General features: G+C 40.4%; 7 protein-coding genes across 8 annotated transcripts; 4 read left to right on the forward strand and 3 right to left on the reverse strand.

Annotated features, from left to right (window-relative positions):
* Positions 1–8,642: 8,642 nt before the first annotated feature.
* On the forward strand, positions 8,643–45,901 carry doc2g (double C2-like domains, gamma). The gene is made up of 10 exons (XM_073475764.1): positions 8,643–9,030; positions 9,475–9,554; positions 10,119–10,193; positions 16,615–16,724; positions 24,956–25,082; positions 25,316–25,372; positions 26,569–26,693; positions 38,869–38,950; positions 39,221–39,317; positions 45,762–45,901. The coding sequence occupies exons 1-10, from the start codon at positions 8,643–8,645 to the stop codon at positions 45,899–45,901; spliced, it is 1,281 nt and encodes a 426-aa protein (XP_073331865.1).
* Positions 45,902–49,338: 3,437 nt separating this feature from the next.
* serping1 (serpin peptidase inhibitor, clade G (C1 inhibitor), member 1) lies at positions 49,339–56,035 on the reverse strand. The gene is made up of 11 exons (XM_073466894.1): positions 55,892–56,035; positions 55,502–55,549; positions 55,263–55,371; positions 54,998–55,159; positions 54,606–54,908; positions 53,726–53,941; positions 51,819–51,962; positions 51,504–51,707; positions 51,285–51,424; positions 50,184–50,406; positions 49,339–49,800 (listed from the first exon to the last, which is right to left on the reverse strand). Exons 2-11 carry the CDS (start codon positions 55,547–55,549, stop codon positions 49,553–49,555), a joined length of 1,797 nt encoding a protein of 598 aa, XP_073322995.1. The 5' UTR covers positions 55,892–56,035; the 3' UTR covers positions 49,339–49,552.
* A 2,995-nt stretch (positions 56,036–59,030) lies between these two features.
* Positions 59,031–63,531, forward strand: tmem134 (transmembrane protein 134). Its single transcript, XM_073475714.1, has 8 exons — positions 59,031–59,241; positions 59,716–59,975; positions 60,055–60,122; positions 60,217–60,303; positions 60,390–60,466; positions 61,016–61,060; positions 62,988–63,041; positions 63,156–63,531. The coding sequence occupies exons 2-8, from the start codon at positions 59,760–59,762 to the stop codon at positions 63,236–63,238; spliced, it is 630 nt and encodes a 209-aa protein (XP_073331815.1). The 5' UTR covers positions 59,031–59,241; positions 59,716–59,759; the 3' UTR covers positions 63,239–63,531.
* A 1,641-nt stretch (positions 63,532–65,172) lies between these two features.
* Positions 65,173–69,917, forward strand: aip (aryl hydrocarbon receptor interacting protein). The gene is made up of 7 exons (XM_073466903.1): positions 65,173–65,300; positions 65,872–66,054; positions 66,140–66,328; positions 66,836–67,012; positions 67,137–67,278; positions 68,456–68,679; positions 68,786–69,917. The coding sequence occupies exons 1-7, from the start codon at positions 65,202–65,204 to the stop codon at positions 68,789–68,791; spliced, it is 1,020 nt and encodes a 339-aa protein (XP_073323004.1). The 5' UTR covers positions 65,173–65,201; the 3' UTR covers positions 68,792–69,917.
* A 290-nt stretch (positions 69,918–70,207) lies between these two features.
* Positions 70,208–75,400, reverse strand: cdk2ap2 (cyclin dependent kinase 2 associated protein 2). The gene is made up of 5 exons (XM_073466916.1): positions 75,330–75,400; positions 73,451–73,606; positions 73,019–73,110; positions 71,958–72,078; positions 70,208–70,870 (listed from the first exon to the last, which is right to left on the reverse strand). The coding sequence occupies exons 2-5, from the start codon at positions 73,503–73,505 to the stop codon at positions 70,803–70,805; spliced, it is 336 nt and encodes a 111-aa protein (XP_073323017.1). The 5' UTR covers positions 73,506–73,606; positions 75,330–75,400; the 3' UTR covers positions 70,208–70,802.
* A 27,525-nt stretch (positions 75,401–102,925) lies between these two features.
* Positions 102,926–119,565, reverse strand: LOC141006790 (G-protein coupled receptor 83-like). The gene is made up of 5 exons (XM_073479030.1): positions 119,320–119,565; positions 118,061–118,186; positions 105,887–106,020; positions 103,056–103,643; positions 102,926–102,986 (listed from the first exon to the last, which is right to left on the reverse strand). Exons 1-5 carry the CDS (start codon positions 119,563–119,565, stop codon positions 102,926–102,928), a joined length of 1,155 nt encoding a protein of 384 aa, XP_073335131.1.
* Positions 119,566–126,019: 6,454 nt separating this feature from the next.
* Positions 126,020–137,052, forward strand: ankrd49 (ankyrin repeat domain 49). Of its 2 annotated transcripts, none has more exons than XM_073467341.1 (3): positions 126,020–126,034; positions 129,054–129,281; positions 136,326–137,052. In XM_073467341.1, exons 2-3 carry the CDS (start codon positions 129,060–129,062, stop codon positions 136,800–136,802), a joined length of 699 nt encoding a protein of 232 aa, XP_073323442.1. In that variant the 5' UTR covers positions 126,020–126,034; positions 129,054–129,059; the 3' UTR covers positions 136,803–137,052. The 2 variants fall into 2 exon arrangements, with proteins under 2 accessions (XP_073323442.1, XP_073323441.1); XM_073467340.1 differs by lacking the exon at positions 126,020–126,034 and adding an exon at positions 126,051–126,151.
* Positions 137,053–144,179: the final 7,127 nt, after the last annotated feature.

The following is a 144,179-nucleotide window of genomic DNA, read 5'->3' on the forward strand; positions in this document are numbered from 1 at the left end:
CAATGGCAAAAGATCGGACTGTCATAACCTACAACAAATAGTAGTCCTGTAAGCTCAACACTTTATACATCACCCTGTGATTTGATTCATGACACTGAGTGAAACACTGAGTCATGGAGGAGGCTAACGCAGGGAGTGCTCATATCACACATGGGCACCAGCTAACGTTGACCGTGGCGCTTGTTAAAAAATGTATGTTTGGTTAGGGAGCGGTGTCAGGACACACTCAGCATCGCAATGTAAAAGAAGCAGAGAAGTAACTCAGGAATTCAAGATATGTCTGCATGTTCTTTCAAGGACGAGTGTAGGATAGGGCGAGTGTTTCGTTTGATCTTTATCAGCAAATTTATGCATTTTCCCATCTTGTGTGGTGCCAAATGTTAAAAAATTCAGCATGCGGCACTGCTACAGTATGTAAATAGAGGTTTACTTAATCTCAAAGCTAATGGCTGGCTGAGAGGCTGGGGAGGCTGTGGTCGTACACTTAATGGAAAACCTGCACGGCTTTGTGCTGTAGTAATGGGAGGAGATTATCTTGCCATGCAGAAGGACTGGATGAATGCTCCTCCACAAATTGGTCGTCCCCTCTCCCTCGTTCCCACCAATCTCTCTCTCCCTCTCTCATTCTAGATGTTAATTATTTATATTGTACACAAGAGTGACGTGAATGCTTTAATCATGCTGAAATGGAGGCTGAGGGATGTACGTTTGCATTTTGTTTTTCTTTACACACTCTATTATTTGTCACTGAGATGGGTTTTATGATTTCTTTTGTTTGCAAACGATGCAGCATTACTAAATAATAATTCTCATCTGGTTTGCATCTCGCATCTTTTTCCGTCTTTGACTATCATTTACTTTTGTCAGCTCATGGGCAGTGCCACTGTGTTACATATCCATCTGACAGACTACCTAATGTTTACCCCAGAAAGATCAATACCACAGCGCCATTGTCCAGACTTCATTCTTCAAGCACAATTGATTGCGTTTCTTCCTCAGAACTGTCCCGGACACGGTAAACCAGACAAATCCATGTGGTTTGATGTCACTGCGGATGAAAACGGTGTCAATTAAGCCTGTGCCTGTCGAATGTACTTATCACCTCGCTCACCGCATTGTCAATCTGTGGTTATGATGTTGTCACCTTTCCATTCATATAATATTGAGTGTAGGAGTCATCTGAAGTCACTCATTGAGTTACCGGTGAGTCAGTATTCAACTTAAATGTAAAATATGTCACTTTTGCCGCTATAGGGGGCTCTCTATCAAAGAAACAAAACAAAAGACATTTGCCGAGTGTTGTTTAAGGAGGGTTCAGAGCTGCTGCTCAGAGCTGAGAGGGAGTTTATCAAATACCTGGAGTTACATCAAATTCTGCCGTGATCTGGAGCTCAGAAATTAGTTTTTAACCTGGAGCTGGAGGGAAAATGTACATGAGTTATGGAGAGGAGAGGGGGGAAACGTAGAGACGAACCGGAGTGTTTGGTGAGTGCTAAATTCACTCAGAGCTAACCTGAATTTAAACACAAACAATCGTTAACATTAACTTGCATAAATTGCACAGTCAAGTAATCAAGTGTCGCCTAAGTGTTTGGGGAGGATAAACAATCCTGCGTATCAAATGATCCTGCCATCAAACTGCTTGAGTAAACTTGGGGATACTCTAAGTTCACAACTCAACAAAATATATAACAAAGGTCTAGTCATTTTTTTGTTTTTTTGTTACGGAATTCCTACATATTATATCTGTACTCAAAAAATGTTTTGTTCTGCTTCTGTTATTGTTTCTCCATGCTTTGTTGTATTTAAGAAAGGCCTTTTTCACACATTGCCCAGGGCACTACAGAGGAAATACAGCCTTTTAGCCATGTCAAGTTGAGTCATGCGGTCATGTCACCGCAGACACGACACCTGTCTCATGGGTGAAAGTCCTGTTGTAGTTGTTCCTTTTAATACATTACCTGACTTTCTCCTTTCTCCCATAATTAATATAATAGAAAGTACTGTGGAAACTAGACACTAGACTACATCTTAATAAGCTTCTTGCACAGACGAGCAGTTCTTTGGGGGGAGGATGGTCTGAACTAAACTGTAACTGAAAGTGTCTTAAAAACCTTTTGTACAAAGTTTGTGCCAAATTAAAAAGTTCTAAAGCCAATTTATTTCCCAACTGAAAGGTCCAAATGCTGCTTAAAAGCCCTCACACACTGCCAGGAATAAAAATATGATGTTTTTTTTTGGTGGAGTCTAAAAGTACTGGCAACAAATACACAACATAACATAACATATGATATAAAATCCCCAAGAAAGCCAAAACCCCTGAATTCCCTCCGCCAAGGATGTTATGTAGTCACCCTTGTCTGTTTGATTGTTGGTTGGTTGCTTGGTTTGTCAGTTAGATTTCACAACAATTACTAAATGTATTTCCACAAAACTTGGACAGAAGATGGGTCTTGGCCCCATTAACTTTTGGTGCGGATCCGGATAAAGAGACAGAGCCAGGAATTTTTTTGTCACTTTTCTTTAACATTGCCAGAGAGGGTGATTTTCAACGTTATCGTTAATTTCTCATTGAATAACGCATGAATCTTGATCTCTGTGTAAATCACCCGTGACCTAAAGGTGTTGAAGCTACAGTAAGAGCCCTTTTGGTATAGTAAACTGTGTCTCTTGGGTGCTCAGCCACATGGAGATTGTCTGAGAGTCCTGGTGGTCAGCAGGTCAGCTGTGAGAGCTCTGCAGATGCTTGATAGCTGACGCTGTGGGTGGAGCAAGCGCTCACCTATGCATAGTTGCACACGTGCACTTTTTCATTTTTGCTCCAAAGGGACGTAGATAATGACTCTATGAGGACCATGAGAGGACTCTGTCATCTCCCCAGAAAACCAGAGGTATCAGTACTTCAGCAGCACACTTCTGCATTAATTCCGAGCTACTTCAGGCATGTATCCCGTGTCTACAGCACATATTTATAGACAGATAGTTTGGCATCGGTAGACTGAGCATTCATTTATCTCATTTCAGCTCATTTAGCCCTCATGTTCTTTTTGCAAATTAATGAATATACAGTGTAATGGTCTGTTAGCACAATATTGATGAGATGACGCTGATAGTAATGAGATGCCCAAAGTAAATCAAAGTGTTTACAGATTGGTGAGCACACGCAGTCACCTCACATCTTCCTCCAGCTGACCATTAATTTAATTGACCAAGGTTGTTGTTGTTCATCTGTTACTTTTCAACCGTGGAAAATTAGATGGTTATCAATTAGTGATTTGATGGTTTTCCAACCATAAATGCGTCATTGAAATGTTTATTTTCTGTGTTCTCTACCATGTGCCCTAATCAAAGGAGCCCTCCTGCTATTTGTGACATAGAAGAAGTGTTTTTGGCTCTCTTTCTCAGTGAGTTTTTCATTTTTTATGGCCATTTTAATCCTTTGAAGTCTTCTTTTCAGCTCCCCACCTCACAACTTTTAATGTTTTCCTTTTGAAATGTATTCCTCTTAACCCTTTCGGCTTTATTCTCATAGAACCCAATTTTGCTAGTATCATAATAACCAATGTTTTCCCTTCATATATTTTCTTCTTCCCTTCTGACTTTATAATCCCTGTAATCATTTTTACTACCCCAAATAAGGAAGTATTTCATGTTTTATGCAGTATCTGGGCTATTCTTGAACTATGGCTATTTATATATTCATTTCTTTACCAAAAGGTCATTTCAGAACAAGAAATCTACAGTGTGTTAGTGTTGTGGTTGTTACTTTAAAAAAAGTAATGTATTACTTCACAGATTTATGTAAATGTGTGCCCTAACGTGTGCCCTAAGTAACAATTTTAACGTGGCAAAAAAAATGAGACCTTCCCCGTCTCTCTCAGTTGCCTCGTCTCAGTGACTCTCTACAGTCCGCTAACAGAGAACAACAGTAGCTAGCGTCAGTTTAAAAATGGAGTCTGCTAACAGAAACTAACGACGGGCTTCCAGCACAACACAGAAGTTCCACAGAGCCCTTAAACGTTACACATGTCCACATCAGCTTTATCATTATAAGAAGGAAATAAACAAGAGCTTTCTTTTATGCTCTTTAAATGACAAATGAACTGCATTTAATGGGACAAACACACTCAAACAAACTCCCTTGAGTCCCTCGCCTACCAAACCATGGCTTTATAAGTCTAGTCCAACTTAATTGACATACAGTATTTATCACTAAAGCAGTGGTTACACCACATAAGGGGGAGAAATCCAACACAGCGACTGTCGAGAGGCTCTTCAGCCTCGGCAGCTTTAGTGCAGACTATGATTCGAGAGATGTCAGGTAAGCGTTGTGAAAGCGAGCATGATAAGGCACGTTTGATGAGTTTTTCAGTCCATTATGCAGATATTTGAATTAAAAACTGTACTGTGATTACTGAGAAACAGCAAAGCGTTACAGTAATGCGTTACTGCCAAACACTGATGTTGTCTTTAGGATTAATTAGACCTCAGACAGGTATAACTCAATGTTAAACTCATTTATTTCACCTTTATTTTAGCAGGAATTCCCACTGAAATCAAGAACTGGACCTGGCCGAGGTATCAGCCGTACAAAATCACAGCATATCATATCATATCATAATCAAAACACGACAAACAAATAACACATAAAAGAGAAGAATAGGTATTCAAACAACACGGCTCCCCAAAGTACCACCAACAGAAGCTCCTCTCACCCACAGAAAACACTGCTCCTGAACACCTCATCAGTAGTCCCGCCTTAAATTCCATGACTTTGTGACATCACACTACGTCACTATGTCATACGGTTGCATAATTTATGCCTCATGGCAAGTTTGGCACGTGAAAATTGCTTTAGCAGAGCTGCTCTGTTGTTGTTAGCAGTGGTGGCTCAGGCGTGTGTGAGCTGACCAATCAGAGCAGTCTGGGTATTCAGGAGTGGGAAGCTTAAAGAGACTGGAGCTAAAACCGACAGAGGGGGAATACAGAGCTGCAGCACTGGACAGTATGAGGAAACCGATGTGGGTGATGTCCAACCCACCAAATCCTAAAGGATGCAAGAGTGAGTGAGATACATTGCTTTTGTAATAAAATGTAAAGAAGCATGCTACACTGAGTCAAGGCTTGATAAAATGGCGGAGGCTGCATGCATATACAATATGTCATCGTTGTCAATCACAGGTGTAATCGAAATGACAGAAATACAAATTGACGTGTTTGATATTTGTGAGGGGCGTGCTTTGTAAAATGTCAAAACCCATCACAGATACAGATGATATGATTCATTGTTTCCATACAGAGCATGAAGTCTCCAAGAGCAGAACATTAGTGGTTTAACTCCACTCCATTCCTTCTCCTTCTCGCTCATCCTTTCATTCTTGTGGTCCAGAAGTAATTTACTGCAGCATCACCCCGAACAGATCCACACTGTTATTGATGTATTGTTGTGTTTGGTTCGTTTTATTACTGTGGCAGGTGTCAGACGATACTGCGAGGGCTGCGTGCTGACAAACACACACACAATCACTGACACACACATATGCTTGGCTGATATTGGCCATAGTCATAACCAACACAAAGTAATCTGCCAGTGCGATTGTATGGCTGGCAGAGTATTTTGTTCAGCTAAGTCAACACGTAGAATTTAATTTCCTCTCTCCGTCCTTCAGCTTGTGGGGTTTTTTTTCTTTCTGATCCCGGGGCAATGTTTCCTTTTGTGTGATGTTTTCACACTAATGTTCCTCTCTTTCTACTGTTTATATATCTGCCTATGTGTGCTTGTTTTTACTGGTGTCTCCCTGTGTTTGTCTGTGTGATGTCAGTCTGTCTCCTCATCTGTCTCTCTGTCTTGCTCTGCCCGTCTGTCCGTGACTTTCTCTCTCATCTCACACACACTCACGGCTGCTTTTTTCCCGGGTTTCCTTAAATCCATCCCCAATGCTGAGAAAGTGAGTGACAGCACTATATGCACAGTCTGCAAACGACTGACTGGGATTTTAACCAGATACGTCACAAGTAAAGGGGAAGGGGAAGAGGGAGGGACAGGGGAGAGGAGAGGAGGAGAAACCAACAGAGACAGGCAGAGAAAGAGGGAGAGAGAGAGTACAGAGGGATATATTGACTCAAAGCTGGTCTGCGTGCTCCTCAGTGTGTGAGAAACAGGACGTGAGAGCAGGCAAGATGGAGTGCTGGCACAGATGAAGACTGTCCCTGGGTATGTATTTCTGGCTATATTTGTGCATGTCTGAGTGTGTGCGTGTGTGTGCACATGTGCCTGCATGTGTGCGTCTGGATGTAAGAGGGGCTGAGTTTGTGAGCAACATGCTGCAAGTGATCATCCGTATGTGGGTACCAGAGCAGTGAATTTGGGTGTTGTTACATAAGACGAGTGTGAGTGACTGAATGAGTGTAGGTATCGAAGATGGGACCTGGCAGTTTGGGGTCTTTATCTGGTCTAAATGCACATGTGTGTGTGAGAGAAAACGAGAGAGAGACGGCGAGAGTCTGGTTAAGTGCTGTAACTTAGTGTAGTGAGGAAGGAGGGATGTGCTGCCAGAAAGGCAGTTCACAACTGAGTCAAGTCTTGCTCTGTTTGGATGTGTATGTCGGCTGCAGTGTGTGTTCAGGTTCTGAACACGTATGTCAGTGTGTGTGTGTGTGTAAGATGGAGAGAGTCGCTATGTTTTATGACGCGTGAGAGGTGAGTTAAAGTCAAACAAAATCTTCAGTATTTTCTCCCACACTGTGGAGTCCCCTCAGTACCTGTCTGGTTCTGCTCCTGGGTTTTTTTCGTTCCATTGAGACGATGTCGACGTGAAGGCAGAGTCTAATCTACTGACAGGCATGCTGTATATGAAAACGCACAGGAGGTCGTGCACGTTGATTTAAAGCAACAAAATGAACTTCCTTGAGAAAGATAGTTGATTGTTGAGTCACATCCCCAGACAGTCAAATACTGGCGCTTTGGGTTAGCAGCCGCCCCAAGGCATCAACTCACAGATCAACTAGCTTTCTTCAGGAAGTTTCATTTTGTTGTTTAAACCAAAGTCTGAAAGTCTGAACTTAACCAAAGGCAAATCAAAACAGTTAAACAACAAATGGACGTTAACTTGAGCTGAAACAATTAATTCATCCCCTGATCGACAGAGAATTAATTTGCAACAGTTCTGATGAGCGATTGATTGTTTGAGCCATTTCTCAATCAAAAATGCCAATGAATTTGCTGCTTTTCCCTGTTTTATATAATTGTTAATGGATTATCTTTAAGTCGGACAAAACAAGCATTTCCACGAAGTCAGATTGGGCTCTGGGAATCTTCACATTTTCCGGACATTTTGTAATCCAAATGGCGAAATCGATTAACTGAAAAGAAAAGATGGATCAACCGGTACGGGTGAAATTGATAATCATTAGTCGCAGCCTCAGTCACCACAAGACAAATAACAGGTCTCTGAAGAGGTTATTTATTTGTGTTCAAATAACAAACGCATCTGTCACAAACTAGAAAAATAAACGTATTTAATTTGAGGTACAGATTAGATTTACAAAATGCACAGACATAAAGGGAGAGAGAGAGTTGGGAGTTGATACTAACCAGCAGCGACATGATAGACGTAACATGTCGGGGTGATGACAGGTGACATACATCCTGTAATGACCTGCCTATGTAGCCGTGTTAATAGTGGTGATTTAGTTGTGTCATCTAGTGAAGGTACTTGTTAATGAAGTGGATCTGCGATTGTGCTACTGCCTGTTTCATTATCTACATCTTTCTGTCTTCATCAGTTAAAAGTTTTTAATCTAGGACAACGGTGCCAGTAAACAAAGAAAACATCCTCACATCCCAGTTTGAAGTCCGTCCCTGTGATCACCAAAATCAAACCAGTTCGTGAAATAATAAACGGAACAGCGGCACAGTGGGAGTGCGGAAGAAAGAGCATGTCTTGGGTCTCTCTTAATCACTGCGAGGAAAATAGGAAATGATAGCATTTGGCTTAACGAGGTTTGGAGTTCGGCAACAGTTATTACGCTTCATTTAGCGACAAATATGCTAAGGACTAAGAAAAAGCTTCGAATAGTATTATGTAAATATTGCTCAGGGGACTTGCAGATGAGAGAGAGGAGTGAAAGAGAGTGATAAGGGGAGGATTAAAGTGAAGTGCAGATACACAAGTGACATCACTTGTTCGTACTTTACAGCACTACATTTGAATATTAATTCATAGCACAGCCTTGGTGTGCTGACACAATGTGTGAGTCACACTTGAAGTGCCAAAAGGTTCTGGCAAAAATCTATTCTGGCTTTTGAGGAGCCAGATTTGCGTCAACTGATGAACACAGACGCATATTACAGCTTCCTCGACGATGCATGAGATGTGCTGCGAATGTTAACATATTGTTAATGTTGACTTGAATAGAGCTGAACCCCTGCTGCTACTGCTGCTGTACAAAAAAAGTTGAGATATCAGCTGAGAAGGAGGATGTGACTGTGTTGTTTTGTCTTTTTCCTCTAGTTCTGAGCCTCATGTCCCTCCCCTCTGCTATGATCCCTGCTGTTAATCTCTTTGTCCTTCCTCATCCATTTCTTTCTCTGTCCGTCTCATCCCCTCACTGTCATCCCACAGTCCCGTTCGACAGTCCACATGAGCGTCTCCAAGCCCCCGCCGCCCCCCTCCACCTCCCACCTGGCCATTCCCCCTTCCTCCACCTCCACCCCTTCCTCGTCCGCCTCCTCCCCCTCGGCGACACCGCACTCCACCACTATCCCTCCTCCCTCGCCGGTCAAGATCTCTATGCAGGAGCACTTTGCCATCAACGTGTGCCCAGGCCCCATCCTCCCCATCCCACAGATCTCTGACTTCTTCCCACGTTTCCACGACTACCCCTGCACTCCTCCGCCTCCGAGGGAGAAGAAGATCCTAAAAGAGGAGACTTTCAACGGGGAGACGGGTGGCGGATACAAGGACGGGGAGAGGAGGGAGAGCAACGATGGAGACAGGGAGGAGGTGCTCGACTCTGATGATGATGACAGTGAGTTCTGAGAGGAGCGAACAAAGTTTTGTGCGTGTTTGTTTATTCATGTGCAGATTAATAGGCAAGAAAAACAACACTTCCAGCAGTCGTTTTATTCTCACTCAAAATGAGTTTCTTCATTTTCAGCAGAAGGACAACATATTTTGTTCAGAGTAAATGTGGAGTCAAGCATTTTTCCCAGAGTGTTTGTCACTCCTACTTTATGTGACACAGCGCCTCCGATGATTTATTAGACAATGTTGCAGCCTGCAAGTTTCTGCTCATATCCAAACAGTAATCAAAAAAGACAGATCAATTCACATTAAGCAGCGTCATGTTTTAAGAGGCCATCTGCTACAAATATGACTCAGAGCTTTTGAGTGTGAGTGTGTGTGTGTGTGTGTGACTGAGTGCGTCTGTCCCTTCACTGCCAGTAATTGCCGTGGTTTGCCTTGTTTTCAGCCTACCTGGGAACGTTGGAGTTCACCCTGCTCTTTGATCAGGAGAACAACTGTCTTCATTGTACGATTAACAAGGCAAAGGTACACACGATTTCAATATCTTCTCCATATAAACAGACCTCTGTATGTTCGCCTCTGTATGCGCGGTTGCATAATCTTCCTTGAAGGCCCCAATGAGAACAATTCCCCTGTAATGCTTTTATGTTCGCACAAGACGTCAGACTGCTCTCTCTCAACATTTTTAAAGTAACGAGCTCGCCACGCACTCTCAGCAGCTTGACAATTCCAGACAAAAATCATCTCATGGCTCTATGAAATGCTGGATAACGATGTTCTGTTGCTTTTGGTGTGGCTATCGTACAAGGACACAAGCCTTGTATTACATATTGTGTACTGTCACATGATGTTAATTATGTAAATCTCGTTGAACGGTTCCCTTAAGGACAACACAAAAGGAGTCTAGGAGGGTAGAAAATAGTGCCGTGGAGAGAAACACCCAGAGGCGGTGTTGAGATGTAACCACCGTAGAAGAGGTCTGACATATTCAGTCTTTTTCTGACCCTGTCAGTTGTGTGACGTGTTTGAGGGCATGATCACGTCACCTTTGACATTACAGTGCATGTGTGTGTCTGCTTGTGTCCACAGGGACTGAAAGCCATGGACTCCAATGGGCTGGCTGATCCATACGTCAAGCTTCATCTTCTCCCCGGGGCTAGCAAGGTCACTACTCCAACCTCACCTCAGTGGCAATTAACGTAATATGTGACCACATGGGGCTGTCCCAGACACTGACACTCCCTCAGGAAAGTCCCACATCACACAGAAACTGCTGGCATGAGATGATCATTTATTGAAAAGCCCAAAAATAGAAAACATTTCATACATTATTCAACTGAAGAAAACAAACAACATTTTTTTTTATATTTGTAAATAACAGTCTTCCTTGTTGATTCTTGTTTAGTAGACAGCATGAAAATGTCAAAAAGCGCTTGCAACATAACATGAGAACGCAGCAGCGGGTTAATTTAGTGTGTCGTTTTAAGCCGTTGAGCAGGGCACATTTTGGCTGGTTACTGCTTAATGTGGCTCGTCCAGTGCTCTGCTTTATCGAGCACAAACACGTTCTGGTCTGCTGCACAGCTCCTGTCTTGTTTTCAGCTCAAGCAGCAGGGAAGATAAGGCTCGCCACAACAGCAACCCCCCAGCTCCGTCAGAATGCAACCTGTTGTCGGCCATTTTGGCTCAAGGTTGACACGAAATGAGGTTATGAAAAGCATGCGGGGTGGGGGGACACGGAGCCAAGATAGGTTGGGTGAGGCAACTGTCTGAGGTCTAAGGTGCTAACAATAACAACGTCTGGGGGATTTTTTGTCCTCCAGCCTTCCTCTGTCTGTCTTCTCTCCCATTGTTATCGCTCTCCTTTCCCCATTTTCCACCCATATCTCTGTCTCTATCTCACTATCTGCCTGTGACCCTCTTTGACCTTGAAATACCAACAGTGTGCGGAGAAAAGGGAGACAACTGAGAGGGAGGAAAGGGGGGGAAAGAGAGAGAGGGGGAGTGGAGAAAGGGAGGGAGGGGGAGACAGATGAGGGGAGGACAGCAGCAGGTGGTTGTCATGGAAACAGGGAGGATTGTTACACGGCTCACGTCAACAGGCGAGTGTTGATGGGGGGAGAGGGGTGGTAGAGGTGGTGATGGGGGGCGCAGAGAAAGCGTCAATGAGTAGGAAGGCAACCATGAACTGCCGCTTGTTAAATACCCACCAGACGGGGGCCACGTCACTCGGAAAGTGGGGACGTGCACATGCAGAAGTGAGCATGATGGACACACACTCACACACCTACTCTTGGCCACAGTCAGACTCTGCACGCAAGCACTGCGATGAATAATCCAGAACACAAAAGGTTTCAGTTTCTGTGAAGAATCGAGTTTCAAAATATTGAGAGTATAGGCACGCAATGAAGTCCCACTCATCATCTTCCCTCTTCCTCAGTCTCACGTCCTCCAGCACATGCTCTTTAACTAGAACACAGTCGACCATGCTGTCTTGAGATGTCGAACACATGCTGTAACACATGCAGCGCATGACCTTGTGTGTATGCAGACACATGCTAAGGCTTTAGTCACAGTCACACAGAGATGCTCTCTTCATCCGTCGGTCCTTCTCTATCACTGCCTCTCTTGTTCTCACACACAAACATGCACACACACAATCATTCCCAGTGCCTCTGTCATGGTCATTGGTATGTTCCTCTGTCGATTCCTAATCGTGGTGCATGGAAAACTCGCACACAGCCAGACTGCTCAGCCACAGCCGTGGGAAGAAGGGATTGAGAGAGAGGCAGTGTGAAATACGTAAAAATATCCATGCAGACAGATGGAGAAGAAGAAGGCAGAGTGTGTGATGGACAGATGGAGGGCTAGAGATAAAACATTTAGAAACAGATGCAAAAGCACCGGTGTCGAGGGAAAATGGAGGCTGGGAGTGACAGAGGGCAGGGAAAGGGAACTTGTGTTTTAAGTGTTTGTAGATGTAACATGTGGCAGGATATGTGCTCAGAAAGTCAAGCCAATCCAATCAATAAGGGGTGATGACTGTTTGTGAAGCAGTTGTTGGCACACATACAGCTGTGAAACACCACCGCGAGTCGTGACTCTGCCTCCTGCACATTAATGAATCAAACAAATGACATGAATCGAAACAACTTGTTCCCTTCATGGACCAACCCCTGGAGGACTGACTCCTGTAGATAAACCAAAAGTTTCCTGCAGAAAATGAGGAATAAAAAGGTGACAGTAATGGGAAGAGAGGGAGGAAGAGAGGAGGCAGCACAGGCAGAACAATGGGATGTGGGGACAAAAACAAACCAAGAGAAAAAAGATGGAAGGGAAGGTTCAGCATCTGGCCCTGAGGCGTTAGCAAGAGGCTGACTGTGGCAGAGAGGAAAAGACAGACATGAGTAGGAGTGTTTGGAGAAAAAAGCCTCCATACTTTCTCTACCAACTGGACATTCAGAGTGAATGAACTGGCAGAGGTGCAGATATTTCTAACCACTTTATGCACTGTTAAAAGATGAGCTGTCGATTCTTCATATTTTTCTTATTGTCAACAAATCCCATGAAAAGACGAAAATCAAAAAATGTGTTTTAGTCCTCCGTCAAATGCTTTCATACTTCTCCGTGGCAATCGGTGGCATTCAGCCCTGAGTCGAATTGTTCCTCCTGAAGATGTAAATCTTTAAAAGTGGGTCACATATATTTTCGTTTTAAAGATAAAAAAAACTCCCTAAAAGCTGGGCAGTGTGGTTATTTCTCAAATGTTACTAAAACAGGAGTGAACAGTGCATTCGTTGGTGACTGATTAGAATAAATCACAGCGCTTGTGTTAGTAATAATGATTTTGTGTCTTATCCAACAAGGGGCACTTCACACATTTGAGGTCAGTTTGGTCATTATAAGCCTGTGAAAATGGTTGTATAATGTCTTCTGTGGCTGTGAGAGGAGCTCCTTAAAGGAAAAAAAAACCCTGATGATATAAGCCTAAAAATCAGAAAGCCTGAGTTACAAACTACTCAAGAGGAGTATGAACGATCTGGGCAATTACCAGGCAGTGGTAGAGCTTCTCCCATAGTAGGGTCTCAATGGTGAGATAACTCAGTTTCTGCAGCTTTGATTTTGATAATTCTTTTAAAAATGTGTCTCTTGTGAATGCCCTAACTTTCCATCTGAGCGATCCCATGTAGCTTAAATCATTTGCCATCTCACAGGCAAAGCCAGGGATTGGGTTACCATAGAGTGGGAGATGTTCGCCAAGGAAGTCAAGAAGTTTTCAACCACCAGTGTCTGGGAACGAAGGCAATCTGGGGTCTGTTTAATCAAAGCCAACAAAGAAGGCTGATGACCAACCTATTCTCAGTGATTCCTCTGCTTCTGAGTATCCAGATCTCTCAGGACCTCCTTCGGAATATTTTGGATTTTAACAAGGTCTTTTATAAAGCTTGAGCCGCGTCATCATCCTACCATCCCTGTCACTGCGCCACCAACCTCCTCTTGGGGATGTTTCCATCCAACAGTCGGCTTTATTCACTCACTGCCCCTGAAACTCAAGCACTGGATAATACATCAGTGACTCCTTGGCAGCAGATATCTTCTGGTATCCTTGACACCAGCAGGAGCATGATTCTTCTTTGAGGACAAATCCCTCTGTTCCCACAGTGAGAAAGAGATACCCTTTTCAGCTCATACCCTCAGCTTTCAAACTGTCTTTTTTTTAAGTAGACCCCAGGAATGCACATTACCTAGTACGTATTAAGGAGGGGTAAAGTGGCAGATGGCTTTTAATGCACTAAGGCACTATGAATGACTGGTGATGCCTTTTGGTCTGACCAGTGCTTCAGCAGTAGATTACTTTTCTCTGGGACACACTGAGCAAGTTTCTTTTTGTATATTGGATTGGCGAAATGAAGCAGGAACACATGCAAGGTGTGTCCGCCACAGGTTGCTAGACAGCCAGCTTTGTAAAGGTGGAGAAGTGTGAGTTCCATGTCTCCTAGGTGTTGTTCTTGGGGTTCATTGTCAATGCAGGCAGCATCCAGATGGACCCCACCAAGGTCACGGCAGTCACAGATTGTCACATCTCATTCTCTCAAGCAGTTGCGGCGCATCCTGGGATTTGCCAATTACCGCTGGTGCCTCATCCATAATTACAGTTCTGTGGCAGCCCCTTTCAAAGCCTTCATCTCCCAGGATACTACGTATGTGTGGTCCTGGTCTTCTGAGGAGGCCTTCGGGAGCTAAAGCGTCGAACTATCCTCAATGGAGAGGAACTACTACATTGGCAATCATGAGCTGTCAAGCTAACTCTGGTTGAAAGGGGCTGAGGTACCTGCGATAGATGCACATAGGCTCTTGTACATCAGTGTTTCTGTTGTTCCTTGATGTAACAGGGCAAATGAGAGTTTATTGCGGACTCTCTGTTCTGCTCTCAGCACAAGAACTGCTGCCTGGTCCAACATCTACGTGTACTTTGTCACCTGTCTGCCTCGGTCTGATGGTAACACAATCATTCTCATGGTTGTAGACCATTTTTCCAAAAACTGCTCCTTCCCTTTCTCTACTCAAATTACCCACAGCTAACACATGCTTTTCACCTACATGGTCTCCTCAGAGACATTGTCTCTTGCCGAGTCCCTCAATTCACCTCTCATTTCTGGAAGGGGTTTTGCAGTCTCATAAGGGCCACCATCAGCCTTTCCACTGGGTTCCACTTCCAGTCCAATGTGCAGATGGAGTGTATGATCCAGGAGATGGAGATGGCCCTGGGATGCATCTCCTCCTGCAACCCTGCCCTGGTGCAAACAACCTCTGTGGGTAGGGAATGCACACAACGTCCTTCCGAGGTCTGCCAGTGGCCCATTTCCATCGAATGCTCCCACAGGACTTACCTCTGACGGGGGAGTCCAGGAAATTGTCCCTCTGGGAGTGGGATCTCTCAAGTGATCAAAGATCCATCTTTGATTGTGCCTACTTCAGCCCTCCCTCAGACCCCTCCAACCACCTGGCTCATCGATGGCCAACTTGTCTTCAGTCTTCCTGATACAATCCTGACCAACACTTTTCAGACAATTTTCAACATAGAAGTGATTGAAGAGTTTTTCTGCAGTCCCTTGGACCAGCCTGGAGGGATGTCATGAGCCGTCCTCAGAGGTGGGGTTCTGTCACGATAATAATTAATTCTAGTCCCATTTTTCCCTTTCCTTTTTCCCCTGCCGTGAACTAACCATCTGTTGTTTCAGATGTTAGTCCAACTACCCTGCAGTAGTCCCTGTATTTCTGACTTTCTCCACTACCTGACCTTCCCCGCCCACCTATACACATGTCCTCACTTCCCCACCAGCCCAGAAGCATAGTGGCCCACTTCTATTCATTCTAATCCAGATTGTCTATTGTGCTTCTGTCTCAGACCCCCTGCCTGACACCTGGCTGCTAGCCTGGTGCTACCTGCCTGGCTTTGACCTTGGCCTTTTTTCTACCTCGAGTCAACTTGATTTTTTTTTTTTTTTATGTTACAGGCCTGGTCTTATATTAATGTTTTCAATTTAAATCTGTTTTTACTGAGCCTTTACAAGGGCGCAATAAAAAATCAATGGACGGCCCCTTTAATAGTTTCTGGGTAAAAATGGTGATTCAGTGTCTTGATACATTCTTGTATCAAACTAAAAAAGATTATACTTGTTAGTTTGATCAATTTATTATTGGTTTTCATCTTTTATTGGGTTTTGTTTACAATAAGAAAAATCTGCAAGGTAACTAGCAACTATACCCGTAAAGGTAAATATTTTCCAGCTCAGAACGGCCAATTAGTTCTGATTTGGCTCTACAAGGTCTAACCCACATTTTAAGAATGAAGATTGTGTCTAGAGTTTTGTCATTTCAGCCAGAGGTATGGCTTTGTAGGGGTTGTTTGCCAGAATATAGGTATCTAGGGAGTCATTAAAAATGCATTAACTAATATAATATAATATAATATAATATAATATAATATAATATAATATAAATCAAAACTTAAACAAGATGAACACATCCTGAAGGAAACTGTGGGGAATGAGGCACCAAGTGGCTGTAAACTTTATTTATGGATGATGATGCCATTAAGGGCTCATGGGCATTTCCTCTTCTGGAAAGCTTTAATGTTTCATGCTGAATGTGTTGTGCAATTTAATTGGCTGCTGTGTTGTGTTGTGCTTGAGACAGAGTGCTTATTTTGGAGGTCTGGTCGGTGTTAATGCACTGCCTTATCATGTTTGGAGGAGACAGACGGACAGGTGAAGCGAGGGAAGGGTAGGGAAGCCTCGCGTCCTCTCACTCTCCTCTACAAAGTAGGCAACAGATGTCCGCGATTTCCCGAGGGACAGAGATAAATGATGTTTCCCCACTCTTTTTCTCTCCGTCCTTCTTTCTTGATCTTTTTGTGTCACTCGTTTTGCTTCCTTTTCATGATCTTTTATTCTCTTTCTCTAATTTTGATCTGACGAGTTTGCTCCCTCACCCTTGAAACATTCCTCATTCCTCTTTTCTTTGTTTGATCCTTCCCTTTCCATGAATTTCTTTTCATACATCTTCTTCTTTATCTCCTTAGGCAAACAAGCTACGCACAAAAACCTTGAAGAATACGCTGAACCCAGTGTGGAACGAAACGCTGATATATCATGGCATCACAGCGGCCGACATGACCACCAAAACTCTCAGGTAGGTGCTCGGCTCTGTATTCCACTCTGGCCAGCAATTAGCACCATTCCCCAGACAGCTAAATGACCAGTTTATTATGCGGAGGATGAAGATCCATGCTCCTAATCCTCCAGTGAACTGGCAACAGCCGCCTGTGCTTCCCACTGGGCTTTTCCAGGTAATTCATTATTGCAGCCAGGCGACGCCAGCCAACTGTTCTACTTGCTGTTACTGCGGTAACTGCTCAGGTGCTGGCTGCGCGGTGATGCTCCGCCCACCTCCCCACAGCGTTCTCCATATGGATTGATTGAGGTCAAGCGTAGCCATCTTGGCCCAAAAAGTCTGACGCACTCTTGTCATCCTGCATGCGTACGTTGATTCAGAGACGGAGTTCCGTGTGTGTTTTTGTTTGTGAACATGTGCGTTGCGCACAATCAGTGTCAGTTTGCTCAGCGGATTCATAATAGGGTTGGATGGCATTGTTTATCCTGAGGAAACACAAGCACAGTCGGATGTATGCATGCACACACACATACAGTCAGAAGTGCGTGTACACACATACACATGAATCTCATCTGCTTCGCACACACAAATGCAGACAGTCAGGTGTGTGCTTATCCTCTTGTGTGTATGTCAAGGGCAATCACTGGCAGGAAAGAACATGCATTGCCCCTCCTCTGTACGTAGAGAAAACACACACACACACACACGCACATTTGCAAACAACACACGTCCTTGAGCTTTTACGAAAACACACATTCGGAAATAACATTTACTCCCCCTCCCTAAACATAATCACACACACATATACACATAAACAGCAGCTTGAGGAGAGACCCTTCAAACTATAGGAAACCCATCTGACCTCTGTTCAAGGACACAGCCTGCAGACACAAACCAGCATGGGGGCTCTGGGAAGCCAAAACGAGGAGGCAGAGTGTGACCAGTGTCAAACACGAGCTGACGAGAGAGAGAAAGAGTGAGGTGACTCCCAAGATCAACAAAGAGAGCAGGAGGAAAAGCGTGAATGATGTCAAGTGACAGATAAGGCATTGTGGAGGAGGAAACAAGGGAAGCCAAGATTGAAGAAGATGGTAGAATAGAGGGATGGAGAGACTCCAAGGGTCAGCTGAAAGAGAGAGAGAGATTGGCTCACAGAGAGTGTAGAGAAATGGATAAAGTGATGAATGAAGAAATTCACTTAGCTGAGGAAAAAGGTGGAGTGATGGGGAGGAGTTTACTCATAGGCGAGGAGAAAAACGAAAGAATGAGGACAGTGAGAAATGTGAGACAGCAGAGGAGCCCGAGTGAGTGAAAACGCTGTCTGACAACGAGGAAAGGGGGAAAAACCAAGCGACAGACAGAGAGAGGGGAAGAAAATCTGCTTTAAGTCTCTCTGGATGTGTTCAGCGCCAGCACGATACCTCAGCCAACAGACAGACTTTGTACTCATTACTCCACAGAAAGCAGCGGACAGTCAGAGAATGGAGAAACAGAGAGGGATCCCTGGAGAGATGTTTACTCACTTGGTTGTGCCCTGCTGCATCCCACTCTGCCGGTCACAGCAGGGCGCACAGGAAGGGGAGGCTGCACTCTTTGATCCCCCCGTGCTCTATACACTGCTGAGCGTGAGGACTCTGTCCAGAATCAGCCTCTCTGTAGACGTGCCTGAAGGTCTGGACACTGCAGGCCAAGTTTATAATCAAACTGGGCCAATGTGAGCAAACCAATATTACACGTTAGATGAATGTGTTTTCAAGTGAGAACAAGGATTATCCCTAAGCAGTGATTTCATTTAGGTATTCTAAGTAGATATTAAAGTTGTAATCCTTTAGATCTCACTCCTGGTTGATTTTTTATTTTATTTTTACAGTGATATCGAGGCTTAATACGACAGCAAACAATGATTGAGCAGCTACTTTGTCAGAATAACATCAGAAGAGCAACTGGCTTATCTATTTATCCTGCAGCCAAACAAGCGCTCGCTGTATTAAAGGTCCCATGTCGTAGAAAGTAAGATTTCCTGTCTTTTTTATTAGAAAGCAGGATTAGGTGCTATATATTCAATTCAGTTCAGTTCAAAACTTTATTGCAGACTCATGGTCCAGATAGAAGATAAGACATTCCATAAAATTAATTATAAGTAAATAATGTTTCTTGAACATTAAAGCATGTGAACATTTTCTAGTAGAGACCCAGAATAAAAGTATGAACCTGAAACTGTGTCAGTCAGTCAAAAATCATTGCAATCGTAATGTGAAAATTATCTTTTGACTGACTGTTTAAAAGCCAATTCTCTTGTAGCCTGATAGCCCTGTATGCATATGTAGACCATATAGAGGCATCAGTATTAAACTGAGATGGTTTCCTAAGCAGTTAAAAACTCCTCTTAATATGTTGAAGTTTGAATTTAATTTAAAACTAATGACATTCCCATCAGCCTCAACTTTTTGAGGTTAGTTTTAATTTGATATTACGTACATCAAGTGCCAAATTTTGGTTTGCGGCTACAGTCTGATTTTATGCTGCACATGGTACCATTACTTTCCCACAGCAAATTCTCTGATGGGTTGGAGGTTTTAATAGCCTGTTGCCTGTAGCTCTTCATCTCACAGCTCATTGTGGCCACTCCTTTTTTTCTTCCAATACTACTGAAAATGATTCACTTACAAAAAACAGGAAAATGATACATTTTTGTTGAATGTTTGTGATCAGAACTAACCTCTTCTTTCGACAATGGAAGGCAATGTTCAGTCAGAGTAGCAGTAATTTAACACGGCTCTGACGGTGAACAGCTGTTATCACTTAGATTAAAATAAATTGTGCTGGATTATATGTATGCATCCTTTCCAGGGAATCCTTCATGCTTAGTTTGGTAATCTAGTGAGGGAATGGACCCTGCGACTACCTATTAAAACTAGGCTACTATACAGAGCAGTAATTGCTGAATGTGACACATGGTTAGAGCTGGAGAGGGCGGCCCAGGACCAGGGGCGGTGGAGAGGAGTTGTGGATGACCTGTGTTTCACGAGGGGAGAAAGGGTTTAAGTCAAGTGAGTCAAGTCGGTTATTGCTGATCATGAATATTATCAAAAATGGCGTGAACATCTGGAAGCAGTTTCTTACTGTTTGTTTCTCCAGCTCATATCAGAGAGATAAAAGCTGGAGCGCAGCCAAAAGCTTTTGAAACATTAAAAATTTCTTTGGTGTCAAGTCCATTCTACTGCACCGCTCTTTGTGCCGGAGGATAAATGCTGTCGAAAGAGATGCAGTGTGGAAAGTGAAGGGAGAGGACGGGTTTCGTGCATTTATTTATTTATTTCGCCCTTTCATTCACTCATTTGCAGTTACGGTGATTATATAAAGCCATTATGTCCAGGCAAAATGCACTCAAATAGAGAGGCAGGACTAAATAGAAGCTAGTTATGAAATGGCCTGGAGACAAAAAAAAAAATCTCTCAAAGTTGTAACTGCATATTTTTTTTAATATTCTGTATTCAACAAACCTATTCCTCAGTGTGCAAACTTTATCTCTAAGGGGTCACTGTAGGTCCTGTCTGTTATTAAGCATCAACCAGCTGAGTTAGCTAATAACTAATGTCCTCAATCCACAGTTCACAGTTGGCCTCATACCGGCTAATCCTTCATTTGGTGCAGCAAGGCTGTCCAAGGTGCTCAGATCTTGAAAGGCAACCAAACTGGAATACACTGCAAATATCTCCACCTCAAGTTATTAGTCTGTTACTGAGTCTTAAAATCGTTTTACTTATCTCCAGTAAAAGACTGCTTGTTTCAAGGCTGATTTTGTGAGCTGTCACTAATTTCTAGAGGATATGTGAAACATGAAGAACTGCACTGAATGAGTATATTAATCAGTCTCTTTTGATGTATGAAAATGAGACTGATTGAGTTGCTCTGAAGATGTTTTATTGCAGTGAGGCCAACACGATTTTGAGATTAGGTCCAAATTTCTCAGTTCCTGCAGTCTGTCTCTGCCTTTGGGTACACTTCAAATGATGTAGAAAGCAGGGACAGTGATAATGTGGTCCCTCAGTCCTTCCCCTCATTTAAGCGCACAACACTTTTTGGTGCATTTTAATACACAAAAAAAATTCAGGGGAATTGTACATTTGTGACTTTGGGGAGAATATCATCGTTAAGACTCCTTGTGGCTTTTATCACTAAAGCCGTTATCAGGCTGCCAGTTAACAGAGGAGAGATGGATCATGTGGGTGTTGTGATGAGAGGTGGGTATCAAAAGATCCAGTGTGTGTGTGTGTATGTGTGTGTGCGTGTTAAAGAACTACCAACATGATGTCAGTGCCAGGTCTAGTCTCTCCCTCCATTTCTTCCCTCTATCTCTCCGTTCCTCTGTCAGACTTGGTAATAGACTCGCACTGTCCTCGGCTGTGGGGAGATAGGGACAAATGTAGGACTTGATTTGGTATTGGATGGAGGTAGAGGCTGAGATTGGCTACTGGATGCCTCAGGTGAGACGTGCAGTTGGGTACTGATGTGGTCGGGGGCAAGAAATCTTTGATTAAGTGTTAGATGTCTGAGTGAGAATGATGCTTTTGGGTGGGGTTGATTGATTTTTTTGTGTGTGTGCCATGCTCGCAACAGTGTCATTCTGTAAGTTCACAATATTTCCACACTGAAATATCTCAATAACTATCGGATGAACTGCTGTGACATTTTGTTCAGAAGTTCATGGTCCCTAGATGACGAATCCTAATAACTTTAGTGATCTCACATTGTCTTTAGTGCCTCCGTGAGGTTGACGGTGTTGTTTTTGGTGAAACATTTCAACATGTATTAAATTAATTACTGTGAAAGTTCATACAGATATTCAGGTTCCACACGAGAAGTGTTGAAATAATTATCGAGTGCAGTGTTCTTCAATCTCCTTCTTATGATTGGCTCATCATGAAGCTTTAAAATTTAAATTTAATTTGTAAAGATACTTGTACTAAGATAGTAAAAATGCTAAACACAAGGACGTCACTTTGTGTGGAAAAGTGTCGGGGATGTAATGGCTCCGATAAAGATTTGACCATTTTAAAATGGTATTCAACATTTGTATGAAAAAGGGAGATATTCTTTAGCAAGCAACACTGTACTGTAAGTCACTGTCTTATTGTGGGCCATAAAGTCCAGCAAATAAGATGTAATGATCTGCTGTATGTGCTGATTACATCTATTATGTAATGAACCATGGCCTTAGTTTATAGCATACTCTACATGTCAGGTCTTTGGATTGGGTTGTGTCAGAATTCCTCACCGGATCAGCAGCAGCCAGTTTCAACTGCAGGTTCTGAAGGAGAGCAGAAGGTTCTCATTTGTTGGCTGAAAGTAACTGTCTGGACTTCTCAGCTCTTGCAGACTCGCGGATTTGCAGCCACGTATGTGGGGCGTCTGCGAGTGCTGAGGGCTGTCTAAATCCACAGTTCATCCAGTCCTGAAGGGCCCCTAAGCAGACTGTTTGTACACTTCCAGAGAGTTTGCTTGGGGTGCAGACTTAATTGATTTAAATACCCACAATTCATTGCAATACGGATGTGATGTTGAACTTACTTTGTATGTGTAAAAAAACGACTGCATTTAAACATTGCTTGTGTTGGCTACAAATAACATTCAACCACATCATGATAAAGAAATATGTAGAAGTACATGCTGTAGAGGTAAGCTAAATGCAGACTTCACATGATGACAGTGAACACGTCACAGTACGTACGACTGAAGTCAGCGAGGTCTCAGTCCACAAGTCCAGAGGGCGGAAACTTGGACTCAGCCAACCTTTCTTGGCACGAGATATTGATCGGAACATTTTTAACAAATTACCCTTTTGTAAAGTGATGGGGACAAAACTGTCCATTTCAAGAAGTGTTCCCAGTGTAAATGACACCTATGGATAAACATTACACCTGCCTCGCTTAAACATGTTTTTGTTGTCATTGTGAGAACGTTGGCACACTGAGAATTTAGCTTGCTGGTGTGCCTTCACAAAGCTGCAAGCACGATGGTGGACTCATCGTCTTGTAATAAGAAATCAGTTGATTAGTATTCAACAGAGAGTCTTCTGTTGAATACTAATCAACTGACTAATTTACTGACTGATTAACTTTGAGACTTTAAAATACTGTCTGATATTAAAGTTATATTTGCATCTCTCAGAACCTGGAAGTCATTGCTGGGATTTCCCCGCAAACATCAATGTAGAGTATCATTTTAAGCCTTCATAATATTAACATCTTGAATTTTCTATCTGGCATGTAACACACTGAATCATTCAAGTGGACTTGGAACAGTTGAATTAATATTTGGGAACATGAAGTAATGGCCAAATGTAGAAAAGCCTTTCATCCAACAAATCCTTGTAACATGGATTAAAAGCAATATGGCATATTTTCTAAGTACATATATATCAAGTTTCAGATACCAGTGAGCTGTATATTACACGGCAATGATCCTTTGAAGAAAACATATAATATACGAGAGCGAAGATCATCCTTGTTGTCAGTTTTTAGTTGGCACCCTTCTTACTTGTTTGAGACCATTAAAAGAGACACATTCACAGGTACAGACACCATGCAGGAGTGCTGAAACACCCTCGTCATCTGATGTAACTCGCGAGGCAGATTTCATCAATGACTAACCACTAAAATTGGCACCTCAGGTTGAACAGATTCAACGAGCATCTGTTTGGTTTTGGGAGGAATTCTAAAGCCTGATGATTGTGGGAGAGGGTGCGAGGAAACGGATGGAGCGCTTGCACAGTTAAAGCCAAAAGTTTGGGGTGAAACTGGTGTCTCATTTCACAGCAAACCCTCGTCTCATCAGAGACGCCCTACATGTATGACAGAGCAAAGGCACATAAATCATCTGACAGCGGCGGCCGTGAGTCAGAGTTATTCCGGAGCTTCTGCTAGAGATACTCATCAGTTATGACTAAAAGGCTGGAACCGGCATGTCAAACGTCCAAATGTCAGAGAGACAGGAAGAGAACAGGAAGAGGGGAAGGTGTGTGTGTGTGTGTGTGTGTGTGTGTGTAGAGTGCAGAGCAAGGGAGAAATCAAGAGCAGCGACAGTCCATCTGGGAATATTCGAGCACAGAGGGAATATAGAAGCAGGTGATGGGCTGTGAGGACTGTTTTGTAGCTGATGGAATATTCACCCTCCATCAAACATTGGCATCAGTTTAAATAAGTGCACCCTGTGGAAGAATTCATTTCACAACACTGTGGCAATATAGAAGAAGATACAGTTGTCTTTTTTCAAATTTAGAGTGCAGCCAAAGGGAGACATGAAGGAGGAAACAAACAACAGAGAGATTAATCAAGTCATCTTTACTGTGCTGACATCCCGCTCAATAACACTGTTTGTGTGTAAAGTCGGGATGTATGATATTGATTTTTTGCCTATGTCCAATACGCTGATATTTTCAAACTCGTTTTGTGACGCCATTACCAATAAACTTTAACACTTTTTTCCCCACCTAATTGCAGAGAACATCAAGTCTCTCTTGTAATGGAATTAACATGTTAATAAACAAATTGTTATGTATGTAGACATTCACTGAGCAATGTGCGGGCATAATTAAGCATCATCTCATTGGCAGAAATTTTCAGCACGTTAGCATTTAGCCCAAAGCACCATTATGCCTAAGTACAGCCTCAAAGAGCCACGAGCATGCACGGCTGTAGACTCATTTTTTTTTTTAAGTATCACAGGAGGCTTCATCTAGACAGTTACTCCATGAAAGCACTGCGGTAATGAATGCAAATTCATTGACAGCAGTCCTTTTAATTTGTTTCACCTGCATACAACATATAATCAATTCAGGGAACCGCAGAAGGAAAAACTGATTACCTGCCTTCAGCTTTAAATCTCTTTCCTCTAACATGTTTCAATTACAACAAATTAGTGTCTGACTGAGTAACAGCCAACAGCCAAGAAGGACATTGATTGAAATCCTCTGAAAACCCTGTTTCTCTTCAGCATTCACACAACTTATCATCATTCATGAGGCTGCTCATGTGAAACCACAGAGAACTCGTCTTGTGTTGCAGATGGAGGCACTGATTGATTGTTCTGATGCACTTTGGATATATTTGGCACACCGTCTATGGCGGCTTCACAATAATGAGCGGAGCAAGGCAGCAGCAGCCGGGTTCACGTGTAACTTTTCTCTGACTCACTTGCCTCTCTCCTCTCCCATCTCTGCATCTGTATGCATCGTCTGCCTGGTGAAGGCTGTGCGTGTGTGACATGGACAGACTCGGACGAAATGAATTCATCGGTGAGGTGAGAGTGGCTCTGAAGAAACTGAAAGAGGGCGAGAACAAGCGCTACAATATGGGCCTGGAGAGAATTGCACAGGTACGTACAATATGTGTGTGTGTACGTGTGGGTGTGCACAGACTGTTCATATAAATATCAAATGGGTTTCTCTGGACATATACATCAAGATGTGTCCTATTTCCATTGTGCATGTTTGCCCGGGGGCTATCAGGCATCAATCTCAAATGCTGCATTATAAAGTGTAATGGATATTCACCTGCAGGCTCTGTGGGCTATAACCATGATGTCTATCTCTCTCTCTCTCATTTCAGAATAAAGAAACTAACAATCAAACAGTGGAGCAGGGGGCGGTCGTGGCAGAGGAGGAGGTAAAACTGTCATCAGCTTTATCATCACCGATCTTATTATTAACATTTTCAACCAAAACGCAGCTTATCTTTTCAGCAATTCTAATCTAGCCTGTATCTTCGCCATAACAGAAACAGACATTTTAATTGATTTGTTGGTATTGATAACATTTTTACGCAGACAAAAACACATTGCATCAACAGAGCTTGTAGAAAGGTGCAGAATTATAAACATTATTATGCTCATGAATTAATAATTTAAAAAAAATGAATTCTGACAGTTGGTTACAGAGTCTAACAAGGTTTCTCAGCGCTGTTGATATCATGTGGGATCTGTTTCGTCAGTTTGTGGGGAAGAAAACTTAAACCCTACACTTCTACACTGTCCGCCCAAGCCTTCTATACTGGCCTAACTGTAGCTAGCTAGCGTTAGCATTAGTGACATTTGTGTTAGCTAGCATTAGCGTTAGTACAAGCTCCCAGGAAGAGCTCCAGGCTTTAAAGCAAACTTTCATAGTGGCCAAACCGTGTAATTATAAGATCACATGATGCACTGGGGCCCAGTTGGGACTTTTTCCCATAAGCTTACATTGTGAGGAGTGGCTGTAAAGTGGCTGTGGAGTGCCACATTTAGTGGCTGAATGTTATCAATAACACCTTTAATTGTAACTTTAATACATTTTTATTCCATGTATGTGTCTAAAGCATGAACTCTAACAGAGCAGGGTGATAGGAAACTGCTCCTTACAGCAACATGTTGTAGATCACACCACAGCTGCCGGTCAGTCCAGTGTTTTTCCTCCTCCGGTGGTCTTTATCTCAGTTCTCCTCATGATTTTAGAGACATAGGCTAATAGCTTTTTGGTCCCTGATTAGACTCAGTTTATGGTTCAATATGGAGATTAAAAGGAGAAGCAGGCGGTGTCATTTCGCCAGGCCTCAGATAAGACCTTTAATTACAAGCTTTAATTTGAATACTCCTGTGGCCGGCCCATCCAGACACACCTACACATCCTAGGTAGGGAAAATGTTGCAACAAATCACAGCTAATCTATTCTCTAGCATTATTTTAATTACATTTACATTGAGCGAAAAAGTGTTTTGGAGAAACTTTGTTGACCCTGGTCCAGGATTCCCCACTGTGTATTCACTGAAGAGGCAAAAGTCAGCCTGAAAACAGGTGCTGTGTCTGACACTGTTGTTTTCTGTGTCCCCAGCGTGGCCGCATCCTGGTGTCACTATGCTATAACACAGAGAAGAGCTGCCTGCTGGTTGGGATCATACGCTGCGCCCATCTGGCTGCCATGGACTCCAACGGCTACTCTGACCCTTTCGTCAAAATGTAAGTCATGTCTGATATTCATGAACAGACCAGGTTTGCTACAAACTACGCTCATATGCAGCTATTCTGCATCAGCAGTTCACATTCAATGGCAGTGTCTGCTGATAATGTAGGATGTGGTGTGTTGGTTTTCATGGAAGGTTCAGCAATGGTATGTGTTAAAGGTTCAGTGTTTAGGATTTAGAGAACTTTTTGTTAAAGTGTTTTTGTTACCTAAGAATGAGTCTTTTATATCTACATTGGGAGCGGGGCCTCTTCCACACAGTCTGCCATGCTGCCCCGCCATGTTTCTACAGGAGCCCAGGACAGACAAATTAAACAATGGCCTTTTTACATTTGTCGCGATTTTAGTTGCAGCCATAGGAGGGTGAAGCGAGGGGGTCTCAGTTGGTTGCGATCTGTAACCTCACCACTAGATGCCACTTAAACCCTCACACTGGATGTTTAAAGGAAAATTGGCCTTCAGTGTGTTTTACGGACGGAAGGATAAACGTAAGATTTTATCGCAGGATGAGATAAAAACACACAGGATAAGTTGATTGTGGTGAATATCCTCACATCAGTGTCTTGAAAAAGCTGTCTAGCTCGATATCTTCAGTCCTAGATTGATTTTCTGATTTATCTTGAATTGCCACAAGGGGGAGCATCTTGTCAGTCATTGTAAGGGTGTTTACACATATAGTCCCCTTTAAACAAAGCAAACTCAGTCCTCTTGAAGTGGATCAAAAAGTGGACCAACAGAAAAGGGACCAAGTTCTTTTTGTCTTCACGTCAGTTTGATTGAGAGAGGACTCAGTTCTCTTCCTGGTCCATTTCAGATCAGATGGGGCCTCAGTCCTCTTTCTGTTCACACTATAGTGCAGCTCCTGGGGACCTTCACTGCTTTGGGTTATTGGTAGTTTTCACTTGGAACAAGATGGCTGCTGCTCCTTGTCTTATTTGTTTGCATGTTTTGATTATGATCACTTACTTGCTTATTTTGACACCAGGAGACAACAAACAAATACGCCGACGGGATTGATTCGTTTCAAATATTAAAACATTAAACAACAGATCATCTTATTTTACAAGCAATATAACTTTATTAAAATCAAGCATTTTCCTAACAAGACTTTGAACACTGAATAATTATTATTATTGCTAGCTGTTATTACTTACTTATTGGTTGTTAATTTATTGCTTTTACCATCATCCTTGATTATCACAAAATCTTCACATCACACAATCAGCTTCATGCCAGTGAAAGTAGTTTAATTACATTTAGAGAGAGAGAGAAAGGCTCAGCTTGCTCAGTGTGTCTTGCATAAAAAGTTAAACGAATTCCAAACTAAGGAACAACGGGGAGAAGATGAAAATGTGTGTTTCTTAACAAACTGTAGGGTCAAGTGATTCCAGTATATTTTAGTACCGTTTTAGTTTTAAGCATATTCTGGCCAGGATCACTGTGACATGAAATCTTCATATCATACATGTGGCTATAGTGACTCTATAGATCCTGCTATCTTTGCACTCGCCACCTCTGTGGTACAGATTCAGGGAAAGGAGCTTTTTGGAGGTCTCTGGAGCTGTTTCACCACCACTCACATTTTCTTTTAAACATTTTTCATCTGTTAGCAGCTCCTCCATTTCCTTTGAGAATTGCATTGTGGGGGAAATAATAGTTAAAGCTCCTGTTAGCAAGACAGACATGCATTGCAATACATATATACTTACATCCAGCTTAAGTATTTGATTAGTTGTGAATGACACATTTTATTTACTACACTTTTATACTTAACCACTTACTTACTGTAAACGTATCTAAATATTCCATTCACTATCCTAATATAAATGCTGTCGTCTACAATTACATCCGACCCGTTCCCATGGGTGCTGACGTTGTTGTGTGACGTCAGATAACTGCTCCCTCATGAAGTCGGTGTAGATGGATTTGCCTCAAGTTGTGTTGAGTTTACAAGCAGTAATTCCTACTTGAGTAGCACTCCTTGCTTTTCTTTATTTGGTGTGAGGTTGGAAATGTTTTGGTTCTGTGTTGTCTGGAACGCAGCATTAGTGTGTAGCATGGACGCAGTTTAGATTAAAGGGTACGGAGACTGCTCATAGATCCAAGAGTTACAGTGTGTAACCTTCGTTCTTCACACTTCCATCTTGACCGGATTGAGTGGGCAAAGCCAGACGCCCTGCTTTGACACCAGCATGATACAACAGCCATCAACAGGAAACGCTAAAGTGTGGGCGAACGGATGTAAAACCGTTACACGTCTGATTGGCATTGCACACTAAAAACATATCACCATGACAACCGCAAGGTCACATGATAAAGGGGTCGGATCAGACAGCTGCCTGTAGTGCCAGTGGAAACGTTAAAATGCCAACGCCAGAGGACAGGAAAAGGGAAGAAAATCAATAAATGACAAATTTTATAATAGATAGTCTTTTAGTTTAGTCTTTTATTAAGAAAAAAAAGTCAGAGATTAACTTGTTCCACCTTTTCCAATGTGAGGAGCTGCTGTTTTCTGTGTTTTATATCATTTTAAATTGAATATAGTTGAATTTGGACTGCTGGTGAGACAACACAAGCCATTTGAAGGGGAAATATTATATTATATATATTTTATAGAATAAGCCACAAACCAATAATAAAATAGATTACTTAATTACTAAAACAGTTGTTTGTTGTGGCCCTAGACTTATCTTCCCAATCATATTGTCGTAGCATTTTGATAGACTGAGCGCTTCTCTTAGCCGGTGCAAATCTTTTCAAAGTGTGAAACATGGAGGCGATGAAAGGCAAACTGACCATCACTGCACACCTGAGCCCACCTGCCTGACAGATAAAACCCACACAGCTCAATCTCTGATCGGCCTGATGCACTTAAATACCAACAGTTCAGGGAGTGAGAGAGCTCCCACACATAACAGGACAACCGGTCGTGTAACCAGCACCACCTCCAGTAGTAGGAGGCTTTGAGGTAGAAGGAGCAGCCGGTTGGTGAGATTGCTTCTAAAGGAAGTTTTAAAGCAGCTTTTGGTTTCCTCAGTTGATTAGACTGTGATCGGAGTGCAGTTATTTAAGGTTCAATGAAAGACAAGCTACTTTTGTCTTAGATTTAGACCCGTTTGACCAGGACGTTTCTTTGTGGCCCAAGGATGATGGTAAAAGATGCAGAAAAAGAGATGGATTAGCCCTCGTACCCTCCTGATCCGCTATGTGCTTGATGTAGAATCTGCTGGATCTGGTACATGCTGCTGCCGGCGGCATGTGAGCGAATGTGCACTGATGTCATTCAGAGACTTTTGTTTGGCTTTTTTTATTTTTTATACTTATCAATTTCAATAATTTAATTATATACTGAAAGGAAATTTAATCAACTGGCTAGCGTGCTTGCCACATGATGCATTGTTGATCTCAAAGGGGAGCTCTCTGGCTCCTCTGCGATATGCAGTTACCCATAACACCCTGTCTTTGTAAATCCATAGAGAAGTTTACATCCATCATAACCGACTATAAGTCCAGCATACATGACAAAGTGGCTGACCTTAATGCAGAGTGAAGGAGAGCCTGTCTGTGCAAAAAAAAGAGGGCATCAGTCATTTCAGTAAATGCCAAAAAAATGACATTTGTTTACATTGAAGTGACAAAGCCCTGTAGCGTCGGACATATGACTAGTGAGAACAAAGTTCAGTATTTAAGGTAATGGTGCATTTCTTTTGGTCGCCATAGACGTCACCACAGCCTGCCTGGAAGTAGGGCAGGCATGCTTTAGCTCCTCTCCGGGGAGGGTCCATCCCGGGCGCGGCGCAGCTCAACAGCTGGTAATAGAAATGCAGGCATGGTTTGACTCAGCGCGGCCAAAAGTGCGAGTGAAGAAGCCCAACATGACTGGCTTAGGAGGTAGTAAGCTGGCTAATCAGGGTTGGCGGTCTGTTCCCATGTTCCTCTTTTTCACATATTAAAGTGTCTTTGGGCAAAACACTGAACCCCAAATTGCTCCTGATGGTCAAGCCAACACTGTGTGTGACATGTTACAGGATAAATGAGAGGCAGTTGTATACTTCAACCCAAATCTCTAAACTGAAACAAAACATTCTGAAGTTTAATTTCGGGGACTTGTAGATGGAGGATAGGAAGCAGATGGGATCCACTTGTTTTTTGGTTTTTCTTTCAATAATGAGAGGTTTGGTCTGAATGAGAAAGACAGCTGCAATTACTATATTGAAAAACATTTTTATCTGATGCTGCTTTCAGTAGGTTGTATAAGTGGGAAATATTCACCCACAGTTTAGGGATTTTGAAAGTCTTCTGTGCTTTTGGGGGATGAGATAAACAAAAAACAGACAAAAAAAGAAAACTCTTTCTCTTGCTCAGACATGCACGTGGATACTTTCTTCCCTCTCTCTGAGGTATTGATTTGTTCCACCACTTGCTCATTTTGACGGACAATGTTTTTGAGTCCACCAAGAAATCACTTATGCACCCAGAGTGTCTCGCTCTTCCTCGTCTTTCTGTCACTGTTTTATACTCATGCTGCATTTTATCCCTCCTCTTGTTCATTCCACCGCCTGTTTCTTTTTGTACAGTCTCTTAGTGTACATGATTTGTTTAAGCCTCTGCTCCAATTCTTATTTCTGGCACTTATGTTGTTTCGCTGTTTCATTTGTGCCCCTGCCAGAGTTTCCTTTTGTTCTCTTTCATACCGGGGACTCTCAGAATCATCACAAAGAGCCTCTTTTACCTCAGTGTTCAGTGGTCGGTCTGCAGAGTATACACTGCTCTCTTAATGCATCCTTTTGTGATTTCCAACATAAATAATACAGTGAAGCTTTAATGAAGTTAACTTTTAACAACAAAAAAAAAAAGGTGAACGTATTGCTGGCGTAAGTAAATGACGTCTCTAGAGTATACCGGCCAAATTAAGTCGATATAGGAGTAATGAATAAATTTGCTTCGCTAGCTTTCTGACTTATTCCACTGTCAGAGCGGTAATGTCCTGCAGCTGTAACTAAAGCTGATCTTGATGCCAGTCTGTCTATATCCATGCTGTGTGTGTGTGTGTGTGTGTGTGTGTGTGTGTGTGTGTGTGTGTGTGTGTGTGTGTGTGTGTGTGTGTGTGTGTGTGCGTGCGTGCGTGCGTGCGTGCGTTCATTTGTCCAGAGGGCTTTTCCAGTTGGTCTTTTCTCTCTGTGACTCTCAATCAGCCTTTAGAAGCCATTCAAGTGACACAAGGTCAGAATTATCTCAGAACTAATTTGTCTTCCATTTAAAAGGACGAATTAGCATTTAAAGACTAAATGAGTTTGCATCCTTCAGAAGGACCTACATCCCTCTCCCCCTGCTCTTCACACATTACCTTAAATATGTAAAAAATTAAATTATTCTGTCAGAGAAAAGACATGTGAAAGCAGAAAAAAGTGCAAAACATGTCAGATATTTCCTGCTGACCAAGCTCGCTGCCATCTTTTACAGTTTTGTTCTCTCTCTCTTTTTTCCTGTGAGCGCTTGTGTGAAGTGTAAATCACGACTCTGCAGCAGGCGTATATTTAGCTCCTCTTTCCCAATTGTCACTCATTTTTTATAGCACATTTTTTTGTTGTTTTTTTGCATCTCTGTGTCATAACTTTGGTTCCTCTTTTTAACACTGGCTCCCTCTCCCTCATCGCTCGCTGTCACTTTTGAATTTTAGTTGTTCCTCACTCTCATTCACAGCGATGCTCTCATTCTCACTTTGTCTCGTGTAACCTAAACTTGCTGTCAGGACAATTTTAGGTACCTTTCTCATGATCCTGGCAGTTAGAGAGTTGTCAAGCTGTCATGTGATTGAGTCATGTGGGTCCAATGACACAAGGGACAAAGACAGAAAGAAGATGAAAGAATGTAGCTCATTCTAATTGGTTCTCACCAATGATGACACTTTTAATATTGACAGCAGGGCTGCTAATGTTTCCACTTTGTGAGTCTGTGTGTCATCATGGGAAAATGTGCTCCTGTAGATGCCTTTTTGTAGCAGGAACTACCGAAGCCATTTGACTTCTTTGCCTTCTTTGGACAGATTTCGTCAATGCGATACCATCACAATCATACAAGATGTAGTCGTGAAACTTTACAGGTGTGTAGTGGAGGTCAAAGTGGAGATGGGTGTGGTCCGACCCATCGGTGCTCAGTGTCCGAGTTACAACCAGTTGTCCCAAATCCTGTCCTAATTGTATCCTACAAGAATTATGGTTGTTTTCTTTTTAGCTTTGTACAATAGTGCCTCAAATTAATAAACAGCTACTGTGAGGGCGACTCCATGACGTTGTTGAATTAAAAACAAATTACAGAGGGCAATTAAACCAAACATCGCTGGTGTTATGGATAATGATTTACACACTGTTTGGCCTACATACAACAAGGTCATTGTATTTTTTTTCCCTAATGACAGGAAGCTGAATTCATGAATACAAATAATTTGACTAGTGAGTTTTCACTCTTGTTTGTTTTACCCATTCTCATCTGGTTACCCTATGTGAGAGGGTATATTTGAACTCAAACCATGTTTTCCTAAACCTAAGCAAAGAACAACAGAAACTGAAGTCAATAGTACAATAATCCAAACTCATCTCGGTCCTGATTGTATTTTGTATAGAAGCTGCGTTCATCCACTGTCTTTGTGCACGTCCGCAGCTGGCCGTATTTAGGTATGAACAAACTTTAAGACATGGACAACAGAGTCAACAGCGCTCTCTCTGTGCAAAGAGTCAATCTGACGCTCATGAGCAGCAGACTGAGTTAACCAAATAACGTTTGTCTCTTCAGAGGTTAGACGTTTGTATTAATTTGACATTCAGCAAACCTAAAGTAAGATATAGTGACATAAAGATGACATTTTATCCAGTTATATAGAAATGTTACATCAGAAGATATCCTCTTGATTTGTCTATTAGCTTTACTTGAAGCATGTTGCACAGAACAAGGACAGTGGCTTTTGTCTTCCATCTTTACAGTGTAGTCACGCGAGGAAGGGGTTGCTCTGTGACCGATATGGACAGGAGAAGTATTTAGAGTGACGAAAAAAGACGAGCTGCTGACTGTAGTGCTGTGTGGTAAAGTGCGGATGGCAACAAAGTCATTAACATCTGCATTACATCTAAGAAAAACTACCTTCGTAACTCAAGTACGCTCAAGATGTTGTTGAGAAACATGTTTTAAAGTTCTGGTGTTAGATTTGAACATGCTACATAGGTGTTTCTGTTATTTTGTCCACCCCATTCTTAAAATAAATTGTCCTTACTTGCCCTTATCTCAACAATTTAGAAAAACAAAACACTTTTACGGAGCAGTGTTTAAACTTCATCATCATTATAGAAGAGAACAGCTGCCAGCTGCTGTTAACCTTATCGGTCCGTGGAGGTTTGTGACACATGGAGAAAACAGTCAATGTGTACAGCACAGAAATATATGATTAGTTAGTTTACTGTATTTTTCAGTGAACAACCTACTTTTTAAGGAAGCGGCGAACAAAAACTGAAGGGATAATCCTCCCTATCTCTGTGGACCAGCCTTCCATGGTGCAAATTATTCTTCACATTGAATTTTCTACGATAATTCGACCATAGTTTGGTTGCTGCTACTCGGAATATTTTTATTTATGCCACAATTATTATGAATGTCGCTGTCAAATGATGTTTTGTTATTGTGGAAATTGGAATCCCCCGCCTTGGAGCCGTATGTAAAATGTGATTTGGCACAGCTCAGACTCAGATGTCCCCTGGGCTTTCACCTCACTGTCTCGCGTGCTGCTGGTCAAACAGAGGCTTTGTTTGGCTGCCTCTCTCAATTGATTCCTTTCTTTCTTCTCGTTTCTTTTTTTGTGCAGGCAGTGCACGCAAGACCATGAGCACTGGGCATTTTGGAGGATAAATGCTTATTAGCTTATGGAGAAAATGACCTTTTTTAAAATTGAATAAACACCTAACAGAGCCTGTTTGGGCACATAACTGGAACATCTTGAACTGGATCACCACTATAATCTGGAGTGTGATAGGTGCACATGAGATTTATTACTAGAAAAATAATTTAAGAAGATGTCTGTCTCTCCTTTCAGAGGGCATTTCACCAAAGAGGAGAGTTGTTGAGAAAAATCTCTAATTATTTGTTTCGTAAGAAAGCAAAACTTTTTCACTTTTCATTATGTGCACACATTTTGTTGCACAGGTGTTAGTTGTAAGTTAGCTGGCAAAGGGTGCACCGACTGTGTCTGTGGTACATCTTTTGCTCAAGTCGAAACATTTTCAGCCTATGCATACGCACCTTCACGCCATCTTGGGTGAATTTGTGTCTTTCCATAGATTTTGTGCTGCCGCGAAAAAATTCACTTTGTGTTGTCTGAACACACAGTAAAGGACACCCCAGGACTTAAAATTGAGTAGTTTCTCAGTGAAATCATTTCAATAACTTGACAAAACTACACTGAACCTATTGGAATAGCTTTAGTTATTGAAACTTCTAACTTTGATACAACACCTTGAAAGATTGACAAAACATTGGTGGCACAAAATTTCAGATTTTAATTAAAAGATTAAAAAAACAAGGCTTGTGTGCTGTGAGTTAAGCACAACAGCATCTAAATCAAATTCACATCTGAGGGACGCGGGGCTACGTAGGCATTACAGTGGTGCATGTGTCAAATTGAGAGGAGAGCGAAAAAACAGCTAATACTGGAGTATCAATACTGCAAAAAATTGCACTTAAATAATCCGTATCGATATTTATCAGTATTTTGATACTTTTGACAACACTAGTGCAAGCAGAGGACTCTCAAGAGGATGCAAAATGAATGTTCTGCAAAGTTTTCAAGTGATATTTGACATGTGAATTTGCATTGACAGTGCTGAACTTTGAGCCAGAGAGTCTAAAATTGAAACAAAGAAAGGTCTTATTTTTCAAAATGAGAGTCCACACATTTTTTGGAAATGGGATTTTAAAACAAAAATGATCTCCGTCCAGACAAACTTTTTTAGAAATAATCTCAGTCCTTTCAAACACACCCGAAAATGGTCACACGACCATTCGCAAACACTGGGCCTGCGTGTGCCGGTGAAAACAGTAAGCAGGTTGTTTACTCTGTGGTTGGTTACTTCTTATAGAAAATCCTGTGAACGAGGCAGGGAAACATGACTGCTCTCACAGAATCCTCCTGTATAATTTCGTTTTTATTAAAATGTTTAATATAAAACATTGAATATAGAAAATACAACATCCATTCTGTCAACGTACAAACACAGTAACTCCAACGCTCACATTTCCCAGTAGGGCTGAATTAGGAGGCGGACATGTGTGTCTGCGTCATCCTTTCCAAAAGTTTCAGTTTCTACCCTTCTAGACCGAAACACTGAGAGTGGAGTTTCTCAACATTGTCACTCTGGAAGCAGAAGGCCAAAACAGAAGAACCTTGGTTTTTGGAAAATTCCCATGTACATGTGGACAGGGCCGTTATTATACAGTAGCTGCACCAGCTGACAAGACCAGACACCTCCCACCTGCATGATGATTCATCAGCTCATGTTTCTAACCCACCCATCCACCACAGGATCATCAGCATATTTAAATGTTTGTGGTGAATAGTATGAGGAGACTGCTTCATATAGTATACGTACTGCACCATCATCACCATCTCGTGGTCTCTCAGACTTATCTAGCAAACCCTTGACTGGTCAAGGCCCAGTTTGAAACCTGCTGTAGGAAACCAAATAACGCTGTGAACATGTACACACTCTGATATTGAGGCGTTATGACGGCAAACGATGTGTGTTTCCATCTTTTAGTTGTCAGCAACCATCAGGAGGACTAAAGTCATATTGTCTCTGATAACTAAAACTTACCCCAATCATTTCATATCATCAAAAACATTTGACATTGACATTTTCCAGCTGTGACAAACTACAGTAGCTCATGTTTTTATGCCACCACCTTGCTTTCTGTCAGTTCCTCCTCCGCCGCCTCCTGTTCCTTCCCCTCCTCCACCCCCCCAATCCTTCACTCGCTCTGATTCCGGCTCTGCAGTGACAACCCCAAGCCCATCTCATGCATCAGCTGTCAGGCCAGGATTCGTCACTGGCGGGGGGGAGGCTGGAAGAGTGAGATATCTCACCGCCTGAACATCTTGACTTGGAATTTATGCTGATGATGACTCCAATTGCCCTCTAGCGATCCTTCTGTTGCCTCTTCGCTGGAGCGTATAGTTCTCCAACATTGGCATGATTATGATCTTGCTGTGGTCTCTCTTTCTGTTTCTCTTTCACTCTCTCGCTGTCCCCGCCTTTGTTCAAAAGACTTCTGGGTCGCAATTATCTCTGAAAGAGATTTTGCAGACTTTTCGTCTCCCTTTGTTCCAGCCAAGTTTACAGTCACGACAGGGCAGAAGATTACAAGTAAAATGAATTATTTGATCTCAGAAATGAGGATTGTCTTGGCCTTGTTTGAAAGGTAAAATGCATTTGAGGATCTCTATTGTACAAACACTCACACACAGTTACCCCTTTTGTCCCATGCAGCTCAGTAATCGCCCCATTTCTGGATAACCGGATATCTGGAGATGAACCAGAGAACTAGTTTGAGATATTGGGGAAAAACGCTTGTTGAACGTTGGATGAGAAGATGAATACTGCTCTCACATCTGTATATGAGAGGAAACTTTGTCCTTGAGTCATGCCTCCACCCCTTTATGAGTGAAAGCAGCTCCTCTAATTTGGCTGGCGGTAAAAGCTAATTTTGAGGTCTGAATTGTAATAGCGTAAAATAGGAATACCTTATCGCTTTTTAGCTATAAGGATCCCAAATCCTACAATTAGTCAGGCAAAAATCATGTTTTGTTGTCGTCGAACTACGATCAGCATCATTTTATGGAAGAAAATAAAGAAATAGGAGTTGATGGGTGTCATTCCTGTCTGCCTCCACCAAAGTGTTTATTACTTGACCTTTTACTAGAGAACAGGTCGGCTTTACTCTTTGCTGTTTATGAGGTTCATTATTAGAAGGTAGGTCATCCCAATTTATGTCAATTATTAACGTTAGAGTACCCTCTGCTCCCTGTGGTCTCTCAGCTGGACAGACTGTTACACCAAACTCCATTCTAAACGCCATATTTTTTCACAGTGAAAACTTTAGTTACACAATCACAAAAACTCTTTTCTGATTTATTTTGACTTACGGGACACATGTCATTTACTCAGTAACATCATTAACTAACCTGTGATGAAGTGTTTGACACAGACGGATACGTATTGACTGTCCTGGTGCCACAGTTTACCATTTTCATCCTGTCTGTGGACGGCCTAAAGCAACAGATCTCTTCTCTTACTGTCCTTCGTTTGTCTGAAAAGTTAAGAAAATTCTACACTGTGGCCCTTTTTTATTGTTTAAATAGCAATATTGCAACACAGCGTCTTTTAAGCATGATAGTGCTGTCTTTTTTCAATTTGGTGCCGACACAAAAGGGGGCATGGCCGTTCTGCCAACAGGCAAATATATAGCTACAGCCAGTTAGCTTAGCTTAGCATAATGACTGGGAATAGAAGGAAACAGCTAGCCTTAAACCTGCATTCTTTCAAGTGTTTATGGTCTCAGTCGTCAGTTTCAAGTCTTCTCCAATACAACATGATGTTCATTTTGTAACTTGTTGTCCCATTTAGAGTAAAACAGACCATGAAGCGTGGCATGCTTTAGGGTGTGGCTACCTTGTGATTAGCATGTCATTACCAGGCGTGTCCTCGGGTTCTCAGTCAGATCCAATCAGGATATAACCCCCAGCTCCCCCCTCGCTTCCAAATATGGTCTCACCTGGCTCCAAAAAACCAAGATGGTGATGGCCATAATGACAAACTTGAGACTTCAAAATGGTAGTATACAAACCAATGGGTGACGTCCAAAGGTAACAAAATCTTCCAACCAGCAGCTGTGTAAGGCTCGTTGTTTCCCCATGTTTCCAGTCTTAATGCTGAGCTAACCAGTATCTGGCTGTAGCTTCATTTTTTTTTGTTTTTGATTAACTCATCTAACGCTTGGCAAGAAAGTGAATAAGCGTATTTCCCAAAATGTCAAACTCTCCCCTTAACTTCAAAATTTGAGTTATCCTGAGGTTGGAACAACCTGGAAAGTCCCAGTGGATTTATGCTCTCTTTCTTCTCTCTTTTCCAGCATCCTGCAGCCAGATATGGGGAAAAAGTCCAAGTACAAGACTTCAGTGAAGAAAAAGACTCTCAACCCCGAATTCAATGAGGTACAACATGTCTTCTGCTCTACAAGTGACTTCAATACACCTGGCAACTTCTTTGATTTTTTCCTGAGCTCAGAACGATGTTCTGTAGTGAATTGGAGTGTGGCAATTAAGCATACCTTTTTAATATTATATCAAATCTGACATTCTCTTCACAGCATCAATCTGCATGCTTCTATTAAAAACGCACCAAATTACGTATTCAGCTCCTTTCAACTCTCGTGTTTATGAATCATTGATATAAATATGCTCTTGTGTGCACCACCTGCACAGGAGTTTTCATATGATGTTCCCCTGGACCAGCTGGCAAAGAAAACCCTGGAGATATCTGTGTGGGACTACGACTTGGGAATGAGCAACGACTTCATAGGTAGGCTGAGAAAAACGAAAGCAGCCACAGCAGCAGCAGCAGCAGAAGCAGAGTAGATGACTGTACAAGACTGTTTGAATGAAAGTGATGCAATTGCAGAAATCATAAAAACCAGGCCGAGCGTGGGCGGAGAGAGGAGTAAAAAAAAAAAAAGAGCGATGATGAGGGGTAATTATGAGGCTTGAGGAGTACGATTGCAAAGGAGAGTTTGAGTGGAAAGGGAAATGGGGAAGCTTTAGAAATCAAAAAGCAAAGACGTTCGCCTCTGGATCCGCATCCTTCGTGGACTTGGCACATCAGATCGCTGCTCCTTCATCAGACTGCTTAACAGCTTTGGCATGGCCTGATGTGTATATCACGGCAAAGGAGCACATGGGAGCTTAGGGAGTGATGGGGAAGTAGCGGGGAGGCACAGTGAGAATGGATTACCACCCTGCGAGCTTGAACGCCTTCAGATCAAAGCGTTTTTTACTCCGTCTAATGTGAGTGTGTGCACATGTGTGTGCGATGCAGTGGGTGGGTGGGAGACACCCTGTGTTTAGATAAGCCCAGTGAGTTATTAGCCCTGCTGGGAGAAAAGGCCATCGGTCTAACATACAGCTCCAGATAACAGCCATTCCCCTGACCATTATCATTACAGGTTTAGCTACAGCAGCCTGCCAGTTATGTTAATTGGAGCTGGGAGAAAAATGACACCGAGACAGAGAGGAATGGCGAAAAGGAGATGATAAAGAGGGCCAAGCGAACACAATCCCGGTGCACTATTGTAAGAGTGAGAGCAATAACAAGTGGGCTAATAGGCTTAGCAGAAGATATAGTGGATGTCACACAGTAAGAGGTGAGATTTCAGAGATACATCAAGGAGAACGCTTAACAACATGGCAAGAAATGTGAGCGCAAGAGTCCATAAGAAACCACTGCAATAAATTAAGTGGAGGATGTGGGAAAGTTTGATACACAAGGAGAGATGGAAGCCCCATGCTTGACCGCGAAGCTCAACTAAACCTCTAATTTTGAGTTGTGAATGTTGAGGTGCACATGTACAGTGTCTATAATGTAACTGCTAAAAAGACTCAAGTAGGGGTTAGTCACTCTGTTGACTTATACCAGTGTCAGTGCAGATACTGATCTTAATAAGCAGATCAGTTATTTATCATGATGTGCATAGGGACACGACCCCGCCATCTGAGGAAAAACGTTATTTGTCCCCCCAAATATATCACATGCACAGTACTGTAAAACACATTTATAATCATCACCCGTCTTTATTTCTGCTGCACTTAATAAGCATACAGGTTGCTCTCATGTTAGCTCGTGGTTAGCTAATGTTCTCTAGCTCTCCACAGTAATATTGACCGGTGTTTGCAGCTGTTTGAATTTGAGTCGATAAGAGAAGGTGGCACTGCAACGTAGCTCTCTGTAGCTGGCAGAGTGACAAAGTGTTCGTGAGCAGAGTTACAGCACTTTTTTGTGCCCCTCAGGAATTTCTCTTTTTCTTTGAAAATGTATGTAGTTGTCCTCCTCAGAGTTGATATCAGATTTCGCCCCTGGTGATGTGACTGATCCACTTTAAACACAGTTTCTTCATGAATGTCAATGTAAATTTCAGCGATTCCGCTATAAAGTATGTACATCAACTTCGTCATGGGGAGCCATTGACTCAGTTCAAGTGTCAAATCAGTGCCTTGCCTCATGTCACCCTCAATAGAAATATTTCCAGTAAGTTTGGATTGGTACCCGAAGTACACACTGACAACTGCATCTTTATTCTCAGGATCCACTGTTCCCCAGTTTAATATTCTGTTAATGCACCTTAACACTCCTATTTTGTTTGGGTCAAAAATCTTAACCCTGGGAACATAAGAATGACTCTGTTGGATTTGGCATCAGGAGAGATCTCAAGTCTTAAATATTTGAGAGGAAGTTCAAGTCCTGAGGCAACATTTTGTAGAAATTGGCCTTTCTGTCAATTTGTCAGACGTAATGTAGATGCTTACTACAAACAAAACTCATTACATTGTAGCAAAGTTATGTGTTGAAACTTGTATCTGGAAGTAAACGTGTGTAACGCTGTGATCCTACCCTCTCACTGAAGATACATAGTGCAGAAACAAGTGATAGCTGTGACAAACACCATTCACCCTATTACAAGTCACTGTACCATCAGAAGTCAAAAGTCTTGTCAAAGCAAATTTTAGTTCAAGTCCTTTCAGGAAAAACACAAGTCTTAATAAGAAAATTGCCAGTGAGTTACAAATCATCCAGCTGTTTGTAGTTCTTCACAATCGTCTTGTGCAGCGTAAGGCCCAGGATGCAGCGATGGGGCCCCTGCAAATAGTGTTTTAGACTTTCAAAAACTTTAATGTGCTCTGAGAGGCAATTTGTGGTGCAGCACAGAATCTACACACATTAAAAACACATTAAACAACAACAACAACAACAGTAGCCTAAAATCATCTTTAGCAGCCATTCAGTGCCATCACAGTCCGGGCAGACATTTAAAGTGTGTCAACAATTATCATAAGAAAATGAGTAATATACTGCACATTACCCTTGTCCACATATTTCCCCAGACTCCTCAATCACGCACCCTGTTTAATTGAGTTATTGACATGGGAATAAATGAGTTTCTGTGGACCTTCTCAGTCAGCCCGATCAGATACAGGTGGTACAGGTGCTACAGGTGCTACAGGTCAGCCTGCTGCTGTGTCAGGGTGGAACTTGTTTTGGTTAAAAATTTGGCATTAAAATGGCTAAAGCCCTAAGAAAATACAGGTAAAGACTGCTAGTATGTTTATTTCGTACCTATAGCAATCAGGTGAGGATAACTTGCCATTTTCAGCGTAGACGTAGGTTGCTCAGAGGATGTTATTGTTGTTTCCTGTAGAGACGAGAGTTTGAAACGCTGGCATGAAATGCACAGATAGCAGAAGGGAAGAGAATGCCAATGGCGGGTGGTCTACTTATGGTGAGTCAGACTAGCTTCAAATTAATGGTTTCATACAAAATGCCGTTCACATACGTCCAAGGCAGAGTGTTCAGTGCCTGCCATCAAAGGGAAAGAGCTGAGGAGTAATGATTCATACAAATGTAGATGATGCCGCACGTTTGGTCTTCAAAGGCATCGATGGCTTGGGATTGCTCATTTGGGAAAGCGATAAAAATTGTAGAATGCAGGCCACAAAAGGAGGGGGGAAGATATCGCATCAATGCTTGATGATCTGGTTAGCATTTCTTTTTAATCATAGTGATGTCTGCAGGTCTACAGTTCTGCTACATACGTACACACTGAGACAAAAGTGCAGCAGAGGAACATTTTGTGAGGAGTAAAAAGAAACAGACAGAACACAGGCTTTAACCTGATGTCCTGATGCACACGTGCTCGCCAGCCTTGTTGTCAGCCTCGCCCTCGTCTGTGTCATCTCCTCCGACTTCGGTTCCCCATCCTTCTTCTGTCCTCCTACGCATGTCAGTCTGGCTGACCGTTTGTTTGTCATTAACAACCCGCAGGCTCAGGGAACACTCCATCGATCTCTGCTCGGAGGTGGTGGGAGTGTTGCGGGGGCGGCGGCGGAGGTGACAAAGTGTTTGTGCGTGATCATCCTATATGGAAACTCTATCAACAGGTCCTGAGCTGCTCTCCAAGTTGTGTGTGTCTGTGTGAAAGAGAAGTTGTGGAAGATACGGGGTAGGAAACACTTTAAGGCTGCTTGTCTCCTCCCAGCGGTGGCGTCTCAGGCAGTGTTCAGTGCCGAGCTCAGATGAGACGCAGATCAACAATCGAGCCTCGTCTGCTCGTGGCAGTCATTTTCCAAGGTGCTGTTAGAAGGCTGCATTGCCAAAATACCATGTTTAAAACTTCACGCTCCATTAACTGTGCAATCACAGCCGAGGGAATGGCTTTGTAATAACCTCGGTGTGACAACTGCCTGCATCTCTCGGCCTTACAGTCTGCCTCTCCAGCAACGCCTCCATCACCTCAAGCTCACTTTCACCTGAGTCATTTCCTGCTTCTCTGAATAATTACCCCCCTCCCCATGCTCTTTCAATAAATCTTTCCTTATCTAAATCTCTCTTTCCTGTAATTCCCCAGCTACCTGTCTATTTCTCTTCCTCTCTGCCTGGAGGAATTTTATCTCAGATGTCTGTTTGCTTCCTTCTTTGCTCCCATGTCTGTCCACCAGTTAAATAATAATCTTTATTGGCATGAAGATCAATTGCATTTTTATTGTTTATTAGATCTTAACTAGAAAATAAAATGCTTGTCACTCTGCCCCCGTTTGCTGTTCTGATGCCACTAGTGGTGGAATGAAACTAATTACAATACATTTAAGTACAAGTTTGTAGTTGTAATACATTGTTAAATGATTCATACATTGGTACAAGCATTAGCTGTCTGAGTTTTTAGCAGTTTAACCAAAAATAGATTGTTCACCAAGCTAATTATACGTTGTAATTTACAGCATCAATAATTACAATTTATAGGAGACGGTGTGAAAACATGTAGTCGTGATGAACATATAGGGAATTATCACCTGAAACTGCAGCATCCCTCTGCTTTACAGAGCTCCATAAAGAGTTTCAGCTCATCAACCACAACTGTACTGTTTTGTTTCAGTCTCACAGCTCTCAGAGGGTCGTTTTTGGCCGCAGCAGGCAGGTGTTTTCATAGAAAAGGCTCTAAAAACCCTCTGTGCACTACCTGCTCAGCGGGCTGATGAACACAGTAGAGAATTTACCAGCTACAGAGACTCATATTTTCCTTATGAGTTGGTATAAAAACAGAGCTAAAAGAGAGTGGATGTTTCACATACATTCATCAGGTGTAAGGTTGGGGACCATTGACATTATAACTGATATGGTACCTGGAATTTGGTACAGGTGTCCAGCTGTACCTTTTTCTGGTACTTTGCTTTCTCTGTAAAAACAGCGTTTTATTATCAGTTGTAAAATATAAGTTACTAACGTTCTAACGTCAGCTGCGGCTGCTGCAGGGGCTCTTACCTAGACTTTCAGGCTATCAAACATGGCACACTATTCAGCTTTTATATTTTTTTTACCCTGTTTTTCCTCAGGTTGTCAGGTTCAACACAAAGGGACACAAATGCAGACACCGAGGCAGGCAGGTTGAAAATGAGCTTTAATCAAAACTGAAATCCAAGATACGAGCAACAAACGGCACAGAAAATGCAGAAAACAAGGAGTAACCCAAGAGCAAAAAGCAAAACAAGGTAGAAACCAGAAATGACACAAGGAATCAGGAAGCAAATGCAGATAAAGACATGAGACATGAGACAACAGAATCGTGCAACAGGCACAAAACAGATGCACCAACAAAGAGTGAGGGGAAAACACTGGCTTAAATACACAGAGGGTGATTAACTAATGACACAGAAAAAGGGCGGGGAACCAGACAATAGGAGGAAGTTGAAATGTCAATGTTGTGTTTACAACTTGTTCCCACTGCCTCGACACTCCCCAAAAAGTTATTGCAGGTTTATATGTCTTTAAAAGATGGTCCTCTATTTCACGAAAAAGTCTGGAGCAAGTCAGAACTTCTTTTGTTCTTCTTTTCTCTCCTATTAATCGTCTCACGATGCCTCAGGTTTATCTTGCGCCCCTTTGGAGGGGCCTGACCCCGAGGTTGGAAAGCACTTGACTCAACCACTGACCTGTAGATAAAGAAGTTGGAACAAGCTCCACCTGGACCAGCCGCAGCAGGACAATCAATGCATTGGTGTTAAAGGTCCAATTTGTAAGAATGTTGATTTTTGAGTCTCACGCCCAACTGGTCAAATGCCAACGCTTTGGGATTGTAGGTCGGGTCGACCGCTATCCCAAAGCGTCAATATTTGATGAGTTAGGAGTGAGACTCAAAAATCAACTTTCTCACAAAATTGGATCATTAACAGTCACACGTTATAATAACCATTATTAACAAATGGTAAATGTATAGTTAATTAAACTAAACAGTAGTTATTCCACTGTTAACAAACAATGAAACTATTTATTAAGCAATTGTTAATGTTAAGTTGCAACTGATGTTTTTAACACTTTGTAAATGCTTAATGAATACTGTGTAGCTCATCTAGAAACATTACTTGGATGGTCATTATGAAGTTGCAACAGACGTATGCAAACCTTAACAATTGCTAAACTGAAATTTAATCGACTACAAATGTACCATTTATTAATGATGGCTATTAAATTAAATAGTGTAAAATATAATAATATATCAGTCTGGGATTGCTTCTCTGCAAAAGTTTAATTTGTTATCAAGTATATTTACATTGTTGTGTTAGTATTTTAACTAAAACCTCAGTGCTTCTAACACTAATGGTCTTTCATTGATTCCTCCCAGTTTCTGTCTCCTTTCGTAAACCCACCCACAGTTTCCCATCACCTCCTGATGCTTCCTCTCTGTTTCTGGCTCTGTGTTTGCAGGTGGAGTGGAGCTGGGCATCAATGCAAGCGGACAGAGACTCAAACACTGGTTCGAGTGTCTCAAAAACAAAGGGAAGAAAGTGGAGTTCTGGCATACGCTCACGCAGCAAGGAGCCCCGAGCAGTGACAAACCGGACTAGATTACACGAGACATCCGTGCACACACACACTAACACACACAAACACACACACACACACACACACATTTGTCTCACTGGAAGATGGTTGATAACAGAGACCAAGCAATGCAGTAACAGAGGCAAAGGATAAAACATGCAATAATAATGTTGAAAATGAAATCCATCATATAATTACAGCACCAAGTATTAGTATATGATATTCATACTAATATTAGTGATGGTAATGATGTGTATCTGAATACATTTTGGAAATGTATTTTTTTCTAAAGGTGAACCAAATTGTGACGATGTCCTCATTAAAGTGTTGACGTAACGAAACAGTACTCACAAAAATTGTGCTTTAGACCTTACTGTATCTGTGGAAGACGCTCATATTCTGTCATTCAGATTTACACCTAATATTGAAGAAATTTGAGATTAATGTACTCAAACTTCATTCAGTGAAAGGGGCCAAATGTATGTGCACCCTAGTGACTCATAATGTGGTATATAGTTACAGGAGAGGGGATGTTATGAAAGGGGGAAGTCTCTATTTTAGTGATCTGATGCAAAACAAACACACCGTATTATAAAGCACAAAATGATCCATTTGGTGGATTTGTACCTTTACCGTTTCAGTGTTCTTATGTCTTTCATTGTCTTTCAGTGATGGTGGCTTTCTATACACCTTCATGTCAGGCATTAACGTGTCAGTATATGTGTGTGTTTGTGTGTGTGTGTGTGTGTGTGTGTGTGTGTGTGTGCGTGCGTGCATGTGCGTGTGTGTGCATGAGGGCTACGAGAATATGAGTGCCTACATTTTCTGTCTGTGCAGTGTGTGTGTCTGTCTGCATTCACGCCATGCCGCCCCATTCAAGATGTCTCCACGTGACTCCCGAAGCACAGAGGTGTGAAGAAATAATAACAAAGGACAAGAGAGACACATAAGAGAGAGAAATCCTCCGCCACCGCCGCAGGTCTCAGTGGTGCGAGTGTTCCTGGCTGGAGGACACTGACAAGCTGTCAATCATGAGTGCCAGACCTTTGCCATCCCTTTCTCCCATCGCCAGACATTCACAGGGAGACTGTGAGGAATATATCCTGATACGTAACCTCTGACCGCTCTTTTGGACTTTCCTGATGAAAGGCTAAAGTTGTATCCGCAGATATTGCTTTTGAAGTTTGTGCTTTCACTTGCAGCTGCATGGTATGAACTAGCAGCTCCAATTCTGCTCCAACAGAGTTCACAGATGATGCAACATTTTCTCCCTGCAGGGCAACATCACAGCATTAATATATTAACGTGACAATTTTGATTATCTGATGTGTAAGAATATGGCTGCCTAAAGCTGGAAAATCAGCCCTAATCCACCATTGTACACCCGCACACACCGAGAGGATCCAAAAATATATAAATATATTAGTGAAATTGGGCTGAAATCAACCATCAGAGGGAGTCACTGCTGTGATCAATGTTGCATTCATCCTGTCACTTCCAAATTATTAAATATCAGGTCTATAGTGGTATCAAGTTCATCCTCTGGACAGGCTGCACAGTATCACAGTAGTTTGTGAAGTAGTGATGAAATTTGATCTATAAGATTCATGTACTGTACATAGGACACAAGTCTCTTCATGTGAATAACTGAAATTATATTTTCCTAACCTTAACCAAAGTGCGTTTGTTGCCTACACCTAACTGCAGACTGGATATGTACCCTGGTTTCTGGTGTGATCGTCCTGGGCCCTCATTTATCAACAGCGTGTACACCCAGATGTGAGATTTATAAGACAGAATTTAAAACCTTTTCTACACAACGTTGATAAATGGGGGCCCTGGCCATCCACTCCGAACACCTCCCTGCGACTCCAGCACTTTTCATAAATGCAGTGTTTCATTCAGTCAAAGCAACCGGGTGCAGGCATGAAAGATAGCTGTACTGAAAGTCATAAAGTTAAAAATTGTCCATGTACACGAATCCTGTAGACTGTATTTCATTACAGTTTTAACCAACTGCTGTGATACTTTGTTGGAACAGAGGATAAGATCGCTGGGACCACTGTGTCCGTGTCTGTGGAACAGGATTGCCTGCTGAGATAAACTGTGTGCAGACAAAGACAATGGATCCTCCCTTACTACCACAAACACAAACACACACACACATACACAAATATATACGTCCACGTACACACATAGTTTAATGTTGGGAGGTAAAATGTGGTTACACTGTCTATGGAAACACATTTGGCAGCGGGGAACAATTGACATGCGTTATGTGTCTCTATCCACATCTCTGCGTATCGATGATGTATATGGGCTCGACTATCACTGAATTGTCTAAAAGTCTGCCAGGATATCAGATGCACTCCCCCGTTTCGTCTAACACTACAGCTCTGGCCATACACTGGTTCACAACAGCACACCCACAGTCGGTCAGTGGCCTCCGGGAGTTTTCTAACTGTTGAATCGATCCGGCTGCTCATATTCTTGGTGTCCTTCAGCAACCTTGTGTCTCATCGTCGACTGCAAAAAAATGGATCCTTCGCTGGTGAATTAGGTTTCGAATAAAAAGGGCTTGGGCATTATCAAAGCTTGGAACTAAACAAACTGTTTTAACAGGAAGCCTAAACATATTTTCAGTTCAATGACTCAATAAGAGGAGGGTTGGGCAGGGATGGCGGGTTTTATTCTGTACTTTTTCTATGCACATCAAAACATCCAGCACGTCAGCAGTGAGATAATCAAACCAAAACAACAACATTATCGTGTTATCCTGGCATCAAAGATGCTTTTCTGGGAATACTCAGTGCTTTGATTGGGGCTGGGCCCGGTGACAGTGATCTAATAGAGTTCACATTTCCGGCTGGATGGTGGCTTATTCCTGTCTCTGGATCTGTTGGTTTTGTTTACAGTCACCGAATTTTCTGACTCTTGTCTATTGACCCCGCTTTGCTTATGTAATCAGTTTTATCTGCAATACAGCTGCATGTTTAGCAATTACTATCAGCTTGTATAATAAAGTGCAACCTTAGCTGATCATTCTGAATGCTGATGTGTTTACAGTCTATGCCATCTATTCAGTCTCCTACCATCAGTGTTTGTTTGTTTGTTTGTTTGTGAATACGATGATTCAGGGTATTTTTTGCTCAGTTGCAAGCTCTTGATTTAAAGAAAACAAAACCTTTACTGTCACAGATTTTGACACTTGTCTTCCTTAATAAATTGATATTAAAGTGGTAATGATGCAGGAGAGCAGGGGCGAATGAGATGGGAATTCACTACTGCAGTCCCTGTGCATTCAAAGTCAATGTCAATCACACAGTGTGGCTGCCATCCCGTGGTGGGTTTGTGTAACTACTTCGCAAAATAAATTGAAGTTGTTTCAGTGGTTGTCTGTCTTCCTTTTAATGATCCACATTGTGCTAGATACTTCAAAAAACATGACAGGCAGCAAATGTGTTTTGTGAACGTGTTTATTGATCATCCTTTAAAATGATACACACGCAGGGCTTTATATATGTTTTTGTGAGGGTTGCTGCTCACTTGAGTAACTACTGAAACTGAATTTATTTAGAGTTATATTGAGTTTGAATTTTCAGAAGAAGCAAAGCAAGATAATCAAATGGCTTCCTGCACATTTGCCTCTGTTTCCACTCCACCCATCTTCTCTCTCATGGGTCAGTCACTCTGCCAATAAAGAGCGGCACGTTGGCCTGGTCACTCCAAAGCAGCATGACAAAAGGCCGCAGGGCAGAGAAGGAAGGGAAGGAGCGGGAGAATGAAGCCAAGGTGATCGCTCCGGCCTCAACTCCTTTATCGGTCAGCGCAAGGAAAGCTCTGTGTCTGACATCGTCCAAAACCAGCATGTCTTCAGAGTAGAGGCCACACAGGTTGGAACCCTCCAAGAGTGATAACAGTCCTGGTTGAGGGGAAAGAAAAATGAAGAAAGATGATGGTGGAGGTCAAAAGCAGGGAAGTAAACGGATCAGATACAGGGAGATCAAAGAGCAGATGGGTAGACATGAGCTGCAAGTCTGGACTGCTAGCCGCACATCTTTTTGAGCTAACCAGCTAACTGTAGCTAGATTAAGCAGTTATTCTGGTGATATGCTGACTTTATTTGTTTTGAGTATGAATTTGAAATTGAAAGTTTTACATATGGCATCTTTAACGATTGTATACTGCTTGGTAGATAAGGAGATATACAAACTGAAAGCTTTATGCATTAATGGTTGATGATGTGGTGTAAATAAGCTTTATTTGAGAGTGACAGACAGGGAAGAATATAAAAGATGAACAAACCTAATTTCTTGATAAGTATGTGCATGTCTGGCTGCACATCCAGCTTGATTTGGGGCAGAGTGACCTCGACTTTCTCAGGAGAGCGTGTTTTCAAAAGCTCTATCATCTGACGCACAGCCGTGTCCGTCATCCTCTCCTCCACCTGCTGTAGGTCAGACACTGTGTTGGAGGGAGGCAGCAGGATGTAAAGGCTGCTGTCACCCGTGAGAGCAAACCTCGCCACCTGTTGGCAGAGTTAAAAAATCCAGGTGTTACTGTGCAGCAGGGGTTTTTAAAGTCTATCACAGTGGTACGCCTAGGACCCCCCCCACCCAGTCTACTCTAATCTCAAAATAATACAGAAGAAGGTTAATATAAATGAATCAGAATCTGAATCAGGAGTCAAGGAATTTGCCTTTTTGTTCTGATGCATGACAAACATAGGAGGTAGAAAAATATAAAGAATGACCAAAAGGAAGTACTGTAAGTCAAGATGCATAAATAGAAAATAGAAAATTGACAATCAAATATGAAAAAAAAAACATTATTAAAACAATATATACAATACGTCTGTTCCTGACAGTTCCTACAGTGCCTTAGCAGGTGAAGACAGGAAGTATAACATTGCAAGGAGTCATGGAGTCACATTTTGGCAAATTGGCACCATAAAAAGGATGCTGACTTAGCTTCTAGCAGTTCCTGTTTACAATGTAACCATGGATGTACAGGTAACTATCATCCGCATTACTTTAATACTGAAGAAAACTTAAAAACATGAAGACTTTCAGGCAATTTGATTACTATGCAAATTTAGGGATGTTTATTAGAGATGAACAAGAGGGGTGATAATATCCTTGGAAAGCTTGAGTCACATTGAATATAAAAAATGTGTTTCATGTCTGTACAGTCAGATTACACCAATTTGTGACTCAGAGAAGAACACGTAGTGCAATTTGCAGCAATCTAAAGTTTCTAGTGTACCTTAATTGCCTTAACTCTTAGAGTACCTTTGCCTCACATCTCTCTCTCTACATGCCCTTCTTCAACTCCCCTCACAGTTTGAAAACCACTCAAGTAGTTTGTGAATGTGTGGGTTTAAGATAGCTGTTGGCTGTTCATTACCTGTGCCTTCAGCTCAACGACGTGCGCCGTTACCAACATGTAATTGTTCTGATAGAGGAGCGGCACCTTCTTCAGATCACCATCCAGTTTTGCGAAAAATCCTTTCTTGGGCTTCGGATCAAACTTGACCATCCACTGACCTGATACACACAAATAGACATTTTATTAATTTCCAGCGCTTTCACATAACACACTGTTGTGCACACACACTTTACTGACCACTAAAGGAGACAGCGTCAAGCATTATCAGCTGTGTACTGGGTGAAACTGAGTCAACCAGATGCTTGATTTTATTGTTGGTCTTATTTGCCACCCAGTTGTTGATCATCTGTGTGTTTTCCTCGCTGGATTCCAGCAGCTTCACGGGCTCCACTTCATAGAACTGGATGGACTGGTTAGTAAAGGACTCAGTCAGATTAATTTCTGAGGAAGAGAACAGAGAAAATATGATGCGCCACGGATCCTTTGTGCTCTTCATGCACTCAGAATCTCTGTATCTATCTCTTTGAAAGCTTCAAGGAGTGATTGTAATACGTGGGTTGTAGTAGATCTGAGAAGCCATCTGCAGGGAACTGGCCAACTTCTCTTTCAGCTTCTTCAACTGGAAGTGAACACAGTGGAAGTCGTGAGGCACACAGACAGCCCTTTCAATGGCTCTGCGCGTGTCTCCCCTTGCACCTGAAGGTAACAGGATGAAGAAGAAAGCCATAATGTAGAAACACTGTAATTTAGAAACAACAGAAAGCTGAAAGGCAGGTCTGACATTTAATATAGGTCGAGAGAAACTCCTGTGACATTTAAAATCGAGAAACATTATGTTTATGTAACTTCCAAGTCTTATAAAAGTTTATGTTATGGTAACATTGGAAAATGCTGCCTTTTAGACCAAATAATCCTAAAGGATAAGGTTGCTAAAGGCAGAGTGTGATCTCATCAAACTAATAACTCTAGGTGGGATTGATCACAAGATTTACCCATACGCAGATGACATTGCTCTCTTGGGGTCTGACCCCCGAGCAATCAACCCCACACATGCATCAGCTTATTATTTCCTTTTGAGATGTCTCAGGTCATACTACTTAAGTGGAATTCTGGGATTATTAAACCTGGACAATATATTTACATGTTTGGGTGTGAAAATTAGTTACATCCATTAAAAGTGCTTGTTTTTGCCACTGACAGGCTGAGGATGTTATTTTAAGTGTCTGACAACATTAAAGAAATGATTCCAATGGAGATATAGCTTTTTATTAATAATAAGTTCCAATTTGTAACCACAAACACAAGTCTTGCTCGAGGAGTCACAGTCTAAGATCTTGTGAACAGTGATTTGCTACAGGAAGACAGTGTTGGAAACAAGATTCATAGTTGGAGAGAAGAGATTGGCGTTTGCCTAGAGGAACTGCCAAGAAGAATTTATTTCCAAAGCCATGGCTGACTACTTAACCAAGTTTGACAATCTAGATGAGGAAACAACTGTAACAACTCAAATGATTTTAGATCAATATTTCTTGAACATGACTGTGTTTCTGGTTACAAAAAGGATCTTGCACCATGGCAAAAAGGTCAAATTCTGAATTAATCATTTCCTTAATATTGTCAGACACTTAGGATAACAACCTTAGCCTGTCAGCACTTTTGATGGAAGTAACTTTGAAGGTTGGAGCTGCCTCAAAGGATTACACTGCAGCCATGATGAGGCAATCTACTGGACCGATTCCAGAACTTTCAGTAAGTTTGTATCATTTACACTACCAAAAATTTAAATAGAGGACTCAGGTTTAGAAACACCCACATTTCCCTTCAACTGGCAGAAAACTATGTCAAAATCACTATGAGATGATCTGGATCTAATAATTCTAACCACCACACAGTTCAAAATAACTTATGACAAATATCTGGGATTATCCTGGCAGACTTGTTCCAGCACTTTTGACAGATTCTTGATTGTTTTGGGATCTGCCGATTTTGTAAAACAGATTAACATGGTTCTTGGGCCATTCCTGAGCAGTTTTTGTGATGCGGCAGGCCACATTGCCCTGCTGGGTGGGCCACTGCCATCAGGGAGTGCTCTTGCCATGAGTGGGTGTATTTGGTCTGCAGTGCTGTCAGTTCATAGACCCAAGACAGAACATTACATTGTAACAAGATGATCAGTGTTATTCACCTGTCAGTGGTTATATTGTTGTGGCTGATAAGTGTAAACTCTCATTTTATACAAAAAAGGTTAAGTAATTTCCTGAACGGTGACACTGTAGTTTTTTAACATTTTTCAAACAGAAGGAAATCATGTTTTTGTTGGGAAGTATTTTCAGTGATGGATTTGGAGCACTTTGAAGTATTTCTTGCAGCAGGATGGTGTATGTGTTATTTTTATGAGTTACATAGACATGACCAGGCTTTGACTATGCTTAAGAATAATTTCTTTAAATGATTCATACCTAACAACAAATGGGACAGTATCCCACTGATACTGATGGGAGAGAAGAGCAAGTTGCTTGAGGGTTGAGATTCTTTGAGGTAAGAATACAGCTTCATGGAAAACTCTGTAATGGATTCCTGCAACATGGGTTCCCCCGTGCGACTGTTTTCATCCAGGCAGGGCTCCCATGCTGTGGTGAAGCTGTTGCACGAGAAAGGAGTAGTCGTAGGAGGAACTGGAAGAAAGTTCAGCAGACAGGTAAAATGTACATGAATGTTGTGACAAATTTTCATAACAAAACCTCAACATGGATTAGATATTAAGTCATCTTAACTGCAGACAGAGGCGATTGCTCAATTTTATATTTTCTTTTTGATTTAAGTGCTGCCTTTGAAACTGTGGCTCACAGTATCCTCTTGCATCGCTTAGAGACTTGGTTAGGCATCAAAGGCATGGCTCTAAGCTTATTACACTCGGATCTCTCCAACAAAACCTTTCCTGTTGCTGTAGGAAACTTCTTCAACATCTCGTCTGACTTGTGGTGTCCCTCAAGGCTCCCCTTTTGATTTCAATTGATATATATATATTATTTTAAGCTGACAACACTCAAATATAGATGCCATTAAACCCCTTGGATCCTAGCTGGCTGGCTGAACTCAAAACCTCTCTGTCAGATATTGAAACCTTAATGCAAATTTAATAATGAAATCTGGGCAGTCTTTTATTAAGAAAGTGTTACATAGATAAAGTTAATGATGATTATTTAGTTTGCTGGTAAAATGCTTAAATTGTTGTTAAAAAGCTAATTAGGAGCTTGATGTTTTTGCCATTTAAGTACTGGTTCCAAATTGTACAGACTGTGTAACATAGCAGTATATGGAAAAGGTTGCCAAACCTACCTTCAACAATAATGTTTACAGTGCTCAGCTTGTCCCCCTCAGCAGATTGACAATAGTAAGTTCCAGCATCCTCCATTGCAGTGCGTCTGAGTAAGATGGATTGATCATGGTCCATTGGATAAAGCTGTTCAACTTTCTCATCATCGCCTGTTGAACCGTCACCAAAATTTAGCCGTGTCATCATGCCAACACCCGTCTCTTTGTACCAAAGTGCATTGGCCGTGACTTGGCTGGAAGATGGGAAATGGCACGGGAGGTGAACGTTGGAGCCTTCGTTTATCTTTATGGTGTAGACAATTGTTGCTGCAGAGAGAGACACAAACACTTTAAACTTGATCAGATTCAAGCTTTTTGTTGAATGTTGCATAGATGCATGTATGTATGTTCCTCACCAACGACTGTAATAAAGTATGTCCTTATCATCTCGACATCTGTCTCCTTTGCCAAACACACATAGTCGCCCTCGTCGGCAGCAGTTACAGGGGATATAGCGAGATACAAGCCATCCTTTTTAAGTGTTGTTGAACCAGGCGACTGGGCATTTATTTCTTTGCCTGTGTTTTAAGAAGAGATTTTTTTTTAATGAAAAAACACATAACTGTATTCTTTTGAAATACAGTGAGAATAATGGTGGTAGTTGTGGAAATATTATAAGACCATTGAATTTCCAGGTTATGGCTGCATCAGTGAATTCAGTCTGAATTGAGAGACAGGGCAGCTCCAGAGTTGAACCAGGCATCACCCGGAGATGTGTGCATGATGATAGCTACACAGAAACACAGAAACAAGCTGCCATATTCAAGAGAAACCCTCATTTTTGTTAAATAATGAGGGTTTTAATGGTTATTGAAAACATTGTTAAAGAGATCAAATCTACATTTCTCAGGTACGTTTACCTCAAAAAGGAGCTGCAGAAAGAGACAAAGTGTGGCCTGTAGTCTCATCTAGAGCAGAGCAAAGAAAATCAAAGGAGATTAGTAAGTTGATAGAGTTGTTTTTTTAAGCGAGGATTTCAAAACAAATATGGCACCAAGCCGGAAACAAGATCGATATGTGGCGCAATCTGTGAAACCTAGTGATGTTCTCCACTTTTTAAACATTTTAAACTGTGATTCTCTATAGTTGCTGCTTCCACTTGGAGAGGGTATATCGTTGTTAAAACAAATCCCATAAAAAAATGAAGATGAAGTCAAGTTATAACAGTAATGCATAATATACTGTGAATGATATTCCTTCAGTTCAGTGATTAAATCAACAAAAAGTCAGTAAAACACTGAATCACTCACTTTTCAACTTTCCAAATGTATCCAATTTCAGTCACCAGTTGTTGTTTTTTTTCCAGTAATGTTTCTGCTCACACGATCTACCACCTCTGACTGTCTGCTGCCCTAAACTGCAACCAACATTGACTAACCTGTGATTGTTGGTTTAGAGATGTTTGTTTGCTTAATGCAGGTCTTCTGACTTGCTGGAAATCACATGATTTCACATGCTGGCAACAGATACCAAGTGGGATGATTTATATTCTTGTTTTTATATGGCCTTTATTGCATTTATTTTGCATTGCATTTGCATTTATTGCTTATGATATCAGTGATTAAGTCCATCATCACTAAATTTTGACAAGTGGAACACAGTTACGAGTACTTGGGGGTGGATAAGCAGTTTCACTTTTGCTCATTTCCAATTTGCATAAAATAATGTTTTGGCCTGAAGTGTTTTACATAATTTGATTTTGCCAAAGGTTGCATGAGTAGGCTTACTACACACAGACAAGGACACCATGGAGGGAGAATACAAGCTGAGTTTGGCAGAAAACAGTTTTATGGACATAAATCATCACATTCTTAGTGAACCAAGAATTTAATTGCATTGATAACATTTATTTCTGCATAAAGATGTTGAATCTTTGAACAACATAGCAATAAAGGAGCAAAACGATGTAGGCAATGTGCCAGTAAGTGTTTTAATTGGATCATTAAATTAATACATTGAATACAATGTACATTTAATAGCATTGTATGTTGATGGGTTTTGGACCTACCATGATTCCCTGCTAAATACCCAATTTGATTTACCAGTAAAAGTTTTCAGATTTGACTTAAATACTTTGATTTTTGCAAATATTTTGATGTAAATTCAACAAATTTTAGTTTTTCAATTTGAAACAAATGGCTTAGAAAAACAAAAGGGTCATAAACTTCAGCCTTAATAATAATCATTTATCTTTCTTCTCTAATTGCTGTTGTACTCTAACAGCTCATATTACAGGTTTTTGTTTATCATAGGTAAATAATTGTAGCACTTCTTCATGTTCTGCTAAGATTCCTGTTTGTATCTCCACCAAGGTTATGTTTTCACCCATGTCCTTTTGTTTGTGTGTTTGTTGGTTGGTTGGTAGTTGGTCAGCACAAAAACTACTTATCAGATTTACACTAAACTTGGATGGAAGATGAGTCTCGGCCCAGAATAGACCCCATAATCTTTTGGTGTGGATCCGGATAAAGAGACAGGTCCAGGACATTTTTTCTCACTTTCTCTAATATTGGGTGTTTTTTGACATTTTTGTTAATTCCTCAGGGAATAACACGTGGATCTTGAGGGAAAAAAATCAGGCATATTTAGATGGCTGGTATCTGAGTGATTACAATTTGATGCAGATTTTAGAGCTGGTCATTTTAAATTCTGGTTTAGCAGTTATGAGTTGTTTAAAATTTGGAGTAATACAGGGCTATCGAGTTTGATACTGGATTCAGCTTGATTAAATCAAAGGGGACTGTTGGGCCTTGGCAGAGGTATGCACTCTACGGGGTGCCATTCTAGCATGAATAAAGTTTTAAAGAAACAACAATTTTCTATAATGTATAACCAAATGTTATCTTTTGCAACGGTGGGATGTAACTAAGATCTTGTACTTGAGTACTGTACTTCACTTGAGTATTTTCTTTACCTCTACTGCACTAAAATGGACAGGGAAATGCTGTACTTTTTACTTCACAACGTTTATTTGACAGCTTTAGTTACTAGTTACCTTAAAGGTTAAGATTTTTTAATACAAATCATCATATAAAATGCAATGTTTTTGTCTAGATGAAACTACCACCAAACAATAAATACAAGTAGAACTAACAACTACTAAGTAACTATTTTGATGATGAAGACATTTGCTGCTTCTTACGGAAGCCCTAAAGGGCCATGCATTCATACATTTTATTTCCTCCGTTTTCCCGAGATAACGAATTAATTTAATTTGTTTTCTCGAGATCTCGAGTTATTATCTCGAAATAACAACTGCCGTTTTCCCGAGATAACGGGATATTTCGAGATAACGGGATAATTTTCTCGAGATAACGAAACTTTGTTTTCCCGAGATAACGATATAATTAATTTGAGATCTTGAGAAAACAAAACGATAGTGTAGTATATTAAATCATTGCAGGAAACATCATTCAGTGTAGCAATGTCAGAGGAGCAGGAGCATATCGATCACTGTGTCACATATCTTTTCAATCAAGGCCTGACACAGGCTGAAATAGCATTATGCCTTGCTGTTACAGATAATATACACATTAATGTGCGTTATCTAAAAAGACGGTTAGCAAGGCTTCAGCTATATGGGTGCAATCTAAGTGAGCCTGATGTCGTCGTTAACTACATAGCTGACCAGCTACAGGGTCCTGGGTGTCTCCATAATCTCAGGCCTATCATATCACAGTCATTATCTCGAAATCTCGAATTAATTACATCGTTATCTCGGGAAAACAAAGTTTCGTTATCTCGAGATCTCGAGAAAATTATCCCATTATCTCGGGAAAACGGCAGTTGTTATTTCGAGTTAATAACTCGAGATCTCGAGAAAACAAATGAAATCAACTCGTTATCACGGGAAAACGGAGGAAATAAAATGTATTAGGGCTTCCGTAGCTTCTCCTTTTAATGGTTAACTTCATTTTAATTCATTTTAAATAATTTGGAGATTTGGACCACTGGATGAACAAAACAAGCATTGTGAGGGTGTCAGTATTAGTATTAAAATGATGTCAGTAGATAATTTACAAGCTAAACAATCAATCAAATTCATCAATAAGAAAAATGATTATCTGCAGTCCTAAATAGTTAAAAATTAGCCCCACCTCAGCTTACTACAACAGTAAACAACTAAGCTAACAGTGGCAGGGGGCAATGACCTGCCTACTTTTGCTTAAAATATTTTAAGCCAGCTACATTTCCCTGATTACTACACAGTCTTCTGCTTAAAAAAACATTTTCAATGCAGGAATTGTGCTTGTAATGGAGTACTTTAAGTAAACACTAGAGTAAACACTGCCCACGCCACTAGTCTTATCCAAGTCAGTGGGTCGATCGACAAATCGACATTCGATTAAGTGGACTGACTCCCGAGCAGCTCTTTCTTTGGGCGTAATCAGTCGTGAGCAATCGAGAGCCGGGTGTTAGAAAAAAAAAAGGACGAGGCTCAAAACTCCAACAAAAGCTTTTTTCGCACTCGTAAACACAAAAAAAGTTTGAAAGGGACGCTTTAAAAAGAACTGCTACAGATTTTACAAGTATGTGACCCGTGTTTTAACGACGTGGAGTCGAGTGGGGCTTCCCCGGAGAGAAGATTGACTTAAAGAAAGTAAGTTTTCATCCTGGTCATCTGATCGACTAGCGGAAAGAGCAAAAACAATGGCAGAGACAAACAACACAGCCAGATAACGAGATTAGCTGGTCGTTTATTTTACTTCACCGTGGTCCAGTCCGCTCAAACATGTACTGTAGCCATTTACTGGTTTCATGCCCGTTTTAGCTGTGCTCACAAACTGGTTAACTTTATCGCATAGCTTGAAGATATGGTACTGCGGACTATTTGTGTGTGCGTATGAGCATGCGTGTGTGCGTACTTTAAATGTTTAAAGAGAAACACACAGGCACACAGAGGCAAAAAGTAAAGTTAATCTCCAAACTAGTCCAGAAAGTTAACTTTTAAGCTCCAAAACTCTGCCATACATAAGTAAGCACTGTAGGCAGTGAATGTCAGCACATAGATATCATAAAATACTGTGTGTACATATTATCTATATTGATTTTCTTTCTTTCTCTGAACCCACAGTGAGCATCAAGCTACAGGACCCCAGGGTGTAAGAGGCGATCACCATGGCAACGCAGTTCAGTATCGATGATGCCTTCGTGTTGGAAGGAGACGAGGAGGAGGGAGCTGTGTCCGATGGAGACACCGAGGGATGGAAGGGCAGAGACAAGGACAGAGAGGGAGGGGAGATGACATTCGGTCCTCTGACCTTCTCCAAACCTCAAAACCATCCCTCGCCTGCTGCCACCGGCTCCCTCGAACACAGTAACCTGAAGTATCAGGTACGCATGCACCTACTGCGTGTACAAATATTTGTTGTTTACTTGAAACTGCAACTCTTTCATCATCTGCTGGTTCTAGAATCTGGAAAATGAAGACGCTTTGGGCAGCAATGGAAATTCCTCTTTCAATAACTTCTTCAAAATCAGGTGGGTCCATCAGGCAGGACTATCGATGTGATTTAGCTTCTCCTACTTTTGACTGCTTGTTGTTTGAACATCTGTTTCCGCTCTCTCCTCACAGTGACCCCGCGACTCTGTCTTACTGCAGCTCCCAGTGGTCCTTCAGCACCTTGAGTTCTGTCACACAGCTTTCTGCACACTGCTGCGGGTACGATCAAACAACTCAAACACATACACGCTCACTGACACACGAACAACAACAAACACAGTCCCTCTAATTAATGTCTTGTTTAGGTGGGTTTCCCATCCGCTGGTGAAGAAAAACAGAAGAGTCGTTCTTGCTTCATTCCTTCTCCTCATCACTGGAGTTGGTAAGTCTAAAGCACAGTTCTTGATTAGGCATTAAGTTAAAGATATGCAACCTGAATTTCATCCTGTGATATAGCCTTATATAATAGAGAAGATGATGATCTATGATTGATGTTGTGCCCCTGGTATAATGTTTGGCCAATATTGCTTTTACTCTTTAAGATTAACGGCTTATAATTTACAGTCGATGGCTTCAAAAATTTTAATTTTTTTATGCATTTGTCTTTGGTGAAGTAGATAAAATTAAATTTAAATGACTAAAATATTAAATTATAACATAAACAGCACAGAAACCACTTTGAAATTATACATGTGCTCCGTTATTTTGATGCCAACATACTGCTTCGCATAGTTTTGCAAGTTTACACTTGTTAGTTTGCTCAGTGTTGTGTCATTCGTTGACATGACTGGCACATTGTACTTTGTACTCTTGTTGATCCTCTTTATATGACAGCTTTTTGCCAGCTTCAAGTAAATGGAAAAAAAGTGTTTAAATACTTAAAATAGTATTTTTCCCACTTCAATGATGTATTTTGTGTTTTGTGTTTTAGCTCTAATTTTCACTGGTGTTGTCATACAGCTGAATCCAAATGCAGGTAAGGACAAGAAACCATATGGGTAAACTTTATTTAGTCTCTGTCCAGAAATGGCACTGTGTTGGTCCAGGTGCAAGATTATCAGCAACAAGTTAAGCATTAGTAATAGGCACATAACGCAAATTGTGTGTAGATAGTTGAATGAGTGGACACAGAAGCAGAAAAGCAGTGAAAGAAACAAACATTTCATGAAACAAATGCCGATAAAAATTACTAAACTGTAAACAAATTATCATTTTACAACAAAATACAAAATATCTAAAACACGTGAATAAATGAAATGACCAATTTCATAACATATTTATTATATATTTATAAATTACAAGACAGTACAAAACATGTCCTTCTCTCTCTTTGTATTTCAATGGTATAATTCAGAACTAAATATTTATTCTGTATTTTGGCCGCCCACAAATGAAGCTTGGAGGCTTTCTGTGCAATCTTGTCTTCATTTTGTTGCTGTGATACCATCACACACACACACACACACACACACACGCTGTGCCAGTTTGATGGTGGAGAAGCAGCAGTCAGTCCAAAGGCCAATGTCCTTTCCAGGATATAGAGTGTTTCTTAACCCAGAACTCAAGGCCTGTGAACTTTCTGTCCTGCTGATCTTAAAGCTCTTATTTTACAACTGTCATGAAGGAATAGAGCTGGAAAAAGAAAAACATGTGGTTTGGCTGAGCCTAAGATATTTGGGTTGTAGATGAGAATCTTGATCTTTGATGATCCAGAAGATGGCGGAAGGTGAACAAAAAAACACCTTTCTGAAGCCTTTTGTGAGGTCAATGCACATGATACAGTAGCAGCACGCTATACAAGTAATATTATGATTGTCTCAGCTTACAGTTTATCTGCTGCCAAGTACTGCACAAGTAAAAAACAACTGAGAAATAAATGACAGTGGAGGGATATCTATAAGAACAGGCATGTAGCTGTACCTTAGCTCATCACTTTTATTTGTTGTCATTTTGAATCAAAGGATAAAAAAGATTATGTTAGTAACTCTTTGGATGTAAGATTTAAGTAGTTTTTATATTTCAGTCATGTAAGTCTCTTATAAAGGAATGGTTAGACATTTTGGGAATACACTTAATGTGCGTTTAAGTACACACATTTGGGTTATGTACAGGATGCAGTAACTTCCTGGACTCTTCTCTGGCTTCCTGGCAATCTCGCAGAGATGACAAGATTCCAGGAAGTTACTCTGCCTGGTCAAATAGTCCTGCAGAGAATCCCCAGTACAACAATAAAAACATTTTTTACACTTGTAAATCATTGACATGTATGAGGATTGGTGGTGCATCAAGCCAAAATATACCAGAGACGAGTGCTGCCATGTTGTGCTTGTAATGTTGTTAGGAGTCAGAGCTTGTGCAGCACTGTTTCGTGCTGTGGAGTCGCGGCATCGTTATGTTTCGTTATCGGTAAATCAATCATAGGTTTCACCCCCTTTTTTATAACATTGAGAAAGTAATTAAAACCAAACTTAGCAGTAAAACGAACACACATCAGATTGATGAGAACAACCTAAAATGACAGAAACCATCTTGGGAAAAAATTTGTTTGATTTCTATTGAACTTTGAATTTTTTGTTTTGCCTATGTCCAATCTGCTAACATATACAGAACCATATATAGAGTCAATGGGATGAACAGATATAAAGTGTAAATTATTGAGTTTTATATGTTTTTTATTACTTCTGGACTGAGCTGTATGTTAGCTGTTTCCTCCTGTTTTGAGCCTTTGTGCTAAGCTAACAGTCTCCTGCCTGTAACTTCATACTTATCGTACAGACATGTGAGTGGTATTGATCTTCTCATCTAACTCTCGACAAGAAAGCAAATAAGTAAATTTCCTAAACTATTCCTTTAATGTGTGGTTGTATTAATTGGGTCGTGACGTATTGAAACTGTCCTTGCAGGTGTTTCAAGTGCTATTTTCTTTGTACCTGGATTTCTGCTCTTCATCCCTGGAGGTAAACTGATCATTTGGTTCCCAGAACTTTTGTTTACTTTCCCTGGGCTTGTAACAGTAAATGGATGCCTTGTTTTGTTGACATTAACAACATGATTCCCTGTATCTCCTCCAGTGTACCATGTGATATACATCAGCTGTGCTGTCCGCGGAAGAAGAGGCTTCAAATTGTTCTACCTACCTTATTTTGAAAAATGACATTTTATGAGCTGACACCACATGTTCACTACATTTCTTTGTTTGCTATCTTAAGATAAATTGTATTTTTTTGTCACGTGTAACAAAAAATGTGTTGTCACATGGTTGTTTTTTCTTGTCATTGTAATGACCACTACTTATTCAACCACTCAGTGCCTCGACTATGTTTCCACTACATGAACTGAACTTGCTGTATATGTACACGAAAAAAGAAGGAGATTGGTCTTGCCTGTGTTTTCAATGTCGTGTGAATAATGACTGTGAAATTACAATTAAACTTTTGTATATTTTAATTTGTGTCATTTATGATTGTTCCCAAACGAGTGCAATGTTAGAGTCCTTCCCAGTATTACATTAGTGTATAGACCCTGGATAGGGTCAAACCTACAGCTGAGCTCACAAGGCAGTTTAAGTTAGGAATAAAGCAACTACTGTCTTTTGGGATAATAGTTCTTCAACTGCAGTTTCATACCCAGTGATCTTCAGTCCTGACAGTCAGGAACCTGTAATTCAATCAAAAACCACTTTGCTCCTCAAGTGCCAGACCATTATCACCTCAGTGGGAGAACCAGCAGGAGCCCACTCTTCTCTGTGGTCAACATTTTATTCAGGTCTTTATAGATTTAAATAGCTGACGGTTTATCCAATTTCAACCAATTTTAACTCAGTGACCCCAGTTGGGGACTCATGTTGGGGCCAATTTAATTGAGGATGAATCTACCAGCACTCATTTTCTCAGTGACATGGCTTGTGGAAAATGATGAAGAGATATAAGTTCAATAAAATATTGGGATAAGAGTGGCATATTTAGCCTGCTGGCATCAAATCACAGCAATCATTCTCTCCAGGTTTCAAGTACCAAACGGGTGGTAGAAACCCAAAGTAAACCACTGTGGGACATTTAGGCACCGAATTTAGGTTTTCATTAAAAAAATACAATGCATGTACAAGTGTATTTTCTTAACATAAAGAAACATATATACTATTGTGAAGCTGCCACTATGTGAACTGTTTTCATAGGGGCTATTTCTTTGATTAAAAAAGTCACAATGAAGTCAGATAATCCAGAGGAACTTGCTGTTGAATATTTTTAAATGTAATTTTTCAAAGTTGTGAACAAACCTGAACTTATGTGGCTCCATTAAATTAGAGGTTAGTGAGAAAATGTGTTTTATTGAATAATTAAGATAAATTAACTTATAGGAAAAGAAAAAGCAATTTTATTTGTATAGCACATTTCATACATTAAAGCAATTCACTGTGCTTTACAGAATAACAATGCAGCAAAACAAAAGATTTAATTAAACTAGGTGCAGTTTAAATCAAGGGATAATGAAAGATAAAATGATACAGTAAACACTCCTATATTTCGGTGCATAGATAAATTAAAATCAATTCAAATATATTTAATTACTAAAAACATATAAGACAAATAAATAAAGGTAATATAAAATCTAAGCTAAGAGGGTTTTATATTTTTAGCCTTTACTAGTTACTGTTGGCAGTGCAAATAGGAATGTTTAAAATGATATAATTTACATAAAAGAGTGAGAGTTATCTAACTAGTGTCAACTTTTAAATAAATGAAATGGTTTAAATGTACAAAATTTCCATCTGAAATATAATTGCAATGAAGCATTACATGGAAATATTGAAATAATGTACAAGTACCAAGTTGTTACCTCCTTAAAAACACTACTTGAGTAGCTTTCTATTGCTCGTGATGTAAAACACGATGTATTGTATTATATGATAAAAGTAGCCAAAAGAAATGTGTGTGTAGTGAGTTAAGACTTGATCTATGATGTAAAGTCTCACGTGTCTGTGTTGAAGAAAGTTATATTTTGTGCACAGCAGTCTTGCAGTACCCAGCCTCTACGTATAGAGGGCGCTCTGACGCCCCCACGACACCACCGGCTTCGGCAAACATCGTCATTAGTCGTGAGCTCATACTCGGTCAAGGATGGAGGAAGAGGCACGCAAGCTCCTCGAAGAAGGAATAATTAAGAAACTGGTCAGTCCTGGTAATGAAGACCTATCGGACTTCCCCAATGGAACCAAGGTAAAACGACAGTGTCACCGGGTTGGGCGAGTTGAGTCCAGTCCTCTGAATTAATTTAAGAAATGCGACGAAACACGTAGCTAATGCTATCAGTAGCTAACTTATACCTTGGATAACACACTCGACTCTGTCAGGTAGTTTCATGTCGCACCAAACGCATTTCGCTTGTATGAGAGAGCACTGGAAAGCTTTTGAGATAAGCTACCTTGTAGCGATACATCACTAAATATGATAAAAGCTGTCTTTCTGTAGCCGGGTTACATTTTTTTTCCTCTGTTTTTTCCATCTGATTGAAAGATAGGGGGCGGGACAGGATGTGATGGGTTTACGTATGCTGATTGGTCAGCATGTCATGTCAAACACTTTTCCATTGTTGTGATTGGTCAGAATATGACGGGGTGCAGACGCTCTTCAGGCCTGTCAGATAAGAGCTCTTTTGTTTCCAGTAAATAAGCAATCGGCTGCATCGATCTCGTATCCTTCAAAAGGTGTTGTCATCACAATGTTTGTTTTAATCACATAGTTCTGTTGAGCAGTATGTAATGTTGTCCGTGTATCTCTGCTTCACCAGGTGGTCTTCCATTACCGCACCAGCCTATGTGATGGCACAGTACTGGATGACTCCAGGACCATGGGGGGCCGCAGCAAACCCATGGAGCTCATCTTGGGCAAGAAGTTTAAACTAGCTGTGTGGGAAAGAGTGGTCATCACCATGAGACAAGGCGAAATTTCTGATTTTACTTGCGACACTAAGGTTAGTGAGCTGGCCATCTGGGGTTTGATAGGGTATGAGCTATCTTGTTCTTTCCCTGCATTGACCATTTCTGTTCACCCCTCAGCACACATCACTGTACCCGCTCGTGTCCCAGTCCCTGAGAAACATTAGTGCTGGAAAGGACCCACTGGAAGGCCAGAGGCACTGCTGCGGCATCGCCCAGATCCACTCCCACCACTCTCTAGGGCACAAGGACCTGGATGAGCTTCAGGCCAATCCACAGCCTCTTGTCTTCAGCATCGAGCTGCTGGAGGTGAGCAGGCAGGGGATTGCCTAGAGTTTAATATTAATGCTGGTATTTTATTGGGTTGCATTTAGATATAGGAGTGTTGTTTGATTTTTGTTTTCATCTTCGGGCCAACACAACACCTGATGTTTGGTACTAATATTTTTTTTTTTTCTTTGAAGCAGTTTTTTAGTCTATCAAAAGCAGCAAAAGTTCTTAAACATCCACAAAGCAAAAGGGGCTTTTAACCATCCAGGTGGTTCAGCCATAAGGAACGTATAGCCCTGTCTTGGAAGTTAAAAGTGATCATAATGTGGAGAACTGGGTTTCAAATTTCTGATTATTGGCTTTGCTGCATCAAGACATGATCTGTCAGGAGAAAATCATGATACATGTTAGAATCAGTTTTTTTCTCCCTGTACCAATGTTATATAATTACCATAAACAGTTGCTATACAATAGTAAGAACAAATAATGGTTTTCCCCTCCTACAGTGTAAGTCCGAGCCACTGATCTTCAATCTCCTCTGCTCAGGTACTGCGTCCAGGATCGTTCCAGCTTGATGTGTGGGCCATGACAGATGAAGAGAAACTAAGACTTGTGCCTGAGATTCACGAGGAGGGCAACCTGCTTTTCAAACAGGGCAAAATTTCGGAAGCCACAGAGAAGTACTACAATGGAGTTGCCTGCCTCAAAAATCTACAGATGAAGGTTAAAGCACAGTTGAAAACAAGAGAATAAAAATCAGGTCCAGTTCAGTTAGTATCTATTTTCTCAGGTACAAACACTTAAATCTGCATTGTTTCCCCCCTGTGACTGTTGTCCCGCCTCTCAGGAGCATCCTGGAGATGAAGCATGGGTAAAGTTGGACCATATGATCACACCACTGCTCCTCAACTACTGCCAGTGCAAGCTTCTCCAGGGCCAGTACTATGAAGTCATCGAACACTGCACGTCCCTGCTCTTCAAATATGACAGTAAGGCTTTGACATCCATTTGGATTTTAAAGCATTATATTTTTGAGGTGCGATTGTGCGGTGCGCTCATTTGTGCAGCTGATCAGGTGTTAAGAAGGTCCACAGTTCTAGTCTGTCTAGTTACGAAGTAGCTGTTACAGTGGTACAAGGGGGATAAGTAATGACAGTTTTGTTATAGACATCGTTTCAGTTTATCAAGTTATCCCCTAACTCCCCTGGCAGTCACTGTTTTTTTTGTAGTGGCTATACAGCTCTATGAATATTCTTCAGTGTCTGTGAAATTGCCTTTTCTTTTTAAAACGTTGCAAATTAGATATGATTAGCGAAACCTACACATGAGCAGGACAGTGGGAGATTGTAAACAATGTGTCTTCACTTTTCCAGCAGTTGTGAAACAACACGTGAGATTTAGCCTGCAGCCTAGATCACTGAGACTTTAATCCACACTGTACATTTACTGTTGAAATGACAGCACTCCGCTAACTTTTCTTCTCTGTTCCATTTATATTCACTGTCACTTTCTGCCGCCTGCTCTCCCGTGCTTTACCACACATACGCTATGCACACACATTAACTGCTGCTATTTCTTTACGCAGCTACACCACACTTATAACAATTATATTCTAGTAACATACACTGCTGCTGGGCAACAGCCAAAGTCACGTAGCATTCAAATGAACGCACATCAGTAAAAATGTGCATAGTTAAAACCTGGCTTAAGTTCTGTTGGTGCAGCCAATTTAAAATCCAATCTAAAGACTGAGCTTAACCAAGACCGACTCCAGCAGTTATGACGAGTCTTAGTGAAGACCAGTTGGTGCAACAGGTCCCAGAAAATTGTTACATTGTTATACATAAATTAAATTATTTTCATTTATCTTGCCCAGCCTTTTGTCTTACACAATAACTACGTTTCCTAAGGGCACCATACAGGTTTACTGTAATGTATTGGCTGAACCATGTAGCTAGTAGACTTGCAAACACATTGACCTCAGTTAAAGGTTCTGTTTTCATTATCCTGTAAATTATCCTCACAGGTTGGTGACTTAGACCTGTCTGTAAATGCTGTGTTTATCATATGAAGTTGTTGATAACCATGTTCCTGAACCTGTTCGCAACTTGTGTTTATGTGCATATGAAGAATTTCCATTAATTCTCTTTGCCCCCCTCCCAACAGACAATGTGAAGGCCTACTACAAGCGGGCTAAGGCCCACGCCGCAGTGTGGAATGAGACAGAGGCACGGGCGGACTTTGCGAAGGTGTTGGAGCTGGACCCCTCCCTGGAGCCGTCTGTTGCCAAGGAGCTGAGGATCATGGAGGAGAGGATCCGCACCAAAGAAAAGGAAGAAAAGGGTCGCTACAAAGGCCTATTCAGCACACCGCCTGCCACTGCCACTACCGTCAGTCTACTTTGAGTTTTTTTTTTTTTTTTTATGGAAGTAACTCATATCAGGCTACCAGATTTATAATATAAGCTTATTTGTTCTGTCTTCTTCCTTCTCACAGGGTTGAATCTCTCAGTGGGTTGGAACAAGAAAGAGGATGCCTGTGAATTTCAAGATGGAGGAGAAACCATAGACAGTGCTGGTGTTTCAGTCTTTATCCATGCTCCCAAGCCAAACACTCTGCCCTCCATGGTACACGCAGAAACATCTCACACACTGTCAGGTCAAACACACAGACGCACCCATAAGTCATCTAAGGTGCTTTTTTCATTCCTGCCTTATTGCAAACCCCCTCTCTAAAGGTGAAATTCAATGAAAGTCCAAAATCCTATAGAAACCTTATATCTGTCCTGACTAGAAGCACCATGTATTTATAGCCTTTTGGTCTTCTACATTAGTGAACTCTGAATTTTCTTACTTGGCCTGTTCTGGGTTCAGAAGACGTTCGTGCTTACAGTAATGAGATATGATCAGAATGTTACCCTGAGCAATGTTTTTTTTACAGGATTTGCTGCAGTTTTTTTTTTTTCAATGTAATAATAAATTCATCTTCTGTTTGAGGAGAGTAATTGTATAGCAGTTCATGTAGAAAACACCAATTTGCCACAGTATTAGAAAAAAGTAGCTTAAACCTTTTATTATTAAATTGCTTTCTCTGAAATATGCGCAGAGCTGCTGGATAATCCTAAAATTACTCTTAATCGTGGCCCAACACACAGATTTCGGTGTATTCTGGACAGAAATGCTTTCCATTCAGAAACCCAAGAATCTTTTTTCTTTTCCTTTTTGCACAAGATATATCATGTACTCATATGCACACATCTGCCTTGCACCACCAGACCCACTTTCTTCATCTTGGTCACAGGAGAAGCACTGGAATGAGCATTCTCTCCTGGTAGATGCAACTTCGAAACCGAGGGGCTGGTCTGTGACAATCATTATATAAACAGACATGGACTTGTGTTACCTATTGCTTTCTCTTATGTACTTATTTCATATAGTAAGAAATACCACCATTATGTTGTTTTTTGTCGAGATGTACTCCGTAACACCCTCAGTATCTCCTTCACTTGCTTAGAGAGAGCGTGTCATTACCCCTGGTGTGAGGTAGCGAGACAGCAGCCCTCAACTGTCTGAAGTGAGATGTTATTGAGGTTGTGATTATGTAACTGAAAATAAATGTGTTTATCCCAGCTTTGAATCTTTTTAAATGTGTGACATGCAGACAAATGACTTCTAGAAAAGTCTAATCAATGTCCTTGTGTATTGGTTCAATTAGACAAATAATCTCATTACATTCCTGAGTAAATGATTATATTATGTTCATCAAGAAAGATGGAGTGTACTCCATCCACAAAGCAAATGCCATGCAAGTATAGTAATTCAACCTTGAATTACGAGTTCAATAAACCTTTCATAGAAGCTGTCTATCTGCTTAGTCGTTAGCAAATTATTAATCGTTTCACAAATCAAACAGCCACTGAAAGGGGTTTTTTTTCCTGTTATTTAATTAAGATATACATACCGAACTGCAAAAATCTGGTTTACAAAATTTCCATACTAACAAATTGACTTGAGATGTACAGAGTTGTTGGGATTAAGAAACATCTAATGTGTGTTTACACTACAAAATATGATGAAAACAAAGCAAGGGTGAAAGGAAATGGGGTATAGTCAAGATGCTCAGATAAACAAAAAATATTAAGTGGTTTCAGAGTGCTGTTCAGAATAGAAACTTGATTTCATCACTACACTTTCTTGGTCATTTGCTGTCATTGAACAAATAGTACTAAGGTCTGTACTCAAAAATGTGTTAAAATTCTCCAGACTCTTATTTCAAAATAGATACAAAACTGCATTTTGCATACACCCCACAGGTCACAGGAAGTTTGTAATGAACAAAAATGTGTGTGGTGGAATGCAGGGGACAGTGGAGACGAGAAGGGCATAATGCACCTATAAAAAGCTGGCGGGGAAAAGGTGAGAGGATAAAAAAAAATGGTTGTAAAACAGACGATCTTGAAGCGGACAGGCTCCTACAGGGAAAGAGTGAGGGGTGAAGGGATCTTTCCGAAAGGTTATGTGCGGGCGCTTCTCTCCGTCTCTGCAAGACACTCCCTGACCAGTGCACGGGCGTGGATTATACCTGAACGAGACAAACACAAGGTGCAAGGAGGTGTTAAATTAACTGTTTGACATTAATGATGGCAAATTGGGAAAAATTATTAGAAGCAATTTTCGCCCTCTGTCTGGTTCTACCTCCACTACAGAAGTCTAATGCATACAAGAACAGCTAGTCTTGCTGAGGTAATTGGACTGCAGGTCTAGTTAGAATGCAGTTACTGAGGTTTCTAATGTGTGTGATTCTATTTCAATCACGCGGGTTCATTATTTTTACACATCCTCATTATTATACATGAAAAAATGCAAATGCAAAAAAAGCCTTATGGAGGACCACAACGGAAGAATAAGTTCACCCAAAATCCATCCGCATCGGGCTGACTACATAATGACTTGAATGAATTTTCAAGACAGAACCTCACAGTGTCAGGGACTTTTGTCTCTGTTTCAAGTTTCAACAAAACGTGGTCTTGATATTTCCCACAACAAGACTGAAATTCTTGATGACAAAATAAAGAGGTTATTGCACCAGTTAATCAAATATTTCATGTTTTATATGTTATTCGGACTACAAAAGAACAAACATTCTTTGTTTATTTTACCTGCTGTTCCTCTGAACTCTGCCCTCATTTCTGTTCATGATAATTTAATGCTTGCTAATTTTGAATATCGATGGCAGACATCAAAAAGTACTGGGAATGACATTCACCGACACATCACAGTCCATTAAATGGCCTCAAAGACCACCACAGTCAACTAATCTGCCTCAGCTTTTGCCTCTTTCTGAACAAGTACATTATCACACTTTCGCCATGTTTGTTGTTGTCAGAAACTGGACGTGGAGCTGCCCTCTATTGGACGTACAGCTTTACATCAGTGACAATGTAAAAGAACCCTTGCAGGTATGTGGGCAGTTACGGGTACTTTTTGAAATAGACATGTCTCTTTTCGTACATAAAGGAGGCGTAAATTAGCCTTTAAAGCAATTTATTGAGCATTTCCAAAACTTTCAAAACTCTAAAACAAACTCTGGTGATTGAAACACAAACACACAGCAGGGACAACATCCACCTAGACACCACACACACAAATCATGAACATGTGAAATATACCTCTCTTTAGCCTCTCCATAGCGCTCTTGCTGCCAGCGTATGTAGGCCTGATCTCACGGCTCATCTCCTCGATGACAGACAGAAGCTCGCTGTAGGTGGACCCTTGAGACACTTTGACAGGCTGTATGTGGATTTGGGGGAGAATGAAAAGATCCATAAAGACATGTCACAGCTGGAATTTCACATCAAGTTAAGGCAAAGTGCAATGAAAAGTGTACATTTTTGCTAAAATGACTTATTTGAATGTAAAATAGAGGAAAGCACAGGTATCTTTTTTTAAGTAAAAAAACTTCCAACTCCAACAACACTACTGCAACTACTTTATTGTCAGTTTAGTTATTCATTTAACATAAATAACATTTGAACATAAAGACATTTGTTTGTCTGTTCCTCCTTTCTGCCAACAGATTTTTGACAGTTGATTAACTGGAGCAGACTCTCTCTTACATCTTGTTGTATATCTGATTGTTGTAAATCTAACTCAACTGTGAACTGCGCCTTTGTTTTATTCTTTCTATTGGATGCATAGGTACAAAAATCCCCAAAAAATACAAATCATACATAAAATCACCCTAAAGGCCTTTACACACTGTAACAATGAGGGTTTTTTCATGTGATTAGTTGACACTTTTGACACTTTTCTAACTTCTTTTTTTTTGTCATGAGCACTTTAACAAAGAAAGCAATTATTACACAATGAAAAAGCGACAGCAGCCACTCATGTTGTGCAAATGTCAAGTCACAATGACAATAGCGGACCTGTTGATTGTTTGTCATCATCCTCTATTATAGGACAAATGACAAATAGTTATAAAAGACAATGCGACAAACAACTCCCAGAACAAGGGAGACCGCGTGCCTGGTGCACGGTTCACAATTAATGAGAAGTCTTAAAATAATAGCTCTTGATGTTTTTGGCTCACCCTGGAATGGGATGATTGTTTGCAACATTTCTACATTTGCATTGCCAGTCCTAGTAAGGATTGTTATGCAAAAACACTGTCAAAGCCAAGTGCACAAGTACATGCTTGTACAGTACGGTATGGATACTGCAGACATACCTGAACAAAGCCCATGGAGGGTGGGCCAAAGTCACTAAAAGCCGGCCTAAAGTTGGACGATGAGGGCAGAGATGGAGAGGGGACAGACGAGCCTGGACAGAAGAGGAGAACAGATTTAACACTCTATAGCTGGAACTTACAAACTAACATGAAACAATAAGAAGAAACTCGCTTTTGGAAGATTTTATTTAATCTCAGTAAGTCAAGACTGTTCAGAGTGCTTTATCACATCTATACCACTGTATTGTATTGTTGATATGATTACATGCACTGTCTTTGCTAGGCTACCATTGATTTATAACGGGAACTTGACTGTTGTTCTGAATTACTTCCCATGACCATAGTGTAAAAATGTTTTATATCCTTTACACAGAGATATAGCAACTGGTTAAAGGTCGCATGTCCAACATTAAAGCTGTGTGGTGTTCGAACCTGGAGGTGTGTGGTTGGAGCCAGACGGCGCAGGAGCAATCGGTTTGTAGCTCATGGCGATTTCAGCAGGCAGCTCCCCGTACGACGCGCCACTTCCTTCGGTCCCGTCAACCCGGTGCTTATACAGCTTTACTGGTGGTTATGAGCTCCTAAGAGCTGATGGAAAGAAAATAGGCACACACACAGAAACACACAAACAAATTTATACTTGCAGAATAACAATGGGAGCTAAGGTTTGGTCATTTCTGAACCGATATGTGAAATTCAAGCACACTGATTCGATATCTTCTCCAGAGTCTTTGTAGGACACCAATCTTTAAGGAGGCTCAATGTCAACCTTGATATATTTCTCAGTTTCTGACTATGTGACCGTCACTGTACACCAGCAGGGGTGGGATTTTAGTTTTAGTATTTTGTGGGCATTTTTGTGGTTGAATAGAAAGTAGTGAGAGGACAGATAACAAGGGAGATGTCACAATTTAATACGTCGAAATAAATCAAATCAAAGATGCAACTAAGGCCCCCAGCCAGACTCAAACTGGGGAATTGTTGTTGTTAATGGTCGGCATTAGAGCTCAAACCAATGGATCAGTTGGCCAAAATTACCCACCAATATTGGTATAATGGCCTATCACAGATGTACTGGTATCTGCATAGATTATTAGATTATAATAAAGATAAAGAGGTTTGGGTTAATTTAAAATGATCAAGTTTACTGTTGCAGTGCACTGCTTTTATTTTAGACAATTGAGTTTACTGTAAAGCTGTAAAAAATCCTGCCCTTATTAAAAAATACTGACACAAGTGTTTGATAACCACATTTGAGGGATCACTGTAAAAAATGTCAATGTATCGTTGATACTTCCTAATATCGGCATTGGCCACACAAAATCGGGTGTTTGTCTGGCTCTACTCTGCATCTGCAAGAAGTTAATCATAATTACAATTCAAACAGCAGTTAGCAACATGGAGTGATCAATGACTTCCTAGTTGTTAGCCTTAGTAAGCCCCACAAAATCAAGTTGACATTAGATTTCCATTAGAAAATCATCAAGTAAACAGTTTTTTTCTATAAAACTCCAAAACACATCTCTTACACACATTTATTTAGTTACTATGCACCACAGAGCATCATAATACCTTGAACCTAACATACACCTTTGATTATGTTGTCAATATTTCCCATTTTTATCCTACAATGTCCTTGAAAACGGTTTCCATCCTTTAAATACGTGTTGCATGTTGTGTTTCCTGCTGTGCTCAACATTGTTTAAGCAATATATAAAACACTTTGTAATGTCCTTCATTGATTACAAGACAGAAATTAATTTTGCTGCCAACACATTGAGCAACAGGGTGGCACGGTACTGAGTAGTGTTAGACATTGTATTTAATGACATGTACCTGAATAATGTGTGGCGAGGCGGAGGTTGACCAGCGATAACTACTAACATGTCAGTTCATCCTCCCAGCTAACAATGTCATTCAAATCTGGTGGGTGTTAAGAGGCTAACTGATAACAAGTTGGTCGTGAATGTTACTTGACAAGTGTCGTGTGGTCGAGTTAACAAAGACCTTCCAGAGGCCGGATGTCTGAACGTGATCGTTCAAAGACACCAGACCACAGCCAGCGGTGCCTAATGAGACAATAGCTGACGTTAGCTTAGAGGAAGGTGTCAAGCTAACTACTACTTGGTAATGTTAGCTAGCTTAGATTAGCTAGCTCTTACCGGTTAGCATAACAACATAAGTAGAGCGCAGAAAAATACTCCTGATACGACATTGATATTCTACACATAGAGAGCGGACGATAGAAAGGTTATCTACACTTGTGACCACTGAGAAGATCACAAAAAACGAGTGGTATTGTTATTTTTACCTTTGTAAGGAGACTTAAAATCCTCTGTGGGAAAGGAGACCTGGCTCGTCTGCTGTGCGTGAGTCTGCGCAGTAGAGCCGCGTAATGTACTACTGTGTTTTTTTACTTTTAAAGCCATATGATTGGATGATAGAGAAACCTATGACGTCCCTCCCAAACGTGTGACGTCAAAATGTCTTTACGTACTTTGAACACAAAAAAACACGACATTGACTTTATTGTTAACTTATTAATTATGTATGGTAAATTTCACATATTATAATTGTGCCAACATTTACCTTAACTTTATAGGTTTTCAATTTGCAGTCATTATTTATTATAATGTCTTATTTTTCTATTCCATTATATGTAGTACATGACTGATACGTTTGTGTATTTGATTATTTTTCAATAACTTTTATTGAAAGAAAAATAAAAAATACAGCAGCAGACATTGAATCGAAATGGATTCAACCAGGAAATGGGTCAAGAGTCAGAATCAATACTGGGGAAATGGAAATATGATTTGAACCATAAATATTTTCTCTGTTATGTATATATTTTGTTTGTTATTGTTGTTATTATTTCCTTCTGCACCTGTATAAACTGCATGGACTTTCAGTTATGGACTCAAAGTCATGTGAATCAGAAGATCCCTCTAAGGTTTCAAGGACAATCATGAACATTGCAATGTAACCCAGCCCCTTTTCACTTCCAGTTTTTCTTTGCCAACGTTTCATCTTACCAGTGATGACCCTGTCTGTTGTCCCTCAGTCTGTTGCATTTTTATTTGGTTGTTATAAAACAAAAACAGCAATAATAATACCTTTAAAAAAAAAAGAAAATCAAATGAATTATAAACTATGAAAACAAGAGCGATTGACTGTATTGCCTTTATAAGCCAGGTGATTCCAAGATGGCTCCCTCGCTCTCCCTCCTGAAGGCTGGTGCCTGCTTGGGCACTCCATTTGGTATTGTTTAGGTTGTGATTATGTTTAGTTAGCCTTTAGTTTGCTTCTGTTAAGTTGTCTTTAATAAATTATTTGATTTACTTCAGCGGTTACTGTGTGGACCTCCCTTCTCTGTTGTGCTCCTGACTGAGCCGGGCATAACAAGCTTAATTAAGCTATAATTAAACTCATCAGAAATTACAAATTTGTGCTGCACCATATTTTTTCTCATCTTTTTTGAGAAGAATGTTTTATTCAGTTAATTTTGCTTAACTTTATTGTTCATATTTGACTATATTTAGGCTATCGGACACCAGTACATTAACTCAAGTACTGCACTCAAGTCCAATTTTGAGGTACCTGTACTATAATTGAATATTTCTATTTTCTGCTATACTTCAACTCCACTTCATTTTGGAGACAAATATTGTAGTTTTTACCCAACTACATTTATTTGAAAATTGTAGTTACTATTTACTTTGCAGATTGCCTGCTTCATAATTTTTAATGTATTCATTTTAGTCAATTCAAATTGAATCTTATCAAAATCGAATCAAGTCGATTCCTGAGTCGTACCATGTGGTGGAAAAGTGGACAACAAAGCTGGTGGACTGCCCCTTTAAGGTTACTTTGCAGAGATAATAATAATAATAAGAAGAAAAAGAAGAAGAAGAAGAAGAAGAAGAAGAAGAAGAAGAAGAAGAAGAAGAACAAGTAAAGCATAAAGAAAATGTAAGACATTTAATCCCTGCTGCTGAACTTGTTTTTCATGTACAATGTACCGTAGAGCTCCACCAGGTGGCTGAAGTCTTTCCATGTGTTAGTTCTTTGCATCCCTGCACTGGATTATTCCTGTTCCAGTTGTTTGAAAAAAGCCTTTTACTTTCATAACATTTGAATTCTGTCCTGCTTTTACCGCAGCAACACATTATTATAACTAGAAAAATTGCATTTCCTGCGAAAATACAGTGTGAATGCTGACTGCTGAAGTGATTTCGGAAATCTGCTGAACGTGCTGCCGGAAATGCATAAAACTATAAGAATGAATGGTCAAGATTTTGCAGAAAAACCTGAAAAGTACAAGGCTTAATGGGCTGAAAAAGCTAAATATTGTGATAGTTGAACAGTTTCTCTAGCTGAACATAAAGCTGAATATTTGAAAAAGTTGAAAAAGGCAGGAAGCTGAATATTTGAAAAAGTTGAAAAGCTAAACAGTTTGATAGTTGAATGGTTTCTGTAGCTGCACATAAGCTGGAGCAGTAGCAGAACGAAATTTGAAAATGTCCCCATAAGAATGAATGGGAAAATACCTCCCAAACACCTGCAGGTCTAGACAAAAGTGTAATGATTATGGCCAAAATATGTATACAGTGAGTAACAGGAGACATTGCTGAACCCAGTCATGTCTTTTTTATTTCTGTAGAGTGAAAAATGAGGGCACTAGAGCAAGAGACAAAACCGGTACCGTCTGCTCCACTCCAGAAATTTAGGCTCAAAGTTAACACTGCGGCTTATGGGGGAGTTGCTGGAGTGCTTGTCGCTCGAGGGCCTCTACAGCCAAAAGTTTAAGTCCTACATCTGAAATAAGACCATCATCTGAAAGCCAACAAGATTTCCTACATTTCTATGTATATATTGTCTATGTGAAGTAAAAGATGTGGGACCCAAATCAAGCTGAAGACAGTTTTTTCTAAAGTTTTTGCAGCTGCTCTCCACTCTAGCGATGATGTCACGCACTCTAGCTCACGCAATACACACCCATTATAAAACCAGAAGACCAGTTAAAAATCCTTAAAACTAAAACTGTGATTATTTCAAAACCGTAAAAGATTTTCAAAAAGTGAAATACATGACCAATAGTTGAAGGTCTTGTGAATATTTTAAAGTTGGAATGGTGTCTCTAGCTCAAAGTATGAGGGACCAGAAGAGGTTGAAAGTGGATGAGTTTTGAAGAGGATTTGAAGATTTTCCCATTTGCTTCCATATTAATTTTTTTTTTGAAAAAGCTGAATATTTGAAAAAGTTGAAAAGCTAAAAAGCTGAAAAGTACAAGGTTGAAAGAGCTTAAAAAGCTGAACATTTTGATAGTTGAACGGTTTCTATAGCTGAACGTATGCTGAAGTAGTAGCAGAATGAAATTTGAAAAAATCCCCATAAGGATGAATGGGAAAATTTTTGCAGAAAAAGCTGAATATTTCAAAAAGTATAAAAGATAGAAAAAACAAAAATACACGCCATCATGTCCTCAACAAGCTGAACATTTTGATAGTTGAATGGTTTCTGTAGCTCAACATTTGTAGGAGTAGAAGAGAGCCAAAAAACGTACGGAAGCAGGAATAATAAATTCCAGAAGAACAATAGTGTGAATGCTTTGAAGCATTCACACTAATTAGCTGTCACGAAACACTTGTGTAACTTAATGGTATCCAGATTGTCTTTTATCCACCTGAGGTTGACAATATTCCATCTTCCCTTAATGAAACCTGATTTAAATGTACTGAGACCTTCAACATTCCCCTAAAAAGACTGTTATTTGGCTCAAGCGCGAGTAGCTTAAAAGCTTTGGCAGATGTGTCCCCCATTAAAAACTGGAAAACCTCCTACTCACAACTACTACAGAGATTTCACTTTGAAGCTTCACAATGAGAGCAAAGCAAAACAGAGGGTGAATTACCTCAATTTTCCATATTACCTCAAAATAGAAGTAAGAAACCCAGATGATACCTTACTAGTACACATGCCAAACCATTGGCGTGGGGATTACATTTTAAAGCTTCGTGTTTGGCATTAGATCCTTTGCCAACTATTTTTTTTTTTTTTTTTTTTTGCCAGAAATGACCACATTTGGACGAGAGGGTGAAGCTGGATCCTACGGAAATCCTTAGTAGGAACCAGAAGACACACTGTAGTAGCTACTTGTTAATCACAAAGTAGCAACGACCTAAATCACAACCTGCTTTATTGTCCATTTTACCCTAAATGGGGCCATAATTTTAAAAACCAAAATCATGCTGTATTGAAGAAGACTTTAAACTATTGACTGAGACCATAAACTCATTTGAAAACTGTTTACTAAGGTAACAGATAAAGTGAGAAGAAGGGTCATTTTCTCATAAACTCTTATACAGTCTGAGCCGGCTCCTGCTCATCAGAAAGAATGCAGGTTAAAGACACTTCTGCATTAGCTTCACTTCTCAGACTGTGAAGCTCTGCTGATATTTATACTGTTAATGATATGTATATGTATATGTATATGTATATGTATATGTATATATATATATATATATATATATATATATATATATATATATATATATACATATATATAATATACTGTATATATTGTTTGTTTGTAAGAATGTACTACATCATATCTTGATATTAATACAAACAACAACAATTACATAATCATAAAAGGGCTGCAATAATTATTTTCAATGATGATTAATTTGTTGATTATTTTTAATGTAATTTATTAGTTGTTTCGTCTCTAAAATGTCACAAAATGGGGGGGAAATGTCGATCAGTGTTTCCTGAAGCCCAAGATGACTTCCTCAGATGTCTTGTTTTGTCCACAAACCAAAAATATTCAGTTAACTGTCATGTAGAAGTAAAGAAAACAGAAAATATTCACAAATTAAGAAGCTGGAATCAAATAATTTTGTCAGTTTTTTCTTAAAAAATTACTGGATTAATGGATTAATCTTTGCAGCTCTAAACAAAACTATATATTATTCTGGTGTCTGACAGTATAATATTACTGTTGCATATACTCTCCTGACTTTATGCTACTATATTCTTGGTGAAAATAACAAAATGCTAAGCAGAAATAACATTTTGGAAAAGGATGTTTAAATGAGTTGGAGCATCTTTATGTAATGATCAAAAAGATGGAAGCATAAAAAAGAGTGGTAATATGTCGTTTTTGCAATTAGTCTTAAGGACCAAGATGGGGAAAGATTGAGCTTTTAGTTTGGAGAACCAGTCAGAAGATGGAAAAGAGGGACCACTGCAGGGATTATGAGCAGCAAATTGCTGAGCTAATGGTTCTTCTTTTGTCAGAAAGGAGGGGAAATGATTGAAAGAATTTCCGGACCAATACATTATGCTGAAGAAGTGCAACCGTGTTCCCTGAAAATTACACTTATATACTAAATTGTTTCCATTTACATTAAGTGCTGCCTGGATTTTTCTTCATAGTTTTTTTCTTTGAGTAAATGAAGTGTTTCATCTATCTACTGCATGAAAGTCCACGAGGATACAGTTAACAAACTCACTTCCCAGTAATTCAAGATATATGTCTGAAGACGGAGGGTTCATTTTAGGGATAGGGAACTGACAGAATCAGTTCGAATCAGTCATAATGAAAACAAATCATTGATTTGTGAGATGTATTTCTTGATGTTGAATGTTCATAATAATACCTTATGAAATCAAGGGTTTTTACTCTAAGTTGGACATTGTGAGAGCCAAAAACACACCGATAGATCAAGGATTTAAGTCTAAACAGGGAATGCCTTGTCACAGGACTTAGAGTTTTATTTGGAAAGCTGAAAGGTCCAGGGGAATTACTATTATTACTACCACCAACTGGGCCTTTGTCTGTGCTCCCCTGCGGTTATTCGCCAGAGTAGATTTCTGCAATCTGGTTAGTGTGCAGAGAGGAAAAATGATCAGGGCAATGGTAGTAGAGGATGACATTTAAAACAAAGTGGCAGGAGTTGACTGATCAGTATTCAAATTTGGATCAAAACATTTTAATACAGCAAAACATTGTTTTGCATATTGTTTCCACAGTATAAACCATAGACAAATTATTATTACACAGAAATGAATACAGAAAAGCAGGACTGCGTCTCACAGTATGAAAAAAGAAATGCCTTTCCATTCATTAAGGAAAATCTGGAAACACAGTCTCTCTATTTACTGTAATAAACACAGGGATAGTGGTGGGAAAAGGTACTCTGGTAAAAGTACCAATTGCAATAACATTGCAAAAATGCTCGATTAGAAGTAAAAGTCATGCAGTCAAATTCATACTTAAAGGTCCAGTGTGTAGGATTTAACCAAATATAGCAGAAACTCTAATATTCAGAATTCATTACTGTATAATCACCTGAAACTAAGGCCATCGGGTACTGTTGTTGTGATGAGGGGGTGTACTTGGTCCACAACAGTGTTGACACACGTCAACGTCATTGTTCACATGAATGCCAGCACCCAAGGTTTCCTCGCATTTTGATGAGATGATCAATGTTATTCACGTCACCTGTCAGTGGTTTTAATGTTGTGGCTGATCGGTGTATTATGACACTAGATTGTTGACACTGACCATCAATGTGGAAACCGTATTTTACTGCTGTAGCTGGTCAAGGTGGAGCTAGTTATAATTCTTTATGTAAAGTTTGGTATTTTACTGTAGTGGTTGTTCCATTTCTGTAATCTCTGTCCATTTCATCGCAGACTACCAAATCTTTTTTCCTTGTGTGAACGCTTTGCACCTTGAAAAGACATGAAATAAAATAAACTTCAAGGCTGGCAACAGGTGTTTGGAAAATCTCAAAGGTTCACTTAACTATTTGGTAAGAAGGACATTTATGAAATGTAAAAATTCCAATGGGTTTTTCAATGTTATGGCAGCATTTAAGATCTTTGAACTATTCTTCTGAGCAAATTGGACAATTGTTAACAGATTTGTGTCTAGAGCTTGAGATGATTTGGCTATAAATGTCAGACAGTATCATGGTAAATATATTACAATTATAGAAACAAACGTATGTTATTTTATATAAACTTTGGCTCTGAGTTGACACAGGCAAATACCTTAGATAAGTCTGTATGAGTGCAGAGAGGCCTTCATGAACCCCTTTGTTGGCTGAATATGCAGTTACAGGCATACAGAGTGTAAATTGTATTTTCATGACCAGAAAGCCGCTTACTGACAGGGCTGGCCTTCAGAAATATGAACACTTTTTTTGTGCTTTGATGATGTTTCTCACTGTGCTTAAAACCCTGGTCAGCAGGTACTCTTGTTCATTAAATAGACAAAAAACATTTTAGCTGGCTTTGATAGTGAAGGTAACTGTGACTCTTCAATGAGGCAATCTGACAGCGTGTATCAGCAGGTAATTTGTTGACTTAGACTGACTCACATATTTATCTATCAATACAAACTCAAGTCAAGTGCGTAAAGTCACATTTTATTTTAAAAAAGCCCCAAATCATAAATTGCAATTTACCTCAGGGGGCTTAACAATGTGTACTGGACAAACTTACTCCAAATTTTAATGAATTTTAGGTAAAAACATAAGGTGTGAGATGTATTGCAAATCTAGAGGTCATATATATATTTATGCATTATATTTAGCATTTATGACAAAATCTATGCTCATGATATAAAATGTGGTCAGGCATTACACCAACTGTAAAGTCAGTATAGTCTATCTGAGCTCTTCTATTTCCTCCTTCTTCTGATCACACCAGCATCTAATACAAAGTGCCTCCAAGGAGGCAAAATCACATTTTTCAAGAATTGTTATTGTTACTAACAGTTTAACTTGTTAAGTCATGATTAATGTGCTGAGGTCACTTTTCCTCTCATTGGTTTGTTTTTTAAAGGTACCTTTAAACAATATCAGCAATAAAGCTAAGAACGCTTCACCTCAATTAAACTCCTGGCAGGACAGTGAACATTTAAGCTTTATCAGAAGAGTTTCCCCAACAGGATCTTTTGGTTACACAAGAGAAAAGACTTTAAGGCTGAAGACTAACTGTTTGGTTTGGTAAATGCACGTCTGGCTAACAGTGACACCTTAATTAAAGAGCAGCACACATCACTTTCTTGAGCTTTCCCAGGGGACCGTCTGGGAGTGCCTCTCAGACAGTTCTCAAGATATCAAACACATAAAAACATGTTTCACTCATTCCCTTCCGCTCCGTGTCTACATGCAGACGGGTTTGTTACTCGCACAACTCAGGCAACAAATAGGCTCCCATTTTCATATGTGAAGCTTTGCCTCAGCTCTGTGCACACTCGCACACTCGCACCTGCGTCTCACAGGGATTACCACGACCAGAAGCGTTTATTTAAGCTTCAAGTCTATTGTTCGATAATACTGTGTAAACATGAGGTTGATGCCCAACAGAGTGTGCTGCTCTCTGAGCTCTCTGCTCTTTGTAATAGGTTAAAATACTGTAGCGCCAGCCCATGCTTTGTTTGTTTTTTAAACCAAAATGCAAATGTTACTTTTTGTCAGTATTTGTATTGTGTCTGGTGGTTCATTGTCGGTTTACCTCAGCTGTAGCATTTCTTGACCCGAGCTGTATTTTTCTGCAGCTTCAGAGACTTTTTGTACCCGCCGCTTCTAAAATGAATCCGCCGCTCCTACATCCAGAAGGTGTTTGTCAACAATTAACTGCAGCTCAGTCTGTGCCTCGTTTGCACTGTGCCATTTAACTTTCATACTGTCAAAGCCTCACTTAAGATACATGGTTGCAGATGAAGAGGCCATCTTACTAATTTCACTCTTGAGAGCTCTGTGGGTGTTCACTGAACTTTCCTTGACTTTCTCAGAAACAGGAGGAATTCATGTTTCATAATAGGGTAACCTCAAGAGTCACATTATAGTTGTTTATCTCACATCGTGTGGGTTTTATCCATGAAATAATAAAATGGTTCTGCAAAACCTGCTGCTGCTCCTGCCAGACCACAGTCACAATCAACCACTAGCCCCATTCACACTGCCGTTTGCATGCGGGGATCCTGCGCCAATTCTCCGCATCCGCCTCTGTGTGAAAGTCTCAGATGCGGCGAGGGGTGAAATTTTGCTGCGCCTCTGATGCGCCTCCAGAGGTAGTATCAGAGGTGTAGTATTGGTGAACCGAACCAATGTGAATGGATAAGCAGGGATTTTCTTGTTAGAGGTCAGATAAGTGCTCATGCTAACATGTATCTACAAAAGCAAGATAGGAAAGGTTAGTTTTCATGGGTTACCTATGCTGATATGTCCGGATTTGTTTTGTCTTAATAATAGATAATTATCTTGACCTCTCAAGGAAACAAATACCTTTCTTCCAGAGGAGAATGATATGATTAACTGAAACTCATGAGAAAATTACTTTATCGTCTTGAGATAATGAAAAAAAAAAACACATGTGGACCTAAAGCTACAAGTGGCTTTGTTGATTCTGGCGGCCTTTCTGGACAAAAGATGACGATGGTGAAACAAAGTAAAGTATAGTTTTAGTATTGTACCAGCAGACTAAAGAGCAGCTTCTTTCCTCAGGTAGTTCTGATATGTTTTTAGTTTTTTGACTTTTTCTCTGACTTTTGCATTTTGGTGGGTACTGCATCATTTAAACATTTATTGGATGCAAAATGAATTTCATTGTAAACTGAAAATAAAATCATATCATATCATATTGCACCATTTCATATTCTATCATATCTTATGAAAGGACAGCATATTGTATTGTATCATTTACATTTAGGCCATTTAGCAGACCCTTTTGTCCAAAGCTTACTTACAGTAATTCATACATACACTGATGGCAGTGGCTGCCATGCAAGGTGCTAACCATCACATCAGGAGCAGTTTGAGGTTCAGTATCTTGCCCAAGGGAACTTTGACATGCAGACCATATCATATTGCATTGTATTGTACCAGTTCATATTCTGTCCTATCATTTCTTATCTTCGCATATTGTATTGTATCATATCACATCGTATTGTATGGTATAGTATTGTATCATATTCTGTCCTATCATATCTTATATAATGGGTTTTATTATAGTTTTTCAGAATTTACTTGATTTTTTAAACAGGGGAATACTTTGGTGGACTGTCTACAGGCATTGTATGAGTCCAAACCTCTCGCTCCGTTCCTTTAGATTCTAGGTGGTTGTGATGTGGAGTCTTCGTGTTTCTCCTGTTTTCTTGCCTTTGGAGAGAGATGACTCCTCTATGGCCTCAGGCTAAGAAAAGAGAAAAGGGAGAATGAAGAGAAAAGCGTGGATCGAAGGCAAAGCGAAAGTCAGAAAGGGATGGATATGTATCTGTAGAAATGAGAACAATATAAGAAAAACACCATCAATATGAGACAGAATGTGATGCGTTTGAGTGGGATACATATACAATATCAGTAACAGCTTTATTGAGGTGACAGACTCACTTTGTCATTTTCTTGGGGCAAATATTCTCTGATGAGTAAGAAAGAAACTGGACAGGGCAGCAGGAAAAAGATGAGTGTTTAATGGAAAGAAAATTGTCAGACCTTTCACAGAACTCGATTTAGATGGTGAAAGTCACATGAACTCTACGGAAACACTTAAGGCTGAGCAATTGATTTTGATGTTTTATATCTGACATGGACAATTGAACACCATTCATGCTGTTATTTCAGGATGTAGAAAGAGAGCGACAGCAGAGTCATCAGAGTGTGAGTGTGTTCAACTGAGACTACATTCCAGACACAAAGTGGTGTGTGTTGTTTTGAGCTGTTAAGGGATAATTATCACTGTCCAGAGGTTAGTGTTGAGGGTTATGACAGAACTTAAGAGCTTAATGAATCTGCTTTATCTTTTTTAAACCCATCTAATCAGTGGCTCAACCACACAGAATCCTATGAGGAACCACTGGCAGCTTCAGGTGTAGTTTATGTGTGACCACCAGCGAGAGAAGCAACTGTTTGTTTGAAAACAATAATGGCGGCTCCAAAGTATTTCTTGTGAAAAGGGCAGAAAAGGCCACTGAAGGCTTTTCTCAGTGGAAAAAAGGTCTGCGTTCTACTCCCGACTGGCTCCTGTTAAAGTTTGATTTACCACTTCTGCTGGTGGTAGCGGGCTCCTACTGTTGATCTGATTGGCTGCAATCAGACATACCCTTGATCCAAACACCTGCCAAGTTTTTTTATTGATTTATTTTCTGCTCTTTTCTACACACTGCCTTTCCAGATGGTTCTGTGTAATCATCTAGTATAATACATTCTTTATTGTGTGTGTAAAATGTGTCTCCGCTCCTCTGAGACACATTTTACATCTCTCTGTTAGATATCAACAATGATCTTGTTGCACAGAGCTAGTCTTTTGTTGGCAGAGAATTCATTTGTACAATTAAGTGATATAAATAGTATGTCTGGTCACAGGGTGAGAGGTAATCCAGGGCAGCTTGTTTAAGACATTTTTGTTGTAGATAAAGAACTGAGGTTTATTTTTGTTGGGAATTGAAAAGGAGATTTTTAATGTGATCTTATGTTATTCATTGTAAATTTCCCCCAAGAATCTAGGTATTTTTATTTCATTTATACCCTCTGGATCTTAAAGGTCAACTTTGTAAGAAAATTGATTTTTGAGTCTCTGGGATGGCAACCGACCCGACTAAAATCCCCAAGATTTGGGAACAAGATGGCTGTGGCTCAGGAGGTAGAGCAGGTCGTCCAGTAAAAGGTTTGGGGTTCTATCCCCCGGCTCCCCAGGTTGCACGTCGATGTATCCTTGCGCAAGATACTGAACCTGAAATTAAAATAAAATCTTTACAAAGGGAGCTTTGACTTTCTTGTACCTTTTTTTTGTTTTTTTTAAAACTTTTCTTGAATATTAGTTGAAGTATTATTCATTACTAATTTTATTAGTAGCAGTGCTCATATACATACTGTGGCACAATTAAATCAGGTCAACTTTAACAGCCCATTGTCACAAATTGAAAATTTACCTCGAGGTACCTCACAATCTGTCCTCTATCCTTTGGATCCAAACAACACGGACACACAGATTTGGAAAAAGGATTCATGAAAGATAATATTAGCGAATATAAAGCCGCATAAAAAGAACAATACATATATTTGAAAGAGAGAAGAAGAGACTGTAGTGAGCTAAGAATTGGACCATTTTTGGTCCAATTGAAAACAAGAATTCAGAACATTGCAGAACATTGAAAATAACACTTCTCCCAATGGCCATTTCCTTTTTTCTGTTTTCCACGTCTTGTTGGTTGACCCACTGTGCTACCTTTGTGGTGCATTTGTGCTGTTACTTGCAGCAGGAATGTGAAATAAATTACAGGAGGAAAAACAGAAGACTAGGAGATACTGCTGAGAATTGTAAGCAGTCAAAACGCCGGCAGCAGGTAGAATATATATGACAAGGGGCGACAGCATAGCAAACTGAGCTCTGCTCAAAAAGAAAGAGGAAACGGAAAAGGTTCAGAAACTGCACGAATGCCGATGTAGTTTAGAGCATTTTTCAACTCCCCCTGACTCGGGTAGAATGTCTGGAAGATCAGCCTGTCCTCACCAGATAAATAGCAGAATAAGTCGTCCGTGCAAGCAGTTGATTATCGCCCATATTTACCTAACTTTTATTGTTTGGTGGTGAAAAAAAAACAACCGTAAAAATCCCAATTTGACCCATAAACCCTGATCTCAGTGCTATGAAAAGGCTGATTGTTGTATTAATAAGCAGGCAGGTTTTGTTACTTACTGATCTAGTAGAAAGAATGATGGTTTTTAACTGTGTCACGTCCCGGTGGGAGACATATCAGCTGGGGAGCAGACTTTGACACAGCACTGGAGCGCTCTACACCGAGTGAATGCCCATTCTTGTTTTACCTCAGTTTCTATCACTCTCCCTCTTTGCCTTCTTTGCCTCCTTCATCAGTGAGGTTCCTCTTCTTTTGCAGTTTCCACAATTATTACAGTTGTTCCACCGTTACCTGAGGATAGCATCTGGGGAAAACAATGCCTCTTCCTGTTTTGGTTGAAAAATGGCAGACACACTTCCTTTGTGCCAATATTTGACTCATTTTCCAGAAAGGTTGTCTAATGCCAGGTTAAGTAATGTGTTTCTCTTACATCACCTGTGCAACTATCATGGTCCTGTCATTTCTGTTTCATTTTATCTGTGTTTTATGTGTTTTCTGGGTTTTTGTGGTGTCTTTCGCTCTGTATCCCTCCTGTGTTCCTATGCTCCTCCCCAGTCTGCTTTCCCTTCACACTGCACTGCATCTCCTTCGTTAGCCCAGCCCTGTTCCCAGTGTACTTTCTAGCCAATCAGCTCCTACCCTGTTCCTTGTGTTTTTCCACTCATTACCCTCACGTGTGTTTCTCCGCCTCACTCCACCTGCACCTCATCCCCCTGTTAGTTTAGTTTGTATTTAAGTCCAGTTTTTAGTTCAGTCTTTGTCAAGTCATCTGTGTTTCCCATTCCCGATGTTGTGTTTGCCTGTTCCTTTTGTGCCGTGATCCTGAATACTAATAATAATATTAATACCAGACTACGGAGCAGCTTCAGGCCGGAAGACTTGACCTCAACTCATCTAACTTGTAGCTTTGTTGCCCAAACTGAACTAAACTGCCACCTATTTGGTAGATTAACCACGTGTCGACAGAGGTCCATTGCACCTGTCACTGATATTCCCCAACAGTCAGATAATGAAGATAGTGCTAATGCTCTGCTTAGGTTTAGGCACACAAAACACTTGGTTAGGGTTAAGAAAAACATCATGGATTTACTTAAATTACATGTTTTACTCTCCACAATCACTTTCAGTGAAAAATAGCCAGTTTTGGGCAGAAAACAAAAATGGATGAAAATGTCAGCAGGTAATTTCCGCCACTCACTTTTCAAGCGCAAAAACAGCTCAAAATATCCCCACGTCTCCTGGAAAACACTCGGTTTAGTCACCACGAAAATGGCTGGAATTATCCCCAGGTGAGACTTGAACTATGGTTGGCTATTTGGTAGCCTTGTTGGCTGTAATAACACCACCCGCATCCCTTCCACCTTCTGATGTGAAAGTCAGCTAACAAGCATTTCATGTGAACGTGGTGTGCCATGTTTGCGTTTAAATGTCAATCTTGGATGCATCTTGGACGTTAACAGCTAACATTATATCCTGGTGACTGGGCTGCAGGACATTTTCCAGCCAGTCTGGCAAAAAAAACCTGATATTTTAGACAAGGCCTTGTGACACAAAACAGGATATTTCGAGCCAAAACATGATCTTTTCCTGACATTAACCAAGTGGTTTTTGTACGTAAACCTAACCAGAGCATAAGCACAGCGTTATCACAGGATAAAATTGAAAACATAGTTGCAACATAAAGAAATGTATTTTTAATGTATCCATGGTTAGCAGAAATGTATATTCCGAACATTTATCATGGCGACTGAGCTGTTCCATAATCATATTATTAACGGAAAATAATGTTATTTAATGTTAATATATTAGATTCTGAGGAGTTTCAAAAGGAGTTGAAAGGATTATAAACAGCACACTGAATATACTGACTTATCACTAATGCATCGTCCAGTGTGGTGCAGGGAGCTGATGAGATGGCTGTTCTGGTGGTTCTGGTTCCCAGAGCTGAGGACAACAGAATGAATGCCTGTGAAAAACGACTCATGGCCATGTCTGAAATCTATCCATTCCCTTCTTATTCACTGCTGTCGATATATAATGGTGCTTTCTGGAGTTTTCCAGCTGCACAGCAACAATCAGGAATTGTTGGACTCCAGGAGCAAAGTAAAAAAATCTTAACAAACATGCCGAAAAATGGTGCATGAGTACAGTATGAGTGTTGTGTGGGTGGAAGTGGGCTTGATGGGTGCCATGAAAAATAGTACAGAGTTCCCTCTTGTCCCTCCATTGCAGCTCAACACAATGAGGAAATGTTCTGAAGACTGATGAAACCTCACAGATACACTCAATAATGTGTTTTTGCTCAGAGCGAGGACTCAAGATTTTCTTCTTACATTAGTGTCTCAAATGACTCATTCATTGTCAATGTACAGATTGTACATAAAAGAAGCCAAATATAAAGTAATTGCTTTGTTTTTTTCCCAAGTCTCGTTAATTACTTTGCCCATAACAATCATTTACCCACAGAACGAAGAGTCGACCTGACCTATCAGGAACATTCATGATTGTACCCTCTCGTCCTGCACAAGGACTTTTTTCTCTACAGTCAATACCTCAACAGCTGCGGACAGACTAATTATTTTGCATGTCAGCCGCTAATAACAGGCTATGGTAATTGCCTCAGCAATACTTATCCTGTGTGTATTAATGAATCTACATGATGTTCCTTATGAAAGGGTTTTCTTTATTTTTTATGATTTTTCAGAAAAGCTACAAAATAACACATATTTTGTAAGTAAAGTGGAAACAAAGCAAAATATGTTTTATATTTTAGATTCTTCAAAGCAGCTGGCTTTTGCTTTGATGGCCAACCCAGTCGCCAGAATTAAATGTTGGCAGTTTACATTCCTGCAAACAACGGATGTTCAAATTTATACTCACCATATTAACATTTATACAATACATGTCAAATCCTCTTTACGTTACATGTATAGAGCTGATTTTCATGTCGGGCGATGGACGTGGTGTTTTCAGCATTTGTAAGCACGAAACCACTCGATATTTTTAATGAGACGTCAGGACATTTTCCAGCCGGATAAAAACCAGATATTTTTGACAATGCCATGGGACATGTCCAGCTGCATTTTGGGCAACAAAACAATATATTTTAAGCCAAAACATGATCTTTTCCTAACCCTAACCAAGTGTTTTTTGTGCCTAAACCTAACCAGGCTAAACCTAAAAAAACAAAAAACATACCCAACATTTAATCTGGTGTCTGGGCTTTGCACAATGTTGGTTCTATCAATCAGCTTAATAAGGTAGTCACCTTGAATGGTTTTCCAGCAGTCTTGTAGGAGTTCTCATATTCGCCAAGCACTTTGCCCTCACTCTGCCTGGAGTGTTTTGGGTCATTGTGCTGTTGAAAGACAAATGAAGATCCCATGAAACCACAAACCAGATGGGATGGCATGTCACCGCAGAATGCTGTAGTACATTGTTGAAAATAATAAAAATAAAGAAAAAACATCATTAACTCATTGCCTACAAGTCTGTTCCTTTTTACAACCGAACCTCCTGCACTCAAAGTTATGTTTGTACCTTGGTGACATCCACAAACTCAACTGTTAAAGCAAGAAAGTGTAGGTGGATGTGATTTTAATTCAAAAACATTTTGTCAATTAGCACTGGCTTGGCTGGATAAAAAACAAAGTTATGTGAGCAAGTTCAGGAGGGGAGCTCGTCTGTCGCCCACATTGTATTTCATATATGTTACTGTGATCGATGTTTCTATCAGTGTTCCTTTTATCGAAATGACCAGAAAATACAATAAGAAACTTTTATAAAAGAAAGCAGAACCAAAGGAAACATAAAGTTACAAGGACATGTTGGATTTTCAGACATGTTTGCATGAAGCAGAAGAAGAAGAAGAAAGAAAAGAAGAAAACTTCTCAAAGGAATGGCTGCAGGTTTTTTTCATTCATACCTGACTCATCTTATTCAATTACGTTGAATGTGAGATGACACAAAACAGAAAAAACACAAGGTAAGCACAGCTATTAACGAAAGTTAAAAACTTTTCCTCCGAAGGTTGATTAATCACATAAGCATGATAGAGAAAACACTTGACTTGAAGTGCCAGAATAATATATCATGGAACATTTATTGACAAACTCAAAGTTTAATGTCTGTCACCCATCCCTTGTCGACCATAGTGGTTCAGGTGCTGGTTCGGAGCCAATGCCCACTCTGGAACCACTTCTTTCCATTTCAACAGCCAAAGAAGTGACTCTCGGCCAGAAAAACCGGTTCCAGAGTGGCACCAACACATTGCTGGTCTAGAAGACAGAACCACTTACGTCAGGCGCTGGGGGCGGGGTTATCGCTACCAGGGACCAACTAAATTATGCCATTTTGAAACACCAGAGCTAGTGTAAGGTGTTCTGACTTATCCATGAGAGAATAAACAGAAGTCTTTGACTATTTTCACGTATCATAGCAACAGTGGTCCGAGGACCAGTCATGTTTGGATGCCAATGTAGGCATGTAAAGCCAGGAGCAACACTGATTAAAAAGTCAATACTGTCTGCCATAGTTGTTTTCCCAGAATGCCAGGAAATTGGAGACATGTGCAGTGATTGATTGATGTGACTCCATGGTGGCTCTCAATCCCGTGGAAATGCAAACCGTGAGTCAGAGTCAGTGAAGCTCTCAAAACTGGAAGTTAGCCAAAACTATGAAATTGCTTCCAGCAGCTTTGGCAACCAGATGGTGCAAATGTCTAAGGTTAAAGCACTCTACCAAAACAGAAGCCCTAACAGCCGCTGGAAGTTGGGTTTATTTGTGTTTGAACTGGTGGTATTTGCTAATGGGAAGCCAGTGAGGGATCGTCACTGGTTAGTGGCTTGATGGTGCCTGTGAGAAGAAAAAAAGGTATCTGGTAGTGAATGTAAGCACTCTGTATAGGAAAAGTAGCAGAAAATATGAGAAAATAGAATGCCAAGTGTTTTGTAAAGTAGTTTCATCATTACAGAGATAAAGAGGTTGTTTGTGGCATTTTCATAATGGACAAATGTAGTCCATGCCCCTACTTGCACAATCAACTGAAGACTGACTCATGCTTAGAGCGCGTTGTGCTGCTGCCCCATCATCCCTCTTTCAATATGCAACTAATGCAGCACCCATGTTCTGTAAAAGGCACTGTGTTGACACGGCTGATCAGGGTGACCTTTATCATCTGTCGAGCTCTCAGGTATCAAATCTTTTTGTGACAGTTTTTACCTCTGCTCAAGGTCTCAAGGTCTCAAGGTCTTCCATCAGTGACAGACTGAAGAGCAGTTCAGGGAAGGTGTCAGTTCTTAAGTGGAAGTGGGTTCATGTAAGTATCGCAGGCAGGGCTACTTAAGGCAATGTGTAGTTGTATGCCATCACCCCTCTTAAAGAAAATGGACAAAAAGTCAGATTGTCACTCACAAATGTGTGAGTGTTTGACTGTCCTGTTACACGCTGGGACTGAGTGAAGAAGTTACAGGACTAGTTCAGCTGGTTGAATGCTAGTGTTTCCCAATTGTCTGCAGCCCTTTCAAATTTAATGCTGTGGGCAGTTGTTACATTATCAATCTTACGGTGGTGATAATCTAAACGTACGATATGTGCAAAGATGTTTGCCGAGTATTGAGTGGAGGGCTGGGCGGAGCAGGGGGCAAGAGTTGCTGCACAGCTGCCTAGAGCCGGCTAGAGAGTCTGGATTAGAGCCAGACATTCTGCAGGTATATTTACCATGTTTACTATTTTAGCTAAGCATGTGAGCATGCTAACAGTTGCTAGTTAGCAGGTACAGTTGAGGCTGATAGGAAAGTCACTGTTTTTGTGCTGTATGGTCAAAGCATTGGTATAAGAGTGGAATTATTATCCGATGATGGCATAGACGGATCACCTCTTTATCACTCAGTTATCCTTTGGGAAACTTTCAGTAGTTGTCGAGACAAAGATAAATGAAAAAAAGAAATGTCAGCCTTGTCATGGTATGAGAAAAAATAGAGGATCAGTGAGGTCAGTATGATTCATTGTCTGAGGACTGTGAATGTCTGTACAAAGTCTAATGGTAATCCTTCAACCTGGGCCAAAATGATGGGCTGACAATGCCATCCTTTTAGTTTGGGCTCTACCATTGAGTTGCCTTCCTCATTGTTGTCTCTGGATGTGTGTTTGGCATCACAGAGGTGCTAAACTGTTGCAAATTGGTTACAAAAAGTTGGGTGACTTTGCAGGTCTGCGTTTGTGAGATTTGTCTTTAATCCTGACCAGACATGCTTCCAGGATGCTGGAGAACAGCCGCATCATGAGTGGAACAGAGCTCCTGGGAATTATTAGGCAGAGACCCGAAGGATGGTTTAACTCTATCGTATCCCTCCTCACTAATCGTAATTCTTCAGACTGCAGACTGGAACAAAAAGTCAACTTCCTGTTTGTTTCAAACACGCAAAACAACTATGGATCAGTTACAGTATGGGGGGATCTTTTACAAGTTGAGTGATGATTGCAAAGTTGGTCCTGCCTGTCTGCTACATAGGAAACCCAAAAGTCATTAAAAGCCAGAGAAGCTGTTTTACATTTTTTTATGCGCTAATAGAGAGTGACAGCGGCAGCGAGCGGAAGGTTTTGGAGTGAAAATGGTTCTGCTAAATGTGTGTCTGAAAATAACTACATAGCCTTTCTTGGATCTGCATGTCTTGATGGTTGTGAGCAAACGACACATAATAGCGATTTCAGATTCTGGTGAATTATGAATGATAGCTACATGCTGCTGAAGCGAACCTATAGAGAACATATAATATCTTTTTTAAGAAGCTCTCAGCTGGAGACTGTTCATGAAACTGCCTCTCCTTTGACTAGTCATCAGCAGCATTTCTATATCAAATTTCAGATCATTGAAAGGCATTCCTTGCTCCTGGCATGGAGGTTAATGGACTCTGGTGACTTTCTGGTTGGCATAACCCAAATACAAAAAGACTGTTATTCTGCATTATTCTACAGAGCGAGAACATTGTGTTGCGAGAGCCAGAACCGATTCCCCTGAACTTGATGGCATTTTACATTGTTTTTGTATTTTTGCCTTAATCAGACGTCGACAGCGTTAGAGACAGACAGGAGAAAGAGGGTTATATCATTCACATCCATTTATTTCTAACCCTCTTCTACGATTGGCATCCTGTCTTTTATCAAGGCTAGCATTAGCGTCACACTAACGCATGTTTTAATCTTCTCTCTCCTATCAACTCTGTTATGGTCTTCACCAACCCCTGAAGGAAGCATCTGGCTGATTAGCTGATAAATGCTCCACTGTTTTGTTAAAGTAAAGGAGCAATGTGTAAGATATGGCAAGAATTTTAGTTTAAAAACATTCAAAAATGAACTAAATTTATCAGCAGAATGTGAAGAAACAACATTGTTAATGTTATGTCAAAGCACCTATGTATTGTGTTGAAGAAACGTCTACCGAAGTTAACTGTTGGTGTGTGACTGTTCAGTCCCAGTCTGGTTTAGCTAGATAGAGCAACGGATAGTGAGCAAAGAACAGCGGTTGTCTGTTACTCTGGTGATATGCTGCCCTCTATGTTTTTGGCACAACCTTTAAGTTCTTGCCATATTTGACAAATTACACCTTTAAAGCCAAACAATGACTTGGTTAGATTTAGGTAAAAAATTGTGGTTTGAGTTTTAATTTATATATTTTAGGGGCTTTTCATTTTGGGCTTTTATTTAATGTTTAAAATAATACAATATAACAATTAAACACATTATTCAGATTACGAAACAATCGTATTCAGGCTTAAAAAACAGTGTTGACTGTTGGATGGGAGCAGGAAACCAACAGCAGCCTTGTGTCCGTGATTGGCTTTTTTCACATGAATGAAAATATCCACCTTTCACATGTGAATTACACACATTTACATAATATATAACCTTTTTTTTCACATGTGGATTAGAATGTGAAAAAAAAACATGACACATGATATCAGGTGAAATTTGCCACTTTATATATAACTTCTAAATTAACACATCTGAAATTTTAACACGTAAAAAGAAAATAATGTCACATGTGAACGGATTGTTCAGAGTGTCTTTTTTCACAAATGAATGAAAATTTCCACATCAGAAATGTTCATTTTTCATGTTTGAATTTAACAAGGTCATACGTTGGCTTTTTTACATTTGGATTAGTCGAGTCAAGTTTATTTCTAGAGCACATTTGAAAACAACAAATGTTGACTAAAGTACTTTACGAAGAGATTACATAAAACACAGGAATTTAAGCAAAGCACAGAATAGATAAAAACATAACACAAACAGCATTACATAACAATATAAAATGCAAAGACAATAAAAAACACTGTCTCGTGTCAGTTTCTACATGTGGAAACAATGCTGAAACGCCACTGATGCTGCCTCTCACCATGTTTTGCTCTGTGTTTTCAGCTGCTAAATTCACCAGCTGGTCGCCAGCATGTGTCTGCTGTTTGGTGCTGGGCAGGTAATATACAGTGGATTTGTCAGAGGCTTTTCTGTGGAAATAGCTGCCTGCTGTGTTTGGTAAGAGCAGTGAGAGAGAACCTGAACGGTAAAGTAGTCACTGATCCATTGGTAATAAAAAATGAATTATAGTAGCTTTGAAGTTAACACTGTTTTCTTCAGCCTCGATGAGTCACCTAGATATAACCATAACTTCAAAAATAATGTGGCCAAAATCAACAACACACTCATCCAAGTTGTTCTGGGGGGCAAACAAATCCATTTTGTAATGGTTTTCTGGGTTGACAAATGCCCCTCTGGCCCACCCAAATTGGGCTCTCTCTCCCACCAGCCAGAAAATACCACTACCTGCTGCTACCTGTCGATCACATACGTCACCTGTCTCTGGTGAGCGCATGGGTACATTTTTCCACAGCAGCACTCCTGAAGTCATTATGCTGTATGTGGTATAAGTGTGTTTAAAGGGACAAAACAAGACACATTCAAGATTCAAGATTCAGTTTAGTTATAATAACTCGACCCGGAGTGTTCAACATGAATAAATATTAAAATGATTTCCTCCTGGTATGAACTCTCATCGCTGTTTGTAATCTTGCTAAGGTTGTGAGCCTTTTTTTGACGAGTCGTGGGTTCACTGTATGAACAGGAGGGGGGCCTGCAGTGTTGAGCAGTAAGGAGGAGGTGTTACTGCCAATCTGAACTGTCTGTTCATTTTCCATTTGCAGAGTGTACTCCTTCAGCCCAGGGTGTTAAGTTTTCCAATCAGTTTCATGGGGGAGATTGTATTGAATGCTGGGCTGGAATCAACAAACAGCATTCTGACGGAGGTGATGTTATTTTCAAGGTGTGTGAAGACTGGAGAGGAGTGGAAATGTTTCTAGCTCTCCTTTTTCTATCAGGAGCAGAATGTCTCATGCAATCCCATGATTGAACCACATTACATGTCCATTCTTCATTCTTTTGATGGTAAGATCACCAAGATTAGTTGTTTTAATTTAACATACTTTAACAATATATATTTTAACATTCACATATTACAGCAAAATATTACAACCAACAAATGTTTAAAGACAGACAGGCACAGAAAAACACACTTATAGGGTTAACTCACGACACCATCTGCCCGCTTGACTACAATGGGGTCTAGAGCCTTCAGCTGCTCTCTTTTTTGATTTTTTATAACTTGTTTTATTAGTTTTTATTGTTTTCCATTGTCTTGTTTGATTGTAATGATGTGTGATATGTGGCTGTTTGCTTGTTTTTTCTTCACTTGCTCTTGTAAGGTGTCCTTGAGTGCTTTGAAAGGCGCCTATAAATAAAATGGATTATTATTATTTACACAAATTCCTGACCAATTATCAGGAGTTGTTGTCAGATTTTAATTTGGGCAATTAAATAATGCCACTAAGAAACTGAGGAAAATTCCTGGCTTTTTTCACTGTTTTTCTGTTTCATAATTGACATACAATGGATTTCTTTCAAAAGAAACACTGAACACTCACGACACCGGGCCTATATTTTCACCATCTCTCACTGCTATTTCTACTGCATGAATAGCAGTGAGGTTTTCTATTTCTATTCCATTGTATCCATTGTATTTAACAATGCTGGATCCAAGTATTAACATGCAGTGCCCTTCAAAGCTGAAAATATATAACACATACAGTATTTTTCTGTTTTTCATGAGCAGAAAATCTGTTATTTAACATCATCTCTATCTGATGTTTGACACAGTGTTAATAAAAAGTTAAAATGGTTTTCAAACTTTGTATAATTGTGTATAAACACCTTGCTGATTACATGTGCTTTAGTTTCCTTATACTCCACATGTTCTGCAAACCATCTGCAGGGCATTAATGGTTGTCCAAACAGTGCCCTTTCACTGGACTTCATGGTGCCATAGAAACAGACCTTGAACTGTCTTTGTTATTCTTTCAAATGCAAATGTGCTTTCTCCCATTTCATTTTCTCCACATAAGATGGTCCAGCAGGTATGAATGCCTACCCTGCACCTATTTTCAAACATGTAGTTTGCTTCCTTTCATCGGCAGAGAGGCAGTGAACTTTCCGTATGCACACTATACAATAGGTGCAGAGATGATTCAAGCCTGTAAAGGTTGCAGTATGCAATGGCTGGAATGCTGGGGCCGGATGTATCATTGATATGTACACACGAAAACCATGCATATGCCTTTTCTCAGACAGAAATAAAGGAGGAATGTGTGGTGAGAATGTGTGTACCTCAGGCAAACTCCAGAGCATGCAAACACTCATTTTTCTAGAGGTGGCTGCAGTAGAGATAATGAGGTGGACATGAAACATAAGGTGAGTGACCTTAGAGGAAAACATTTATTTTTTAGGCTGTTTGTCAGTTTCCTTGATTGTTATTTTGCCGTCTACACAGCAATCAGTATGCTACTCAGAGGTGCAACTTGTTTTAAGCCCGTCTCCTGACATTAATTTAATCCCTGAATACTCATCTCTGTTCCTCACAATTATATATTTAGAGGGACATGAAACCCTTGCTGTCTGAGTTTTTTTTTTTTGTCTTTTGTACACTGCAGTTCTCAAGCTGAAATGCTCAGCCATGGTATTGACTGGTTGTTTTGCTCATTATGTCTTGTATAGTACAAAAAACACCATCTGGGCAGGTTAACAAGGTTAAAAATGTGTGTTTCATCGGAGAAGATATTTAAATTAAATTATTCACGAGTGATGAATTTATTCTTTAGATTTACTGTAAAGGCTGTTTCAGTGTGAGCTCTGCAGGGTAATTATTGATCATCCTATTGATAATGATGATTGAGATGTTGCCGCTGTGAATGTGTACAGGTACTGTAATGTGTTCCCGCTATAAATAGCCTCAACTGTGCGCACGCTAACAGCTGTTCCGATGTTGTTGGAGGACCTTGTAAATGAAACACAATCAGTTTTTTTTTTTCTTTGCCGTTCTTCTTATTTTCAGGTCAAATGAATGGTGGCGCAGGCACAAGTGCAGAATGTAAACTCATATTCAAGAGCCTTTTTCAACCATTTATGGACAATTGTATAGTTTGTGTACATGCACCAGCCTTCACAATGATCAACATTTATCTTCCTTTCTCCACTTGGACCAATAGAATGGACTCTCAGTTATAGAAAGCTTTACATGAAATCATGTGACTCATAAGCGCCTCTATGGAGGATAATCATGAACACTGCAGTGTCACCCAGCCTCTTTTCACTTCCAGTTTTTCTTTGCCAAGCATTTCCTTCTGTCTGTCTTTTGTCAAAAAAGACCATTATGTTTAAAAAAAAATAATGTGTGTGCATGTTTCTGTCTGTGTCTGTACACACAGCTTCAGTCATGAATTTACACAGAGTTTTATGCTTCAGGCCCCTGGTCTTTAAAAAACACAACAACGTAGACACTGTAGGACTGGTTGATGTGTACCTGAGGTATACGTAGAATAACATTCTGCCTTCCAATTCTATAACGTCCAATGTTGCAGTTCATCAAATGGTTATAATCAATCATTTTTCAACATGACATTTGGATATGTGGGCAATATGAAATAATGGAGGCGAACAAAAACAAAATTACATCAAATGAACTGTGACCTTGCTCTGATGGTCACCCCAGAAATGCACAGTGATGATGCTGAAAGCTTTGTTTTTAGCAAGACTTTTAACACTGATCCAAAATGTAAGTAACATATTTGGTCTGCATGCATTTTTACTGTCAACCCAGTTCACCAAAAACCTCTTCCAGTGCCTAAAAGCATAGGGAAAATATTAACTTGACAAAAGTGACAATATTTGCTGCTTTTAGACGCTTACAACAGCTTTGAAAATGTAACATACTGAATTTATTAATTAAAGATGTAATATGTAACATTTAAAATGTGATAAAAAGTATGAAAACCACTAGAATTTTGATGCGTTGTTAAGTTTTGCACTTATATTATCCAAATGTTTCCAACCATGTTTAAACACATAGAAAACTGAAAAAAAAAAAAATTCAAGGTAACAGTGTGTTTCATTTGGTTGCCTGTCGCTATAATTTCAGATGATAGGTGAAGGAGGAAGGCTGCAAACATGACTAAACATAATGCATGTCCTTGTCTGTAAAAAATCACATCAGCTATATTTTCACGTATCAACAATGGTGGTCGTTTAACAATGAAGACTACCATGAACTCCCATGATCCTGTGCTACTTCACGTTGTCATCAAACTACATTATCTGTCTTCATTGTTTTGACTGAGAGACCCCTAGCAGCAGAAAATATACAGGCTAGTCTGTGTCTACACTGCACATCATCTGATAGACTAAAGGCACCTTTAGATTGTGCAACAACAACAAACATGTAGGTCTATTAAATGTCACATTGTGTGAGATGCATAGGTGTAGTGCTGCCGGAGCGCCTCTCTGCCACTTTTTGTTCCCCAAGTTTAAAAAGTTCAAAGTTTGCATAATCCTGTTAAATGTTCAAATATTGAAGTTATAAATTGCTAAAACTACTTAATTGTGTGCCATGTTTTGAACAAAGGTTGGCATCTTCTCATAAGCAAAGCTGAACAGCTCTGCATGCGCAACTCGTTACATTATGTGACATGTACAGCATGTAACGAGCTGGGTACACTCTGTGTGCGAGGGCTGAGGGCCTGCATTTCACCGACCTACATGCTCAAAACAAGTCACCAAGAGTTACAGCACATGAACAGAAGCAGCAGCTGTGTTTAGGAACTGCATACATGCCAGTGCCTATCACACACGCAGGTGTACATACGTATGAGCACATTTAAGGTGCGCTCCGGTACTTAAACAAATCGCACTACACCCCTGGTGAAATGGGTTTAATAAAATCTTAGTCACAATCTATGTCAGACAGAAAATCAATGCGAAATTGAGATTGTTGACATTTGTCTCAGACATCCCAAAATCACACAATGTAAAGTAAAATTTAAAGTAACATTATGTAGAAATTGGCATTTTGTGCAATTTGGCACCCCTGACAGTTTCTGGGTGCGACACCACTGTCTTAACAACAAATATCAGGTCTGTAACAATTTGTCAGACGTAACGTCGGTGCTAACAACAAACAAAACTCTTTACGTCATAACAATGTAATGTGTTGAAAACTTGACACCATTATTACAAGACACTGTACCATCAATGACTTTGAAGCTGTTGTTTTAAGGTAGAAAAAAAAGTTACATAACGCTGCTTTAAGCAACTAAAAGACTATACAATCATACACTATACAGTCTCAGGAAAATAACTGAGTGTTCCCCCTCAATGGCCTATATCATTGTAAACATATGTGACTTCTAAATTCTAAATAAATAATCTGATAAAAACCATGTGTTTCTAAGTTTTCCCCTCTTCATATGCTTCACAGTGGTGCCTGACCAACTCTGCACCTTCACACACACGGTACGGGCAACTGTGGAGCAGTCTTTAGGAGTGTGTTGGTGGTGGCCGACCAGAGTAAGTCGCCACCTTGCTATAGTTAACTTTAAACAATGTGCATGACATTTTTATTGACTTCTACATTCAACTGCATAAAACGCATTTACAGTTATATCCAGACTGTATTTTGTTAGGTCCATTACTTCATGGTTGAATTTTGTGCATCAGCGCGGCCACAAATTGGTACTTAGAAGTCTTTTAACCAGCTTTCAATTATCCAGTATATAGTAGTCATCAGTGTTTCAGGAGTTGCTCTTGAGAAATTATTGTTTATTGTCCCTCCAACAGTGAACTGAAATATATGTGTACAGTCTATGGCACCGAGTAATATTGTCAAATGTGTCATTTGTGAGTGTATTTTTTTCCTTGTGCATATTATATAAATCCTCTGGCTTTATGTGAACTGAGGATAAAGAGAACATGCGCAGCAGGACGGGTTTCAAGCAGCCTGTGGATCGATTTGAACATGATTTCATTCTCAACATGTTCATTTACCCACTGAGACTCTGTGCCCGTGGGCAGAATGGTAAACCAAAGTTGTCAAGTCAAACTCTTTATGATGAGATCCTGTCAGAACTGAGAAACTTTGATGATGTTGCCTCACCATTCATGAAGGTGTGTGAAGGCTCCTGACAGAAAAGACGCAGACTGATTTAACAATTACACAGAAGATTGGCATCATATGAACTGTTTTTTTTTAAAAATATTGATAAAGTTATGTTATGTAACATGATGAATGAGTGCAGTTTGCATCAATTTGCAATCCATCCATTACATAAGCACACTGTTTTGTGTGTTTTCTGTTTTTTAAACTGATGACAGCGTCAGATCATCCACTAAATGGACTTTGTGTTGAGATTTTTTTCATCAACTGCTGTTTCCAAGAAGGTTAAGTTCACAGACAACAAACGAATATTTTAACATGAACAACTGGACAAACTGCATCAGCTGAGGGAGATCGTGCGATACGATCGAAAGCTGCAGAACAGCTGCTAAACGGACCTTGGGATGAGATTGTTTTGTCATTTTTTAAAGGGCTGAGGCCTCAATTCTTGACAAAAATGCACCCCAAAAATGAGTGTGACAAGCAGTGTCCTGAAAAGGCTGAATAAAACCACAGGGAAATCATTCCATGACCATTTCTTCAGTTTAAAGCCATCACAAAACCCATCTCTCGCTCTGCTGCTGTTAAAACCCTGCGTAGAGCCCAGCCACATTCGTCTGAGATTTTCAGATCTCCTGTTATGTTCGGAACATGAAGAAATCCTGAAGTAGGATTAAGAATCTCAAGTACAAAAATATCCCATCACTCTGTGGGGTCTGAGTCAGCTCACAGCGACGATGGGCTCCACTGAGAGGATGTCAGTTCTTCCTGTGAGGACCTGCCTGGCTGTGAAGAGCACATGTGTGTCTTTTAGGCTGCGGGACTGACCGGAAGAGGAATGACTCTGCTGCGATGAGCCGTGGCCCGGGTCAGACAAAGGGTGCCTCGGCCTCGAGGACTCGTGGTTGTCGGGCCAGGCAACTCTGTGACGAGGCGCGCTGGCAGCCACAGGACGGAGCTCTGGCTCCAACCCGACCACTGCCCTCCGTTTCCTCTGGCACATATCAAAGAGGAGCCTCAGCTCCTGGCGGAAGGTGGGGTTTAGACAGCAGTAGATAAAAGGGTTGTAGCAGGTGGAGCTCATAGCCAGCCAGTGAAAGCAGAAGTAAAGGGCGTTGGAGGAGTGGATGGCCTGGCTGGACAGCAGCACCACGTAGCAGTTGAGTGGGAACCAGCAGACAGCGAAAACCCCGACCACCAGGAGCAACATGGCCAACGTACGCCGGCGCTTTCTTCTCTGGGCGGCGTGCTGAGCTGTTGTGGTGTCACCGATGGCGTTATGACGCCACAGCCGGCAGGCCACTGTGGTGTAGGAGGCAGTGATGATGAGGAGTGGCAGCATGTAAAGTAATATGAAAGTCAGGAGGTCAATATACTGCCAGTAGACATCTGAGGGTTCTGGGAAGTCTGGGACACACAGGCTGCGCTCCTTTTCCTTACTAGTGAGGACATTTACAGTGGAGTGAAAGAAAGTGAACAGAACAGAGAAGAAACTGATTAATTGATTAATTGATTTCTTTTGGCCTATAAAATAGCAGAAAATAGAGAAATTGATGGTTATAGCTCAACTTGGACCCAACTAGGACTTCCAACAAAATTAGGAAATATGAATGCAGCACAAGTCGCACCAGAAATAGCCTAAAGTTATCAATGTTGAGCAAAGTAAAAACACATTTCAGCTTGATGAGGGTGACCAAATTAATACACAGTTGACACAAGGAGCTGGTAAAGAAAAACAGGCATTTACTATTACGGATTGTGGACCGTATTACATTTTGTGGGGCATGAACTAGCTTTGTGTGGGTCTGACTAATCCGACTTTACACCAGTGAGGGGTGTTAGATGCACATCTCTCTGTGGGAGTATTTGTTTGCCAAATGTTCAACTTTTGCAAAGTTTTTCTCCAGGCCCCCCAGTGTCAGCCCTGGATGAAAGCAGGGGGATTCCTGCCTCAGGACAAACCAGGTGGAGCCAAACTTCACACTGTGTTTTTGAACATCAAGACACTTGAATGATCTGTCCTGAGACAGTGTGTCACATTGCTGGGGGATGTGAACTCTTTCCACTCTGCCCTCATGCATGCACGGATTCTTTCAAAACTAGACAGTCCCTGAAGAATTGTTCCTGCTCCATACTGTAGCTGAACTGCAGGACAAGTTGACCTCAGATGACACTCATACTACTTTTCCACCAAAAAGGTGCGGGTCTACACAGTTTTTTTAAACGCGGGTCAATCCGCTAAGAATTGCCTATTGACCCCATTCCCACTTCCCTCAGGCAAGGCAGCTCGTTTGTGCTTTTTATCTGATGGTTATGTTGTGCGTCACTGACGTCACGTTTCACGTCACGAATGCGGCAGAAACAGTTGTCACAGAAGAGAAAACAACAATAGACCCATTGTGAAAGAAGCGTCACAAGCGAAACGGTTAATACATTTTTTGGAGCATCACAACCCCCACGAAATGACTCGTTTCACTATCATAATTTGAGCCATTCGATCCAATAACATTTGGAAAGTCTAAAAGAGACACAAATAAATCATTTTATCCCCCTTCAAGTTCATTCACACAAAAGTCCAATCTTAGTGGGTTTAAGTGGGATTTCTGACCAGTGGAAAAGGGGTATCAGACACATGTAATGATGGAGCGGTGACAGTTGGTGTTTTTGAACTATTATTAAAAACCAGTTTCACCCAAAAGCACCTGGACAAAACTACTGAGCATTTCCCAATGATCTGCAGGGATTTTAAATGCTGCTATTGGAAATGCCAAATCATCAATTCATGTCTCTGTGCTATCTGAAAGTAAAGAGAAACCAGCAAAGTTCTGGAAAGAAGGTCAAATCGTTAACACATAATTTTACCTCATCCTTACAGTGAAAGTGTTCAAGGTTCTACTATTATCTCAACAAGAAAGTGTTCATGTGACTCATTTCTTCAGGTTGTATAATTGAAAATGCCCTCCAGAATACTGAAGCATTTTACTAATCTCTAAGTGTTTAATACTCTCAGTTCTGTGGATGAATGAAAGCAAAAAGTATTTTTAGTCACACTGCGGTCATAAAGGTGGCCAGTCCAATGATCTGAATAAGAATCATTTTTAAATTATCATGACAAGCCAAAGTATTAGAGAAACCTTTTGTCCTGCTGGGGGTCATCAGAACCCTAAACCATTGGGCTGAGACCGTGCCCACTAAGTCAGAGGGGAAGGAGAAGGAACAGAAGCAGATCAGGAGAGCACTTAACCTGTAGTTACCAGAACTGGACCTTTGTCAAAACCTCTAAAAGATCCAGAGCAGACAGAGAAAAATGTAACATTGATCTTCAATAAACATCATATCCCGCTTCACTTCAAACCTACCAACATGCTGAGGCAGAAGCTTGTCCATCCTAAGGATAAAATACCCGGGCATAAAGTAACGTAGTTTACAAGTATTGACAGTGGACTGAAGAACTGAGTTTACAGTTCTAGTTAGGGTTTCTTAAGATAAGATGCATAATCTGAGATAGGACATAGCCAGAAGTTTAGTAATTGCTTCTGTAATAAGAAGAGAGGACATTCCATTCTTGAGAACCTTTATCTTCATCAACTGCAGGTCTTTCTCTTTTGCAAACCTCAATAAATATTATCAGACACTTCCAAGTGATCCGTCCTTGAAATGCACAAGTGTGCATCATGTTTACCTGTATGTCAAAGTCAGGAGCTTCTGGTAGATTGCATGTGGGAGGGAGAAGCAGCTCGCCATTATCCAGATAGCAGCGACCCAAACACCACCTTGTGCCGGTGACATGCGAGGTCTCAAAGGATGTAAAATCACCTGAAAACACGCGCACACACACACACACACACACACACACACACACACACACACACACACACAGAATCAATACATATACACGGTCTGTCCACAGGTTAAAGGTTACATTTTTTATACAATGTTTGACCATCGCAAATACGGAAATGACTCAAATCCAATTATAAATCCACCAGTGCCAAAGAAATAACATGCCTCGAGCTTTGAAGCAGAGTACTAACACCAGGTCATGTTATTCACTGATAGCTACGACCATTAGTCAACAACCATTTTTTTAACTGCAGTTTTATAACCTCTTGCTCATTTTGTCCGTGCACCTGTATCTGTTGTACAAAATGAAGAACTACCAACACAGGAAGGTCTACATATATTGTTGTACAGCGAGTGCTGCTTAATGATGACCACAAGTGTCAAATGGGAAACTTGTCACTGCTGCACCGACTGTATGACTCACTTGAGCACCTACTGAGCGAAAGGACAGAAGAAACTGATGGCTATTCCTTTGAATGAGAGAAGAAAATCCAACCTGTGCCATGAAGGGCATCGTGACTGGAGGTGTCTGATCAACCAATCAAGAGCAAACCTGATTGGACTAATTCAACTCTTGAAGACTGAATTCAAATGAGTTGAGCCTGGTCCTGCACCTGCTTGATTTGAATGAAAACCTGCAGCCACCCTTCCCTCAGTGGAACAGCTTCGACATTCCTGCAGCTGAGCTTTCAATCGCGGTCATGGTCCTGTTATTTCTGTGTCCTTTTATGTGTTTTCTGGGCTTTCATGGTGTCTTTCGTCCTGTCCTGCTCCTGCTTGTTTCATTCGCTGACGGGTGAAGCTTATCCAATTAATTCTTCAGTGGTTCTACACACCTGAGAGCCTCCCAGCAGGCGTCAATGGTGATAAAACATGTAGACTCACGAATCATTTAAGTATAAAAAATGGTTCAAAGTAATTTCCGCCAGCAGCAGAGGTCACAGCGGGCATCACAATTACCATTAACGATTTGACCAAAGGAAGTTCTGACACAGAGTTCAAAGTACAGCTGCTACTTCAGCTCCACTTTTAATGGTGCATCATGAACTAGAAAGCATTATGGAGTTGATTGAATATCTACACATCCAAAGGCAAAGCGCTGGCTTAAAGCCACCAACAATCACCCTTAACCCATTAGGCAGTATGTGATGTACATGCGTCTCGCCTCACCGTCTGTTCATTTTACAGATACAAACCAGTCAAATGTCTCCATCATGAGGTGCATGTAAATTGGTTGCTTCCCAAAATAGAAGTTTTTAGGGCTTTAGTACATTAGCAGCCGAAACGGAAACCCACAGAAAACCTCCCTCTTTGTATGAATTTTGCCTCTATTGTTCTGTTTCATTTGTTTGAATTGACTGTTTATGTTATGAAACATGGTTCGTGGGGGGTTACGGTATAAATGGGGAGCCAATTCAGCTCTCAGTAAAAGATTTGTTAAAGTTCAAACTTGAATTTAATGACATCATTGGGGATCTGTACAGCACAGACAGCAGGAGGGACATCTTTGGGGCACATAGACTCAATGGACATGACTGATTTAATGAAAGCCTCAGAGGAAAACATCACATCACCTGCACGGCTGTGTTATCCTTTCAAGGCCATCAAGCTGTATCCGTGTCAACTCATTGCTAATTGAATATTCCCTGTGGTGAGTGGAGGCTTTTGTGTTCATGACACAGCTTTGTCCCTCACCTTTAACTGTCAGTAAATGTCCGCCGGTGTGAGCTTTTTGGATTGTGTGTCCCAGGGTTTGACTTATAATCTGAGCTTTGTGGAAGTCTAACACGGGTCAACACAGGTTTATTTAATGACAGTTAATAAAAGTTTCATTCCATTTAGTGTAGAGGGGACTTTCTAGTGAGCCAACATGCAAAATAGCAGCACCTCGACTCTGTTTGACCTTAATGGAACAAAATCTTGATCAGTATCATTGCTAACACCTCTGTTTACCCTATTGCTTCATGTCAAAATGGCTGCTGTGAAAAAGGTCCATTACTCCTGCTTTTATCTGTGCATCAGGTCTGCAAGCTGTCTGCTCAGCCCACTGCCCATTCACTTGCCTGCCTCTGTTCTCCCTGACCGTCAGTTCAACCAATTACACTGAATTTGAACTGGCGCAAACCTTTGTCTGAGTCACGCTTTTGAGTATAAAATTATCTGCACATAACAGTTGCACCATGTATCGGTGAGTGTCAAGGACTCCCTTGCGAGAAAAAAAATCCAATTGAATAAAAATTGACTGAACAGAACTGAACACTTTATGTTCAGTTCTGTTCAGTTCAGTCATTATTATCCCAGATGGAAAACTTGTTTTTGCAGACAGGTGCACAAGATAAAAAACACGCAAATACAAAAACAATCGGTACAAGGGTGTTGTTGAAGGTCATTATATCGCTGTATCGTAGGCAACTGGACTTGTTTCAGTTCCTTGAAGATGTTTCACCTCTCATCCAAGAGGTTTCTTCAGTTCTAACTAACTGGAGGGGAGCTGCAGTCTTTTAAACTCTGTGTAGGAGACAACAACATCATCATTCCTTATGTCGTGGGAACATCTGAGAAACTCAGGAGGATCTTCAATAAACATTATTTTCCGGTTTACTTCAAACACACTGAGGCAGAAACTTGTCCATTCTAAGGACAAAGTACCCAGGCATAAACAGAGTAATGTAGTTTATGCTGTTCAATGCAGCCAGGACTGCACAGATTTGTACATCAGGGAGACAAAACAACCTCTCCATAAACAAATGGCACAACGCAGGAGGGCCAACTCCTCACGCGGTACTGAGTTCCCCAGACAGCTTAATAACCATTCACACCTGGCTTCACCTAGCCGTAACAATCCACATGAAGGCCGTTTGGGTCAACGACCCACAAGTGGCCCTAACGGCTCTGAAACTCGGAGCACACGCTGACCTTAACGACTCTGTAAGGACAATCCCACACAGAGTTTAAAAGCCTGCAACTCCTCTCCAGTTAGTCAGAGCTGAAGAGGCCTCTTCGATGAGAGGTGAAACATCTTCAAGAAACTGAAACAAGTCCAGTTGCCTACGATACAGCACTCAGAAGTAAAAAAAAATGTTTCCTGTACATTAAATATACACACAATAAGATAACAAAACAATCTCTTAAAATTCTACATTACATGTGCAGATTAAGCACGGTTATTGAGCAGGAAACAACAGAGTTTTTACTCCTATTGCACTCTAGTGTTGAATTACATCAGTATTGATTTGATGTGTAAGTAATCCGCTGAGGAGGTATTGAGTGTTGCAAACAACCCTAAAAGAAGACAATGCTGGTTGAAGGAGGAAAGACACGAGTGGCCATGGACCAGCTCTTATAGTGTTAAGAATCAAGACGAGCCAGGTCAGCTGCTGATAAAGCTCCAGGACAACTAGCTTCTAGATGGACATGGATGACATTGGAAACATCTCAGTTCCCTTGAATTGCATCCATGTTTATCTCACTTGCCTTTTTTCTTTGCGTCTTAGGCCCTCCCATAGAGGAGGCAAGCAGAGACGCACAGAAACCATGTGAGAAGAGATGATACGTTTCAAGAGAAATGAGACATCCGTTTGGCTTTCAAAAGACACGAGTGAATGACTTTTTTGTTGTTTTCTTTCATATTTCTGCAGGGTAGCTTAAATTGTTGGATAGGCATGCATGCGCATTTTGTTCCTGTTGAAGCCTGATCAGTCACAACCTAATTCATAGACTGCTGAGTCTATACTGTTTGTATGTATTGTATGATGTGTGATGACTGAATAAAAAATATTGCTACTTTACTTTCCTCTAAAGCGTGACGTGAAGCAACATCCGTTTCTGATGACAGCTGGATCAGCTGTGGAGATGTTTTATGAATTCATGTATGCACATGTGCGTAGTGATAATACTAATACAGGCGCATCAGTATTTTCTTTCAGTAGCCTGTTCACCAAACACCTACACATGAATAACAAGCTCTAATTAGACTTTACTGTGTGCTGTATCCTGTTCAGAGCCGCAGGAACCATTTCTACTCACAGAATGCAGAATGCAGAATGGTTTAATAACCAGGAATATGACTGCGGTGTCTATTGATTAGGATAAATGGCCGAAGGAAGATTACAATTATCCAACATCGGACCCGGCGCTCAGCAAGCGTCAGACTCACAAAGAAATGATAAGTGGAGCATTACAGAAAACTAAAGATAAATTTCCAGTGATGTTGTGATGTATCAGACCAGTCCAACAAGCTGCAGCATCCAATCAATAACTGATATCCAACGATGAGGGCTGTCGTTCGGTAAAAAGACCTCAGTGAAGGCTGCTCTCATGTGTCCCCTCTCACAGCTCCTCGGAGGTCCCTCCTCGCTCCTTGGTGCACAAATAGGAGCTGCAGGATGGCCTGCACGATGGTGGACCAGAACAAGTTTGTGGTGTTTAGTATATGCAAAATAAAACAGATAGCCGGAGAGCTTCTCTGTGCCTCAGTCTACGCGCTTTATTCATTCTCCTTCTCTCCCGCTTACAGCAACAACAACTGCAATGTCACACACATTCCTGCAGCGCCCTCTATGGTCAACTCTGCATTATAGCACGACACAACATTTCCCCTTTTCTTGAAGGAATTACTTTCACAGACTGATTAAATGAAGCATTTTTTTCAACAGTATTCTGTAACCAAACAAATGTTAACCGCCGTAAGTATCATAAATGAATAGCAGAATATTTTAAACTTAATAAGTATCACTTATTTTCTTCCACAGGATATGTAAGATTAAACAAATGTATATTCACCTTCTTTTTTCACATCATGTGATTTTAACTAAATTATATGCACTGTATGAAATGTTAAACCACTTGCAAACATAACATGTACTTTTCCCTTTAACTCTAGTGCTCAGCATCACATGAATTAACAGTAGCAAATCATTATAACAGTATAGAACCGTTATTTGCATCAGTCATAACTGTATCAACATTTCTATGTTTATATTTTAAAGGAACAGTATTAGAACATTTTCCTGATTATAAGAAACCATGTATCAGTGCTTCAATCATGTACTCTTTTATCTAACGTAACCTGTTAACCATTGGGGTGTATTTCTTGTTCTCTGACTTCTCCTTGGGCCAAGCTCTTGGACATTAGGCTGTGTGTTCTCAGGCACACTAAGCCCATCAAAAGTAGTGTCATTGTCCATACGAGTGGAGGTAAGAGCTCCTTTAGGGAAGGATGCCAGCTTGGACGCGTTCCATTTCCGACCATCACTGAGCAGGTAAGTGTTAGGTCCTACTTTCTTGATGACAGTCAAGGGTTCTGTGAATCTGGATGATCCCTTTGGAACATGATCAGGTCTCCGGACACGCACAGTATCATTTACTTGAAACATAGGTACTTTTGCACCGACCTTTCTGTCTGTGTACTCTTTGCTCTTTTGTTGCTTTTGTTTCACTGTCTTCTCCACTTGTGCGTGTGTCTTGATGTTGTGTGAAACAGGGAGTACATGTAGTTTTGTGCGCATCTTTCTGTGTCTCAGCAACTCAAATGGTGTAGCTCCTGTTGTAGCATGTTGTGTAGCACGATAGTTCTGTAAGAACTCTGTTACAGTTTGTTTCCATGGTCTGTGCATTTTGTCAGCTGTCTGTAAACACTCTTTAAGCACTCTGTTGAACCTCTCGATGGCTCCATTAGCTCTTGGATAATATACACTAGAGCGCAGGTGCTTTATCTCTCTCTCTCTCAGAAAATTGGCAAATGCATGGGAGGTGAACTGACAACCATTATCAGAAACTAGGTAGGAAGGATTTCCCTCACGGCTGAACACAGTGGTCAAAAACTGAATAACAACTTCAGCAGTGACAGTAGGGGCAAAGGCTACCTCAGGCCACTTACTATAGTAATCAATCAGAGTAATGGCAAAACGACAGTCCCAAGTAGCATGGTCAAAAGGACCTGTAATGTCAATCCCTACTTTTTCCCATGGTCCATTTGGAAGATCCACAGGTATGAGTGGTGCAGGTGTAGTTTTTGCAGTCTTATCAGTGTACTGGCATGACACACATGAAGCTATCATATTGTGCACATAATTGTCCATTTGTGGCCACCAATATAGCTCACGAAGTCTCTGCTTTGTACGTACCAGTCCTTGGTGTCCTTCATGTGCCAGATCTATCACTCTGGATCTGAGTGAAACAGGAACAACCAAGCGATCTGTGCCCCTCATGATGAGCGAGTTTTCAACGGCCAGTTCATCTCTCACATGGAAGTATGGAGCAAGGTCAGGCGTCACATTCTTCCGGCATTTGGGCCAGCCTGTCTGAATCTGACGTCTCAGCTGTGTCAGTTCAGGGCAAGTGTCACAGGCTGCAGTGAATTCTGGCAAGGAAACAGCATGTAAAGACTCGTGGAAGACAGCAGCAACCATGTCCGGTACCTCAGACGCATCTCCTGTAGTGGGAAGTGGAAGCCTGGAAAGACAGTCAGCTGTCACATTCAGTTTGCCTGGACGGTAAGTAACATCATACGTAAAACAAAGCAATCTGGCTGACCATCTGGCAATTCTCAATCCAGCACGACCAGTTCCTTTGGATGTGAGGAGAGATGTGAGTGCTTGGTGGTCAGTACGAAGCATGAAGTGACGTCCCCACAGGTAGGTTCTCCACTTCTCTACCGCCCAAACACATGCAAGAGCTTCACGTTCAATGGTAGAGTACTTTCTTTCAGCAGGGGAGAGAGTCCTGGAAGCAAAGGCAACAGTTCTTTCGGTGTTGTCTGGGTGGAGTTGAGTGAGCACAGCCCCCAGCCCATAGTCAGAAGCATCAGTGGTCACTTGAGTAGGCAGTTCAGGGTCATAAAGTGCCAGGGCAGGGCTGTCAAGTATCAGTCTTTTAAGTTCAGCAAAACTGGACTCAGCCTCAGCAGTCCAGGTGAACTTCAGGTCAGTAGAGTCTTTGAGTGTAGCACGTAATGGTTCAACAACAGTAGCAAAGTTGGGAATGAACTTACTGTACCACGCTGCGAGACCAAGAAAAGATCTCAGGGAGCCTGTGTCATGTGGGGCAGGCGCATGAGCCACTGCGCTGACTCGATCTTTATCAGGGTGAAGTCCATCTTTGGATATGGTGTGTCCTAGGAAAGACAAAGACGACTGCCTGAACTTACATTTACGCATGTTCAACTTGAGTCCCACCTCATTCAAGGCATGCAGCACCCTCCGTAGGTTGGCTTCGTGATCCTGCTGAGTGACACCGTAACATATGATATCATCAAGGTAAGCTTGTACGCCTGGGAGGCCAGACAGTATGGTAGACATCATTTTTTGGAAAGCTGACGGAGCTGAAGCGAGGCCAAATGGAACACGACAGAACCGGAAAAGGCCCTCGTGTGTGATAAATGCAGTAATATCACGACTATCTGGGTGGAGCAACATCTGGTGATATGCAGAGGCAAGGTCAATGGTGGAGAACATAGTAGCCCCACGCAGATTGGTGAGCAGTTCATCCATGTGTGGTAAGGGGTAGCAGTCACAAACAATTGATTTGTTTGGCTCTCTCAAGTCAACACACATACGAGGCTTTCCTCCACCTCGTCTCTGAGTGACAACGATGGGAGAGACCCATGGTGACGCATCAATGCGCTCGATGATGCCCCTGTCTTGTAGGTCCTTGATCTCCTCCGTAACATCCTGTCTTACTGAGAAAGGAAGCCTCCTCAGCTTCTGCTGAACTGGAATGGCATGCGGTTTCAGCTGTATTTTGTGCACAAATCCTTTCGCACATCCAACTTCTTGTACCTGAGCCTCTGGAGCAATCAGTGGTGGTGTAACTGGTACTGTTGGCTCAGGGTCAGGGGAGCCATTGGGTTTTGCAGCAGGAATTACTTTGTCACCCTCAATACACATATGCAGAGCAACAAACAGGTTTAACCCAAGCAAAGCAGCACCTGACTCAACCACCATAAATGAGCATTTAGCTGAATGTCCCTCATGAGTTACTGTTGCATGTAACTGTCCAATAACTTGTATTTTCTCTTTTGAGTATGTGCACAGGGTCACAGTAGGCTTAGCAAGTTCACATGTAGGAAAGAGGTTCTGGTATATGCTCACAGGAAGAATAGAAACAGATGAGCCTGTATCAACAATTAGCTCAACATCATGAGAATGTTCATTAGCATCAACATGTACAGTACAGAGAATCTTCTCCTGCACAGCATCATTCATGTAAAGCACAGTCAGTTCGTTTATCAGTACCTCACGCACCTCTTTTTGGCCAGACCGACAAACTTTAGCAAAATGTCCCACTTTACCACAGGAGTTGCATGTGGCTTTGGTCGCAGGACATGATGGCTTATTAGCCAAGTGGCTGGTAGATCCACAGCGGTAGCAGGAGCGACGTTTACCGGCGTTTGGAGCTGTAGCAGGCGCGGTCCTCGGGGCCAGCTTCTTCTTGTCCCGCGGCCGGCTGTTCCGCGTCTGTGAATGTATGGCTCTCACCGGTGTAGCGGCGGCAGCAGCAGCAGTGTTGTCAGAAAGGACGTCGGCGTTGCGTATTCCGGTCTCGATCTGCAGGGCTAATGTAGTAGCCTTAGCCAGGTTCAGGTCCGATTCCAGCAGCAATCTGTCCCGTATGCGTGTATTGGCAACACGCTCTATCAGTTGGTCACGAAGCATCTGCTCCTCCATATCACCAAACTCACAGGCAGCAGCGAGTTGGCGTAGTGCAGCCAGAAACTCGTTTACCGTCTCATCCGGTCTCTGTGCTCTCTGACGAAACTTGTGACGTTCCGCTATAACGTTGACTTTGGGAACGAAGTGTTTTTTCAGTCCTTCCACAGCTGCAGCGTAAGTATCACCTGTATCCGGCAAAGCATAAAACAGTCTCTGTCCCTCTGTGCCAAGGGCATGGAGAAGAACGGCGCGTTTTCTAGCATCAGGCCAGCTATCCCCCGTAGCATCGATAACTAGCATGTAGTTCTCAAACATCTTCAACCAGGTAGTAAAAGCAATAGCAGGTTCGCCTGGGCACGGCATGAAAGGTGCAGGCAAAGGTACGGAAACGGCCATCCTCGTCGCCAAAATGTGGTGTTTAGTATATGCAAAATAAAACAGATAGCCGGAGAGCTTCTCTGTGCCTCAGTCTACGCGCTTTATTCATTCTCCTTCTCTCCCGCTTACAGCAACAACAACTGCAATGTCACACACATTCCTGCAGCGCCCTCTATGGTCAACTCTGCATTATAGCACGACACAACAAAGTTGTGGTTCAAATGTGGATTGAGGAGCAAGGAAATATCATAAGGGAATTGAGATGTACCCCTCGTCTTGTCAACACTCAAATAACATAGTGTTTGTAGCAAAAATCTCACAATACAATGCTTTTCTTCAGCTCCTGAGCTAACAGTCATGCACAACACAACACCTGCAGCTGTTAGGCACAATTATGAGTCATGAGAGTCTGAAATCTAGGTTTACAACTGACTGCAGAGTGCACTATGAGGGCTTATCATGGAGAGAATTTCTGCTGGTGATAATGAATGTTTTGCACTGGGAGACTTCACATTTCTTGTATTTCATGTAGAGAAAAATCAATCAGTGAGTGAGCAATTTCAGACGCAACAGGATTACAGCTTAAAACACACATAGTGTTCTCAAGTATTTTACTTTACTACTTTAGTCTTTCTGTAACCACAGGTGAGAGGAGGGGAGGAGGGAAGTCTGTTTGGCTCAAGATTTCACTGTAAGCTTCAGAAGTCAATCTGAAGTTGGAAAAATATTCTCTTTTACTTGCACCAAAAAGGTCACTACCATAAAGAACTTCCAAAAATGTAAATGTCTTTAACTTGTCTGGATCAGTCATCTAACTGGACAAATATTCTGAGAGGGTTTTCAAACTGTAAGGAGAGTTGTTACTTACACTGTCTGGCCATATTTTAATGCACAAGACCACATTTTTAGTATAAAGATTTAGAGCATCTTAGTAAAACCAGACCATGTTGTTTAAGAGATCTAACATCCTCTTCTCTCAGAATACAGATTTACTTTAATCAGGTGCAGCAGGCTCCAGTTCTCATTTCATTTCATAAGCAACATAATTGAAAAATAATTTTAAGCTGCCTGTCAGCTGCTCAGACACCAAACACCTTGTTTTTAGTCTTTATTAAGTTTGCAGGTTGAATTTCCCCGCCGTGGATTAATGAATTAGTTATTCTTCTTCTTTTTCTTCCTCTCGTCCTTCTCATTGTTGTTCTTCCTCTTATCCTTTTTCTTCTACTTCTCCTCATTCTTCTTCTTGGTATTGTTCTTCTTCTTCTCCTCCTCCTTCTTCTTCCCCTCCCTCCTCTTCTTCTTGTCCTTTTTCTTGTGATTGTTCTTTGTCTCCTCCTCCTTATCCTCCTTCCTCTTCTTTTTCAGTGTTTGCACTTTAAAATGTCCGCTATACAGTAATATAATCTTATTCTGTCGTGAGGTCGAGGAAGTCACCAGAAAAAAAAAAGTTATTGTCGACTTTGTCAACGCCGACACTTTCACTCGTCTGCATTATGTGTTGCTTTTTTCCTTGTCATGCCTGTGCTGCTGGTAATAATGCCACAACGTCTGCAGCTTTCTCCTGTTCTGTGATTTTTCAAGCATACCGGATGAGAAACTGCATCTCACACAGTTCATCTAACACCACTTATTTCTTTATCTTCCCATGCACACTGCAAGATAAGGACTGAGTCTCAAATCACAAAAAGCATTATTGAATGTCTGAGTGCCTTCAGAAGACGAGATGTGCTCCCCCCTGTAGCCTGACATTTTGAAGAAGCTTGTTACTCGATGTCTGTCCACTACATCTTTTGTTACTATTCAAAGGAATAGTAGAGTCGAGAAGATCGAACATAGATGGACTTTTTTAATCTTAAAATGTAATAATGGTCACCGTGAAGCAATTTCCCCTCTGGGATGAATAAAGTATCTCTGATTCTGATTCTGAAGAGGTGGTCCTCTAGTCTATTTAATAGATAATATTATTGTCACACAAAACTTGTCATATTTGCCTCAGAATACAGCTCCAACAGTGCCAAGGGTCTAACTTTAAAAGGAAACAAAGAGGAACACAAAATAATAGACACAGCTTGAAATCTGTTTATTTATCTTGTGTTTTAAACGTTTAGAACAAAGTCGGCTTCTATGTACATAATAAACAGTAATTAAGCATGAGATTTGTGAGAGATTGTTCTGTGTCATGAAGGCAGAAGGAAATTTTTTCTGTTAATCTCGCTCTCAGCAGGGCAGCATAAAAAATATCATTTTAATAACTGGAAGCCTTGTAGCTTGGTTGATTGCAATATTTTTTAGAGGAGTCTCACATACAAATTAAACAGACTGCGTTAAGATGAGAAATACTGTCAGACTGCAAATTAAAGTTTAATTCTTTAATCTACTTTCAAAAACACATTAACTTGGGATGTTTCTTTGTCATTTGGCGCTGTATTGACTTCATCCAACTCACTTATATTTATTAGTTCCACCTTTACAAAGACCACACGTGACAACAATACAGTTTTTCCAGTGGCTCCCTCCCTGCTCCACAAGATAAATCTGAGGGACTGTAGGACGATTGATGCCAGAGGGAAGACAAACCTCTACTTACTACACTAGCTCGGACCTTTATTCATTTGCAGTAAAAATGAAACTCTTTGTATCACAAACAACAACCAGTTCTAACCCTGAGTACAACTTTCAGGTACTTTACTTGAGGACCTTGATTTTCTGCTACTTTATACTTCCTCTCCAATAGAAAAGACTTCTCTACGATCTCTGTCAACTGAGCTACTGGGGCACCTCTGATATTTTATTTGTTAATGTGTCTGAATAATCCCATGAGGGACAAGTCATGTACATGACCAGACATGAAAGTCAAATATTTATTCATACATTAATTAATTCATGCCATGACTTCACAGCGTATTGTTCAGCACATCACACAGTCAAGTGGTATCAAACTATGAGGAGGACAGAAGAGCATCGTTGCTTCATCTCACACAAACCTGTCGACGGTCCAGTGCGATGGCGGTGAGGGTGAGAGTGGAGACGTGCAGGGAGCAGTACTGAACGAAGCGACTGATGTGACACATCGTCCTCCCAAACACCCAGGTGCTGTTCACAAAGCGGACCTGAGGGAGCACACACACGCAGTACACCTGTTCATCCATCCATCAAGATATGACATTAACTGACACTGTCAAGTTCAGGCGTGTGGTTAATTAAATTTGAAATCAAATTAATCAATAATTGGAAATACAAATATGCTTTCAAAGAAAGTCAGCCAGGGCACGGATGGATAGATACAGATTATTAATAAAGATTAGGCTGTTAATTCACTGATATCAATCTCTCTCTCTTCCTCTCTCTCTCTGTCTTTCTCTCTCTCTCTCACACACACACACACACACACACACACACACACACACACACACACACACACACACACTGGGAGAGAGGGGGGGGAGAAATTCCCTCTTTAAGAAGACAGAAATGGCGCCATCTTCTGGGGTCCACAGTCTTCAAACTACATTATATTATACTGTAACCTGCACAACACTTCATTCTTCAAGCAGTGGCGGTATGGACAAAATCTCTGAAGGTGCACTGAACAAAGTTGGAAAACTGGAACAAAATACACTCTTTTGTTATTATTTTGTATTTATTATTATTTCATGATGATGATTTTAAAGGTGCATAATGTAGTTTTGAGGAAGACATTTTAAATCAAAGAGAAAGATCTTCATGGACTTCATAGATTGTTTTTTTTTTTATGCCCAGACAAACTAAATAAACAAACTCTCTTCATTTCCACAAACAAACTGACCTTAAAGGACAACACAGTTTCATGCTGTTTTACTTTGTTTATATGTGGCGGACCCTGCCACCTTTCTAGCTTCAAACAGTGTGCTGGGGACCTTATTTTCCTCTGAGAACAGCTTGTTTATTCAGTTATTGAAAAAAATATGAATAAAAGAACTATAATATATATGACATATTTCTGAGTTGGTATTATTACCTCATTAATAATGTAAATATTAAAATTCTGAGTTTGAATTTCTTCTCCAAAACTACAAAATGCCTCTTGAAGGGAATATGTTTTATTTAAACATGTCACTCAATGTCACCAGCCCTCAAAAATCCACAACAAGTGGGAACAGTTTGTCTACTTTGTTTCTAATTAATTGGCCTAAGAGTGAATGAACACACACACACTTATACAGGTGTTGTACACCTGTGAAGTGAAGGTGAGAGGGGGTCTTACCAAGGTAAAGGGCGTGTTGAGCACAGTGATGAAGATATCAGCCACAGCCAGGTTCATGATGAACAAGCTGGTGGCGGACTGGGTGCGCTTGTTCTTCACCACCACATGGCACACCAGAGTGTTTCCGAACAGAGAGATCACGATGATCAGAGAGTACGCGGCCACCAGCAGCGCCTTCAGGCTCCCGTCCTCAGACTCCCCGCCGCGCCGCTTCTTACTGGCCAGAGAGCGCCAGTCCTCCAGCATCCCATCGTCAAAGTCCAGGAGGAAAAACCTGGAGGTCCGGTTATCCAGCTGCCCCGACGCGTTCAGTAAATGCTCCGTGTAGGAAAACATCCCGTCTCTCAGAAGTGAGGAGTCGTTGAGTGTGTGTCCCGGGCTGCCCATCCACAGCACCACAGGTAACCAAACACACACGGCTCTCATCCCACCGCTGCTGCTGCTGCTGCTGCTGCTGCTGCTGCTTCACTTCCCTCCTCTGGGGATAATCTGTGACACTGTCAGCTCAACTGGTGCGATGTGGAGATGCTGAAGCATGTGAGCAACAGGTTGTGTGATGCCACCAGACCGGGGTTTATACAGCTGGGGCGTGCGTGTGCGCGTGAGTTAGAGGTAAAGAGGGGGGGGGGGCGGCAGAGAGAGAGGGAGACTGACAGGGTGGGTGGAGAGGGAGGGAGGGGGGGCAGAGAGAGAGAGAGGGACAGAGAGAGAGAGAGAGAGAGAGAGAGAGAGAGGGAGAGAGAGGGGGGAGAGAGAGAGAGGGAGACTGACAGGGTGGGTGGAGAGGGAGGGAGAGGGGGCAGAGAGAGAGGGAGAGAGAGAGGGACAGAGAGAGAGAGAGAGAGAGAGAGAGAGAGAGAGAGAGAGAGAGGGAGACAGAGAGAGAGGGAGGGAGGGAGGGAGATTGACAGAGAGAGAGGGAGACTGACAGGGTGGGTGGAGAGGGAGGGAGAGGGACAGAGAGAGAGAGAGAGAGAGAGAGAGAGAGAGGGAGGGGAGAGAGGGGGGAGGGAGGGAGGGAGGGAATGAGAGAGGGACTGACAGAGAGAGAGGGAGAGAGAGAGACTTTGGACTTTTAACCACCTTTATCAAAACATGTCTGGGTACTCCTCACAGCACTATGCAGGACACTGTACACCCCCTCTACACACACACACAAAATAAAATCCTCCTGTTACAGAACCTTTTCATAAACAGATAATCAGTTCAGTCTCCCTCAAGCTACAAACAGCCCCGTCTACACACCACACCTTCTGAACCACATCAACGTCATTAACAAAAGAATAATACTCAAACTCAGCCCGAAGACGCGCAGAGACCAGCCCCTTAAACAGTAACTCAGGGTCCACCAGCCCTAAACCCTGCAACCTGTTACGCCTCGTTAGCCGAGTAGCCAGTTTAGCCTGGCTAAACAGAAAATTCATTAGAAGATCTCTGTGCTTGATCCGAGCTGAATACCTGGGCCCCAGTATGTAAAGCCCCTTGGAGAACACCACTCCCATCTCCCCACAGACAGCAGAGAGTAAAGCCAGCAAACGGTGACATTCAACAAACACATGATGTACAGACTTAGGAACGTTACAGAACACACAGCCCTCCCCCACATTACGATCCACTTTAGACCGACACTTATTTGTTGCCAGGGCCCCATGTAACACCTGCCACTGCAGATCCCCTGACCTGTTAGGCAGGGAGAGGGGAGAGAGAGAGGGGAGAGACAGAGAGGGAGAGAAAAAGAGACAGAGAGGGAGAAAGAGAACATATGAAGTAAAAGTTGATTGCACAGTGTAATGGCTATAGAATAATGGCACCATCTGCATCTACACTGCATCCCTGTTTTTGCCGTTGCTGTTCTGTCTGCCAGCAGGCAAAACATCTCCATGAAATCTCCATGAAAATGAAGGCCGTCCATTTGTATCTGCTTTCACATATCCATCACAGACTAAATGAATGAATAAACTCACGTTTTGTCCTGTGTTTAATGTGTGATTTTATTGTTGTTGTAATCGTTATCGTAATCGTTATACCTTAAATCCGATGCACATAACAAAATGATTTTTGGAAAAGTAAATTTTTTATAAGTTTATAAAGTAGAAAGTAATGCAGCTGGCGCCCTTCTTATGTCCACCACTGACACACTTGCATATTTTTATCTTCCCCTCCTTTGTTGTTTGTTTCTGGCGTGCACACTTCAGATAAAAGTTACCTGGAGTTCAGTGAGTCCAGGTAAGGATTGAAATTGAGACAGAAACCTGTGTGATAGCTCGGGTTATCTGGCAGGGTTTAAGCAGAGCAGTGTGACTGAATGTTTTCCACACAGTGGGGTGGCTGTTTTAAAAGTCAGATATACTTCCATCTCATGAGAATCTGCTGGCATTCAGGCACAGGACAATCAACTTTTGACAAAACAGTGTGTGTGTGTGTGTGTGTGTGTGTGTGTGTGTGTGTGTGTGTGTGTGTGTGTGTGTGTGTGTGTGTGTGTGTGTGTTTGGATGTATTTGTGAGCTCAGATAGACTAGACCCTGTCCTTGGTGTGTGTCTCTCTGTAACTGAGTTGCCCAAGGCAAGTACAGCCAATTCCTTCAGCCTGAGGCAGACGTGCATTACACTCAGTTTAATTAAGATTGTGGGAGTCCAGTCGTTACTGGATGTGAATGGAAATTAATTCAGGCCATGCATAGAAAGTAAGAGGAAAAGCTTGTACTCGATTTAGCATGTGTTAATACGTGAGCACCTTTCGCAAACCAACTACACAAGCTTCGATTAATTGATTTACAGTGTTACATAATTCCACACCGTCCAAGGTAAAGTTAATTGACTTGAAGTTAATTGCAAGTTGTAATGCCTTTATGCTATACGAGAAAAACTATTTTTCATGGAGGGTTAGGGGTTGATGATGAGACATCTCACTTCACTGATATCACTGATCCTTGATATATTTCTGTTACTTCTTTGTAAAAGCCGAAGAGAACTTGGCTCAGAAATGTAACCTTCTTCAGTTTCCAAAAGAAGTAGACTTCTCTGTAGAGCCTTTTCTGGGCTTTTATTTACCAGGTTGGTGATGGAACCTAATCTGCTCCACTGATGTAGACAGGGGTTTGTGTCTTTGCCTCCTTTTTTTCTAAAATCAACAATCAGTTCCTTGGTTTTGCTGATGTTGAACAGTAGATTGTTTTCTGTGCACCACTCTGCAAGAATGCTGATTTCCTCTCAATACGAACTCTCATCGTTGTTTGTAATGCGGCCGATGGTGGTGGTGGAGCACACAACCCTTGGAGGTTCCAGTGTCGAGCACTAACATAGTATTAAGTTTTCCAATCAGCTTCCTGGGTGAGATTATATTGAATGTTGAGCTGAAGTCCACAAACAGTATTCTCGATGTAGCCGTTCTTATTCTCTAGGTGTGTGAAGACTGAGTGGTGGCAGTGGATATGGCATCCTGTGGATCTGTAGCTCAAGGCTGGCTCAGATGTTGCCTTTATCACCAGCATGGTGAAACAGTTTCTTAAAGCCCTTCATCAACATGGTGATCACCTTATATAATTCCAGTAATATGATACAAAACATGTGTATAGATTCACTATACAAACGTATAGGCTAGCGACGGGTAAACCTTGACATAACAGAGCTAATCAATCCCTTCTTCTGCATGTCCCTCCTGGGAGAGAATCTTTTTTTGTGTTGTGTAACTGGGAATGTAATAATTTTTACAATAGCACTGCCACCATTGAGGGTACTATGGTTAATATTTTCCAGCATTTGATTTTCTTTTTTCTTTTTGCCTCTCTATGATTGCAAAAAGCAAAACTTTAGCAGTTGCTCAAATGTGTATTTATTCTCTTTTTTGTTGTTATTTATTCGTTCATTAAATTATATTGTGGCGATGGTAATGATAATAAAATAATAATTGATACAGATTTTTTTTAAGAATAATAATTTACTATACAATACTATGATTATTACATTTGTTTATTATTGTTATTGTTGTTACTTTTAATTCTGCCGCCGCTATCAGCACTTAAACTATTCACATCTGGTCTTACTTCTGTTGCTACTACTTAAACAACTATTACTGCTACTTTTATCAATACTATTATCAGAAAAATGACCCACAGTCTAATCCGCATTCATGCCTGTTGTGCCGACGCTGTAAATAGTTTTTAAAAAGTGAACTCATTGAGAATTGTATGTTTCGAGTGTAACATTTTGTCTATTGATAATCTGCTGGGTAGAAAGAAACTTTAAGAAAAAAATTCATTAAAATCTGGAAAGTGCGAGAATAATTAAAACAAATGAGAATAATAAAAGGAATTTCCAGGGGATATCCGGAGCCCTAAAATTTCAGTGATGATTTAGACTCGGTTGCCTGCTGCCACGTAAAAATTATTCTGCATATTAACTGAGCCTCAACAATTACTTTAGAGATTCATCACAGACAATCACCTTTTCACCATCTGAGTCACAACTGTCACAAATTGTGGTTGGTTGAAACCATGTCAACTCAACCAGCAATAATTTGTGTGGAAAATTCATACACTAGCAATGAATATAATATTAGGAGAATCGTTCACACATTCATTCTTCCTCACAAATATCCAACATCCATGCTCAAGTGATGAATGATGATAAAAGGAAGCGTGGAAAGTGTGAGGACATTCACTGCTCCTGACAATAATTCAGTTATCTTTGTTGTTTTTTATACATTTATGTAACACCAAATCCCAGGAACTGTTAGTTAACCTAAATCACATTGTATTATACACTTCAGGTCACATGTAATACACTCAAAGAAGAGACAGCCTTTCTGTTTGAGTCTGAGTACATCATATGTATGATGGTGATGTGTATGATGTATGTCATATGTATAATCTTGGTTTCCCTGGTAAACAGATACAATTTAATCAGAACACCACACTTAACCAGTTATATTAGGAGACATTGAGTTGAACTTCTGCTTACAGTAACATGTTGACATTGTACAGAGTGTCTCTATATGAAGCTACAACCAGCAGCAGTTTAGTTTAGCTTGGCAAAAAGACTTGGAACGGGGACCCAAAAGGTCACTATAATTATTATGTTATGTCTCACTAGTTTATTCCATACAAAATTTAAGAAAGTGTAAAAACCACAATTTGTGGTTAGCCAGGCCAGCTGTTCCCCCCTATTTCTAACCTCTGTGCTGACTGAAGCTGACCAACGGCCGGCTATAGCTTTTCATACTTACTGCACAGACAAGAAAATGGTATCATTCTAATTCTCAGCAAGAAAACTAATAAGCTCCCAAAACATTGATCTATTCTTTCGAGTCCTCCTGTGGCTTATTATTATTGTTGATTTTAATTTTGTTTCCCTCTGTGAAGCAGTTTGTTTGCCTTGTTATGAATATCATAATCTTGAACATCGTGTCCTCTTTCAGCATAGAGAAACATGAGAAAACATATTTTCTAAGTCCCACCACGCATCTGCATTACAGATGGTCCATTGTCCATGTGTAAGAGCTCCATCCTTTCTCTCTATTGTCCTCATGATCAAACATTTCCTCATGACAGTAATAGCTTTTTATGTGGATGGGATATGGACAGCCTGTTTACAGAGATTCAATGGCCCAAAGCATCCGATTCCTGAAGTGCCTTTGAGTCTCTTACCAACATATGCAGAAATATATGTCTAAATCACAAGTACACACGGAGACATTGTGCTTACTTTATTAAAATGCTATTCAATGACATGTGGCTCATGCTGTGACCAATTTGTAATGTCTTTTCTGGCTGGAGCTGTGAATCTCTTACATGTATTTCAGCAATTCAACTTTTTTTCCTTGTCCCTGCCAGCTTTTGTACAGTCTCAAAAGGTGTCAGTGGATTTCTGCACTGTATAGATGACTATATGTCATACAATATCTCACACAATATATAAAAACGCATATAGGTACAATAAAATAAACAAATCCCAGTTACTACTTAATTGTAGTTGTTCTATTAGTTTAAATGTGATTCACCTGTGGTTAACGCCACTAAAATCCTGAAGAAAGTCGAATTAATGACATAACATACAGGCTGAAAATCAATCAGGGCTTCCAGTCTGTAATGTGTGCGTGAGGTTATTGGGACGAAAACACCTGAAGAGACCAGCGTTCCAATGGCATATTGTGTTTCTGTTATTGTGAAGTAGCTGACGTTTTTACTGATTAAAAGATGTCAGGGTGATTTCCATCCAACAGAGTGCTTTTGCTAATGCAGTCTAATACTCTCTAATTACAGACTGCCTGTCTCCTCTTTCTGTTCCTGATGGATTCACCGTCTGTGCTAGTCCCCTCAGAATCAGTTTAATCAGGGTGTTTTTTACTTTAAATCAGTCATGCGGCATGTGATAGATTATCTGAAAAGAATAGACTAGTTGAAGTCTTCATCTGCAGCCTAGAAGATTATGTATTTTCTTTACAAATCAGTGTGTCAATTGATTTATAGATACATTTATTATAAATTAGACGTATGGGGCACAAAAACATCAGCAGAAACTTGATTTACCCTACTCTGTTTTCTCTTGTGAAAAGATTTTCTGCCAGGCTTCGTTTCATGCAAATAATGATGACCGGTAGATGGCAGAAACAGGCGGATCCAGCGTATGCGCTACCGGAAATAGAGTAGAAGAAGAAGAAGAAGAAGCAGAAGAAGAAGAAGAAGAAGAAGAAGAAGAAGAAGCGACGCAGTTGTGGGTAATGATGTATTTTAACAAAGTGGCGCTCTTACGCTAACTTGGTAAAGAACTACATATCCCATAAGTCTTCACTCTAATGTGATTGTAGTTTGTTGTGAACCCGCAAAACTGAGAGGTGAGTGAAAGCTTTTGAAAATTGTCCTTTTGACAAGAGGAGAGAAATGCTGCATAAATATTAGTTTTTACCTGTGACGTTAACGTAGATTTCTACTGTTGTTGTGTAAATGGACCGTTGGCTTCACCAACCGTTTAGCTTCAAACATGACAGCAGCTACATTAACGTTACCTAGCTAGCGTGATTAGCGGTAGCTAATGTAAATATGGTAAAGTGAGGCACACTACTTGAATGCAACTTTCAACTGAACGTTTGTGGCATGTAAGTTCACGTTATTTAGCTTCACGGTGGCTTCAGCACCTCGCAGTTGATAGTCTAGCTAAAACAAATGCTAGCTGCTCCCACTTCACTGACATCACTCCTCCGCAATATTCAAGTCATCTGACTCGAGTCATTTGTTCCGAGTCACAGGTCATTTTTTCTTGGGCAGGTCAAGTCCCTTCCCATCCCAAAGACTGCAGTAGGAGGTATCACTACCTCTCTTATAATCATATTATTGGCCAATTTATGTAATTGTACACTACTCAAAATTAGTTAGGCATGTTGGGATATTTAGTGTTTCACTTGATTGTTTTTTCTGTGACATATCTGAATTTGTATTTTGTGTTTTTGTGAATATTTTTGCTCCCCAAAAATAATGCAACACATTTCATTCGACTTTTATTGCATATCCATGTACAGGCATATATGCAGCCATATCTCTACTAATTTTGAGTAGTATATTTATATTATAACTGATAATCAGTGCAATTAATGTAATCAAACAAAATAAGTTATTAAAGCTTATTTATTTCTTTAATAAAACAACCACTCCCCATCACTTTTTAACTAGGGATGCACGATATACATCAGACAGATAAATTATCGGCCCAATAATGGAAAATTAACATCATCGGTTACCGGCAGATAAAGAAAATGAAGCCGATAAATCTTGCTGACAATCCAAAGCCAAATTGCTTTTGATGACTTAACAAATGCAGCATCTACACACAGTAGGTGGTGGTATTCAGCTTTTAAAGTTGGTTTGTGAGCAGCCAAGAAACACGCTGATGTTGCAGTCATAATGTCAAACTGCTGCACCTGTGTAGAGCCACGCAATGTAGGCAAGAGCCTAGGGTCAAGCGATGTCTGCTGAATTGGCATATGATGATACAGTGAAACATTGTGATTAACGATGACATCGTTGTTTACTAATGTGAGACAACATGTCGCCTCAGTGTTGTCATAAGGCAGCAGATGCTTATTAGCTCGCCATTGTAGCTGCTGTTTCCAACCGTTGCTCTGACATGAATCTCCAACTGTCTCACCCTGCAGAGGAAACTATCTCCCCTTACCACATACATCCCTGTGCCAGGTTTTTAAAGTGTCCTCGTCTATGCACCACATATCCATAATTTAGCTGTGTTCAGCCTCATATGCATAAAACAACGTTGGCCGACTAGCCAAGGAAACTAAGCTAAGAAAACTGTGTGTAAAAACAGTATGACAGAGAAGCAGCGACCTGCTGGAAAAGAAACACTGCTGCCATAAATCTAACCCAGTGTCTTGGGTTTGCCTAACTGAGCTGGTTTAATAAGAAAATAATAAACAGGACATGGAGACGTAATGTTAGTGCACTGAATAGCAACATACTTCTTTCCATTTCCTCTCCCCACATATCACAACAACAAGTCTTACCCTACAGCAACTCTGAGGGGACGCGCCACTTAATTGTGCGCTCTGGTGGGGAGCCTTTTGTTATGATGGTCAGAGATTAGTAGACAGCCATCGGCAATGGATGCATCGTTGTGCATAATAAAAAAAGCATAAAAATTTTGGTTTCTGTTATCGGTTATTTTATCAGTACCAGGCAATTATCGGTTATTGTATGGGCTGAAAAAAATTCGTATTGTGCATCCCTATTTTAAACAGTGAAATACTGACAGCCAGACAAAAAAATTCAATAAAAACGTAACTTAAAACATCAAATGAACAAAAACAGGACATGTCTTAAGTCAAGTTACAAGTCATCAGCACAGTGACTTGAGTCAACTCGAGTAAAAGTCACAATAACTCAAGTCCACATCTCTGACCCTCATTGATTAAAAACTGAGTGGACAACATATAACAATAGGCATGTATCTAACAAGGTCAGTCTTCTCGAAAAATGCACAATTTCTCAGAGCCCTTGGCAACATCATTGCCTTATTTTTTCAACAGAGAAAAGCAAACAAGCAGAAACAAGAGAAAGAGAAGCCTTGGCATTTCTGTTTTAAAAAGGTTTTCAACGATTAGTTCATCATCAAAATAGTTGCCAATCCTTTTTTTTTTTAGATAATCATTCCAAAAAGTTAAAACACGAGAAAATTATCCAACAAAGGCAGAGGCTTCTCGGATTTTTATAATGTGAGAAGTAAACATCACATTTGGAGCAAAGTAAGCACAATGACTTCTAAACACTTTTTTAACTTGAAAAAGCTCAGGAGAAATTTTGGAATTGAATTCCAGGTTATAGGAGCTTGGTAATAAACCCTAAATTGGGCATTTGAAGTTCTTCAAAATGTGCTTTTTGTTATTTAAAGGGAAACTCACGTATGGATAAATTAATAATAATAAATATTAAGACTAGATTTTGAAAGACAACTTGTCTGACACTGTTCAGAGTCAAGGCAACACATTAGTAATGTAAGACATCCTGAGGCACTTCAGCTTTTCACGGACAGTGTGAATATTAAAACTCCTGTGGGGGGGTTTAACATTAGATCCAGGGGCAAGTAAAGGAATAAATATTAGTATTCCTCTAAATTGTTCATTTTTCAACCTTTTCTGATATAAATTTCTAATCAGTTAGATCAGAATATGTCTAACATCTCTCTTTCTTTCTATCTGTCTTTCTATATCTTGGATTCTCAAACAAAAACAGCAAGTGATGGAGTTTCCTGAAGATTTTAACCAGCTTGAGCTTCTCAATACACATGGACACCTGATCCCCCGAGGGGCCAGCAGCCTGTGGACCGGAAGCAAGGATGATGAGGAGGAGGTGGAAGAGGAGGATGAGGGGGAACGATGTGAGGAGTGGTATCTAGAAAAAGAGGAAACTCTCAAAGATAAACCAAAAGAACTCATTCTGTGGGCAGCGGAAAACAATCGTGTAAGTGATGTTTTGTTCTGAGATAACTGCTGCAGCATCCACCCATGCAGCTTATTATTTTTAACTTTCCAGTCTCTTTGTAGTTGTCTCTCCTGCTCTGTCTATCTCACTTGCTCTCTTTCTGATCAAAACATGAAATATAAAGTACAGTATGTTAAATGTTCTTGGAACAGGAAGTACTGTAACTTACAAAAAGATTTAGCGTAATACTTTTATGACCACTTGACGGGAATGATCCCATGGTAAGCAGGCTGTCCAACTTGTATAAAGATACAATGCTACCAAGAAGTCCTGATAAAGTTCTGTTTTGAGTATTATGAATTGAAAGTGCTGTACTTAAAATACGTAGAGGCAGGGATACAGCTATTGAGGCAGTTATGAATATGATTTGTGCTGATTGGACCAAGTCGGACATGGTCTGGTTCAGTGTTGACAGTTGGCAGGTAAATATGTGATATGTAAAGATTTTTAATCTTAAATCAGATCCAGTTGCTGCCAGATATTCTCATAAAGATCTTTAAAAACATGTTTGATATCACAGAAGGAGAAGTTAGCTTCTTTTTCCAAATTCCCTCATCCCAATACCCAGTGTAGACCATAAAGCCTGCATCGCCCACACATCTCCATCAGGATCTCACCTAAACTCTGTGCTTTTTCCTCCCTTTTTGGTCTTTTCAACACAAATCGTACTGCAATTAAACAGTGTGAGTTGCTGGTTAACATCCATGTTTGTTTTGGTAAAAGAGCACGAGACAGGTACTTGGAAGCTCGTTTATTGCCAGAACTCCACAGTAATTACTGAGTCATTCAGTGTATTTACTCAGTTATCAGTTTTGTTCTCCTTCCTGACTGCCAAAGACTAAAAAACCAGTGCAAGTTGGTGGAATTAGTCTTCATGTGTGGTTGGCCCGGTCTTTATAGGTTTCAGCTAGCCTTCATATTTGTCGCAAGCTTACGTTTTTAATAGCTGTGACATATACTGTAGCGATGAAATTTTATTGTATTATGGAATTAAGTCATGTTGAAGTGTGAAGTGTGAAATAAGAAATATGAAGGTAAGCCTTCCTCATCGGATCATGGCTTCCTCTTCTCAAAAATCCCAGTTTATCCCCTGTTGGTAAGGATCTAAGAAAAGCAAGGCTATCTCTCTGTTTTTGTCTGGTGTGTAATAAGCAGCCTCACAAGCAGGGCTGCAGTCCTCCACTTTTAGTTTCTGTAAGTAGACTGGTTATTCTCAGGCTGTGAATCATTTGAAATTGTTTGATACTTATTGCTGATGTCAAAGCAATACTTTTTCAGTACCTTATTTTTAGAAAAATGGACTTGTTTCTATTAAACCCATTGAATGATAGAAGCAAAACTTTTCAAAAGTACTTTGCCTCAATGAAACTATGTCTAAAATAATCAGAAATCTGATTTAAATCAGGGAGCATGTATCAAAGAATACGTAAACAAGAATTTGAATGTGAACAGAAATTCAGCACTGACTTTTTTTGTCATTGATGTGAAGCAACAAACTGCTGACAGCATTTCAACAGAGATGACAAGGAAGCAAAAAGGCTCACTCATTAGCCACTTCCATCATCAGCCCTGGCAATAAACAAGATGTTTAATTGTTTTATACCACATGCTCGTGGCATTTTACTTGCCCCAGGCATCCCTAATTTTTGTGCCCTGCCCTGCCCTAATCATGCTGCATCTCCAGTGCTTGACTTTTCCAAAAGTCACTGATATTAGCATAATGTGGTATTTAAAGGTACAGTGTGACGTATATCGAGTATTTAGCGGCATCTAGCTGTGAGGTTCGAGATTGCAACACTCCCTCACTCACCCCTCCCTTTCCAAAGACGATGGAGAAGCTCCAGAAGCTACGGTGGCCCTCAGGGACGAGAAACTAAATATGGACTCGCCCACAACAGTGTCGAGTATTTCCTCTACTTCAGTTGCTGAGGTGAAGATGTATTTAGTTATTTAGTCTGTAAAACTATAGGCTATAACTCAAAAAAAAAAAATTATGATCATACAAAAAAATTATGGAGCACTGTGAAACATATTCACAGAATTTATTAACTCTGTAATGAGCAGACTTCTCAGTTTATCTGTCACACTAAGTCATTACTTTGACTGTCTTTGGCACACTCCTAGCCCTAAATATCTTTCGTATAGTATAGCATAGTATAGTATAGTATAGTATTGTTATCGCTCCATGTGTTGTTTTACTGCAACAGACAGGAATAAGTCTAAATAAATCTTGCTAACGCTACGTTACCACCAGCTCTCTGAGATGCACAAACTGAGGCTACAGTTTGCTAATATTTAACATTATACGTGGCGTCATTTCTTTTAAGTGAGACTAATGTACTGCTAATAAACATTGCACATTATCTAGGTTTTGTACCATTAGCAGCAGGGGGAAATATATATTACGGTTGCTTGTAATCTTAAACATTATTCTTACCTGTCCAGCAGAAAGCAGGACACTTCAGCCTCAGTCTGCAAGTATTTCTCTTTCATCAGAGATTTCCATCTTGGAAAGATAGCTCCAAAGTTCATTATTGTTTTATGCTGTCGCTTGTCCCGATCTCATTTAGCATCTTGGAGTTTCCGTTTCTTGGACAACGATTCACGCTCCTGTGATTTTTCTTTTACAAAACAAGTATAATCATCCATCCTTTATCAGATTGTGGTTTCAAACTTCTCACAATACATATTGTTGGGCAGGAAACAGAAGCCACTCGCTCTTCTTCTTCTTTGTCTTCCGACCCGGTCATTTTCGGCGGCCAGGCGAAACACGAAAGGCCCTCACTAGTGCCAGGTTTGTCCATTCTGTGCTACTGTAGAAACATGGCGGTGCGAACATGGCGACTTCCATGGACCCGCTCCCTATGTAGATATAATGGCTCATTCTAAGGTAATGAAAACACGACGACTCTTATTTCCGGGTGATTATACACTAATTAAAACATACTTGTGAATATTATATTCTATTATTTTATTCCATATTATAGCAATATGCTGCTACATATTACACACTGTACCTTTTAATTACTATTTTTTCATCTTAATAACAGCACTTACACCCCTCTCCTCTGTTGTTCCTGCTCCCAAACAACATCCCGTGCATCATCAACACTGTTAAGTGGCTATGTCTTTTCTCTTTTCACTCCCCTCTCCTCGTATTTCTTTTAAATTGTGGCAGCTGTCATTGGCTGGGCATTTGTCAAAGTTGAATTTGCACATCTGTCCATTACTGTGAAAAATCTGTTTTAAAATGCAGAGGTCAGTTTTAAGCAACGGTTTACTGATCACTGCTCATTTTTCAGTCAGAACTGATGCTGCAAACGTTCAGGACTTTCTAAGAGCAGTAACCACTTAGCTGCCATGTCAGGCAGAAAGTCGATCAGTATCAGAATTTTTTGTTGAATAAAAATCTAATTATAGAGCTAAATACTCGAGTGGAGGAAGTTGCTTTTAATTGAGACCGAATGTTTATTTCTGAGGTCAGAATCAGAGGCCTGCAATTATTGATGACTTAAGCAGGGTAAATGAGTACAGCAATTAGACCTTCACCTCAGCACTTTTGTTCTTGAAGAGTTGAGTGAAATCAGCAGGTCACTGAGAATTCTTTTCAGTTTATATTTGAACATGAAGGACCACATACAAACTATTACAATATACATTATTCACACTTTCTTATGCCACTAATGGCAAAGAAAAAGCTGAACTGAAGTGCAACATTAGGAGGAATTAGTCTCCATGTTTTTTAATAACTATACATGCTTTTCTTTTCACATTTCCACCAAGTGAATAAAGGAAGATAATCCACATTTGCACGTCCTCTGCAGCACGACTTTTCAGCACAACCTTCATACAGTCAAGGCAGCTACAGGGGAAACAAAAGAACAAAGGAAGAGTAGACAACATGGCCCTCACTCATGCGAACCAGCATTTTTCAAAGCCGTTCTGAGTACAAAACACGTGCAATTATTATTTACTACTGTGGGTAAAATTGAATGTTGTTTGTGTGCCTCCTTTCTGATTTTATCAGCGTATTACATTTAGAGCAGAGTCGTTGGCGCTTAATAAAAGTGTCTGTGAGAAATTTGCTTCTGTGAATTCTAATTAGGAATTAAGTAAGCAGCGTTGCTCCATTCTGCATTTAAGCATTGAAGTGTTTATTGTTTATATACAGAATTGACATATTTATTATCTGCAAAGGGAAAACATAAATCAATGAGTCACAAGACAAAAGCACACACTTTCTGTATGTCTTGAGCTCATTGATTAGAATATGTAGCACATGTTCAACCTGGTGCTGGGTGATAAAATTCACAGATTGTCAGAGCCGAATGTGACGTCGTCAAATCTGTTTTTCTTTTCTCTGAACACCAGCCCTAATCCCAAAGATACAATCATATAAAACAGAACAGCAGTAAACAAATTTACACTGGAGAGGCTGTTCATCAATTAAGACACTTGTCGCTTCAGCTCTAGATATAACTAAGATATAACCAAGATCTTTAGAAGAAAGAGCCATGTTGTAAAAATGTACTTTTCCTTCAGTGGTACTGACTACAGCTGTGCAGGGTTTTCAATTAGCCTTTTTTATTTTCACAATCATATTTATTAGAAATTAAGTGAACACTTTGAAGTTGTTAAATGGAGCGTAACTGAATTATGTTTGACATCCTCTTTTGTTGTCTTTGGACTGGTGATTATCTTTTCTGGTGTTGAAGAACTAAATGAGAGCTTTTTCTACCAAAGAAAGGGAAATCATGAATATTTTTTTAATGTTTCTTGCTGTTTTTTACACAACAGAGGACCTGTATTACATCTGTAGTCTTTTCAAAACAGTTTAACTTTGCCAATGTAATAAAATCTAAGATAAAATCTTCATAGAACGTCATTTAGTTCTGTTAAATCTGATTAAAGTTTGAACCTTTTATTAAAGCAGAACAACCCAGAAATTAAACACTGCAGAGTACACAGCAGGCATTTGCAACAAAGTCAAAGTTTAGTCGTGAATAAATGCAGAAATTAGGCTGAATAATGTGTGCAATAGTGTGACTTTGCATACTATGAGGCAATAAATGACTCAGAAGGAACAGTTCACAGAGAGTGAACACATTAATGCACCCTGAAACCCTATCGGAGGCATTATGGTCATGATAAAACACCCTGGGGATAATCCAACAATGGTTCAAACCTTCCCTAACCTAATTGAGTCACAAATCAGTTATTTACATAATTCTGTGTTCTCTGTTGCCATGTAACAAATATCCTCAACACACAAAACATTAATTGAACAGATGAATTGCACAGGCAATTATTCAAAGTTACTTATCTCTTAACCCACATTTTCTGTAACGCATTTATTCGGGTTTGGAGCGCTTGAGTTGTCTTGTGTGAAAACCGCCTGTGATGTCTGTTTAGTTCTGCACTGTATTTGTTTCAGGCTGTGCTTTGTGAGGAAATGTGGAGCTGTAATTTTAGCTTTTACTTGTTATCTCTAATTCTCTTGAAGCATTTTTGACATTGCCCTTAACTGATGTGTACTTTGCTGGCCATGTTCCCACCAATATAATTAAAAGGTACTCAAGAAGGACCCTCTGTAGGAAAGGCAGTCTTCTCCTCTTGTATTGGTGCAATGCTTCTTATCGTGCATCATCATCATCACCTAATTATATGCATTAATGCCCTCTACAATCAGCAGAAATGCTTACTGCGTGCATGCACATCCTCGAGAGTGTGCTGGTAGCCTGCGCTCTGCTTGGCCATGTCACTTGTGTTGTGGCAAAGGCAAGGAAACCCAATTAGATGGAGTGCCATCAACATCAGAAGCAGCGTTTATACAAATCAAACTCCATCAGCCGAAAATCAAACATTAGCAGGTGGTAGAGATGCTGATGTAAATTTTTTCACAGCTCAGCCTGTGAAAACGGCTAAACGAAGCTCGAGAGGGACTGGAGCTTTGAAAGGTCTGAGAAAATCATTTCAGGGTCAAGAAGTCTGGGGCTGTCAAGTTTGAGAGAGATGGGTACACACCTGCAGGGAAGGTTTAATGAAAGAAGCTATCGAGTTGTATTCTGGGAAATTTAGGATCCGGTGTTTTCGGAGTTCACCCATTCTTGGGACTCTCATGTCTTGTATGTCTCAGGCTGTGCTGCATCAACTTTAACCATTTTCATGCCTTTGCACTGGTGATAGCTGTGTCCAGAGGCGTTATGTTTTCAGGTTGTCTGTACATCCGTCACGGTTTTGGATATGCAATATTTCAATAAAGCCTTCAGGGAATCTCTTGAAATTTGGCACAAAACTTTTTTCCACAAAATTTGGAACACAGATTTTGCATATTGCCTTGTCATTGCTGGGCGTTTTTGTTTTGCAACCAGAGCAGCTGTCATTACTTACATCTTACAGCGTGAACATGATGTGTATGACGTCATGTATGGTTGTGGCAGTTGCTTGCCATTCTCTGTGGTTGGAATCCCCCTTTTTTGTGTTCGTCAGTCAGAATTCTTTCCCCACAATGTTGTGGCATCTTGCTGATTTGCCTGTCATGCCAGTGGCATATGTGCTGCTTTCGTGTGCTGAATATAAATGGAGTGGAAACTACGACGACTCAAACCAAACTCACACCCACAGACCGTTCATACCGCTTGGACTGTGCTGGAGATCAGCAAATATTACGGGAAACTTTCCTCCACAAAGCTAACACAGACAATATAAGTGACTTGAAACTTTGTTTTTTGTACTTTCAAAAAGGGGTCAGGCGTTGCTCTTTGCTGGGTTGTGTGAGTTTTTATACAGATGATGAAGAAAATTACACTTTTAAAGTACTCATGTACCACACAGTTTCCCAGAATAGAGGATAATCCAGAGTGTTATACAAGAAGATGATAATTACCAAAGGCTGGAACAAGATTTCAAATGTCAAAATAATGGATACTTATTCCAATTACAGGATCTCTTCATTTGAAATTATGTCTCACAGGTCTTCTTTGTCGTTTCCTGACCTTTAGCGTTTCTGTGATTGTCTTTCAGCTTCCAACAGTCCACAAGTTGTTAACTGCTGATCCTTCACTCGTGCACTGCTGCGATGAGGACGGTTACACTCCACTGCACCGCGCATCATACAGCGGCCATGTTGATGTGGTTTCTGCTTTACTCTCCACGGGGTCGAAGGTTAACCCTCGCACCATCGACGGCTGGACGCCCCTTCACAGCGCCTGCCGCTGGAGCCGCGTCACCGTGGCGTGTCTCCTCCTGCAACACGGAGCAGAACTGAACGCCCAGACCAACGGCGGCCTCACACCGCTGCACCTCGCTGCTTCCCACGCCAGCTCCGTGAAAACGGACTCCGCCAACACTTTAGAGCTCCTCCTCTCTCAGAGACACCTGAAGCCGGGGCTCCGCAGCAGCAGCGGGGAGACGGCCAGTGAGGTGGCACGACGTAGTGGCCCACATCACTTCCTGTTTGAGATGGTTGAAGACTGTGTCAATGTGGGGCCCATGTCATGACGTACAATGGACAGAAGAATTTTGCAGATGTTGTGCACAGAGACGATATGAACTCAAGCTTCATATTAGTTGCCAGTCATTACCTGAACTTGTATTTATGTATGAAACTGTTGCCAATATGAGCAGAGTTTGAATATGCTTTGACAGACACATGTCCTTGTCTCCTCGACTGCCCCTGAAGCTGTATTAATAGTCACGGTCTCAATGAAATGCATGTTTTCTATTAAAGAGTTTAATAATGAATAATTAATCATCGTTGATTTTTTCCGATAATCAGAAAGAACGCACTTGTTTTTGAGTTCAGCCCAGTCTCTCTGTAAGCAGTGGTTAAACTTATTTATAATAAGTAGCTTTTTCATTGCAGAGAAGTTTTGCCTTTGGAGGGCCTCGCCTCCGGCAAAGAGGTTATGTTTTTGGTACCGGCACAATTTTCATGAAACTAGATGGAAGGTTGAAGCATGGGCCAAGGAAAAACCCATTAAATTTTTGAGCGGATCAGAATCCTGGTGCGGATAAACAAATTATACACAAATGATTTTTCACTCCATATCACAATCAGCATTCACAGGTTGCGGTAACGCATGTGGTTACCCAAACTCCACACACAGCAGTTGTTTTGGAGCACTCGGGGACAGTGGAATAACAAAGTTTCTCAAACTAAAGCCCTATTTGCACGGGACTAATGTAACCATGGGACACATTAAGTAAGATGTTTTGTGTTTGTACTTGAATATGACTGTTTTATTGCTTCTAACCTTCTCTATCGTCACTTCTTAATGTAAATATAGCTGATCCCACTAATGTGTTGTGCTGAGAACAGAAAACAGATGTTAAACTGGCGATAGACAAGTTTTCTGCTTCAATGTATCATTATAAAGTAATGTTATAACTACCTTTTATTTGAACTCGAAAATCACTGAGCGCAGGCCCCCATTTTGTCGAGTAGCAATTAAAATTACTTAAAAGATACAAAATGTTAAGAGACAAAAAATTTTTTTTTAAAAGGAGTATATAAATACAAACATCAATATAAATAGCGCATTGAAGATACAAGATCCAATTAAAATGGTTGCAGACAGCTTAATGGTTTATGATCATGGATTGAAATTCACCAAATAGTTTCACAGTATTAATGTTTAGGGAGCTCTGCAGCGACTTCCAGGCAGTTGGGGCATAGAAACTAAAAGCAGATTTTCCAAGTTCGGTACAAACTCGAGGGACTTGCAGTGACAGCCAGTTATTAGAGCGAGTTTGATAAGAGCCAGAGGACCGGTGAAGCAAAGCACATTTATACGGCGGCAAGTTTCACATAAGCGCCTTATAGATAAACAAATACAAATGCCTGTCACGGTCAGAGACAGAATACCACACAGCTTTTTCAGTGATGTGTGCTATAGGCATCACCATTTAAAAAAACTCAAGGGCAGAATGATAAACAGCGGAATCAGAGGCATGCCTAAAGATCACATCACCATAATCCATTACAGAGAGGAAGACAGCTTCTATAACCCCTCTCCTACAAACCACAGGTCATTTAGTGCTATTTCTATATAAAGTTATATAGGAGTTACTTTGTTGTCAATCCACATACTGAGGTATTTATATGTTGTGTCTCTCTCAATGTCCTTGATTGTTAGTTAATGCTGGCCATCAGTAACAGTCACAGATTTGCCTCAATCGGTTTGGTTTGTTTGTGCTTAATCTCAGGAAAATAGAGAATTGTGCACAACATTATGCAGCAGCTACGCACCTCAAACCATGAAACAAATTTCTGAAGCGCTGAAGAGTTCACAGTGAGGTGATTTATTTTAAGTCCATCACTGCCGATCCTGTTGCAGTTGCAAAAAGGAACATTTAAATGCTCCAGGTCAGATGACTGACTCAAGGTTTTTAAGAGCTAAAAGAAAAATGCACACACGAGATCCAACAAGTTGTAGAAGTCCTTGACAAACAGGCTGTGATGTGTTCTGAAATAAAATATTGAGCTCTGCCGAGGTGTGTGTGTGTGTGTGTGTGTGTGTGTGTGTGTGTGTGTGTGTGTGTGTGTGTGTGTGTGTGTGTGTGTTACAAGGTAAAAATTATACAGACGTGACACTGTATGTGCCTTGAATTTGAAAACTCAAGGTTTGTATAAATGTCACATGGCAAATACCCGTGTTAGTGTTTGATATTGATGCAGTGTCACATGTAAACAATTTCACACAGCTTTTCCTGTGCCTCATTTCAGTGTATGTGTATGCAGGTCTGTGTATTTATAAAGCAGTTCAGGATGCTCCTGAAAGTGGATTGTATTTCAAAACTTTTCTTTATTATGAAATTGGAAAATAATTACTTAACAGAGGCTTATGTTTGAGGTTAATAATTTCAGTCCTGTCACAACAGCTGTCAGCTTCATACACGGCTTCAGTTTTTTAATTACAGTGGTATAGTCGCTGTTTTTATCAGCCTCCGTCACAGTGGATGTGCTAGACTGCATATAGCTGATGACGCCAGTCAGCCTACAGTGTGAGAAGTGTCTCATCGAAACTGTCAGCAGTTTTAATCCGATCACAAAAAAGGTCAGGTTATGATTTTCCTGCTAAACAAGAAAACCAGAAATTAATGTGTTAATTTAAGATGTCTTGAGACAATACTTTGTAACATGTTGATACACATTTAAAACATAGAATATGGCTGCAATTAAACTGTTTTTATTATCAATTAATCTTAATCAAAGATGATATTCGCACATCCAACTGACTCAAATGCAGGTGTGTTGGAAAGTGACACTTCAGTCTCTGCCTAGCATCACAAATAATCAATTAATCTACCAGTTATTCCCTATATTATTCATTTGGCTTACTAAACATCAGAAAATGGTAAAAAAAAAAACAAAAAAAAAAACAGAGATATTTACTGCACGCTGATGACACAGAAAAACATCAAATCCTGGTATTTGGGCAGCCAGAGCCTTTAACTTTTGGCTTTTTTGCTTGAAAATAATTTTAACAATTGATCAATTATTTGAATATTTCCAAAATAGATTTTCAGTCGGCCAACTAATCAATTAACTGGCTAACAGTTTCAGCTTTAATTTAGGGAAAGAGCATCTTTATCAGGTCAAAAATGACCTTTGACCTTGTTGTGCTGTTAAATAATGTTGTCATTTGGGGTCAGTGTGCAGCTGTTGCTATCTTTATAGGAAGCCCAGATAAACAGGTTGCATTGATCTGGTGATGACCGTTGTTTGGGACCATCATGTCTTTCTCTCTAATTGGAGAGTTCTGTCAATGTTCAGCTTCGTCACAGACATGGAGGGCACACAAATATACTGTTAATTTGTGTGTTGTCTCCAGCACGGATACTAGCAGGGTGTCAGTAAACATCTTAATTTGAGGCTGATTTTCATACTCAGTCTCTCCTGCTTGAGTCAGTCCCTTCATCGAGGTAACATTAACATTTAAATGAGAGAACATGTAGCCGGTTCCTGTCAAAGGACAACCTGGTAACAATGCGTGAATACTGAGCATGCCCTGATGATCACGATGCTACGGCAGTCCAAGGTTCACACTTGTGCACAGTGGGCAGCAGTTCAAGCTACTGCAGGCTATACCTGAAAAATTTAATATATGGGTGTGTGATGTGACATGGCAGTTTTGCTGTCTTCAGTGTCAAACATGTATAAATATAAAATATATTTGTCAAAAACCTTCTCAGTATTGTGCAGAAAATTATGCTTTATGTGAACATACTCAACATTAAAACAGTTCATCACTCATTTTTTCAGAATTTTCAACCAAACATAACAAAACTCATATGGTGTGACTGTCCGACACTCGTTTCTCAAAGTAAGAACTTGAATCAAGCTAAGAAAAATAAATGCAAAAATTCTCAAAACAATACAGAAAAATAATACAGATGTCTATTTGTGAGGCTACTCTTTTCAAAGTCCAAGCATAATGTTTTGAGTCAGTTCTGATCAAAAAGATTTTGTCACACAAATCAAAATCATATGGTGTGACACTATTTTGGGATATTTCAACGGGCAACTGTTTTGACATCCTTGGGAATGAGAGGTCCTTCTTCAGCAAGGTTGTTCAGTACTATTAATACCAGACCATGACAGGTTTCTGAGGTGAGTTATCATTTTTATGTTTTCAATAAATCAGATTTTGTTGGCACTCTGACAAAAGTCCCACTTCCAGATGTCTTTTGGTGTGACACATTTTTCATAGAAATGCAAAAGAAATTTTATTTTTTTTGTCATAATTCATGTAAATCTATGTTGCTTTGTTATAGCTAGCATCTTGTTAGCATGTTAATGTGTAGCTACAAGACTCAAGGTTGTGCTAAGTGCAGAAAACAATATGGTGTGACACTTTATCATATGGTGTGACATGTCTGCCTGTCACACCATATGATTTTGATTGTCACACCATATGATACGAATTGTAATTTCCTGCAGATATAACAATAAATAACAAAGTCCAATGTATGTTTTGTCCTTTTAAACATTTGTTTGCATCCATCATCACATAAAAGCTGTAATTATCCACAATAGATTGTGTTTACTTTAGTTTAGTTTTATTCGGTGATACAGATTTCTAGTTGATCAGACAGACACAGCAGACCCCTTCACAGAAACCTTAGAATGCTGTTTAAGTCTAAACAATGTTTTGTCTTCGTCTTAAACCATACATTCCCTTTTCTTTTGTCAGCTTGAGGCAAATAATGACACCCTGCGAGGAGAGAGGAGTTGCTGAGGCAAAGAAAAGAAAAGTAAACGACAACGGTCTGTTTCCATTCGCTGACCAATAGGAAGGTCTGAGGGAGGGTTTTAGAGGGTGCCTTCATTGTTGATTCAAAAGGCCTTGGGGCAGATTTCTTGAAGCCTGGCAATACATGATATAGAATAGAATATATAGAATATAGAGAGAATCTCATCTCATCTCAACCCTAATTAATATTTCCTGCCATATGAGTGATCAGTACTAACCAATAGGTAGGTTAATACATGGTTTGCATTGACACATGGCGACATGATTATATGGTGTGACACTATATCATGTGGTGTGACATTCCAAATTGTGAAAATAACACACTTTTATTAATGATAAAATGTGAAAATGTTCATGGAATACATAGAAAATAGTATGAGCAAGAGCCACAAATATTTTTATAATTTTATAGCAAGGTTTGTCACAATAAATAGAAAATACGTTGAAAGACTGACGACATAGGTCTCACATTGAGCAATGACTTAGAAAATAATACACAAATTTAATTAATTTTCACAAAACTATAATGGATCACAGTTTAGTTATGATAAAGGACTTTGATAAAGTGAGTAACTTAAGAAAGGTATAATCCATTTTCATTTTATATACAATTATTTTCATGTCACACCATATGACGATTTTAGGCACTGATACAACAAATTGTCACATAAATTCTGATTCCAATTGAAAATCTAAAAATAACATGTTTCTATAAAGATGAGAGTTAGTAGAACAAAAGTCAATCATTTTTATGCCTGTTATTTGAAGTTTTTGAAAACACTTTTTTCTGGTGTTTTGACCCATATAATATATATATATATATATATGAAAAATACACATCGTGAGCAAAGATAATATCCTGTTTTTATGAATGGATATAAAGCATATATGTGAGAATTGTCCACTTGTCATTCATTTTGAATTCATACTCCAAACAAATAGGGGGCAGCATATCACCAGACTCACTGCTAACTGCTGGTAACTGTAGCTGCTGGTAACAGTCTGGACTGGGAGTTCAGAGAAAAGGGGGAGTGATGGTGTTTACACCACTACCACATCAGCTTTAGACTGGGACAGGTCGAGGCTAGCTGGTTAGCATGCTAACTTCAGTATACTGTATATCTTTGCAGCACAATATGTAGCCCAGACGTCATAACGTCAGGACATTTATTCACGTTCTGTTCAGATATTTTAGTTTTTAAGTTTTATTTTTTGTTTGTTTTGAATGTTTTTAACTAAAGTTCTTACATATTGCACCTTTATCCTTCCCAGATGCACAGTGTTAGAAGTGAAGAGTGTGTTGTGTCGAGATAAAATTAATTTAAACTATTTAGCATAGCAAATATTGATCATATTCATTATGGATTATTCTGCTGATTATTTTAAAATATTGAACACTGCTGTCGTAGTTACCCAGAGCCCAATCAATAATACAAACCTCAAATTTATTAAAGATAGATTAAAATGAAAAGCAGCAAATCCTCAGATATGAGAACCATGAAATGTTTTTTGCATGAAAAATTACTTCAACAATGATTATGTTTCTGTCAGTCAACAATCCATTAATCAACTAATCAGTTTAATCTGATTTCAGCTGTATTTGTAAGTCGAAAGTACAAAATTTCCCTCTAAATGAGTGGAGTAAAGGTAGAAAGTGGCATAAAGAGAATATAATCAAAGTACAACCTTGAATTTGTACTTAGGTGCAGTATTTGAGTAAATATTCTTAGTTACATTCCTACACTGTCAACATTTATCTTCAGGTAAATCCCAACCCTTGAAAGATGGCATCGATACCAGCAAGCGACTAATACAGTGACAAAATCCAAAGAAAAGAACAACACAGGTCAGACTCAGAGGCCTGTCTGTATAAAAGTGATGAACACAGAATAATCGCTGCCTGCAGGGAGTCTCTGCTCTGCGGGGGAGTTTCACGCACCCTTTTTCTCTCACAGACTTAATGTCAAAGACAAATTTGCAGGCAGTGCCTGCTGTGCAGCCTCAGGTGTCCTTTACTTAATTTTATCGTATTCAAAAGGTGAAGTTACATCAGATCATTAAGCAACTCAGAGTTGTCGGGCTTTAAGGGGCAGACGAGACAGAGGAGATGAAATAATAATAAAAAGTTAGTGTTGTGTAATACACATTGTTAAACTCTTTTGTAGACTTGCATTTGAGACAAACAAGTTGAGTAACAACAAGTTCATGCTTTAAATTTTAGTTCCCATGGTTTCCTGGTCATTTTGTAGAAAATGAATGCAGGAAAGGAAATTTCCTGCAATCCTGAAATCGGTGCCACTTCAAGAGAAACTGGAGTTTGTGTTCAATTGCTTCAGTCTCAGGTCGCACCACTCAGCAGGAGTGGCACCAATTTTTACCAAACTGTCTTTTAGTCAGGACACTGAAGGTCAGGTGGACGTGCAAAAATAGGAAAGACACAGTCCTTTTTTCAGTGTAACTGTAGATACATTCAAACATGCATTTGGACACATATGGTGCACAGTTACCTACAAAATAAATCAATATTTAAGTGTGTTTAAATGGACGTTTGTTTTTTCAGTTCTCCAAATTTGAACTGTTTCAAGGAAATTTCTCTGGAAATCCTCACCTGCCTACAAAA

This window comes from Pagrus major, chromosome 1 (genome assembly GCF_040436345.1).
Source record: "Pagrus major chromosome 1, Pma_NU_1.0".
In the NCBI taxonomy this organism is placed as follows: Eukaryota; Metazoa; Chordata; class Actinopteri; order Spariformes; family Sparidae; genus Pagrus; species Pagrus major.

Bases quoted from the DNA above. Each gene is read 5' to 3' on its own strand.
- ankrd49 (XM_073467341.1), top strand. From the start codon at position 129,060: ATGGAGTTTCCTGAAGATTTTAACCAGCTTGAGCTTCTCAATACACAT. The intron at 129,282-136,325 runs GTAAGTGATGTT...ATTGTCTTTCAG, and splicing joins GGGCAGCGGAAAACAATCGT to CTTCCAACAGTCCACAAGTT.
- tmem134 (XM_073475714.1), top strand. From the start codon at position 59,760: ATGGCAACGCAGTTCAGTATCGATGATGCCTTCGTGTTGGAAGGAGAC. The intron at 60,123-60,216 runs GTGGGTCCATCA...CTCTCCTCACAG, and splicing joins AATAACTTCTTCAAAATCAG to TGACCCCGCGACTCTGTCTT. The intron at 61,061-62,987 runs GTAAGGACAAGA...CTGTCCTTGCAG, and splicing joins ACAGCTGAATCCAAATGCAG to GTGTTTCAAGTGCTATTTTC.
- serping1 (XM_073466894.1), bottom strand. From the start codon at position 55,549: ATGAGACTACAGGCCACACTTTGTCTCTTTCTGCAGCTCCTTTTTGAG. The intron at 51,425-51,503 runs GTCAGTAAAGTG...TGTGTGTATCAG, and splicing joins TGACGCTGTCTCCTTTAGTG to GTCAGTGGATGGTCAAGTTT. The intron at 50,407-51,284 runs GTAATGAACAGC...CTCTGCCAACAG, and splicing joins TCGTTGAGCTGAAGGCACAG to GTGGCGAGGTTTGCTCTCAC.
- aip (XM_073466903.1), top strand. From the start codon at position 65,202: ATGGAGGAAGAGGCACGCAAGCTCCTCGAAGAAGGAATAATTAAGAAA. The intron at 65,301-65,871 runs GTAAAACGACAG...CTGCTTCACCAG, and splicing joins ACTTCCCCAATGGAACCAAG to GTGGTCTTCCATTACCGCAC. The intron at 66,329-66,835 runs GTGAGCAGGCAG...TCCTCTGCTCAG, and splicing joins TCAGCATCGAGCTGCTGGAG to GTACTGCGTCCAGGATCGTT.
- LOC141006790 (XM_073479030.1), bottom strand. From the start codon at position 119,565: ATGCTGGAGGACTGGCGCTCTCTGGCCAGTAAGAAGCGGCGCGGCGGG. The intron at 118,187-119,319 runs GTAAGACCCCCT...GTGCTCCCTCAG, and splicing joins TCAACACGCCCTTTACCTTG to GTCCGCTTTGTGAACAGCAC. The intron at 106,021-118,060 runs GTTTGTGTGAGA...GCGTGTTTTCAG, and splicing joins TCGCACTGGACCGTCGACAG to GTGATTTTACATCCTTTGAG.
- doc2g (XM_073475764.1), top strand. From the start codon at position 8,643: ATGAGCGTCTCCAAGCCCCCGCCGCCCCCCTCCACCTCCCACCTGGCC. The intron at 9,031-9,474 runs GTGAGTTCTGAG...CCTTGTTTTCAG, and splicing joins CGACTCTGATGATGATGACA to CCTACCTGGGAACGTTGGAG. The intron at 10,194-16,614 runs GTCACTACTCCA...TTATCTCCTTAG, and splicing joins TTCTCCCCGGGGCTAGCAAG to GCAAACAAGCTACGCACAAA.
- cdk2ap2 (XM_073466916.1), bottom strand. From the start codon at position 73,505: ATGAGCTACAAACCGATTGCTCCTGCGCCGTCTGGCTCCAACCACACA. The intron at 72,079-73,018 runs GTATGTCTGCAG...ATCCACATACAG, and splicing joins CCTCCATGGGCTTTGTTCAG to CCTGTCAAAGTGTCTCAAGG. The intron at 70,871-71,957 runs GTATATTTCACA...TGTCTCGTTCAG, and splicing joins TATGGAGAGGCTAAAGAGAG to GTATAATCCACGCCCGTGCA.